Source organism: Rhea pennata, chromosome 7 (genome assembly GCF_028389875.1).
Source record: "Rhea pennata isolate bPtePen1 chromosome 7, bPtePen1.pri, whole genome shotgun sequence".
NCBI lineage: Eukaryota > Metazoa > Chordata > Aves > Rheiformes > Rheidae > Rhea > Rhea pennata.
In genome coordinates this window covers 11,225,228-11,356,346 of record NC_084669.1, presented here as the reverse complement: position 1 = coordinate 11,356,346, position 131,119 = coordinate 11,225,228, and the positions used below count along the sequence as shown (strand labels likewise).

The window sequence follows — 131,119 nt, the reverse complement described above, 5'->3', positions numbered from 1 at the left end:
GTGCTGGCAGCTAACCTGCTCCGGTTCTCAACATTTTCCGTGGTGTGACCAAGATGTTCTCCATTTGTCCTTGTGTTTAGAACTCTTCTTGATCATTTTAGAGGCTGCTAACTTTGAGTGTTACAGACTTGAAAATCCCACAACAGGCTTTTAAAGCGTCACGTGTTTGGACCATGTTACTTGCAGACATATTTAATCAAGATCCTTGCTTTTGGGGTCATCTTGATTTTTTTTTTCAAACTTGTTTTTCCTCAATTTGGCAACCTTGAATTTTCCTGGTCTGCATGGAAGGATGCCAGACTTTTAATATTGTTTTTGTATTTTACTTCCCTGAATTTTTTAGGCAAATACAACAACTGGTGGCTCACAGAGTACTGCACTGAGAACACAGGATGCAGCAGCAGCTCTGGCATTATTTTGAGCTATTGTTTCTGTACAGTTGTTGCTTAGCATTTTGCAAAGTCCCTTTGAAATGCACTGAACAAGTTTCTGGTTCACTTCAATAGGGCTTTGTGTAGTAAAGTGAATATGTGTGTAAACCATTGCCAGAATTGATCCTGGAGTTACACTTGTATAAAATGCACCACGCAATCTAGACAGATGGGGATTTGCAGACTTTTTTTTATTCTTTGCCTGACTCTAATATTCATCACAGTATGCCCTGCACAAACGGAACTAGTGTTAGATGTCCTGTTTAGATGTTGTGTGGAGAAAATAGTTTTCCAGGAGATTTCTTGCCATTTGTAAGAATGACATGGGTGTCAAAAAATATTGCACATAGACTAAATTGCCAAAATTGCTTTCACCAAAGTATTTGATCCATTATTACCTGTGCCAGCAGTCATACTCTTTTTCTGCAATACCTCTTAGTCAAGCAGTGTCTCCCCTGAGTGCCTAGTGTTGTTGTGTTAAGCTGTTGTGATTCGTGGCCTGTGTTTTCCATTCATTTTTGCTAGAGGTGGGTTCAGATGTCATAGCTGGAATTCTTATTTCTCACAAGTTCATGGATTCTTTGCATCCCAAATTCAGACATGGCCCATTTGAAAGAAAGGGGGAATTGAAAAACATTACAGCATAAATCCTCCTTTGTCCAGACTTGAAATAAGTTAAAATTTGGGCCCATTAACAGCTTTTTTTTCGTTTTCCCTAAGTAAAAAAATATTGCAAAACAAATTATTTTTCCTTCAAGGGCTGGGTTTCTCTATGACTGTTTTTCACGTTGCAGTGAAAACTGGATACAAAGCAAGAGCTTGTATGGCAAGGTATAAGATTATGAAAATGGCAGTAAAGGTTGTGCAATTGTCTTTTGAAGCACAGCTCTCAAGGTGGGCATGTATCATCTGAACATGAAGTTCCCTTCCCGCCTGTCAGCACAATCTGAGCTTAAGGGAAAGAAATCACTCCGAATGCAAGCATCCTATCTTTGAAACCTACCATGCTATCAGACTGGGTCTTTCACTTGCCTAATGGGAGCTTGTTAGACCACGTGGTTAAGCTTAATTGGATCTGAGACATGGCAGACTGTATATCAAAGTCATATGCCTCCAGCAACTTTATCCCCAGGTAACCTCAAGTGAGAAAAGTATCATCACTGTTATTATTCTTTATTTGTATTTCAGTAGAAGCTATGGGTCCATTGCCTTTATTATAGGCACAGCATAGCACAAATCCACAACAAAGACTTTCCTAGACCAAAAAGCTTTTAGAAAACAGGCACAGGTGGATACAAGCAGGCAGGGAAAACAATAGGTAACCATGAGATTTTGACTGGCAGCAGCAGAATTATTAAAAGGAGTGTTTGCCCAGGGGATTTAAGAGAGATGATTCAACCTACTTCCCTCCTCCTCAAATTCTGACACCAAGTTCACTCCTATCATTCACAACTTGCATATTTAGCCTCTTTTTCTTGACCAGTTGCATTACACATGCAAAAATCTCTTCTTTGCAATGTGGGCCTTGGTACCCTACAGACCGTGGATGAGATGTGATCACCTCTTTTTCAGCCTCTACCTTGGTGTCCAAAAGCTGGAGTCCAGACTGAGGCTTGCCAGGAATTGTCGAGGCCTCAGATATCTTTTTTGAGTCATTGGTCCCTTGCTTGCTACTCAGGAAGCTGCAGGCTCCAAGTGGCATCTCTTCTGTATGTAGAGTCCTCTTCTGGAAGCAACTGACACAAGTGGGTGATGCAGGTGCAGTGCCCAGCCCCATAAATGTGATCAAATCCAGACATTTGTAGAGGAGATTTGGATTTTCCATTCCTTTGCGATCTTTCCTGGCATGACAACATTCTGCAAAATGTTGGGTATAGCCACAAAAGCAGCTCTTCTGAGGTGTCTTCTCCTCTTAAAATCCAACATTTTAAAGTAGTTAAAAGCAATTCCAAGTCTTGACCATCTCCTAACAATCCCTATGGTCTGTTTTCAGCCTGATGCACTTTGATATCTCAGAGGAAATCTCCTTTCCTGCCTCCAACAGGCCATCATGCAATACTGACAGGCATCCAACTCCTCAACTTCTTTTTACTACCTATTCTGCTGAGAAAGAACACCACTGTAGGCAGCCACTTAACTTTCTCAGCTTGTGTAAAAATGCATTGTTTCTTTCAATTTACTACTTTCAAAATCTTTACTTTTCCAAGTTGGCATAATTCATCATCATCACTATAATATATGCAGTTTATATATATATATATATATATATATATATATATATATATATATACGCACATACACACATACATATTTTTATATATAGCACAAAGCAGGCTCAGGTCTAGCCAGAAAAACATTGATATTTTAAAAAGAGCTTCCTTAATATATACAAACCATTTCAATACATCTCAACCAAAGATTGCACTTTTTGAATAGGGACTATTGTTTTTCATCTGTGTAAAATCTATATTGATCTCAAATAGTCTTTAATGTCAATTTGCAACTTATTTTCTTTGAGGTAAAAAAAAAAAAAAACAAAAAACAAACAAACAAAAAAACACTTGCCCCATAAAATTTGACAAAGTTTCATATTAGCTTTAACACTGAATTAGTGTTAGGCTGGTTACATTCAGGGTTTTTCTATTCTCTGAGGATTAAGGCTGTGATTGTTGAATTATACTTGAACTGGACCAGATATACTATTTATTGAGCTTACATGATCTCATTAATTTAAGTTTTGGCTTGTAAACAGCTGGAATTTGTAGTACTTGTTTAATTATATAGGACCTGTCACCAGTATTAACTGATCTGTATAACTAATTGCAAAGTGTTTCAATTTATGTTTCTAAAAAAGAAAGATTTTAATAAAGAGAATTATAAAGCATATTTATTGGCAGGCGATTGTCCCAGCTACAACATGCTTCTAGCTTTCCAGGGGAGCTATTAACAAACAAAACAAATAAAAGATAGTTTGGGGGGTAAGATGGAAGCAGGGGACCAAAATGTTTGTTTTTAAATATAACTTCTAAAAGTTGTGATTCTTACCACATAATTCCTGCAAGGGTGATTGCAGTCTTCTGGTACAGAAGCTGAAGTGAAAGCAGTCAGCATTTCACTCTGTAATTATTAATAATTGTTCCTACCCACTCCTGTCCCTCTGCATATATCCCCATTTCCCTTTTCTGTCTATTTCCAAGCGTATTGGGTAAGCTGTTGGTCCCCACTAGTTCTTCTCTGTCTCCATCTAGATTTTCTTTTCATCTTTCTGAAACCGCCATAAATTATTAGCAAAATTATTGTACCCAGCAGAGTCAAGCACCCCTTCCCCATCAGACCTCAGCCTGAGTTCTCCTGTTTGCCCGCCTGCACCACTTCCCCCCTCTCCCTTGCCTGGCCCGACATGCTCTCCCTTGATCTTTGCTGGTTTTTTCGTCAGATCATCCTCCCTGCTTCCCTCCTGGCTTCCTCACCGGCAGTCCTTTCCTCCGGCTTACCTAAAACACTAGTAGTTGGAGCTCCCTACGATGAATACCCAGCCCCCGGTAGGGCGATGTAAAGAAGGATCTTCATTAAATATGTAAAGAATGAGGACCAAAGCAGAGAGGAAACTTAGCCACAAGCTTTGATGAAGCCTCCCAGCGGGAAACGCTAGGAGGAAAACTGCAACGAGCCGACTGGTGCGGGCAGGACAGAAAGGGGAGAGGAGGTAGCTCTGCCCTCTCCCGGACAGCGGGTTGTCCCCCGAGCTCGCTGCGGGCGCTGCGCCGCTCTGGCGTGGGAAGGAAGAGCCCGAAAGGGTGTAAAAGAAGAAGAGAGCTTGACTTTCAGGCCTGGTTCCTGTGTTTTCAGCACCGCGATGTCAGCTAGTGTAAACATGAGCCTGGCAAGCAAAAGACTTCTGTCAGTCTAGTTTATTTGTCACTGGGTTGGCACTAACTACACTGGCAGTGGAAGTATTTTGCCGATATAATGCGATTTGGCTGGCCGAATACTTCTGCAAAGGCTTCCAAGGTTAAGCAAGGCCTGAGAGGGCAAAATGAGCTGGTGCAGTGGCCGGATTCCTTCTCGCCCGTGAGAGCCGCCGTGGTCGGAGGAACAGCCCTGTCGCCGCTAGAAATGAGTGAGCTCACGGCTTTCCGTGTTCCCCGCGGCGCTCCCGGTAGCCGTGGCTGCCCGGGAGGCTCAGGGGCAGCTCCGTCTGCCTCACTGCAGGCAGCAGCTCCAGAAACAGCTCCCGAGCTGTGCTGCAGCCTGGCAGCTGGAAACGTGGAAATCCAACTCCAGCTATGGAAACTAGTGACAGCAAGGTCAGGTCTGGGAAGAAGGTGAGAGCATGTTTTGGAACAAGGGAGGGGAAAGGCCACCATCAAGGATACCATGAGCTGAGGGACTAAAAGCCTCATCATCCCTCACTGAATGCCTGGGGAAATGAGTCACAGGCAAAGAAAAATGGAACTCATGTTTTCTGACTCCTCAGGTTTTTAAATCCATGCTTTAGCCTCTTTTAAGTAAGTGTTTTGCAGCTGAGGTGCACATGTAATGTATTTTAAGCACAAATGGTTTCAGTTCTTCTGCCCCAGATGTTGTGAAACCTTCATGTGTGATTTTGATATGATCTCATTGCAGATAGGAATCTGTCTTGCTCTAAAAATTAGGAAAATTAATAAGTGTTACCTTTGCATCATATATCCATAATAAAAAAATCCAAATTGTGGTGTTCAAAGTATAATGAGCTTTCCAGTAAGGATTCTGCCATGCTAAATTTTCTTGACAGAAAGGGGAAGCTCTCACGTTTGAAAGACTTCAAAAGTCTTCAAAAGTTCACTTCAAAAGTGAACACAAGTCCATATCCAAATACCAACTTTGCTATTTTACATAAAGCTCTGCCTGACCTTTTCTGGTAGCCAGGTTATCAGCTAGTGATCCTGTCTGATCTGGCACTACAAGCAAGGTCAAGCCTGTCCAAAAATAAGAGACGCCCATGGGAAAGGTGACCAGCGAGGCCAGGAAACTAGAGTCGGTGCTGTCTCCTCTGAAGCAATGCTGTGGTGGTGCTTGGCTGGCAGCTCAGCTGATCTAACACAAACCAGGCTGGGCTGACGGGAGGCTCATTTCAGCACGCCCTGGTTGACACTGCTGCAAACGTGGTTACGGATGGCTGGACCAATCTCGTTTTGACAGGAGGTAAAGGTGGGATCTGGGTTAGCTAGCCTGGCCAAGGGGGGCTATCAGCAAATCGGCTTCCTTTCATCTCCTTTTTAGTGTTGATTAAGTCTGGGACTCCGCAGCGTTTGTCCAGGTGGCAGTGAAGGGTTGCCTGAAAGAACAGGCTTGACTTTGCTTACTTCTTTATGCCTGTCTCCCCCAATTTCTCCTTATCTGTGACAGTATGTGGAGCGTTCCTCCTGTGATGCAATGCTGCAACTTTACACCATGGGAATACACGGTATTGGAAAAAAAGATCCCCATGTTGTCAAGAACAGCGGGGAATGGACAAGACCCGGGGGGTTTTCATACGCCGTCCAGGCAGTCCTGTAGCTGAACTGGGTAGTGCAGTGCTGAAACAAGAAAGGAAATATCCGTAAGAATATCCGAAAGTGAGAAGCCTCCTCACTGCGGTGCAAAACTTTCACATGAGAGCCTGGCCTTACGGGCACGGATGGCAGAAACCCCCGTGTTTCTCTGAAGCTGGGGGCCCATCCCTCCTCACGTGGTATTTCACATGCCCCTTTGCCTGACTTCACTGGCACCAAGGTGATTTACAGCGCTGAAAATTCGCCCCTAATCTCTCTGAAACATGCTGTCTCGTGGTAACATAATATATTCATAGCACCATGGAAACGTGGTGCTTATGAGCTGCTCCCCAGATGATGAAGAGAAACAAGCAGAGGGAGTTTTCATCTCTTTCATCCTCTCTCTCCCCTTTTATGGTTGGCACTGCCATGGCCCAGGAGGACCCAGTCAGAAGTCACAGCGGCTGGGAAGCAGGCAGGGGCACTGCTGGGCCAGCAAGGCCCATTTTGTGTGTTATGAAGATGTTTTTCTTAGGGCTCATCTGCACACAATTGCATCAGCCTACTTACAGATGAGATTTTTGAACCAGATACGCAAGCTGATTAAACTTGATGAGCTCTTGTTTCAGTTTACACCAGGCTTATTCTGATTAAACAACAGTCTGTCAGGAAAAAGATTTAACTACCTGAAGAAAACTTATTTTAAACAGAAATAGGTGTGTACATCAGTTTTTAATTAGCTGGTTCAAATTTGAACAAGTGAATTGCTCATAGTGGGCATGTCCAGAAGCTTTTTGAGAACTGGAGAGTTCCCCAGAGCAGGCTGAATCAAGCCCATTAAATGTTTAAATAATTGCCAGGGAGAATTGCTAAGACCGTAAGTGTTAGCAGGACAACCTTGGGTTGCGAGGCAGCTTTCCTATCTTGATTTCTTCCCAGAGCCTCAGAAACCAAGGTTTCCAATCATAAGCTGTCTTTCCCTTATTCCTGAGACTTGTTTGAGCACATGTATATTAGTTCCACCTTCTTTAAACTCAGTCTTTGTGTCTTTAGAGGGCACAGGAAGCCTCCTTTGTTTGTGGGCTTCTACTTCGGCTTGGCTGTGTTTGCACTGCAGCTAGTTTATCTTTGGCAGATAGCAACGTGTTCTTGGCAGCAAACTTTCACCTTGAGCTCAGGGGGCGTTGCCACGCAATGTTTTGCACACCTGTGATGGGAAATCAGAAAAAATTTGCCTGTTTGTATCACTGCTGAGAGGCTGAAACTGGTTTCCCAACAGCGCTATTGGTGAGCGCTTGATCTTAATAGACCTCCTGACTCCCAAGACCTGGGCATGTTGAAAGGCAGCATGTGTGCGTGTGTGTGTGCATGTGCGTGCTTGAGCAAAACTTGCACTGCCTTGCATGTATTTTATCATTAAGCAGCTGGCAATCTGACATATCTCACCAGCACTACAATCCTTACAATTACAATAATTAATTTTTTGGTGTGTGCCCAGGTTGAATTTCTAACCTCTTTACTTACTCTGTTCGCTCTTCCTTCCCCTCACACTGTACCTATAGATACCAACTATGGTGGTAAGCTTGCTGATCCAGACAGCGGGTGCATTGGGACATATAAGGGGCTGTTTGCCAGATGTGCCTGTGCCAGAAAGTGCAGGGTCTCTGGGAACAAGGCAGACCCCAAACAGGCATTAAGATTAATGCTGCTCTTTGAGTTGTCATAGGTTGCTAAAACAATCTTTTCCTGCAGCTTTTCTCCTGTCAGCATTTCCAGAGCTCCAACGCACTGCAGCTGCTATTGTTATGGAAGGACTCACGAATGTCTGCAAAGTTCAGAGACATACTGGCAACCCCAAGCATTGAAAAGACAGGAGTCAGCTCAAGCCCTGCTCCCTTTCCCAAGAAGAAGTTTGCCAGCTATTTCTTTTCCCAACTTTTTTTTTTTTTTTTTTTAAGTCAGTGAATTTTGGGATGTCTTTATTCACCCTCCCAGTTTTTCAGCATTTAGATTGCACTAGTTTAATGTTTTCAAATCTTTCAACCTTTAGGGCTAGGAACATACTTTGTTTATAAATGAAAGCTACAATTCCCTTGTTCTGAGGATCCGCGATTTTATGATATAATTCCCCAAAGCACAAAAGTCCTGATAAAAATCACAGATATTGCCAGCAGTGCACAGAGCATCCTCTGTTTTGGAAGAGGAGGCGTTGGACTGCAGTCAGCTGCAGGCACCAGCTCTAGCTACTGTTCTTTTAGCGAGTCAAGTAAAAATAACATCATGGTTAAACACAAGCTCTCCAAGCCTAACTAAAGATGACAACCTCATCTCTTTCTAGCTGCAGTGCTACACAAAAGAGCTCCCTTTGTAATCCTCCAGATTAATTTTCACATTCAAGGTTTTTGCCCCAGAAGAACCCTACCGTCCTGGGAATGCACTTTTAGGAGTGTAAAGCCCTCCCTGAAATGCAGAGCTGGCTGGTTCCAGCCAGGCACTTCCTGCGACATGTGTCTACCTGTCTCTGACTGGGAGCACTTTAGCCTAAGTGAGCTTCACTTTTTCTTTCTTTTCTCTTCACTGTTGCTTTAATTACAGCTTCATGCCGTCCTTCACGTAGCCCCCTCAGCTCACATCAGATTCCTATTGTTTGTGTTGTAAACACAGCTGTTTAAAACCCTTCCCCCAAATGCCCCTGCTTTCCAGAAAGCACCTATCTGCCAGCACCAGGTGCCACTCTGAGTTTGCAGCTTTTTGTTGGGTCATAAGCTCAGGTCAGATTCTTGTTTAAACCAGGATGAGATCAAAATGGAGACAAACTCAGGAAAATCCTCCGCTTCAGCAGAGCCTAATGCTCACTGACTGCACGCTTGTGACTTTACAGTGCTCCAGCCTCCCTGAGACTGAAGGGCAATGTAGAGCGGAGCAAATTATTAGTATTATTAAAAATGCTTTGCAATTATATAGTGTCTTTTCATTTAAAGATTTCAAAGCTTTGTAGCACTTGCACAAAGTTACTTATTATCCCTGGCATTTAGCAGAGTCAGGAACCGAAGGAAAGCAGCTAAGCACCTTCCCTTAGGTCATGCAGTAAGTCGGCGTCAGAGGTGGGAACTCAGCCCCGAACTGCTGACTCTAGGGCTCATGCCCTAACGCAAGGCCATACCTCTCCTTTTGCTGTGCTAAGCCCTCTCCCTTGGGAGTGCTCAGGAAGCAGTCGCCTTGCTCAGAGGGCCAGTACAGCCTGGGCAATGCTCAGGAGGCGCCTGGTACTGCTGCCGGGAAGCTGCTCTGCAGCTCAGAGCAGCACCAGCGATTCCTAAGCCCGTCTTCTCCAAAGGAGCCTGACACAGACAGCAGAGGTGTTGTTGCAGGCTCTGTCACGCTGGAGGTTTTAATCTGCCTTGGCGGATGGCCCCGCATGGCCAAGGCCATGGCAGCCAGCGGCCGCTGCTCACAGGGCAGACCCCTGAGGGCAAGACCTGGTGCAGTCTGCTGTGGGTGCGTTTCTCACAGCCTCGCAGCCACCAGGCTGAACACCACTGCTTCAGCCCCCAGTTTCCAGCATGCTTCCTCCAGCCCACAAGCTGTATGCACGTGCGAGACTACAAAGATCTTCCTTTACCGGAGACACTTCCAGGGAGTCACTTCAACATTCACACCACAGAACAAGCTATACAGCGGAGGATCAGGAATGTTTTTGCCTGTATCACTGCAGCCAGACAGTAGAATATGCAGGAATAGCCAGGCTGCTACTCGCCCGCTAGCCAAGTCCCAACAACATGGACGGTGCAGCAACACAGACGCTAGTCCAGGTAGTCCAAGGCTTCCAAGGAACCTAGAGATACATGCAGGCACCTGCAAGGAAATGAGAAACACATCTCCAGAATGTTATGCTCTTTGGTTGGCTCAGCCAGCTGTGCTGAGATGGATGCACAACGTGCCAAATCGACATGGCTTGCAGCAATAGAGCTAAGAAATTGAAGCCCTTCTGCACTGTCACATCTCTAACTTCCAGTTCGGTTTTGGGACTTTGAGACAGTGTGTCAGCAGGGAGGAAGGCAGGAAGGAGGAAATTGCATAAGAGCGCAGGAGAGGAGAGCAGATGACAAAGAGAGTGAAGAGAGATGTGTAGACAAAAATCACTATGAGAAGGCCTTGATTGAGTCTCCTGACCGTGCTGAAATAAAACATCTTTTTGAAGAATAACCACAAAAGGTGACCTGCAGAGTTATATTTTTACAGTAATAATTTATTTCTAAAAAGAACAACTAATTACATCTGCTCTGTCATTCTGTTCTGCCTATTTTTACCCTAGAAATATTAGGAAAGTCCACTTCAGTCTTCTCAATTTTTTTCTGGAAAACACAAGATCCTTCTGGTTTTCTAATGATAAACTCTACTTAAGCATTATAGCCCTGTGATCAAGGCAGGTGTGATTGACACAGCTTCAGATTTCCAAGGGGTACATTTAAATTAAAAAAAAGGGGGGGGACGACTAATCAATGTAGTCAGCTTTCCTTAGGAGCTAGGGGATTTATACACAGAAGAAGATGTCTGAATTGTATTGGGATAAAACTGTAGGACTGGCAATAAACTGCCAATGGCAATAAACTGCCAGTTAATTAAGCCTAAGTTCCCTCTGGATAAAACACAAGCAAGGGGAAAATCTTGAAGGGAGAGGCTGCAGTTGAATCAATTGCAACCTCAGATATGATATTGAGAATAAAAAATAATTAAAAGGAACTGTTTTAAGAAAACAAAATGATCAATCAGTTAAAAAAAGCTATATCTCATAAGTCAGGCAGATTTCAATCTTCTAAAGGACAGTAATATGTATGGGAAAATACTTTTCCTGGATACATATAGCTGAAGAAAACAGGGAAAGAAAAGAGAGGTTACTACATAGGAAAGATAGGGTAGAGGCTAGTGTTAATTTAAGTATGTGCAAAATCCAAATTCCTACTTTGCCTTAGCTTTCACTGAGGGTAAGGATGTTAATCAGAAGGTTGAAGACGAGAGGGATAATGGGATAGGGATATGGAAACGAGCACAACCAGGATAGAAGCAAATCTCAAGGAACCTTCCTGCATTGCAGGTGGAGGAACGGGATAATCCACATGCCAGAGCTCTGGAAGAACTAGCTCTAATGTCTTTACCAGATCCCTCCATTCAGGGACAGAATAGCAAGCATGGGCCTTATATGTAAAAAGCAAGAAGGAACTGATCTGGACAAGAACAGGCATGAAAATTTCAGCTTAACAGAATATGGAAGGCTTCACAACAAATTGTGAAGGAAAGGATGGTTAAAGAGAGAGAGGTAAATGGCCTGAGATTAAATGGGTTTATCAAATCCATTTGTCTTTCTTGGATAAGGTAAATGACTTGCTTAGTGGAGGAAATGGAGTGGATCTCACCTATCTGGACTTTGGTTACATATTTCATGTGGTGCCATGTAGAAAGTTCTTAGGTAAGGGGAGAAGTGATTTAGCACAAGGGTTAAATTCAGTAAAGACCTATTGTGAGAGCAGTGCAAGAAAGACTGTTAGGTTAGAGGGAAGTTTTAGGGGGAGTGTTGAAAGATCACTCTTGGACATCTAGCACTGTGTTTTTGTAAATGAGCTTGGGACAAATGTTAGTAGAGAACTGGTGAAATTGCTCATGACAGAAAATATGAGGCATCATCACGACAAAGCAGGCCTGAGATGATACACAGAAAAAAAAAATGGCCAATTGCAAGAGAGAAATCAGTAGAAAGGGAAGGTCAAAGGCACAAATGACCAAATCCTTTGATTAGAGCTGGTTGGCAGCTCACGCTTCAATCACTGAATAACTGAGTTGCCAACAGGGTGGAAACAAGAAAAAAGAAAAATGCAGTCCTAGCACGCAACAGGAAAGGTGCAGACAAGGGCTGTGGTGATGGCTGGGGAATGGAAGGAGAGGCTACTTCATGGGATTTTGCAAAGTGAACAGAGAGCAACAAGATTTCTCTCTGTAAACACATCATGGAGTCATCTCCCAGGAAGGGAGAGGGAAGAGCTAATCTGGCCAGTGCTGGTACATAATAAAGGATCAAAAAGAGGTATCAGACATTTTGATTAGAGATTGTTACTAACTGTTTGACTATGTGGTTCAGGAACAAGCCTCCCAATTGTACTCAAAATACTAAATCACTTTGAGGACGGAACTTGGTAAGTATATAAAAAGGATTACATCACATGGCACCTGTGATAGGAGACCCAGTGGCCCAGAAGTTCCTGCCAGTCCTATGGACATAGGTAAATATTTTGTAACTCTCTGTGAATATAAGTATAGAGGTGTGCTTGTACACACACAAAAAAAAACCAGGCACATTATTTATTAATTACATATATATATCACAGGACCTCAGCTTGTCAAACAGTGATCACAAGACAATAACACACCTTGCTATAATAAATGACTCCCTAAGATTTTCTCCCACAGTAAACGAGGTAAAAAGGACAATTATTCCACGTTAAGACAGTAATGTTAAGACAGTATTACGTGTATCTAATTATTAGCTTTCAAATGAACTCACTGTCTGGAAATCTCTACAGCCAAATGAAGTACTCCATTTTCCTGCACATTTGACAAGTTCAGCCTTTTCCAGGAAAATGTCTTTTCAGATGCATGATTGCCTTTTGTTAAAGCACAAATGAACACATGACAACCGTAATGCAAAGGAGACATGCTTGTATCAGTTTTACAAAGCAAACCCAATTCTAAACTTTCTGCCAGGTGGGTGTACTCAGAAATATGAAGAGGGAAGGGTTTTTGTGCACAGTCAGTAGCAAGTCTGGGGAAAACAAGCGAGAGACAGGCAGAGAGATGAGCAAGCTGTGGTTTGGGAAAGCTGTTTCAGCGACTGGCACTTCGGTTCTCACATTCAGGCAAACCTCGGCTGATCCCCTTCCATCCCACAGAGATGCCCACCCTCCTCCGGCATCGCACATGCAGGTCTACAGTGCAGCCCAGTACGAAATTCATGGAGGGAACCGCGGGAAGATGTTCAAAAGCAATTCAAATCACTGAGCATTAAAAAAACAAAGGCAGTTTTCAGGATCCTTTCAACCTGGAGCTGACGCTGATTGATGAGATTGCTGTGCTTGCAGATCATTTTATGAATGCACCTTGAAGCCAGTTCAGAAGGTGCAAAATAAAAGTACTTTGAAGGAAAAGAAACCAGAAGGCGGCCAAGAGGCAGGAAACTGAACAGAGCAGATTGATTTAACAGATATGATTTTTTTTTCTTTCTTTTTTTTTTTTTTTTTTTTTTTACTGTCTGCATTTTGTGTGGAAATGTATACAGCTAGATGGTAATCAAACAGAACTGCAGCGGTGTCAGGATCACAGATGCTGCCTATCTAAAAGAGAAAGTAAAATGTTGAAAAATCCACAGTGGGGAGTGCAATGGAAATGCTCTATGACATTTCTAACCATTTCTCTTTGCTTTTTACTGGTCTCCCCGGTGCTGGAGGTCTGATGACCTGAGAGTAACAATAGCTACATTTCAAATAAACCTTGATGAAAAGCAAAGGCTCGCAGCAAACTGGCCAGGGCAGCCTGGCGACACATGGTGCCTCTAGTGCACAAGATACTGGACGGGGGCGGGGGGGGGGGCTGCTCCACACGTTTTGGGGAACTTGCCAGTGGATTCCTCCCCTGGGTGTTACGGGAGGGCTTGGCCAGCATGTGAGAAAGGGAGGGGAAAGTGTGAAAACAACCCAGCAGGCTCTAAGGAAGGAAGAAGGCTAGAAAGTGACCCGCTTGCCTGTGTCGAAGCCTTTTGCTCCAGGTGACCAGCGGCACTAGGGGAGGAAGCGCGAGAGGAGCCCGCTCGGCGCAGGTCAGAGCTCTGCAGGCCCTGGCGCGGGTAACCCCAGGCCGCAGGTGTCGGGGAGCCGGGGCAGAGCAGCGCAGCTCACGCGGGTTGCGCTGAGCTGTGCATCGGCTAGCAGCTCTTGGAAGAGGGGGTTTTTCTAGGAATGATTGAACTTGGCCTGAATGATAAATGGGAGGGGAGGAGGGAAATTGTGCTGTTCTGTTTTTACGAGGAATTTGGTGGTATGTTTGCTATTAATATAGCTGGAAGAGGGAAGGAGAGAGACCGGGAGGGAGCAACTCTGTACAGCTCAGGGACTGATTTGTTTTTTGGCTATGTCCTTTAAATGCTACAGGTCGTTTTGAGGCTAGAAAGGCACAAAGAGGTGATATCTTTTATTAGATTGGCTGATAGAGTCGTAAAATACAAACAAGCTTTCAGGAACATCGATCCTTTTTCAGGTCACAGTGTTTTAGAAATCAGAAAGCACCTCAGTCAAATCTAGATGAGATTTTCTGTGGCTGATAACCAAGCTGCTAAGAGAAATTTAGCAGAAGAGAGAAAAAACCCTGCAACTTTTTCTTATCTGGAGGTGCACTAGATGGTTCAGGGAATTTCATCTTTTTTTGATTAATGACCCCACTTTTGGGCCTCTGGGAAGTGATCCAGTCCTCAATTTTATCAGAAAATCCTCCAGCAATTTCCCACAGTACTTTAAAATATTTATTAACAATTGGCAGGATGCACAGATGTCATGTTTTGTTGTATACTCTCTTGCGCAGATTCTTTTTACTGTTTCAATCTGGTATCTCTGCCATCTCACCCCTCCTCACTGCAAAATCCCTTAAAGGCTTATCTTCTTTCTTACAGGAGCAAAGTTAATTACATTATATTTGTTAATGGCCAGAATTTACTTTCCAAATTTCAGTAATATCACAGTGATGTTTTGCCTTGCACATACTGATCAGTGGAGGTGCAAAAAGCAAACTGGAAATCAGGTTTTGATTGATGGGAAAACAACATCTTTCTAGGGTGCCTCTAGGTTACATATGAAAATAGTCTTGTATAAACAAGATTAACTTTCCTGACCAGAAAATTTCTGGAACTTAGTGTCTTCATGAACAAGAAAGATTATCTGTTATTTGTCTGATGGAGGAAGTGTTTTTTTCATCTCTAAAATATAGCAGTCAAAGAGGATGGCTGAGTAAAAATATTATGCTGCACAGTCTTTTTAATAAGAGTATCTTTTGTTGTTTTAATTCTTAAACCTGCATATGGCAATGTAGAGCCAGGCCAATAAATGAATTTAGAGGTTCTAATACAAGGAAAATTTGGCTCTTAATTCAGTCAAATCTGCATGGATTCAGAGTAAAATTACAGGGGACTAGTATGTGAAGATACTATAAAAGTCAAGTCATAATGTTTCAACCGAGTGAGATTCTCTTGCTGGTAGCTGAAAAATCCTGCAGCGCAGAATTATTAAAGCAGAAATGATCTATGTTTTATTCTGTCATAGCACTGAACTGCTATTGCTTAGGCTCTCAGAAGTGAGAAATTAGAGGGAAAACAAGAGATTAGCTGAGGTTTTAGGGGACACTGCGAATGGGGGCAAAATATTTGACAATTAAATGGCACCATCATTTCTGATCAGGTGTCCTTAGGCAGTGTAGGTAGAATGAAAAGGGGAGAGTAGAAAACGTGGAGGGCTTTGGCTGGATATGCGTGGTTCAGCTACGAACCCTAGACGGGTGCTGTGTTGCAGAGTTTTAGCGATGGAGAAGACCAGCGGCAGCATCCTTTACCTGCCAGCTCCCCTGAAACGCACCGAGTCCTGCCTGCCCACTTTGACGCAAAGGCCGTGTCCTCCCGCCGGAGTCCCTGAACTCCTGTCCTGGGACACCCACTGCTGCACACAGGGAACCGCCACGCGGCTCCTGTGGGAAGAGGGAGCAAGGTCTGAACCCCTCGTATCAGGTCTAGAAGAAGTGGTTTACACGTATGTGCACACACGCTCTGTCCGTGTGCGTGCGTGCACGTACGTAGGTTGATTTACACACGCAGTCCTCGCCGCCCGCACCCAGGCACGCACTTCTTCCAGCCTTTTCGCCGCCGAACGTCGCCGCCCGCGCTCCTGCGGGCGGGACGGGGCTCGGCGGGGCCCAAGGCGGCGGCGGCGGCGGCGGGCGGGCGGGCGGCCCAAGGCCCCGGCCGGGCCTGCTGCGCCCGGGCCCGCGCGGCGGGAAGCCAGGCCGCTGCGGCCCCGCGGGGCGGCGGGCAGCGCCCGCGGGCAGCACGTTTCTCCTCCGCGGCCGGGGCGGCCCGCGGGCGCGGCCGCAGCCCCGCGGCAGCAAACGGCGCCCCCGGCCCCCCTGCAGCAGGTCGGGCTGGGGGGGGGGGAGCTGCCCCTTCCCCCGCCCTCCGGCGGGGCCGCCCCTCCCCCTCCCGCACGAATGGTTCGTTCCGCCTCGCCCGCCCTCCCACGCGGCTCAGATGGTTTCGCCCCCTCTCCCTTCCTCTTCCTGAGCCCCCCCCCCCGCCAACCTGTCCGCGGACCCCACCCCCGGCATCCCTGCCTGCGGATTGGCTGCGGCCGCGGGAGGGAGCCAGCCAATCCGCGGCGCCCGCTCGGCCCCTGTCGCTGGGGTGAAGAAAACACAAACAAGCGGGGCAGCGGCGTGGCGGGCTCGCGGCGGCGCCGCCGGTAACGGTCGCCCCCTCCCCCCCCCCCCCCCGCCGCCCGCCCTCCCCGCCGCGGGACGCGCCGGCCGGGCCCGGCGGGGGCAGTTGCCGAGGCGGGGAAGGAGCGGCGGGAGCGGGCGCGAGTCCCCGCTGGTGCCGCGGCGGTCAGTGAAGGAGCCCGAGGCGCGGCGGGGCCGGGCGCCTCGGGGTCGCAGCGGGGCCGAGGGCAGAGCCTCGGGACCAACGGCCGCGGGCACCTGCGCGCTCGCCATCTTGCCGCGTGCCGCCGCCCTGCGGCAGCGCCTCGGGGAGGCCGCGGCTTCGCCTCGCCTCGTCTTGTTCGCCCGCTGGCTTTTGCGATGGGGCCGAGCAAAGTCGTATGAGCGCTGTGGAAGTTGCTCACGGATACTTCACGTAGACTTACGGTTTGGGGAAGTTTTTGGGGCTTTCCCCTGCGGTGTGTGTTGTCCCTGAGTCTTGCTGATCTGCCTCTCTGCTCGCCTAGTCGGGTAGAATTGCTTGTGTTGACTTAGGGGCGCGTGCTGGTGGTGAGTAGAGACAACGTCTGTATATAGCTGTGCATCTTTTATTGGTGATTTTCAGCGGCTTAGGAAGTACTCTGGTCTTCTGACCTATTTTGAAAATACTTTTTATATCACTGATTCATCTTAAGATCTCTTGTGGCATTCTCTAGATAGTGAAGTTTACTTCTGTCCATTTCTGTCCATTTTCGTCCAGTTTTAGCTCCCCTAATAAACTTGGGGTTTTTTTTGGTGTATGTTTTCATACACCATTGTTCTGTGGTTGGTCGGTAATAGTATAGTTCAGTTTAGCCAAATATGAAGTGGGTTTTTTGTGTGTGGGTGTTTTTTCTTTCTCTCTCTCTCTCCTTTTTTTTTTTTTTTTTTTTTTTTTTTTTTTTTTTTTTTGATACAGAGATAAATACCAGCATTCTGAAGTTTGAGCAGGCCATTTAACTTGACTTAACAACAGTTTGGGCTGGGAGAGTGCAATCTTAAACTGAGAATATGTCTCCTGATCAGTATAGCAGTACGAATTGTAAAGCTCATTTATCCTATCATCATTGTTATGTACAAAGCAGAGTGAATCTCAAAACAGCAGATGAAAACTGTTGTTTTTTGTGTAGCTGTAGGTGAAGAATAACAGCTAGAGCTCTATATGGAAAAAGTGTTCTTTCACCTAGAAGTTAAACTTGATTATAGATGATGGAATACTTTCTCTTGGTTGTTAATTTTTTTTTGTCTCCCCCCCCCCTTTAAGAAGTGGACACCTGATGGAACATTCCACTGGGAAGAGTAAAACTGTTCTTACATGGTAGCTTGCTCAGAGAAGACCAAGATCTAAACAAGAAAGCTCTCTAAACTACAGTGGCTCGGAACACTTGGACTCTTGAATGACTGAGGTAATTGACAAAGATCTTTACCTAAGAAATGGTGTGGGGCAGGGAGGACTTCGCCTTACACAAAGTCGTTAACTGTTTGGAATTAGGGTTGACATGAGCAAATACAAGATTGTGACAGCTTGAGGCTGTGTCCCAAAGCAGAATTTCTTCACTTTTAACCACTTATGATGAATCATTTGCAGTTAATAGATTTGTGGTATGGTGGACAGAAGGGGGAAAAACAAGGGAAGAGAAGAATAGCGGAAGGGAGTGATGGTGTTTGATGTCACAATCTTGCCACTCATCAGTAAGCTGTTTTCAGGGCAGCAATAGATGAGAAAGGGAAAGAAGAGCCACTGAATGAATACTTATGGCACAGAGACATATACCAGTAGTATTCACAAGACTGCAAAGAGATTCATGCAAACACTGCAGGTAAAAAAAAAAAAAAAAAAGTGTGTGATGAATGCTGAGACTGCTTTTTTTTTTTGTGTGTGTGTGTACATAAAGGAAAGATGGATGATGCCATCAGAGCGTTGACCTGTGATGGTTTGTAGAACAGCAGCTGCTAGGAAAAGAGGGAGAAAGAGTAGCAGAAAAAGAGGAGTTTTCAACTTTATCCCTTGCTGATTGAATGGTGGGTACAAAGAGGGTATGGAGTGTCCAGTAGCACAGATGTATAGCTGTCAAGCTCTCACATACATTAGAAATAAAATGTAAGGATTGCCTCCTTGAAGGGAGGAACAAAAATACGCCTCTTTTGAGGGTTTGCCTGAACTTGATAAAGTAGTACCATATTATCAGTATAGTTAAACCTGAAGAACATTTGTCTTGTGGTTTCAAATATAATGTTGATATTGTATGCTTATATAGATAATTCCTTTGCAGAAGAGGACAGCTGAAGGTGATAGAAGCGACTTTTATCAACTAAAGCTGCCCACAGAGGGCTTTTATCCCTAAAATAACGGCTTTCATTCTGGTGCCTCCTTTATAAGCAACAGAACCGGTACTGCGAAGACATCAAGGTCTCATTCTCGATGTTATAATTTTACACTATTAACTGTGACATTTAGATAAATGTCTTTAAGGGTGATGCCATTGCATGTTACATTTTTTGCCTTTCCAGGAACTTTTCAGTGATTACAGTTAGTTAATTCAATGTTTTGTGAGTGAAGCTTTTGAAGCTTTTTACTCCTTTAGGATTTGGTCCAGTGCTTTCCTCCTCCTGAGTTTCTCCATTTCTGTTTAGGCCTTGAGAGGAAAACGTTAAGACTTGACTTTTTGCTGTCAGTTCAGTTAAGCAACTATGGAAATAGAAAACAAGGAGATCTATATTAACCCTTCAGGTAAGTGATATTTTCAGTATTTTGTATTTAAAATTGCTTGACTGGCCTGAAGTGTTTTCTGTTTTAAGTTGTATTGCTCTGGGTTTGTTTTCTGGATAAATTCAGAAGTAAAATGTATAGGTGCATTTGAAAGGGACAGATTCTGCTTTTATGTAGCTGCTCAGCTTAAAATTAACAGAAGAAAATGATGAAAGATTTGACAGGAAGTGGGTGGGAATGGGAAAATTTTACTGAGTATGTGTTGGAGACCACCCTGAAACTGGCCGTTTTGTCCATATTGCAAGTGTATTTTCTAACACAGAAGTGTTACTGCAGTATGGTGTTTTTATGTCTTTCAAAGGTTATAGTATCTGCACTGACCTTCTTATACCAAAAAATTGTTGTGGGCTGATGTTTCTTGGGGAGGGGGGGAGCGGAAGTATGTTAAGAGATTATGTAGTATAATTGAAGTTGCAACATGCTGCGGATGAACTGTTACTTTAATATTACTACCAGATTTTATTTAAATACTGTGGAAGAGACATTACTTTTTCAACATTTTAGAGTTACATTTGGATAAAGAAATGAGACTACTAGATATCTAAATTCACCTAATTCGGCCAAATGAAATTTCTGCGTAGATAAGTGTTTGCTGGATATTCTTTTTGTTATTTAAAGTAGTTCAGTATAAGCACAGACTTTACGTGTGCCTGCTAGGCATTATAGGAGGTTAGTAAGATTGATTTGAATAACCTCAGTATATAGCAAGCAAAGCCTTAAAGTTTTTAGAACACAATTCCTGCTTATATATGCTTATGTATATGTTATATGATGTAAAAACATGAAACTGAAAGGAAGATGAGCCTCATTTTATTTGTACTTTTGATTTTATGAAACTACTGATTTTATAAGCTTTCGAAAATAAAAACATGCTGTAAATAATTTGAAGCTCTGCTTAACATCTTGATGTGATTTTTGTGGTAGAAGATAGCAGCTTAGAATATGCACATGCATCAGTGGCACACACATCAAAACTAGTAGAACCATTTTATCTATTTATTCAACATAGCTTAGTACCTAATAGTGGAGGGCCTGTTGGCTGCAGTATTATGTAGAAGGAGTTAGGTTTCAGGCGGAAGTAATAGTGTTCTTTATTTATTTTTTAATAGAAGTTTAGTAATGCAATAAGAAATATTGAGTCTTATGGTTGGGATGGAATCCTCTACAGGAAACCTTTAGTCTCAATGCTGAGATCAGGATTGTTTAAGGAAGCTGAGTAATAGCTTCCCCCCTTTTTTCCTTAGACAGCTTCAAGATTGATTTGTGTTAATTTTAGAACAGTTTATTTGAAAACAGAGAGAAGTGGTCATTGAAGAACATAGGTCCTGAACAGCCAGATTGCAGGTCTAACCTGGAGAAATTAAGATTGGGCATGAAGAAGAATTTTAGTTCAGTTACTGTCTAAGATGAGCTGGTTGTGCTGATGGATGGGTGAAGGAAAACTGTTCTCTTTGATTTTAGCTTCACCTTCCCGCTCATCCCCCAGGTTTATGCAACTCTATCCTTACTTTATTAAAATATTAGACAAACTGAGAAAGCTTGCCGTGGAAATTTCTTTCTGGACATGATGCATACTTTATTTTGATTGCTGCAAGCATAAAAGGAATGCTTTGTGGGAGCAGTGAGTGGAAAGATGAAGCTTAGACTGGAATGACTGCATTGTTGTTCAGCTGTAGTGTTCACATCTGTGAACAGTAATATCTAAATGTTACTACTTTGATCATAAAGAAGATAGTTGCATTAAGCTTTCTTCATTCTGTACTGTAGTATCCTCTTTGACGATGGGAAGCACTTTGAGGTTGGAAATGTTTCATTGGTGCGCTTTGTTTTCAGAACTTTTCGTGAACCTATTTTGAATTTGGGAAAAAAAAAAACAGTTCTGAGAAATACAGGCGAGTGAACACTGTTAATCACCACATATAGAAATGGTGTGGTAATACGTTTCAGCTAAGTCCAAATACAAGTTTGAAATATTCTTCATGTTCTGAGCTGATGCTGTTAACTTTTCTGTAAAGTAGACTTGGTATAGATGGAAAAGCATCTTCTGTTTGCCTCCTCAATGTGCTTCCTAGGACTGCAGCTGTAGGTTTTTCTTAGAATCACAGAATGGTTGAAGTTGGAAGGGACCTTTGGAGATCGCCTAGTCCAACCCCTCTGCTCAAGCAGGGTCACCTAGGGCATGTTAGACAGGATTGTGTCCAGGTGGGTTTTGACTATATCCAGAGCAGACGCCACATCCTCTCTGGACAACCTGTTCCAGTTCTTAGACTCTACTCAGTCAACAGGAAAAGAAGGGCTTCATAAAAGAGAACTTAAAGGCTTTTGTCTTTATGCATGTTCTAATTTGCAAGATTTTCCAAGGTATTAACTGGAATGTAAAATAGATCCCCATTTATGTGTTAATAAAAAAGAAAATGTGATTCTAAAAGCTGTATTTTTTAAATTTTGCTTAATGATTGAGTTCATGTGGAGAAAATCATAACTTTGAAATAAAGACCTTAGGTCCAAATTTTAGATAACTATTACTTTCCAAAGAGGGAAAATTACTGCACTTCTGAGTACCCTGAGATAGTCACGGATCCTTAAGTTGTGAGAGGTAAGTTTTGAGGATGGGGAGAGAGATGATAACTTCTGCAGTGTGGGAAGAAGGTTTTAATAGGTAATTAGCTTTGTTTCATTTTATTTATGGTAGGGCTCGGGACTAAACAGCAGTTTTCGAAACAGGCTTGGCATAGCCCACAATAAAGGAGAAATTCCTTTTACAGGCCTGTAAAAGGAATATAGTTGATGTGGGGAGTGTTTCTGTTTTCTTTTTTTAAGAAGATAGCTCTAGTGAAATTGTAGAGTAAGCATTTGTTAAAACAATTATTCTAATCTTATGAATGTTTGATGTTTGGATTTTGCTAGGTAAGTAAGCGCTTAAGATTTGCCAAAAATGGCAGACTGAAAAACACTGGATGCTTCATTCTGCAGAAAACTCAGTTATCATAAGAGGTTAAGGTGGAATTGTTACATCAGGACTTGCAGTCCTGGGCCTTATTGTTCTGTTTGACTTGTTCATTTCTGTCCCTCTCTCATCCCCTTTCCTTTTTTTAAGGCTAGAAAGAATCAATCCTGTTCAATCTCCTGATTTAGAGGGTAGGAACTTAGTAAAGAAAAGGGAATGATCTCATTTTTTTCAAAATACTTTTTTTTTAATGAGTCTTTGTTACTAAACTTTCTGGGCTTTGTATTGAAATACATTTTTTTTCCATAGTTTTAATAACAAAAGAAAATAGAACTTGTGTATGTATTATTGCGAGTCTAAATCATTGCTTTTCATTTGGACTTGTGTTAAAACTCCTCAAATGAGAGAAATATTGGTTGATGATTTAGGAAATGAATTTCCTAAATGAATTTAGGAAATGAATTTTTGGTGAATAATCTGTTAACATTAGTGAGTTTTTACAGAACTTAGTACATTGGCAGTTCTGTTTGTTTCTAAATCAAGAGATGAGTGGGTGGCATGGTAACTAGGCACTTAAATCTTAAGCACTTAAGAATTCTGATAGGTTTTGTTTAACGAGGGTAGAGTTTTCTTTAGTTTACCTGTTTGTAAGTGGTTTGCTTGTTTGCTTTTCCTCTCTTCACCTGTGCTCTGTTTAGATTGTGGATAACCTGTGTTGGGGAATAAGGAACTCCTTATTACTGTGATATGTAGACATATTAAGAAAAAAAAATCAAGTCTGCCTTAAAACCGTTGGAGGTAAAAGACAGTTCTGTTTAATTTTTGTTTAAATACACAGTGGTTTTGGTAGTTCAAAAGAAAATTGTTTAAAACAATAAATGAGATTTTTACTGTCTGTCTTTTTAAGAACTCGATAATCTAAGTGATGCTGCATTTTCTGGTGATGAAGAAAATGGTGGGTCTGAGGAACAAAAGACTGAAATCAATGGAAACTGGATTCCTGCAACTTCAATTACTGAAGCTAAAATAAATGCTAGAGCAAAAAGACGATTGCGGAAAAATTCTTCTCGAGATTCTGGGAGAGGAGACTCTGTTAGCGACAATGGAGAGACACTGAAGACTGGAGCTGTTGTACCAACAAGCCCAAAGGGGAAAGTCCTGGACAGGCGATCCCGATCTGGAAGAGGAAGGGGCCTACCAAAGAAAGGTAGATGTAACCTAGCAAAGAAAGCAGCTTTACGTTTTGTCCAAAAACATAGCGCTGCTTCCCCATTAGGAATCATTTTTGGTAAACGGCGATCTCTGTGCAGGCACTTGGTCCTTTATGTTAGGTGCAGCAATAGACAGAATTTTGTATGTGTATCATTAACTCACTTCTGTCTTTAGGTACTTTTAATGAGTATATTCAATGCACACATTTGAACTGTGGTGGTGGAGGTGACTCATAGGACTACTCCTAATGCAAACCGAAAGCATGGTTATACTTGAAAGCACAGTTGTTTCAGCCTGGGGTTATTCTTAAGTTGTTTTGAACTGTTGGGATCCTGCTAGAAAGAGACTAAACACAACTCTCTAAAGTGAGAACATGTTGTACAAACATTTCTGTCTTTTTCAGCATATACCCTGAGAAGTAAGAGATGAGTACAAGCTGTAATACGTTGCCTTTGAGTAAGGGATTGCTGTGTTCAGTATTCTTTGTAAGCTAGCTGTTCTTAAACTGTCTTGTGTTTTGCCAGGTGGGGCAGGTGGCAAAGGAGTTTGGGGAACACCAGGTCAAGTGTATGATTTGGAAGAAGTAGATATTAAGGATCCTAATTATGATGATGACCAGGTAGGCAAATACCTTCTCTGCACAATGTGCATTTTGATTTTCTTCTTTCATTCATTACAATTGCTGTGATGTTTTTACTAATTAAAATGTGGCCTTGCGAGTTACATGAATGTTGGCCTAGCCATACCAAGTGTTCATTTTTATGTTCAAGAACGGATTATTGACTAGCTGAAGACAACTGCTACGTAAGTGTGGTAGTGTAACATACACGAACCTTACCTCAAACTTACTTCCTCTTTCTTTGCCCCCCTAGGCAGCACCCTTCTGAAGGTGTTCTTTCAGTGCTGGTTCTCATGGAGAAGAAGGTTGCAATGCTTCTTTAAACTGCAGATCAGCACCATGTTAAAAATGTAGCAGACTCTCTTGCAATGGGAGATTTTGGTCTTGGGGGAAATCTCAGATTTTTCTGTTCTCCTATCCCCTACATCTTACATTTTCTGTATATAAACACTCTCAATTAGTGGAAAGTAGACAGCTTGGGTTTTTTTCAGCATATATTTATTTAGGATTTGTTGTGGAAGGTTGCCCCTTACAGCTATATTATTAGCAGGGGTTGTGGGGAGGGAGTAAAGCTTACTAGACAAACAATGCTTCATAAACTTAAATCATTGCGGAAGGGAGAATTACAAACTCTGATTACTGAAGTCTCTAAGATCAATACATTTGTGAGACTGTAAGTAGGTTCTTTATAACATAAGCGGAGTGATGGTGGTATCCTTTGAGTAGAGACTGTAGCCATAGCTTCTAAGAGGGTGAATGTGGGTGCATCAGAACCTTGCTTTCAGAATCATTCTTTTCCAGCAATTCAGAGAATTATCTTAGCAGAGATAGCTATTGAAAATGAAGTTGATGATTGCATAAAAGGAAGTTGAATGAAAATTCCATGGGACTTCTGCATGATAGATTCACTGAGGTTGTAAATAGAGGCTGGCGTGGTAGAAGAACAGGCATTTTGTCTTCTCCTTTAATTTTTGGTCATGGAAGGCTGCTTTTGAAAAAGCATTAGTTGGAAACTTTCTTATTCAGATCTCTGATCTTTAATATTGCTCTGAATGTTATTACTGCACTCTGTGAGGAATGGGGAATTGAATTACCATGCGAGATACGGCTGTACTGGAACTCGGGTATTACACACAGTGCTCTACAGGACCAGGTTATACAGGAGACAATTGCTGTGTGACTCTTGTTTTCTTCTTAGGAAATGCACTGAAAATGCCTTCTCTGTCATGCAGATGTGTACATGCTAATGTCTGTTTGGTCCTGCAGTCACTAGAGAAGGGGGAAAATAAGCAGGCTTGCTCTAAGGGACTGGAATGCAGCTTGCATGGAAAGATGCTAGAAGTTAAATCTTACACTGTGGCACAGCTATGTCCGCTGAGCTGGTACAGGAGTTTCTGTTGCCCTTCTTTCAAAACATAGGTAGTTGATCTCTGTGTTCATGCAGTGTCAGCAGAATCCTAGGAGTACACCATGGAGTGCTTACTATCATGTAGCAGTAAATTCAGCTTTCTAGTTGAATTCAGCTAGCAATAAATTCAGACTGCAAGGAGCCGTGACATTTAACCAGCTTTACTGATTTCCCACACTTAAACTGTAGAGACATCTATTGCTTTCTGATGGAATCTTGACTGCCAGAAGTATGCATAAAGCATTAATGGTTTAGAAGATATTGTATGGTAGTAAAACAGTGTAAGATCTAAGAAGATACAGTATTGTTTACAGCATTTATATCTTGTTTGTTGCCTTTTACAATAGGAGAACTGTGTCTATGAAACAGTAGTTTTGCCTCTGGATGAAAAAGCATTTGAGAAAACTTTAACACCAATCATTCAGGAATATTTTGAACATGGAGATACTAATGAAGTTTCGGTATGTTACATGTTTGTTTTTGTTTATTTTAGGAGGCAGCCCTGTAGTGTACATGGGAGTCCAACAGCTAGCTATTAATGAATATATAAAGATGTTGGCAAGGAATGTGCAATTAGAAGACCTAAATAGTTGCTCCTGCTCATGCAGTAAAAATAAAGGGGTGTGTGTGTGTGTGGGGGGGGGTATAAAATGTCATAGTTACCTAAATTTAAAAAATCTGTTTTGTTTTCCAAATCTTATTTAGGAGATGCTAAAGGATTTAAACCTCGGTGAAATGAAATGTAGTGTGCCAGTGTTGGCTGTTTCCTTGGCATTAGAGGGGAAGGCTAGTCACAGGGAAATGACATCCAAACTTCTCTCTGACCTTTGTGGGACAATAGTAAGCAAAACTGATGTGGAAAAATCATTTGATAGACTACTTAAAGACCTACCTGAGTTAGTTTTGGATTCTCCCAAAGCACCACAGGTATATCTGATTTTTTTTTCTGCTTGCATTCAAACGCCCTTTCTTTTTAATTGTGGTTAAAACTGATCAAGTAGACTGAAATAGACTGTGTTTGGAAAATATGCATGGATTGTCTTGCTGTCTCTAATCTTCTATTTCCCAGGCTGGGTTTCTACTTTGAGATGACTCATTTAATAAATTAAACCTGAAAACCAAGTATGTTAGAATTGTCTATTTAGAACTGCTTTGAAATTCAAGGTTTATTTAAAAGTGCCTCTGTTCTGTTGTAGTTGATGGGCCAGTTTATTGCTAGAGCTGTTGGAGATGGGATTTTAAGCAGTACTTACATAGATGGCTACAAAGGCACTGTGGATTGCACCCAAGCTCGGTAATTTACTTGCTTTCTATAATTCCAGTTTTCAATTTCAAAGGCCAAGCAAATAGACTGGAAATTTGGGACTTTAGGATAAACCATGTTGTTCTTTGATGATTCTTGTTTATTTTAAAATGAACTGAAAGAAATGCACAGACAGAGTCTGTCACAAAAACAGAGAAAAAATCCAGAACGACTCAGGTCAGAGGAGAAATATTGCAAGTGTTTGAGTTTGTTCAGTCAAGTTTGTTGTCTAGCTTATGTTTAATTAAAAAAAAAAAAAAGAGCTGAAACAAGAAGTGACTGTAGAAGGTTTTGTCCTTAGAAAAAGCTTTAATGTGACTAATGAGTAAATATAGCATCAGGACAACTGCTGTAAATACAGAGTGAAATTCTATTTGCAGGATTATAGTTAGATATTTTAAAAAAGGAGATCAGTGCTTAGTTGCCTAACTTGAAGGTTCAAGTTGTGAAAATTATCAGTAATATAAATGTCTCATGCAATTTTAAGCCTTTCATTGTGCATAGTGCACATTTAGGATGCTTGCCTGTCTTTGTTATTTCTCGGGCAGTCCTTGCTGCTTGATAATTCTGGCTCTTGCATATAGTAGTTGTTACTGGTTAGCCCTAGTGTGAACAATGGGACACAACCATTCCTCCTTTAGTTGAATGGTACTTAATTGGATCTGAGAGTGTTCCCCTCCCCCCGCTCTAATTCCTTTTTCTTCCTTTTTTAAACAAACTGACAAGCTTCCTTAATCCACCCTGTCTCCTTGGAACTTTATATTTGCTTTCCAAAGTGGTATCTTGACTTAATTCCCAAGGTTTTACAGCTCTTTAGACCAAAATGTAAAACAGTGTTTCAGCAAGGAAGCCATTCTTTAGCTCAGAGCAATTTAAGCCTTGTTTGTTTGATTCACGTGCTAAACTGTATGCTTGGAGGAGCCCAAATATAATTCATCTCTGTATACAAAAATACTAAATTCTCTCATAAAAAATGTTTTGGGTTCTACAATGATGACCGAGATCTGCTGTCATTGCAGGACTGTGATCTGTCCCAAGCATGGTATAACTAGAGTGGTGGAAAGAGAACTTGGAGAAATTTTGATCAGGAAGATAGCAAGCTGTCTGCATGGAGTTACTAATCATGAGGTCTTCTCAGAAATCTTGTCACTGACTGTAGCATGAGCACTGTGCCTAAAAAAGAACGGAAGTGGGAAAGTGCAGATATTACAGATTTTCCTTAAAGTTTTGTAGTAACTTCCTAAAAGACAAAATTTTCTTTCTAGAGCTGCACTCGACCGAGCTACTGTGTTGCTGAGTATGACAAAGGGTGGAAAGCGTATAGACAACGTTTGGGGGTCAGGAGGTGGCCAGCAGTCTGTGAAACACCTTGTGAAAGAGGTAGCTGACTTGCACAAAACTCAAGTTTACTGTTTGTCTAAGCTTACTGTGTTTGGGGAAGAGCGGAGAGATGCATATATCCCGCAACAAATTTTTTTTGTATTATATAAGTAGCTTTTAAAACCTGATACAGATCATTTTGTTGATTAAAATGGATGCCTATATTACTTTGTCACTGCTGAGCACATACTGGCAATATAGAATATGAACTAGCGTACATTTATTTTCGCTTACAGCTTTGTGTTTACAATTAAAAAGATAGAGTATACAAGAGCCAAGGTGGAAGCTGGCGGTACCAGTTTGTTTCTTGGCAGCATTGATTAAAAACACAAACAAAATTCGAGGAAGAATCAGGAACGTTTAGAGATCTATGGTTTAAAGGAAAGAATCATGTTATTTCTAGGTTGTGAGCATAACAGAAGAGAGGAGGAAGAGTTCAGGGGAGAAAAACTTGATCATAGCCTTGTTAACCTTTCATGGTGATGGGAATTTTATCAAGCAGCATTTCTAGTGCTTGTGTATCTATCCATATTACCACTGTGGATAAGTACTTGGCTTGCACTATTTAACATTGCTGATAGCACTCAATATAATGCCATTTATAAAGACAACAACAAAAAAATCTAGCTGCAAGTTTGGGGAACTAACTTGCTGCTAGGTGTGTTGCAGATTATCAAACAGTTAACAGCTTTTGCATTTTTTATACCTAATTAGCATTGTTTCTTTGTTTTAAAATTCAATAGATTGATATGTTACTGAAGGAATATTTACTTTCTGGAGATGTATTGGAAGCTGAGCGTTGCCTTCAGGAGCTGGAAGTACCCCATTTCCACCATGAACTTGTATATGAAGTAAGGAGAAATCGGAGTCCCTTTAATGATTGTCAGTAATAAAAGCAGGCGTTGTTTTCTTTTGATGTGGGCATGTAAATAATGTAACTTGAATCTGAAGCTCAGGTTGCAGGTTCTGATGTTACTTGTATAAAGTGAAGTTAATAGTTTGTGTATTTGTTTGTGTGCACTTTGTGAAACAAGTAAACCATTTGTCCCTCTGGGAAGATCCAGAATTAAATTTAGTTTGTTGCATAAATAGGTGCATTCAGATTATTAGATTAGAAATAGGGTTTTTTCTTTTTATACCCCTGCTAAGAAATAATGGCAAAAAACATCCTTTGTTTTGGTGTTTTATTTCCTTTTAGTTGCAAACTTAACACAGATTCGGACATCTAGCTATTCTAATTCTTTTCTGTTTTTTTTTTCTTAAGTTATACAGCTTTCTTTGCATGGTGGAATTGTTTCATCTAGTACATTTGTAACAGCTTTGAGTATTTGAGATAGATCTTCCTTTGTGGCATCTGGAGGATTGTTCTTATTTGTATTCTTCTCACCTGCTAAATCAAGAAGTGCTTGTTTACCATTAAACCTGAACACCCATAATCTAAAACATTCTAAACTTTGTCTTTGGAATAAATTGACTCCATTTAGCAAATTTCTTAGGAATAAAAAGATTTTTTGCTTGTTAGAGTTCATGGAGATTGGTAGATTTTGTTCTTTCAGATTCTTCTAAGATCACAAATAAAAAATTCACAAAATTAATTTCCATCTGTAGTGCAGCAGTTGTATGAATATGGCTTCTCAAGTCAGGCAGTGTACTCTACTCTGTCTTCTCCTTTCTCATTTTTCATCTCTTGTATTCTTATTCAAGGAACTTTCCATCGGTTTTTCTTTTCAAATAATAATATACTGCAGTTGTGAGTCCTTACAACAAATGGGGCACAATTGTCCCCTTAAATGCACAATATTGCATCTATTAGTAATTTTTACACTTCATATGCTTACACAAGGTATACTTGACCACTGTTGTCATTGTAGTTAAAAGGTTTGCATAATTTCTTTCAGGCAGTGGTGATGGTTTTGGAGTCAACTGGAGAAAAGACTTTTAAAATGATACTAGATTTGTTGAAATCTCTCTGGGAGTCTTCTGTCATTACTGTGGACCAAATGAAGAGGGTAAGTGTTATTTTTGGAGAATATTGGGTAAGGTCTCCCCAAATTTTGTGTAGTTTTTACCTTTTCTTTAAGATGAAAACTTGGCAGGCTCTTCTTTCTGCTACCCGCTGCCCCCAGTCCTTCTGTATTCCGTACGAAAAAAACTGTCACTGATGTATGCAGTAATTGTACAGTACGTAACAATAGTTGCCATGTACTGGAGGAAATACAAGTCACTTCTGAGCAGCAGTTCATTGTAGAATCAAGGGGGACTGAATTTTTAAATTTTCCGTTCCAGAATTTCAACTGATCTTATGCAATTAAGTGATTAAAAACTAATCATTTAAAATACTACAGCATAGCTTCATTTTAATAAATTTTCTTTTTAACCGGTAGCTCTTCATAATTGAAGAAGTATAATGAGACCCGTTTAATCAGAAATATCAACTAGAACAGTATATAGAAGCAAGTATTTTACTAAATTAGCGTAATTCGTGACTTTGCTTCCAGCTATGAACACTGGACAGTTGTGCTATCCTGGGGCAAACTGGGTACCAGACTAAGACTCGTGGCAAACTTTCCCCAATCATCCTGCTGAAGGGAAGTGATGAAGTCATCTCTGGTTGGCACAAATATTTCCCTTGCTGCATAGTGGTGGAGATTTGCGGCCTGTATTTTTTTATTTACCTGGCAGAAATAGTAAGTTTTCTTCCATGCGATAGCCACCAGGCTAATACATATGTTCTGTACTGCCTGGTTTTGTAACTTTTTTGGGGAGTCCTAAGTTCTGCTAGTGTTCTCATGCCTGTAGATAGTTGTGTAATACCATGATATTGGCTGGTATTATACCTTGTTTTCCTGCTAACTTGCAGCTCCTCTGACTTAGGTTTGTTGAAACTGTTTATAGTATACATGAAATTACGTGAAAATTTATCCTGCAAAAAATAGTAGTGAAATCATAGAATAACCACATTATTTGACATTATTTGAACTGTTACGCTGCAGGGCTATGAACGAGTTTACTGTGAAATACCTGATATTAACCTGGATGTGCCACACTCCTATTCTGTGCTTGAGCGGTTTGTAGAAGAATGCTTTCAGGCTGGAATAATTTCCAAACTGCTGAGAGACCTCTGTCCTTCAAGGTACTTGCTTTATTATAGATAGGTGAAAGCACAGCTTTTTATCCCCACTGTAGGTAACAAAAAGGAGTATCTTGTGACCTGGGTATTGTAGATGGCAACTGGAAGCTAAGGAGGATTGGGGAATAAGGGTTGGACTAGGAAAGAGTTTATAATAAAGGTGCCTTGATTTGAAACTCTGCCTCTGCAGAGTCTCGGGCAGCATGCCTGTCCGCTTGCCAGAGGAGGAAGACCTATTTCTTCTCTCGGTTTTCAGTTTTGTTAACTCGCGTGGCAAGAGCTCAGCACAGTCCTGAAATGAAAGATTGGGGCATCCCAGTGACCCATGTAGTGACAGTGGGAAACCAGACAACCACTTGTAATTTGCTTTTAAAAAACAGTTAAAACATATTAAAATGCATTATTGAAGTTCTACAGTGAGAGTAGATTCCTTACGTCAAAGGGAATAGGCCGTTTACATGGTAGAAGCTCTAAATACCTAATCCTTTACTATCTGTCTATCACGTGGTCTGTATAGTTTTCATTGTTTTGCTATTATCTGCTTATTCGTAGCATAAATAATGATGTCTTATCTTCAAGCACTCAGTATTCTATTTTCTCCTTACTGGTCACCGTAGATCCATAAATTCTACTTCTGCGAGGAATAAACACAGATTTGTTAAATTTGATGTTAAAAATATCTCTTCCTCAAATTTGTTGGGAATACTATTTGTTAGACAGATCTTTTCCAGTTTGGGTGTGTTGTTAGACAACTTAAACATTATCATCTTCCCAGCTGGCAATCAGTTTAGGTTATTAAGTGTTGGCAACTTTATGAAAGACGGCCTCTGCTAGTGGATTTTGGATTTTAAAATGGAGCTTGTGTACATCTTCATGGTATTAAATGTTTTGTCAGCCTACGGTGCGGGAGGGCTGAAAGTAATCTCAGCAACAAAAGTGTGGTTATACTTCAATACAAGTAAATACATTGAGATGTGTTTTTTGACTTGCATGCTTCTGCTTTGGTTAGAAAATGCCTGCAAGCCAGCATTTTTTGCATGCATTAATGATTATGTTAAACATTAAAAGGTCAGCAAAGCAAAAAATACTTGAGAAAGCAAGTTTTGAAAAGCTGCTTACAAACACACTTATATGTATTTAAATATTGACAGATTTAAGCAATTTATCAAATGATAAAGACTATTTATTATCTGATCTTGCAGAACTTATCTTATACATCTAGTACTTGACTCCCAAGACCAAGTGAAGATTTTCAGTAATAGATAAGAAAACACAACTGATGCTACTTTGAACTTCCTAAAAAGATGCTTTCTATTTTCTTACAGGGGCAGAAAGCGTTTTGTGAGCGAAGGAGATGGAGGTCGTTTTAAACTAGAAAGTTACTGAATGTGAAAAACAACTCCTGAAGCCTTAAAAGTTTAAAGGGAAAAAAGATACGTGTGTGTGTGTGTGTACAATATGTGTACACATGCAAACACACTTCTGTAGTGTGTGCATAAGTGTGTATATATAGGTACACACACACACACCTAATACACCAAAATTCTAAAGAGTTGCTTACCACAGTTCATATTTTTTTAAAAGTACATGTTTTGGGTACAAATCATTTTTTAAATAGTTTTATAAATTTCAGGAAGAAAACTTTCTTTGGGTATGTAGTAGAACAACTGGCCACTCTGCTGTGGTGGTGCCTTCAAATAAGCTATCTTTTTGCAAGTGCCATGTGTTTATGACCTAATCATTCCATGTTTGCATAGATGTCTAACTGCCGCTCTTTCTTTCAAGGACAGTGTTTTCATCATAAAATCACTGGTTCATACAAAGCTTTACAGAAGGGTCAAGTTATGCTGCTGTGACCCCATTTTCATTGCTGCTGAAGAAATAGTATGCTTTGAGAGGAAAAATAGCTGTTTCTTTGTTTTAAGGAGCCCAAGAAAATGGGGGTGGGTCATAAGATGAATTCATCTGTTCCAGGGGAGAACACTGGTAGGTTTTAGACTTTCTAGCTACCACTTAACCAACCTTTTTTTTTTTTCCTATGTAACTGGAAGTGAAAACAACTGGTAGAACATATTAAAGTTTTTTTTTTTCTTTTTTTGTGAAGCTCTCTGTTCTGACTCCTCTCTGTTTAAAAAAAGAAAAAAAAAAGCTTAGAAAATGGATCTCTAAACTCTGTGCAATAGAGCTTTGCCTCTAATACAAAAAGGTGGTATTACAGTATACAGAAGAGCATTGACTGATTAAGTAAATGGTAAATATTTACCAAAGATGATTTTGGAAACAAAAGGGGCTTGCAGCAGTGTGTCAGGCCGGCGCTGCGACAGTTTTTGGCGTGGTGAGGAGGGCGGCTGCAAGGAGCCATTTCTGCAGAGTACGAGGAGCAAGGAGGGGGCTATCTCACAGCGCCACCCTGTAGCAACCCCCCGCCCGCCCCATTTCGGCTTGCTGGGCGACAGCAGGACAGCCGCTCCCCCGGGGGCGCGGGCGGGGAGAGGCGCGCGGGGCCGCGCAGCCCGCGCAGGGCGGCCCCGGGCCGCGGCCGGGCCTAGGGCCGCGCCGCCTCCTGCGGCCGCGCCGCCTCCAGCGCCGCGCGCTGCAGCTTCTCCAGCTTCTCCAGCGACACCGACTTGAGCGGCAGCAGCTTGGGCTTGCACAGCACCATGGCGGGCGCGTCCTCCACCGACAGCTGCCCTGCAGCGGGAGAGAAGCGCCGCCGTGAGCGCCGCCCGGCCGCCGCCCGCCCCCCGCCGCCGCCGTCGCCGCCGTCGCCGCCCGGGCCCGCGGTACCTTGCTTGGGCAGCACCTCCCGGAACGCGGCCTTCCCCTCCGGCATGGCGGCGGCGCGCAGGCGCAGTGCCGCCGACGCGCAGGCGCGGTGCCGCCCACGGGGCGCGCAGCGCTGAGGGAGCGGACCGACGGGGGGGAGGGAGAGAACTACGCTTCCCAGCATGCAGTGCGCGGAGGCGCCGGCACGCAAGCGGTGCGGGCGGGCCCTCGCGCCCCTAGTGCATGCTGGGGATTGTAGTCCTGGTAGCGGCGGGCCGGCGGCGGGCGGGGTGGAGGGGGTGGGGGGGCTTGCCCGGTGCACGGCGGGGATCGCCGCCGCTGCGGCCGGGCCGCAGGTGAAATCCCGGGAGGCGGGAGCGCGGCGGCGGCGGCGCGCTCTGGGCCGCGCGTCCGGATCCGTGACGCGAGCTGCGCCACCGCCTAAAGCACGAGCGGTGGCGGATGGCAGCACAGCTCCCTTCGCGCCACGGCTTGGTGCCGGCCCTGGGTAAAAGCGGGGTGGGTGAGATAAAGCGCAAGCTGTGTTCGGCGATGGAAAACGCGAGAGAAAGCGACCTCTGCTAATCAGGCTTCGCGTTCTGCCCTGCTGCGGCCGGCCGCGCGCAGCCTGGACGCTGCGCCGCGGACCCGTCGGCCGTGGTAGCCACGGCGCTCTTGGGTTGACAGCGAAACCTGCGATAAAACAGTCGCTTCCAGTAAGCAACACCTCTCGGTAGCTATTTAAAGCCTCTGTGTGCGTTGTTCCCGGGCCACTTCCTTTTTCCTCTGAGGCAACCTGCAGTAGGAAGCCGCGGGTCCCTCAGGTAGCCCGCCTCCGCGTGCCTGGGAGCCTCGGCTGCTGGAGGCCAGCAGAGCAACCTGCGGAGGCCGGAGCGCGTCTCCTGCTTCCTGCCTTCCCTGCGCTCCGCCAAAGATAACACTTGAGCTCGGCCCGCGGCAGCACAGGACTGGTCCCGTCGCTGTTCTGATTCACGTATTCCGCTTTCAGGGCAGAAGATTGGCACTGGTGAGGCTGGTTGTGCTTTCTTGGGACATCCTTCTCTACCCTTTGAAGTCCGCAGAAGTGTTCCCGCTGATTTCAATGGAAAAAACTTCCTCTTCCGCCTAGTGTGCTAGCTGGTGTGCCAATTAGTGTTTCGTATTGATTGGAAGTGAAGAAGGGGGATTAGGCACTGATTGTGGCTGCTTGTAGATGAGGGCATCTTACACAGTCTGTGCGATTTACAAATCAATAATTTGGTAGCCTTTTTTTTTAACTGATCCAGTCAGCATCTTAGCTAAAAATAAACTGTAAAAGACATCAGTGTTTTTTTGCAAGATGATAATTATGAATAAAAATCTTGCTCTGCGAGACCAGCAGTTATTCTTGTGAAAACAAATACGGCCTGCAGAGCAACAGAATATTAACTGAAAGCAAGACATTGAAATCAAATTGCCAGTGTAGGCTTTCTTGACAGCATCCCTCAGAGTGTAGATGACCACCTGAAGTGCCAGTCCTCACATAAGGCTGGCCTCGCAGCAACCAGAGCCCATCTCAGACATGCAGGGAATCACTTTCCAAAACAGTTTTCCTGCCAACAGGGTTTGTTTGCTCAGTGATGAGAAACAATGGTCAACTCAGTTTGTTCCTTGAGCATTTTAGTGATTGAGAAGTGGCATCTGGCACTGTGCTAAATCCATTTTCTTAGGCAGCCAAATGCCAACTTGGCAGCCTATCTAGAAGGCTGATAGCACTGAGACACAGGTGATCTGGAGAAATTGTTTTCAGCAGTCTCTGGTAAGTCTGTTTTTGCACCTCTTTGACACCTCTTTTGGTTTGGGGGAAAAAAAAAAAACAGTTGCCATTTGCAGGACTGGAAGGACTGGATGAGAGAGGAGACAGGCAAGAGCATAGTCCAGAGCTTAATATTGTGCTATTTTTCATCTTCTTTCTGAGGATTTCAGAGTGCCTCAAAGACAGTAATGGGTTAGCTTTGAGTTTGGCTAGCATTCATTCACTACAGTAGTGTTAAGTGTAGCTGATAAAAGTGGAAAGGGTGTCACAGAGAACCTGACCCCAGCCTTGTGTTAGAAGAGGAACAGGAGAAGATGAGTTTCCCAATTACATATGAAGGACTCAATCTTTTATTTTGCTAAGAAAAAGGTGGTTATATACTTTTTTTTTGTAGTTTTCTGGCTGTGGGCTGTGCTCTCTAACATACACACTTTTCTCTTATGAGCCTTTCTGGTTGCCAGAAATAGCTAGAACGCTGGAATACTTTGCCTAAACCCCTTGATCTGGGAAATGCCCCAAGCACTCGGAATGGGGCAGTCCTGAGTTACTGTCTTGTCTTGGTGCTACCCCAGTACCTGGGGATGCCAGACTTCTACTACTTCCTGGAGTCTCTAAACTGGACCTTCAAATAAAACTTGCTGATGTTTCTCATGGTGTGAGGGTAGTGTGTGAGAAGGGAATAACACACTTGATGTTCCATCCTTATTCTATTGATGTTGCAAACAAGTTATTCTTGTGCACTGCAGAACGCCTCACAACCACAAAACAGCAATAACTTTACAAATGATAATCTTGTTTTCCTACTCCTCTTCCCGGATATTCTCAGTACAGCAGAGAGCAAAGGGATGAGCATTGCTGGAATCCAGAGAGTTTCATAACATGGCAGCCGCTTGCTTAAAGCCCTGCAGACACAAAACAACATTTGTTTTAAGTCTTGAGAAACATCTCCTACAAAGTATAAGAAAAAAGGACTTAGGTGAAGCAATATTGCCAGTCCTATAGCTTTATGAGGCTTGCTTCTTATGTCTTTACACATTTGAATTGCTTTTTATTTTTACTCTACTTTCTGAGTCTTTCAAGTTCATGTTCTTCTTTTTTTTTTTTTTTTTTTTTTTTTTTTTTTGTAGTAGTGTCTTTTTTCATACAAGAAAGTCTGGAATCAGGTCATTACTTTAAAAACAAAAACCTTGTTGAGAGTACCATATAAACATATAACTCCAGACATGGGATGTTTAAAAATAAAGCCAGTTTCATGAGAATTGCCCATCTTGAGAGTGATTTTCTATTCTAAGTAAATACTTTGTTGACAGTTTTAAGAAGCTTTTAATAACATCTGATCTGTCTCTGCTCTCTTTCATTTTTTTCTAAATATCTAGAACTCTTCTCAGCTCTACAATTGCTGAGGCCAGAAGTGCAGTGTTGCAGCATGACTTTGTGACATGTGTTGAATAGCACATATCACGCTTTCAAGAATATATGTGGAGATTTGCTTTTTCATGCATTTGTTCCCTTAACACTGACTAGTACCATAGGACGCAGGACATGAAGAAGGTCGTTCTGGGTTGGGAGCAGCAGATTGGGGACAGAAAGCCTAGGGTGGCTTCCTGAGGGGTTCCTGTAAGGACACCTCAGAGGTGTCTTCAGAGCCTGAAGACAGCTTGAGATTAAAAACATTCTTTGGTTTTGAAAGGAAAATGGTAAACGAGTGCATTTCTTTGAGTTCAATTTAACAAATATACGTATCTTAAAATCTCTTGCTATTCTAATGCAGTGGGACTTTCAAGCTGTATGCATCAAGGCAAGAATAAAAGGTGGAAGGAGAAGTCCTTATTCAGCGTAAAGATTTGTATTTCATTGCTTCATTTGTGCCAAGTGCCTGGAAATATATTGTCCAAGGGACACAGAAGCAGCTTTTTGACTGGCTGCTCTTTCTGTTCTCCCTCTATCAATAATGTCCGGTAACTGCCGTGATCTGACGGCCTGTCTTAGCATTACGCGTAAATCCCGTTCTGGGTTCCCAAGCCAGATGCTCCAGACTGGCGTTTCTGGGAGGTTACTGCTCTACTTGTGTGGTTTGAATCACTTAAGTCTTTGGCCTTGTGCCGTAAAGTGCCAGCAGAGGCATGCTGTAATTGCCCGTAAATGCACCGTCTGTCATATTATTGTTTAATTATTCCAGCTTCTCAGCACCACACACTGCTTAGTGTCTCTTTTGCTATCTTTATTTAATTGAGTGGAAAAAAATCTGAGACTTGTGCTTCACTTACGTCACTTTGTATTTATCCAGTATCACTGGATCCTACTTTGAAGTCCCAGCTTTTGTATGCAGAAGCCAGTCTTTTATATAGTCAATAATGTCAATATTTAAAGCATATGTTAGAAACAGAATCAATATTTTAACACATGGTAAACTCAGGCCATAAATCTCTTAACACAGTGAAATGATTGTATTATTATCCTTTGAAACACCCCTCCTCCCCTTGGGAAACAAGGAGGGGAAAGAAAACTCTCGAATAACCAAGTCCTTGTTCGTACAATGCCGGACTGTTCCTAGCTTGTCACTGTGTCTGTGTCACTTTTTTCTATCTACCAACTCTCCCTTTTCTTCTGTGTTAAATGCCTTCAGCTTCAAGGTCCTTCATTCCCTAGCCCATCACTACTGATGTTTTAGTTTATTACAGGGGTGTCAGCTCTTTCCTGAGATCACCTTGTGGTGACCAGTTCCACTGCCCACTTCTTACTGTTTCAAACACCTCTGTGCTTTCTCCCATGCTTGCAAGGAGCCCCTTATTAGTGTGTGTCAAAAAAAAAAAAAAAAAAAAAAAAAAAAAAAAAAAAAAAAAAAAAGTCCTTCACAGCTATCTCCAACACTCTCCTTCCCTGTGTGGCCTATGCAAAGTTGACTGCACATGAACTGTTTTTCTTTCCTCATGCTTCCCTTGTCTATGGCAAGTGCATGTCATTTTTCTGGTCTTGCATTTAGCTTACAGGCTCTTTGAATCAGAACAATCTTTCCTGTACATCTCCTAGCATATAAGATCAAGATCAGGCTGCTGTGCATTATCACAGCAATAATAAATATTAAGGTTGTTAGTGCTCACTCTGTCCTAGTTTTCATGTCTCTAGGCAGAAGGAGTTTCATGATGTCCTTTTGGAAGATCATTCCACACCTGAATAGATCTAGTTTTTCAGGATTTTTTGTTCATGAATCCTCAACGTAAACGTTCCTTTATAGGTGGACTTCATGTAATGCCCCGAGTGAGCCAGCATCATTGTTGGGGTTGCACTTTTGGCTTCCTTTAGGGGAACTGGAAGATTATTCATTTCGTGTTATTTTTTGATTTGACTGATTTTTCATCTGTCTCTTTCCTGCAGGAAAGAGCCATTTATATAATGATTTCACTATGGAACTGACTTCAGGCCTGACTGCTGTTTGTCACCATTCAGGAAATTCATCGCTGGCTCCAGAGGAACACTTAGTCCCTGCTGAGAGCCTGGAAGAGGGGGAGAGAATCGATATCAGAGCTGCAGCTATTAAGACCAACAGACAAAATGTTTTATTCAAACTCAATTTCCCTTCTCATACACCTTTTACATTAAAATTCTCTTTTTAAGAGAATTTGAATTTGGTTTGTTTTGGGACAGAGTGTGCAATTGATTCTTTTTTCCCTGAGGACTCTCCTGTTCTGCTGCTGATCTGTGTGTTTTCCACATTTCAGACAGTGGAGTTTGCAACAGTGACAAGTTGTAATCCAGAGTAAAACTGCTTTTGCCTATGGCCTTGGTTAACCTATTGGCAATGCTACTTGCCTGGGCATGGGGCAGCTGGCTTTTTTTACACAGCTCAGCATGGATGTGCTGCCACTCCCAGCCACTTTCAGGACACAGTTGAGTTGGTTAAAATAACCTTAAGCAAAACATGCAATAAAATTGTGCTGCCTTTCTGGGGCCAACACTCCCAGAGACCTTTCCCCTTTCTTGGCTACTGTGGGAGCCTCTTCTTCTGCTTCACACCTTTATCAGCTGAAAATGATAAGAGTGCAGGACTGCTGGCTTCGGACGGCTCTCTTTGAAGGAGAGGCTGCCCGGCCACACCATTGTGCCTGTTGGGAGATTACCGGGACTGATGGGGAAGCAGAAGCCTGCTCCCTCTTTCATCTAGAACAGAGGCAGGACAGAGCCTTTTATGAAGCATAGCATAGAAGAATTTAGGCTACTTTTATACTAGCATTCCCACGTACCAGTCAGCCTGGTACTAATCTTCATGGACCTTTGAAGGCATGATGCAACATGCTGTGTAAATGAAATCTAAGCCACACCATGCCAGGTTATTGGTGCCAGCCAGTTCGGGAAGTCTGGCGCGGGAGGCCCAGGTTTGCTGGTAGGAGAGGCCAGGTCCCACCTGCAAGCATGCAGCCCTATGACACTCAGGTAGTGCCTGGGACCGAGAGCAAACGGGCAGCATGCAGAAAGCTGGTGACCCCACCGGCACGTTAGGCTTGAAAGCACTTTCTTGGGGAACAAGTGGCTTTTCCTGTGGAATGGTCAGTTCCCCAGGGTCCCTGGGAAAAGTGATGCCTGCAGAATATGATTCAGAGTGGCTAAGCATCGTTTTATCTCTGTGGACTACAGAGGAAGCTTAACATCTCTGTGGGTTCCAACTAGCTTTTGTGAATACCCAGCTTCTCTTACTCCTTAGTTTTGGCAGTTAATTTAGTCTTGGACCCACTACCTAGGAAATTCAGGTGCTGCAGATCTAAGCTAAGAAAAACTGGAGAGTTTTGTGCTGGATCCTTTTGGGTTATCCTGGGATGTCAGCAAATATCACAAGAATGAAATGAAGCTGAGAAAGGTTGGCTTCTCTACAGATAGCCTGACTGGAGTTGGAATAATCAGCATCTGTTTCTGTTTAACTCAGTTTTCATCTCAGCCTTTCCCCTTTCAAAGTACAGATAACCAAGGCCTTTAATTTGCCCTGTTTTCCACTGTAGAGAAAAGTAGGAGTTTATAACAGCTATACTATCCTGTCTTGAATAACTACACTAAAAAAAAATACATTTATTTTTTCTGTTGTGATTAAAAATCTCTTGCTTGTTTCTACTTCTTGTAGTGTTGACTTTGAAAGATAAGCTATTTGAACTGGCTGACTCTCCATTTGTATAACTGAAGGTTAACTTCCTTACTAACCTATGGATTTGCAGTTTTCTTTTGCACTAAATAAATTGAAGGACTACTAACCTGGGGCAGTTAGGACACAGCATATACTTGAAAAAGTTTGTGTGCATGATAGTGAATAAGAAAAACTGATACCTCATGCATGGCATTTTGGATGTGCTATTTCAGAGTTGATGTGTCCTGTTTTTCTACCTGGAAGAGCCCCTGTAGGGCCTAGGAGACGTGTTTAAAAACATGCGAAGGGCCTGAAGCATGTGGCTGATGAGTTGAAAGCTGAAGCTGGCAGGACCAGATTTTTTTTTATATATATATATGATAGTTTGACAACTGTAACTCATGCTGCCCAGTTTTGATAACACAGACACCTTAAACAAACTCTCTCAGTCTCATAAGTATATTTGCTTTGTAGAGCCAACAGGAGGAAAAAAAACAAAAAGCATTTCTTGTCACTCAAGTAAGCAGAACAGACTCTGAACATACAAAAGGAACAGATGATAGTAAAAATAGCAACATCTTACAATACCGTAATCCTTCAACAGAGAACCACATTTTGAGGTTCCCCTTCTTTGTATTCTTTTTCATATTGCAACAGCATCTCACCCTCAGCAGAAGTTTTCACGATGGTGGGTTAGTCTCTGTTTTCAGTGTGGCAAATCTGGTCGGCTACTCTCTTGGAGTCTCAGCTCCTGGAAGCTGCCACAGGCTCTGAATGTCTGAATGCATCCTCAAGGTACGGTTTCTCTGCCTTCCCCAGCTCAGCTCCAGAGCAGTACCAACTCTCAACAGCCTCCCTGGGAGGGGGTTGTACACCTGTGACTAAAGCAGTGGAGGTGAAATAACATTCAGGGTGAAGATCGAAAAGCAGTGACGAAAGGCACAGGTTATTTTCAGGTTTGGGGTGATGCTTGCAAAATGAAATGGGCTTTGTTGTGCCGCCTGCCGTCGAAGCACACTTCCTTTCCACGGAGTAACCCAGCACGCTGCAGCCCCCTGTTCAAGGCTAAACAAAACTTCTGGTAAAGTGATGACTCAAGAGAAGGGAGGGGAATAAAATAGGGCAGAAAGGTCTGGCTAGGCAGAGGGGCAGATGGGAGGAAACTAAAACCTAGGATTGGGAAAGTGGATTTTTGAGACCTGAGAGCGGGAGCTTGAGGTTCACAAAGAAACTGAAATGGAATTAGAGGAATTTTATGCTAAGACTGGCTGTGTAAGGAACTGGCAGCAGGAGAAGGACAGAAGACACAGCATAACTAAGGAACTGAGTTTGCTAGGATGAAGACACTAGCAAAGGAAAGTCATGGAGGATAGAAAGTTAGACAAAGAACCAGACAAAAGAGGTTGAACTTGGACCTGGTGAGGGGAACAGAAGCTGGAGGCATCTTGGAGGTAAAGAGAGGAGTGACAGGGTGGGTGAGGAGCAGGTGATCGAAGCCTGGAAGTAGAGATTTGGCAGAGGCAAAGAGGAAAGAAACACTGCTGTGTGAGAGGTGTGGGGCCACCCCACACGGGACTGAACAAAAGGGGAAAGCAGTGGAAAGGGGCACGGTGGGATGTGCAGCCGAGGACTTCCTTGCTCCCAGAGCTAGAACTGGGGCAGAGCTTTCCTGAGACTGATGCCTCACTTCTCACCAGTGAGTAATCACCAATCCAGCTGGCAAAGTTTGTCTCCTGTGCCCGCCACACTGCTCCCTTGTACAGAAATGGCAAGAATTTAGTGTCCCTGGACAAAACAGCAGCTGCTGCATGCCTGAGGGAGGTGAGAGGACTCTCCTCTAGCTAGATGACAAAAATTTTACAATTTAGAGGAGGTAATGAAAAGGCCAAGTGAGAAAGCCATGAGAGAAAGGGTCAATTCATTAGTCTGTCAGCCGCTGAGCTAAGAAAAGGCGAGGGGGCTATTATATTAGAGGTATACAAATACAGACGAAGATGGTTCTGAAGTTGCAGGACTGATCTTGTGGTCAGCTTATGCAAGCTTAACTAATTAACTGTTTTAGTTCATTTTGTAAGAGCTGGCTCCTAATAAATCACACTACTTTGCAGAAACATGCTTGAAACAACTGTGTAAATACTAAATAGCCTTAGGAATGGTCTTATGAATCCACTGAATAATCCAAATTCCAACACTCATCCTCCTCCACTGCTAGTCTAGATAGAAGGTAACAGTCCACTATTGTTATCTGTTTCTCTTTTAGTAAGAGGGGCAGAGGTCTGGGTCAGCACTGTTGATAACCCATGGAAGTGCTGTGCTGCCACATGATCCTGCACTGACAGTTTTCCCTTTTAACAACACATAAAACACCAGATATCATATTAAAGGAACATTATTAAAGTTGCAAAGCCAAGTGTTTAAAAGTTAGGCAATGTCCAAATGAAAGTTGCCTGTGAAACCTTAATTCAGATCCTGTGTGCATGTAGATTATGAAATGTTCTTTATTTCCCATGCTGTTCAGCTCAGTTTGAATGGCAGTAATTCAAGATCCTCTCACAATTTTACAGGATTTCTAAAGAAATGGAGACGGAGAAACCTCTGACTTACTGTCTGTGGATATATCTTCAAGGAAAGGTATGCAGTCACAATAACATAAGATTATAAATATGGGTTTGTCTATGTAGCCCCCTGATGTGACAAGAGGCCATTAACTAATACTTCTAAGAAAAGTGAGTATTACACTCATCTTCTACACTGGATCAGACATGTGACACAAGATCTGGGGAGAAATTCTGCTGACAGAGGCTGAGATTAGGATGGAACAAAGATACCCAACATCCAGTATGAGGGCATAAAATTAACTACTCCATTTTTGCAGATTATAAACAAATCCTGCATATATGAATTCTGCCTTTGCAAAAAATTGTTAGTTTTGATTGTTGGCACAAGTATTAGGGTAGTATTGGTCTTACCTCATATGACATATTTAAGGAATTGCAAGACAAGGGTGGAGTTATCAGTGTGAAATTAGTTGGCTGATTCCCTGCCTAGTGACAACTGTCCTGCTCTATTTCAGCTTTTCAGTTTTGTTTCATCATGCAAAGAGCAAAACAAGCTTCTTGACTATAATATTGTCCACTCATTGTAAGAAATACTGTCCCTAGGAAATTATACCTGGTATATCGATTTTTAACCTGTGACCCAAGATGCGTTAAAAGCTGGTGCTTTTAATACCATCCAGCATCACTAGTGAAAAAGCATCTAACCAGATTGAAATGTCTAATTTGCCAAAGAATTACATAAAAGAAACTGGCAGAGCCCAGATGATCAAATGAGAATAGCTTTATTGAACTGCAACTAGCCTCAATTGTTGCCAAAAATTGTGAAAAAATGATGGAAATAGTTGATACCTAGATCTGATAATCTGATGTAGGAAATAGCTCCCAAATTTATTCATGGTTTTGCTTCAGCTGAGACGGCTGTTGTTCCTCTTAAACACAAGACTTTAGCAGGACCAGTCCAGATCCACAACTACTGAGATCAATTAACAGACTCCCACTAGCTTTAATGTGTTTGAGAAAATTAAAGTTAAGCTACTACTGCCATAAAGAATCCAGCTGGGCTTGAAAGGGGAAGTGATTGCAACTGCTTGAGAATTCGGTATTATAAATCCTTCTTAACAAAATAACAAAAGATCAGTTATAATGTGCCATCAAAGAAGTAGCTTTTAAATCCCATCTAAAATTAAATGACTACAGATAGCAGATGCTCTGTCATACTCCAGAGCATTTGTTTACTCCCAGGGATAGTTGCTACTTTCTGAATGGCCAATACCACTTCTTGCAGCTCATATATTCCTTTTAAGGGTAGCCTGATGTTGCTTGGCCTGTGATATCTTATGTACAAAGAATACAAAGCACATTGGTACAAGGTCATAGTAACTGCCAACCAGGGATAGTCTCAGTTTTGTTACAAAAATAAGGATTAGAGCATAGCATTCTTCTGGTCCATCCCCTTCATTATGTTTTGTGCAGTATGTCTCAGTAACTAAAAGTGCCCAGCAACAAGAAGGTAGTCATCTGATATATGTACAGTAGTAAGAAAGTTTCTTTTGATTGTTCATTGTATTAGAATTTCTGATCATGTTTATCCTAGAAGGGAAACTCTTCAAATAAATTGTTACACTGTCAGGAAGATATTTCCTATCTGATGTAGTATTATCATGAATAGTGATCATGGCTGAAGCTTAGTTATCGACACTCCTTGTCATTCAAGGAAATCTTAATAAAAGTTTTTAAAATCTGTGTTAAAGCAGCTATACAGATGGAAAGTTTCACTGGGATGTGTGGTGTGGGCTGGGGACCATGTGGCCTCAGATGTGAATCAGAGAAGGGGCTGTATGCTTAGACTGCTCAAATCGGACTGTGCTGAACAGTTGCAGTTGCAAACATGAGTGGTCGTCACAGAGGATGGTGCACTCGTGACTGCAATAGGTGTTCACTTTGAGGCTGCATGGGACCTTTGAGACAGGCAGCAGAGGAGAACCCTGCCCGAATGCTGTTCACTGTCACTTCAGCTTTAGAAAAAACACTATAGCCTGTGAATAAAAATGCCATGTGAGCAAACGTCTGACGGTGTCACCAGTTTTGGGTTCCACAGGAAACGAGTCAGAAAACTTGTTAGAAAATTCTGAAAATCGGGTATCGCTGGGAGAAAGGTGACGGCAGTATTTCTGCCAGCGCCAGAGGCTGCGACGCTGGGGTGCAGGCCGGGGTCACTGCAGGGCCGGGGGGCAGGAACGGGGGCTCCAAGGGCCCGGGGGCCGCAGGGGGAGCGGAGGCTCGTGGGGTGACCCAGGGCAGCGGCCTTGGCCTCGCCACCGGCTCCGCCGCCCAGACCAGACTCGGCTCCGGCTCTCCTTGCCGCGCTCGGGCGCGGCGCTGCGCCCCGCCCCGCAGGCCCTGCCCGCCCGTGCAGTGCGGTGCGGCGCACCTAGGCCGCACCTAGGCCGCACCGGCGGCGGGCGCGGGCGGAGCTGGAGCCCTGCGGCCTCCCCCCAGCCGCGCCGCCTCGCCGTTGCCCAGGGCAACAGGGAGCCACTTCCGCCCGGGGCCAAGATGGCGGCGGCGCCGCGACCCGGAAGCACTCCCTCGCTCCGTCCCTCCGTCGGCGGCGCCCTGCTCTATGGTGCCGCGGGAGGTCTGTGGGCGGGGAGTCCCGTGACGGCTCGGTGCGCAGAGACGGTGGCCGGCAGGGGCGGCGGGCGGGGGCCCAGCGCGGCGGCGGCGGCGGAGGATGGCGGCGCCCGTACGGTACGCGCCGGCGCCGGCGGCGGGAGGCCGCGGCACAAAGGCGGGAGGGCCCGGCGGGCAGGTGGCGGCGCGGGGGCGCCCGGCGCGGCGCGGCGGCGGGCCGGGGCCGGCGGCGGCGCCCGGAGGAGGAGGAAGCGGCGGCCGCGGCGCGGCCCCGCCGGCGCTGCGGGGCTTCGCGTGAGCGCCGGTGTGAGCGCGCCGCTGCCGCGCCGTAGCGCAGCGCCCGCGCGCCCCGGGCCCGGCCCGGCCCGGCCCGGCCGCCCCTCTCCGCCCGGGGCCGCGGCGCGGCCGTTCCCCTGCAGCCGAGGCGCGTTGCCGGCGCGTGGAAGCCTCGAGGTGTCACGGGGAAGGGCGAGTGACAGCTGCCCACGCGCGTTCGTGCTCGCGGCTGTGCCTTCCCCGCGTTATGCCCGTCTCTCCTGAGGAAACGGCTGCCCGCCGGCCCGCGCGGGGTGAGCGGTTGCGCGTGGGGCGCTCGGACGGTGCCCGTGCGCGCAGCGTGCAGCCGCGCAGCAGCGCTCAAGTTCGGTGAAGCTGCTGCTTTCTGGGAGTGTTTAAGGATAGGTACGGAGGGGCAGGGAAGGCGCGGGGTGTCACGGAACAGTTCACGAGCGCTGCGAATACTAACTGCAGTTTTTAATCCGTGTATTTGAGATGGGGCATGGAAGGCTTGAATTTCATGCAATTCTGCATATTCATGGAAGAATTTTATGCAGTTCTGCACGTGTGCATACAGACAGGCACTTTCAGTGCAGAATATTAATGATGATGGAGTTTTAGTTGTGTATTGCAACTGCTGCAGCACTTTTTTTTTGAACTACCAAAGTACTGATTAAGCTGTTTATAATAATTAGATTCAGGGTCATCATTTTTCTATCATTTGCTTGTTTGTATCTGACAAATGTTTGCTTTTCTATTTTTTTATTTGCCCTTTTACCTACTAAACAGTGAGTTTTTATCATTAGGTATTATTGGATATTTCTATTTATAAAATCAAGGGCTTAAAAGTAGGTGCTGGTCAAACTAAGTCGCACTTATTTACAGCCATATTTCAGGCAGATGTTGCCTGATAATCTTGATACAATCCTGGTCTGGTTTTGGGGAAGATTTACTATATCCTATGAATTTGTAATACACTGTTGTGCATGCATTTTAATTTTAGTAACACCCTTGTCTCGTCAGTTCCTGTGGAAGATTTAAGCTTGACTATTTTGGTTTTGTATGTAATTTTTCTTTGCTCCAGATGAATTAAATGGAAGACTATTTTAGTAATTTGAAGGTGGCTTCCTTTTAATATAGGCTAATGTTTGTCAGTTGTCAGGGTTTCTGTACGTGTGGTAAGGCAAAACGCGTACCTAAGGCACAACTAATTTTACATACAATCTTGTAACACAGAAAGATGACTCCAGACAAAGCTTTCCTGGTATCTGCAGCCCTCCTTTGAGGAATACTGAGGAATTCTCAAGGAAGACGCTGTCTTGTGTCACGTCCTTCTTGTCCTGCTGTTCTTCGTTCTGCTCTTTCCAGGGACGTTAAAGAGCCCCCAGCGGTTTTGGTGGCAGGGGCAGGGCTGGCAGCGAGGAGCTGCTGTCGGCGGTCTCGCCCGCCCCGGGCCGGGTGGCACGGCTGGGCGGCCGGAGGGGCTGGCAGGGGCGTTCCTCTCGTGTGTTGACACTGAAATCGCCCTGGGAGGTGGGTTGTCCTCCAGCAGCTGTGTGTGATCGAAAGGATTCCGTCAGCCGGTGAGGTATTTTCTTTAGTTGCCTTCGTGCCCTCTTAGTTTAAACGCAGAAATTAATTTCTCGGAAGACTGCGGTGCCTGTGCCTTTTAGGAAACCCGGGATTTATTGCTGCTTGGCTGCGGCTTTCTAGAAAAGAATGTTTCTGCTGAAACAATGTGCCCTGATCCTTGCTTGTCACTGTGAGGCCCAACTGGTATTAATTTGTGTATAATACCCGTGAAATAGGTGGATGTTTGTATGTATGTATGCGTGCATACTGCTCATGCATATTAATTGAATTAAGACTGTAAAAGTATCTTATTTGCTATGAATGAGAAGGATCCAATATGTTTTTTCTCTGATAAGGCTGGGGAAGCTATGCAGATAACTCGCTCGGTGTGATGATAAGGAAATCAAACTGCATTGAGAGATTTCAGGTGTTTCTAAAGCATCAACACCGGGAATGAGGGTAGGTACTAAAAAGGCAGTTTCTCGCTGGCTGCGGTTTTTCTTCGTGTCTGAAGAAAGATGAAAACTTGAAGGGAAGACAGCGGGATGGCTCCGTGCGCTGCCCGGCGGGTGCTGCCGGAGCCGCGGGGCTCCGCGCTGCTGCGCGCTGCTCCGCCCGCAGCGAGCGGCCTGCGCGGGGCGGCCCCGCCGGCAGCGCGGCGGCCGCGGCCGCGGGGGGAGCCCGGCCCGGCGCCTCGGCGCTCCTCTCCCTTAGTCTGTTGTTATTATTGTTCTCTCTCTTTTTATTCCCCCTCGTGGGATGGCTTTGTGGATGCTCCCTCAGTTGAACCTCCTCTTGCCTTCCACTCTGCTGGTGCAAAACCTCGTATTTATATTTATTGCCTGCGCCTCTGCATCTCAGAGGAGGTGTTTCTGCATCTTTTTGAGTGTGTGTGTGAGGGCTGGGGAGGACACAGCAGTGAAGATAAAACAGCCAGTCGTAGCTAGATTGTGAGATAAAAAGAAGCCGTGTTTACATTAAGGTTGTACCAGCTGACATATTTCAGGCTGTTTGATACAGTAGTCTGGGTATGTTACAAAATGTACTGAGATAAAATGTAACAGGTTGTATAATAAGAAGGTAATGTTTGTGGTATTAGCTGTTGACCTTAATTTGCTCTTTTTTTTTTTTTTTTTTTTTTTTTTTTTTTTTTCTGCATTGCTTGGGCTTGACCGTATTGTGAAATACCAATAACGTGCTATTAAATCTGGGAATTCTCTGACACTAAATTTTGTTTAGTAAAGGCATTTTCGATAAAGCAAAACAATAATTGCTTGGTGAAAGGGGTTTTAATTACCAAAAATGCTTCTACTGTAAACCTCTAGGTAATGGGTGTGCTTTGTACTGAAATTATACACTGTTTATATATGTGTGTGTGCATGAGCACATGCACCTTTATGCTATGTAGTTAATTTTGGCCTGTGAAAAGATCGTTGCAGTTTAAGAAGTACTTAAGCTGTATTGTACTACAAGAGAAATACATTTGAGTATGCAGTCTATCCTATAATTGCGGACATGCTGATTAGCCTGAGAATATGTTAAGAGGCTGTGAATTGGTGTAGATAAATACCATGATGTGTGGTCAAGGAACTTTTTGTAGCAATCTGGCATGCCTGTATACTTGGGTCTTTTAGTATTGTTCTACTATTAATGCAGACACCTTAAAAACGAAAAAAGAAAGACTTGAACGTGTGTGTGTGTGTGTGTGTGTATATATGTATATATATATATATATATATTTATGTATGTGTGTGTATATATATATATATATATATAGTGCTTTTTCTTCCCTACAAAAGGGTAGACTGTGTTTTCAAAGTGTATGTACATTAGATCTTAATTTGGACCCCCCTCTTTTACAAAATCCTTTTGCTGGAGAGTGTTCTTCTTATTTTATTTTTATTTTTGCTACAGGGAAGCATGTAGCTCTGTGTTTGTGTGTCTGTGTTAACATAGTTTAAAGTTTGCTGCTTGTCTGGTAGCGGTGTCAGGGTTCTGCAGCGCAGCTGTGCGAACTGCACTCCAGCCCGGTGCTTCATCTTGAGAAACCTTTGACTGTGACCAAGTAATGTGGACGTGGCTTGCTCTTACGTTTGCCGTGCTAATCTCATGTGTGCTTTGTATCTTTAACTGATTCATATCCTAAGTACAAGCAGGAGACATGACGTGCTCCGAACGGCTGTTTCCACGGAGCCCTGGTGATCCCACGGGTGTTGCGTGTGGCTGGGTGGACCTGGTGCCCTGCTGGCGGTTGTGCGTGTCTTCTGGCTGTCCTTTCCGCTGGCTTCGTGCGGCACTGAAGGGGCTGCACACCAGTGCAAACAGCCTCTCCAGTACCTTCCACATTTGCATTATAATGGCTGCATAAATATTGCAGCACATCTCAGTTCTTTCTCTCACTACTTTGACTGCTGGGCTTTAAGTTAGTTTCTTTCTGTAGTATAGATCTTGTTTATGGCTGGCACTGCTTTAGAGAGGGGTTTTGAAGTGCATCTTTATCAAATAGTGAAGCCTGTTTGCCATGAGGTGCAATTTTAACTTATCCACGTTCTAGTCTCCTTACTCCTTTAGCCCGCAGGTTGATACAGGCAATTGGAGAAAAAAAATGAAAGCATGAGCATTTTTTGCACCAACTATTTCTAAACTGACTTTATATTTGGGACTGCAAAGCATGTTTACTCAAGACTTAGTTCTGCCTTTCTTCCTTTTCCAAAACTCCTATAGGTATCTAGGAGAATATTTTTATGTGTAAAAAATGTGGAATATGGTGCCACCATTGTTCTGGTGCTGAAACTTTCAATGACTTATGACTAACTCTACTAAATGCACTCTGAATTCCCTTTGGAAGCGTAAATACAATGATGTGACTGAAACTGGACACTCTTTTTGACAACTGGCAACAGATTGCCATCACCTTTCTGTCATAAGATTGCTTTTCAAAGTTGTTAAACAGCACAATGATTAACGATACTTACCCAACTCTTCCTGATTAGTAGATGAGAGTGACTATTTTTTATCTGACATGAAACGCCAGATTTAAAAGATCTGAATTCTTTTGATGTAGCTATAACCTTGTTATTGATGCATTATTTGACAAATTTTGGGGTGGTTAAGGTGTTAAGTCTAAGTTTTTTTTTTTGTTTTTTTTTTTTTGCTAATTGGTTATAATCTTAGAGTTCACTCTGTTTTACATGTTTTACCTTAGGTCATGAAAGCAGCACCGAGAAAAGTATATTAAATCAAATTTATTTTTTCTACCTGATGTTAGTAGATCACCACTCTTTCATGTATTTTCACATTTTGAAGAGGTAGTAATTGTTCAGGTTAATGGTATGATGAATGACCCTGTTGTTAAAGCTATGAAAACATAATTTTCTGAAACAGTGAGTGATAGTATTTCAAGAAACCATAAATTTGCTTCGAACTTAAATGTGGTCATGGACCTCTTAAGCATTTTGCACAGCGCTGCAAACAGTATATTACAGTATATTATTAAAATATCAAATTTTTAATACTTATGTATATGTTGTGACAACTTGAGGTGTAGAAGTATTTTTAGTTGCAGACATGGAAACATAAGGTTAAAGAATGTTAAATTAAAGAAAAATCATTACACTTGAGAAACTTCTGATGTAGTATGTTTATACTACACACGTGCATAGATTTTAATTATCCATTAGATATTAATGATGATGTTGGTTGTGGTAGCCCCGGGCCCGGGGTGGTACACTGAGAAGCACATCAAAAGCACTTTAGGACTTTTGTTTAGCTCTATACTTGCAGTGTTTCCATTCTAATGAGAATTAATGTTAATCCTACTAATTGAAGAGGTGATTCTTGAAATCTTATGGTCAGAGAGATCCTTTGGTCTTTCATGTTGTGTTGACTGGAGAGAAAAATTAACACATTTATTTATTTCTCTTTATGATGAAGAGTTACCTTAGTGACAACCAAAAAGATCAAGGCCCTTTATTTATTTTTTGACTAGATGCAGCATCAGTCAGAAATCTTTCTCTTTTCCTTTTTCTTGTCTGCACTCAGTCATCTGAATCTTGGCAGATAGCGGATTTTGTTCTCTGTTCTGTTCAGTATAAGGCCTATTTCCTGTGACTGGCAGTAATAACAAGCCATGTAATTGTGGTATGTGAACTGTCCAGTCTTTTGTATAAAAAGATTTTTTTACTGTTGTATTTTTTTGATGCTGAAAGTTAGGTTGTAATCTATGTTGTATTAATTTTATGTTGTAAAATTAATCTTGCTTATTGATTGTTGTTCTGGAAGGAAATAGTCACATTGTATCAAAACACTTGGAGTAAAAAAATTATTTTATTTGTTTAACTGCCTTGGGGGGAAGGAGAAAGAAGCTTACATAGAACAATGTTTTTATCTTAGCCAAGAAAAAGCGATTCAGTATGTTATTGTAATTTAAAGGCTGGTATGGTAAAACAGTGAAGTTCTTAATAAGTTTGTAAATAATTGGCTGAATCTATAGGTACAGTAACTGCAGGTAACTGAGTAATGTTCAGGTTCTTCACTGAGGTTCAGACATTTTTTTTCCTTCTTGTTACATCTAATCTGGTAAAACACTGAAATTTATTCAATTCTCATTAAAGAAAAAAAAAATCCTTAACCACAGAAATCCCCTCAAACACCAACCCCTCAGTTGTCCAAGAAAAATAACCGAACAGTCCTCGTGTTCTTCATTCTGTGACCTGTTATATTTCTGAAATTGTAGCTGTGGAGTTTTGTGCTTTTTGGACAGTGCTTTTATTTAACCCCCCTTCCTCACCCCCTGCTTCAGCTTGAGTCAGCTGCTGCAGAGAAGCAGAACTATGCATTTCTTTTCAGTCTAAGGGATGCCCGTACAGAGGATTCTTCTTCAGATTTCCATAAATTTTAAGTTCTGTTTAGAAGCTTTTAGTAACATGGAGTTCACTGAGTGCAGCAGAGATAAGATGACTTCACTGGCAAACTATATGGCTCCTGGAGGCATCAGGTGGCTTAGTACGTAAACAAAAGCCCATAGCAGTCTAAAATAGGTCTTCATAAAAATAAACAGTGCAAAAAGTGACCTCCTTAACAAGGAAGTGAAGGGATACCAGAGGATCCATCTATTAGTCCTGCAAAATACTGATCATAGCAGAATATGGAAGACCTGTCATGAAAATCTGTTTTGCTCTTGCCTCTGGTGTAGCACTTAGATTACATATATTTATTTATTCTGCTTATTGTAGACAAATGATTGTACAATCAAGAAGTTGAAAAACTATAAAAAAAACCCTGTAAAATACACATTTTGGAGCGATTTACATGATTTTTCGTATTGAAGGGATAGATAGCTCGAATGAAGCCTAAGTTCAAATGTCCCTATTAGTGTGTTAAATATATAACAATTACTTTTCTAATAGATTCTAAATTCTAATGACTGTGCATAATTAGAATTTTTGCAAAACCTAAAGTATTTCTAATTAAAGAGAATTTTACAATATTGGCAGGTTATGTGAATTATATTGAAGTTTATTGATAGCTTATGATTTATTTTTATCCATTTAAAAAAAAGTATTAGTATATACTATGAATTAAGGTAACTGAGAACTTGTGTTTGTGCGGCAACTTTTGTTCTGGTACGTCCCTCTAACTCTTGAACTCTTGTACAGTGCTGCTCATTAAAGAAGATTTCAGGCTGTCATATATATATATTTCTCATAGTGGGCTACGTATTTGCTTTCTGGAATATTTAAACAATTGCTTGACAGCTTTCTTGATAACATATCATGTGTGGCAGGCCAAGCTAGGAAAGAAACAAAAGTTTTAGTATTGTAACTGTGAATAGTAATTCGTATAATAAAAGTAACTACCTGAACTTTTTCCATGACTTCAGCCGTATTTTTTTTTCTATGTTTTAGGTTATTATTAGTCATTATTTCTCCCCCTCTTCCTCAGAAGAAGTCTTCAGAGAACTATTGGTAGTTATTTCTTACGTATAAGCTGTATACTATCTTGCCTTTTAAAAATGAGTTTTTGCAATCCACTCTTTCGAGAAGCTCTAAGTGATACCCAAACAGATATCAAGGTTTCAGTTACTCGCTTAACTGTAATATTATATGTTTTATTCTTCTTCTAAATGAAGACTCAGTTTATTGAACCGATTAGCTGTTGGATGTAAGCCAGAACTTCCCCTGAAATCAGAATTAATGAATAAACAAATTACACTGGCAAGATTTTTATTCTCAAAGGACAGTGACGGTTAATGTGTGGCAAGGATGTGCTTCGTATTCTGCAGCCCGTGAGCGTGTGCGCGGCCGGTCCTGTTGAAATCAGTGGGGCGAACCTCGAGCGTGGATCACGCGTTAGCAGTGCCTGTCTGCTGGTATCTCTCTCTCGGAACGTTTCTGAAATGATTCCAGCTTTTCTGTAGCAAGCAGATGGGATGCATAGGCCTTCGTTACCAAGCAGTTCACTCTGCTGTATGGCTGAGTTTTCATCACGCTCCAGGTCTCCGACTTGGCTCTTTCGGCATGCCGGCTCCCACTGTTTGTTCTGCTCTCTCTAAGAAGAAATCAGTAGTGTCGTCACATAGGCCTGCCCTCCTGTGGTAATGAAAACCTAAGCGTTTTTCTCAAAAACCAGGCTGTGTAAAAAATAAAAGGGAAAGAGGTGAGAATAAGGAACTACTTCTTCTCTTCTGTAGCAGCCGCTTGCATCTCTCAAGTGGTATGTTTGCTTTTGGCGGTGTTCTGCTTCAGAAGCACTGTAGAAAAACAGAGTCATTTCTAAACTTGCTTTTATGATATCTGCCATCAAAAATATCTTGTAGGCATCAATAGCTTTGAATTAACCTTCTGACCTTTCTTCCTGATAAGTACTGTCCCTTTTGTGTTAAAATAGAGAAGCTAAGGCACAGCAATTCTAGGGAAGATTTTTAAAAGCAGAAATGGGACTTAACTGCTCTGCTTTTGGTGCTGTGAGTCAGTGGGAGGTGAATACCCAGCTCTATCGCGGGCCTTCGAGAGGCGGCCGGCCGGGTGACCTGATCGACGGCTGCCGGGAGGAAGGAGCAAAGACGGGTTGCAACCCAGAACCCTGCGCTTCTTGCAGACAAGGGAAAGGCAGAGCAAGGCAAATGGGTGCAAAACATTTACTGCTGTGAATTCGTTTCAAGAATTAAAGCCAGGCAGAGTAAAACATAAGGTATTTGGCATGGTACAATATATGGTATGATAACAGGTAGTAAAGCTGCCTGAAAGGATCCTGAAGTAGTAGTGGTATGTATGTAACTTCTTGTTCTTTAATGTGAAAAGGCTTTTTCTTTTTTTCTTCTTCCTATCCTACTTCTTTGTGTTGCAGAATACTTTCTGTCAAGATTGGTTGGCCTCAAATATGACCTGCCTATGTTTCTAAATAATTTCTCTTCATAAACATGTGAATCTGAGAGAATGTATTGATCATCCTTACTAACAATACTAAAAGAAGATTAGTTTAACTTCTTAGTTTCATATTAGTTTCTGAGTTAATGGTGTATGTAAACTGTGGATATACAACTTAGTTTCTTTAGGCAAACGTTTATGCATTATTTGCATCATGCAAAGTTGTATAATGAGAAATCTGTGTGTCACAACTTCTAGTCCTGTGACTTCCAATTTCTACTAGAACTACATTTATTATTATTATTATTACTACTACTACTACTTAAATGTGTTTCAAGTAAGCAGGCAGACTTTAACAGTTTGCATACTGCTACTTCTCTTGGGCCAGCTTGTTGGCTGTCTTTGAGGTATAGTTTCAAGAATATGTAATGTAAAGTGATCAATTTTATACAACTATAATCTGAAAATGTATTTCTAGAGCTACATCTACTGATTTTTTCCATAACGTTTTATGGTTTTACAATGCCCTTTTTCTTTGTCACTCTTTATCTGTGAAACCTTTCCACAGAAGTGAAAATATACTGCACAAAGCTCTGACAAATAAGAATGCCCCAAAGTAAGTTTCCATAAATTTTTGTTGTAAATGTCTTATTTTTTGGCACACAACTTAATACAAAGTAAGGCAGTGTGAAGTTAGAGCATGAAAGCTACTCGCCAAAATTGCTTGTCTGTATTCCCAGGGTAATACTTGCCTCCATTCATCTTACCCAAGAGTAAGTGTGCACATGCCCTAACTTTCTGTGAGTAACTGATATGGCAGAGCCGTCGACCCTGAAGTAGTTCTGCTTGTGAGCCTCTCCGAAGGTATACTGTTTTTCAGACAAAGCAGGAGGATGTGGAAGGTTTGTGTGTGAGTGGTAATTTTAAAATGCTGCTTGTTGTTATTTAGTGCCTTTTCTAAAAAGAAATCTAATAATGGTTTGAACTTTTTGCTTGCTTTTTCTCAGTAACACATCCGTGACTTGCATGGCATGTTTCGAGAGGCTGAGCAAAGGATGCTGCGCTGCAGAGAGTTCTGCCTGGGTTGGGTTGGGTTGGGCTTGTGGAAGCTCATGCACTGAGTTTCAGGTCACTGTCTAAGTGCAGACTGTAAAGTGACTGCCCAAACCTTCGCGTCCCGATAAAGGGCAAGTTTACTTTCTCTCTAAGCAGCTTTCTTGAGCAGTGTGGGTGAGATGGGTGAAGGCCGTGGTTATCTATTTTAAATAAAATTTCTCTATGAAGTCTGTGTGATGTAAATTGTTTTATGAACTGATGGAGGGACAAATTGACTGGTTAAAAAGCTTACCTTTTTGCAGATTGTACTGTGGCTCTTCTAGAGGTACTGCAGGTGCGTGTGTATATTCATTCGGTACAAATGCGTGCCACTGTTCACTAAACAAAAGTAAATAGTCAGAACTTGATTAGTGCTGGAAATGTTCCTTTAGGGTCCGTTTTTGATCACTTACTTATAAGGTGGCTACTCAGTATGAAGTATACATTCATCAGTTATAAAGATGACAATTCCAGATTTCCAAAATTTAGAATTTGGCTGGATTCTGATTTTCCTTGCTTGCAACTTACTGATTAGTAGCTAGTGAGCAGTATAAATCCTGTTACTGATCAGATCCTGGGGGGCTGGTTTTACAGTCCAATTTTTTCATCTAATGTGACCATGGGCACTTTAAATCTGAGAGTACTGTTTGGTTTTGCTTATTATTAATATAAAGCTTCTAGCACTGCCTAGAATTTGCAGCATAATGTAGATAAAATATCCAGACTTTACAAATAGTGACAACTTGAAATGAGTTTTTCTGATGTGAAAGTTGAAACATGAACACAGAGCAGACTAATCAGCCAGCATGATGAATTTTCTTTTAAATCACACTTTTCATTTGCCTGTAAAGCTTCCTCTTCTATGTGAGGTGTTGGAAGTATTTTTCTGAGATGCTATTATTCCTGTAATTCTTGTGGTTATTCCATAACCTTAAAAAAAAAAAAAAAAGCTTATTTCACACAATAGTTTGCAAAATTTGCTACATTCTTTGCTGATCACTTACAGTTTTCTTTTGATATTTCTAATGATATGTAGTGATTCTTGAAGAAATAGTGTGCATTTTATGCAAGTCTTCTAATATATGAAACAATATGTAGAAATAATAACTAGCAAATTGAGAACTGACACTAATATAGGCAAGGAAGAGATTTTAACTGGAATAGATGGTATTTTTTTCAACTTGCTTTGGCTTTGTTGTTTTTTTATTTATTTTTCTAAAGTAAAACTTTAAAGCTTCAGCATGCTTATTGTAGTAGTCTTGCTCTCTGGAAATGCCTGAAGTTTTGTCCTATGTTTTCAAAATTTTTTGAGCTTGATACATCCTTTAAGTTGAGCAATTTTGCTGATTTGATGTTTGAAAAACTACTTACAAGCAAAATCCAAATAATGCAGGTTGATTTGGGGATATGGTCACAGCTTCTACTTCTTGTTAGTGTTAACGCTACTTTTCCTAAGGAGATATCTTATTTATTAGATCCCTAATAGTTAAATTCCAGTTAAAACACAGATTTTAGTGTCAAAAAAAAAAAAAAAAAAAATTCACCCAGCCAAGTATGATTTCATTTTATTGCAGTAGTCTCAAACTTTAGTATTTTTCTTGAGCTAACTATGGTGAAGAGCTAGTCTTCCTAATCAAGTTTGTTTAGTGAAAAGATATGTGTCTTCTATTTGCTTAATAAATCCAGGGGCATGTGCAAGTTTGAATTTTTTTTGAAAGATGACAGGAAAGTACTATGTCATGGAATAGTAAAATTTTCTCATTTTATTTTAGCATTACAGTAAATAATAATTTTGTTGAAAGTAACCCTTTTTCACTGTTGATTCAGTGTAGCTTTTTTCTGGGAGTTGTTTCTCTAGTTCAGCATCTCCATTTAGGAACTATTTGTTGATGTATGAATCCAGGTCCCCAAAATAGTGATCAAATGCAATTAGTATTTGCAGTTATTTTTTATTCCAGTGGGGAAGCCCAAATAGGTGCAACTTGTAGATCTCTCTTTCTTGTCCTAGCAGTCTGTACTAGTTGCAGTTTTATAGCAAACTGGATTGTATTGGTGTTGGAACTGGTTGCCGATAGTTGATAACTGCAATCCAAATTCAGGGAAAGATCAAAATTTAATTAAGCTATACTCTTTTCTTTTTTTATAGATACTGATTTTCTTGTTGATGATCTAATGTAGGATAGAAAATGAAATGGATGCTTTTTCTATATTCTGATTTCTTCCAGTCGTTGAGAATACTGCATTCATAGTGCCATCTCCAGACATCCAAGGTCTGATGTAGTATGAACTCTGTCAGTTTTTTTTGCTTAAACAAACAAAACTTCAGACCTTTTAAGCATAATTTTAAAACTGCTAGTTTTTCAGTTTCACTTCTGCTGAAGTTATTTTATGGATATCTTTCATTTCTTCATCTTGCTCTCATTCGTCTTGAAAAATGTCACCTAATAAATGGTGAAAGCAAGTTCTGCTGCATTTTAGAGGTTTTGATTTCAGTGTTTTAAATTCAAGCCTGTGCTTCTCTTTTAGCCACTTAGTGTATTTTATATGCAAGCATGAATATCATGTTCTAGTGCACAGAACAGAATAGCTCAGTGGCCTCCACAGATCAAAACTGGCCTTCAGGATACAAATAATCTCCTTCCTTTTTCTGAAGGAGAGGTGGCAGGGTTATTTGGGCAACAAATACTTCACAGGCACTGAGCTTTTCCTTAGATACTTCTTTATAGCTTCATCCAGGTTACTGCATGTATTAGTACCATGGTCAAAGGATGGGAGGGCTGGGGTGTCTTCTAGCAGTTTCCTGCAGAATTATGGTGTGATTATGAATATAAGAGAGGAAGTGGACCCACAAAATCATCTCATTAAGATATTGCAGTCTTCTGGAGAGAGATTAAGAGCTCTTGAATTACAAGTTTATTAATAAACACTAGAAAGTAGGAAAGTGATGTATTTCTACTGTAAAAAAGATCAAGCATGCTGGATGCAACCTGCAGTAATGAGCCTGGTGATGGTAGGGATCTTCTGGCCTGGATTTAGTGGTAACATTATTTGCTGGAAAGTAAACTAGAGGTTGTTTGTGAGAGAAGAAAGCTATGAAAAAAATGTCATTTGAGCATATCTTGTATGAGGAATCATTTGAGTAGTGAGAGGACAACACAAAAATTGTCAAATAATAGAGGATGTGATGGAAAAGTTTCTCCCAACCTACACTTCCAGCTGTCAGTCCCTACTACCACAGATAAACTTTAGCCTTGACAAGCGAGAATGCTTAGTTTAAAATTTATTTGTATACTTCATGTCTGAATTTTATCCCCATAGGATACTGGTTTAATATAAGCTGATTTTATGTATAGATCTTCATTTTTTAATTTAAAGCATATGTTTATAGCACTTAATTATATTTTAATGCTAAGCTAAGGCTAACAATTGTCAGAGCAGTTATGTTACTCACTGCCTCTGTAAGAATGACAGCAGCTTTTGGTCTGGTAGGAATTTATGTGATGCAGATGGGTGATACTCAGCTCTCTGGACTGTAGCCACTTCTCTACCGTCTGTTTGAAGAATTATTATCGGAGAATGGAAGAAGAGGAGAAAAGAGGAATGATCGGGTAGAGAAGCTGCCATGAGTTGCAAGCTTATGCCCAAAGATTGGGGAGCTGGAGGGGAAGGTTTCATGGGACACAAGCCAGTCCTTCAGTCCCATGGGGGAATAAAAAGCTTGACATGATTTGACTGTTTCATGTCTTGCAGCAAAGAGAGGGATTAGGAAAGGTCTGGAGCAGGGTGGAGATTCACAGCAGTGTCGTCTTGCACCTCGCTGCAGAGGGAGTTTATGCTGTGGAGGTGGCCTTGGCCTCTTCTGGGGCAGGGGATGTCCTGAGGAAAGACGCACACCGTGCCTGGCCTCTGGGCTTTGCTCTCCTACCCGCTGCCCAGGTCTTCTCTGCTGCTGTTGTCCGCCTACCTGTCTTCCACCGCGCTCTGTTGGTTACTCCTGTGGCTTGTCTTGTCCGTAGCTCCTTGCAGTTTGCACTGAGCGCTCCTGCCTTTGCTTTTGAACCACAGCAAGTTCTGCCTGACCGTGAGGGGGAATTTCTTCCCTGTGAGAGTGACAGAGCACTGGCACAGGTTGCCCAGAGAGGTTGTGGAGTCACCTTCTCTGGAGATCTTCAAGACCCGCCTGGATGCAACCCTGTCTAACATGCTGAGCGGGGAGGTTGGACTAGGTGATCTCCAGAGGTCCCTTCCAACCTGTGATTCAGGGGGATGGTGGTGGTTGCAGCCACCATCTCATGCTCTCTTTTTTGGTGTTGTTTTCCTAGGAAGTGTCATTTCCTCCCTCTTCCTCCCCCCCCCACCCCCAAGTTTTATGACTCTCTCCAATGCTTTTAGTTTCTTCTTTTTCCTTCTGTTCAGGAGCTCTTTTCTTCCTTCCTCAGATAGTCTCCCTGTATCCTTCTAGTGCCCTTACATAGTTACAGGGCCTGATCTTGAACATGCTGTTCTGGAGAATATTGTCATACTGAAAACTGTTCAGTCCCTCGGGTAGGTTTGTGAGTGTGTATACCGTTTCTGAATGCTCTCTGCATATATCGCCTACTTCTCTGGATTACACTTGTTCTGAGAAGGGCTAATTCTCTTTTAATCTGGCTTGCTTCAGCCACGTTCCTACTAGCACGAACGCCACGCGGGTGGTTGAAATGCTCATCTCGGCCTGCCGCGCGGCGCGTCGAAGCGGCGGTCCGCTGGCGGGGCGCCGGGCGGGGAGCCGTGCCGCGGGCGCGGGGGGCTCGCGGCGGCGCCTGCCTCCGCGCCGGGCGGCGGGGAGCGCGTGTGGGTGATGCGAAAGCGGTGAATCATGTTCTCGGCTTGCTCAGTCCCTCTAGCCCGTCTCTTTGATACGGGCGGCTATTGCGCGGCGCGAGGGTCTGGAGACAAGCGCCTCTGATGAGGCGCTGGCTCGTGTTACGCTGAACCGAGAAAACGTGGTGCGCTGGGGCGCGTTTTGTGCCGCTAGCTAGTCTCTCAGACCCAAATACATCTGCTTTTTGAATGGGTGTCAGTCAATCTTGCGTCCTCTGTTTTTTGACTTAATTACTGTTGAAAATGTGCTGAGCTAGTGTAAAGGTTGCATTTTTCTGTGTTAGTCATTTGTTTTATTATGACTTTTAAGTACTCATGAACAGCTCAGATGATTCTTTGCTGAGTTACTTAAACATTTGCAAATGACATCTGTTTTTTGTCTAATATGAAGGGCAGCAAGGTGCAAGAAGATGTTATTCGTTCCAAATATGCACACAGTAAAATTTTCCTGTTCTTATTTGCCAAAATAGTGGTATGAACTTCCATGTTGCTCTGAGCTATCCTTCTTTCTTTACCAGTTTTTCAGATTTCCATTCTCTTATTTAAGTTACGAGAAAGTGCTGAGGTAAAAAGCTCTTTACTGTAGGACAGTTGTACAGTATTGTTCAATGAACTTTCTGCCTGACTTTTTTTTTTTCCGTGACTTTTTTTCTCGATAAAACAGCTAAGATTTTTCCGGTCTTAGGTTGTTGCTACTATATTCTCTTACAATGCACAAACCTTTAAAGCATGCTGAAGAGTGTATCATGCAGTTGGTTTTTGGCAAGCAGAAATCATGTGTTTTTCACTATTTCTAGTAAAAATGTCATTGAAGACATTTGTTTTTTAAAAAAATCCCTCATCTGAACAGATTTTGAAGAATCTGTTTGGAAAGGATCAGTCTTCTTTTTTTTCTTTTTTTTCCTCTTTTGAAAGAAAACATCTTGTTCCTGTGAAGATACCCAGTTTATCATACATTTTCCAAACTTGTTATTGTGTGTGAAATAATCTTTTAATCAAGCTCCTAGTTATGAGCAGAATATTGTTCACGCTTCTGTTAGCCTGTTAATTTGCAGTCATTTTTTACTTTGAAGTGTTTTGGTGTGCATTGCTATATTTCAAGTAACTCTTCTTGTTCAGCTGTAGGATCAGCAATGCAAAAATAAGAATGTAAATCTTGTAAAAACTGTTTTAAAATATATTTTTCATATTTAGAAAGATTAGTAGTTTAGGCTGAAAATTTGACCTCTTTTAGACTTCTGTAAACTTTTAGCTAATGTTTGAAAGGAGTGCTCTACAAAATTTTTTTTTCTTTTTTTTAACAAGCTAATACAGAAATGCAAAGATGCATAAAGTAAATATAAGGTGACCTAATATTTCCTCCTTTCACTGAGTGACCCTAACTTAATTTGCATTTAGTCAGTAAAATCACGCCTGCATGTTGCTTCTTTGGAGTGGCTGGGGTGCAGGAAGTTCAAAATCTATCTTGTTTCCTTATCCCCTAAGTTACATCTTGTTCTGTTTCTGAAAGTGCTTGTGGAAATGGAGTCCCTATTTAACATTCCCCCCCTCTAGGAAGGTGAATGTCATCTTTAGCCATATGAACATCCATCTCTCTCTCTCTCTCTCTCTATCTCTCTCTCTCTCTCTTTTTTTTTTTTTTTTTTTTTTTTTTTTAATAAAGCACATCATGACTGGTCTCGTGTCTTACTGCAACTCCTTAGCATGTGGTGATGTTTGTCTAAAGAAGCGAAGGTTTCAGACTGGACCTTAAAGTGTTTTGTGGCTAAGGCTCTTCTGTAGCAGGAATGAGCATGGGGAGTGTTGATTGCAGATCTAGACTTCACGTAGTTCTTCATGGAAAGGTGAACAGAGTTCTCTTCTGTGTTTATTTTGATTTTTATCCTCTGTACTGGGGAAGAAATCTATGCAAGCCTCGCTGGAATCCCTAAGAGCATGAACGAACTTGCAGGAAATTCAGATGTTGTCGTTCTTACTTTTTAGTGCTAAAGCTTTAGACACTGATTGGAAAAAAAAAAAAAAAAAAAAAACCCAAACCATGTCCAAAACAGTATCTCTACCTTATCTGGATCTCAGGAGTTAAAATAAATAAATAAATAATAAGTTTGTCATATGAAGCAGTCAAAATTAGACAAGCTTGAATAAGATTGCCTCTAGTGCTTTGTGTGACCCACACTTTTCAGAATGTGTCTTTATTAAACTAACTACTTCATACTTATGTCTTCTCCTTAGAACCTCTACTTCATTTTGCCTGCAGAAGGGATGGTGCTCATTGAATGTACACTGTCTCAATATTTTTATATCTGTGATATTATTTGGACTTCTTACGAACTCTCTCTCGTCCGCCACCTGTGCCCTTCAGCCTCCTGTCCCCATTCTTTTCTCAGCTCCTGCCTGCTGCTTCCTTCCCGGGGTTTCTCACCTTGCTGTGCTCCAGGCAGGCTGCTGGCTGTTTTCTCCTCTGTTTGGCCATGGTGAGCCCAGGCAGAGGGTGGAGGAGTGTAGGAGAGAGTTTCTCAGCCAGGTAGGAAAGGCCTGCTCAGGCGCTGCGCGTTTGACTTGCTCTGCAGGAATGCCTTGTGTCAAAAGAAGGCGGTTTGTAGGAACCAAGGAGGTGAAACAGGCTCAGGCTTTATGTTCTGAGTTGTTAGACTAAGAGTTCTTTACCAAGCACCTATAAATTACAGGGCTTTTTCAGAGGTTTTAAAGTGGCCAGAAGTGAGTATCTGGTGAAATTCACCATGACATCAGCCCAACTTCTTCATAGATTTCAGGTCCCTAATTCGAAACAAAATGATGACATAGCTTTTTATGAAATCAGCATTAAGAATTACCTTCAGCATGAACAAAGCAACATACTTCTACAATCTCTCAGTCTCATAAGCAGTCAAACCTTTTAAATCCAGTTCTTGTCTTGCCTCCTCTCGCTCCTCGCAGCCCCCAACCCCAAGCGTTGGCAGCCAGCTACAGGTGAGTATCAGACTTGAACATTTTCAGACTTTGCTTCTCAACAGGATTAAAGAAGCTTTTACCATGGATAGCACTGGTTGAATATAGCTAGGTACAGTGCCACCTGAATCACCTGTAGTACAAATCTATTTGCTTAAATATTATTTTACTGCTTTATGTCATTATGTTTAAATCTGTTTTGCTTTTGGGAGAAAACATTTGAAAGCTTTGAAAAAAGGCTTGGGAGCAATTTTACTCTGCGTCACCTTATCACGGAGTATCATGAGCCCGCGTTTCTACGGTGCCGTTAATTTACAAAGTTCCCAAAGGCATTTCTAAGTTGCATTTGCTTCTCAGGCTGTGTTCAAGTATGTTTTCCAGCAGTGCTGCGGGACAGCCGTCCTTTCAGTGGAACATGGAGCCAGTTTAACCATGTGTAGCAGCGTAGCTCAAGTGGGTAAGGACAGGAAGCGAATAACACAACATCCAATTGAAACTACAGGGAGAATTTGGGTAGGCAGAATGCAGCTGACCACAGAAATATATGTAACAGTTAATGATTAGAGTTTGGCTGGAGTGGACAAAGGTACTGCAGGAAAAATATTTCTCTTTGGCAATTTATAGCTACCATACTACTGCTTGCATCTGAATAAGGGAGGGTGGTCCATAAGGCAGAGTGGTCCATCGCATCATGTTTTGGCAAATGTTTGCTGAGCAAAAAGAGAGTAGAGTGTTATAATTTACATCAGATTATCTGAATTATGACAGTTTCCTTGTATTCTTATTCTATGCCTGTGTATTAACTTGGTCTGAATCGGTTTGATTTCAGCAGGTATAATATATTTATCTGAAATGATCAGATTGCAAAAATAAACCAAAAAAACTCCACCAAAAAGTTAGTTAGGCAGTAATGGGGCAAGTCTGTATATTTTTTAAAAATTAAATTTTTAGAATATTCTAAATTTGCTAAGTTTTGGTTTCCTGTAGCCCTTAATATTTAAGTATATGATGTAAACTCATGAAAAATTTGACATCCTTAAGAAAATGCCCCTAGCTGATCACTGTGCTTTTTTTAAATGATTTTTTTTCCTTTTAATTTAATTGTAATGAAGCTAAAATGTATATTTCGACTGGAAAATTTGAACATTATTATGGCTGTTATGTTTTCTCTGTGAAGAATGCTAACCTTTTCTAGGAGAGGTTTGTTTTCTCAGAAAGATTAGATGCATAACGTGTTAATGACTACTGAAAGAGAATAGATTTATAATTGGAAACGTCTAAATAAGTGTGTATTTTGGGGGCTTTATCAACCATTTATGTCTTTCTAACATACCTAGATTGATTGCAAAGTAAATCCTATTGTGTGTGTCCTCAATGTGTTAATCATTTAAACTAGCTTTTTAGTGAAATGACTAAATCCAAGCTTTTGTCTTCCAAACTGAAGATACAGAACAACAAATAATCTTAGCTAGAAAAAAATTTAACAGGAGTCAGATATTGTGCACTGACAAGCTGCTGTATATTGTGGTGTGCGTTCTTCACATCATATATTCTAGCAAATACTCCTCCTTTTCTTGTTGGCCAGACTTCCGTTAGAAGCATGTTCTAAGTTGATTTTCAGACAGGCTATTTTCTTAGCAGAGTGACCCTCTGCAAAGAGATCTTGTGACTTACACAGTCATTAATTATGGTCAGAAAATTCAAGGGACTGAAAGTCATCTGGTGCTGAACTTTGTGAAATGGGTCAAAATTATTACATAAAAGCATTTTGAAGATGACAAGAAAACTTAGTGGATCAAATTTAGAGACAAAGAAATAAGGAGAAATACTTAAAATAAAAAATATTCCTGATTTTTTTTTCTAGATAGTTTTGTGTGGATGCTACCTTAGATATTAATAGAGCAATGCTTTATTTAGCTGAATTGAGATTTAGCATGCAGTTAGTTCCTATTTCTGTAGGATCAACATACCAAAGTAGTTGGTAAATATATTGCCCCGTTGTTGCTTTGTGTGTTTACTTTCTCTCCAACCCTTCATTCTTTCTTTGTCTCCTGTTTGATTGGTTTTGTTTTGTTTTGATATATTGTTTTTAATTGTTGAGAGGAAATGATGATCAAAAGAAAAATATTTGATGTTGGCTTAAAATCTTGCATCATCACCTCTACAGGGAGGCCAATGACATTTTATATCAAGCTGTAACAAAGTGGGGGTGGTGGGTTTGCTGCCTTGTTCAAGGAAATTGTCAGGACACCTAAATAGTAGTTCTGGGTGTTGGGAGGCTAATGGTGACATTTCTTTTACTGTGGGAAGAAGTAAGCTTTTGCTGCGGCAAGGTGATTGTTGATCAAAGGAGAATAACAGTAGACTGTCCCACTTGTTTCTGCGGAAGATAATTTACTGCTGTTGATGCACTCTTTGTATATTAATAAAAATGAGATAACATACAGGTTAAGGAGGTGCTATTTTTTTTTTTGTTGTTGTTCTTAAATGTGTGTCAGGCCTTGTCTCCACTAATGTAATTTGTACCTGTTTCGTTCTTGGACTTTCCTAAACCAAGTTGTCTGTTTTGGCTAACTTATTTTCTAACATATCTAGTTGTCAGGACCTGTACTAAGACAGGAAAATTTGTCTAGCAAGTTAAGATTTTTGAATTTCATGTATTATGTAGGATTACATTGCCTGCTGGTACTGCAAGTTTCCATGGAAACGAAGACATGCAGCCCAGCAGGTACCTGCTGAAGGACCACACATGCAGGAACTCCCTTTTCACATTGTAAACCAAGCTGCCTCGGGGAGTTAGGGAGTTAGCAGAATCCTTACTGATTGCTCTTAGAGCCTGTTTCTACAAAAGCATGAAATAACATTTTATTATTTGAGCAACAAATAATGTTCTTCTATTTTTTTAAAAAAAGGAAAAAAGCCAAAATGTTTCATAAAATAGTATTGGAGCATGTATAAAATGAATTATGGATCATGTTCTGTATATGCAACTTTTGTACTTCAGGGTCAGTCAGGGTTATACTATGCTAGATGAGTTTATTGGGGCACAAAAGATTGCTTATACCCCATAAGGACTCAGAGCATAGGTGATTTTCTATTTACTAGTGTGTTTTTTGTCATGACAGATTTGGACTTTGGTATGTGACATGGCACACAGTGCAATCGAGGACTTCCAGCAAGGGCAAATCTGATGATTGGTGAATGAAAAGACAAATTCTGAAGCTTAGCTATTGACAGCAACATCTGTGTGCCTGTATACGAGCTGCGTAATTGAATGGTTTTGTAGGAATCTGGAAGACGACGTACAGGATGATATGCCTGACTTTTGAAGTACAAAGTGATAACCTAGAAACACCTCTTGAAATTGATCTGCACATTTATAGTAATTTCAGGTTTAATTGCACATACATTTGTAATTATGTATTCACAGTTAGATTTGTCTACAGATTTAAGAAACTACAAGACCATATGCAAGCCTTAAAATGGTACGTTTGTCAGTGTGCTCTTTCTAATGTTTGTCCAGTGCTTCCTTCTGCCTCCAGGTTTTGCTTTAATGCAAGGTCAGGTTGTGCTTGGCTATTCTGCATCCCTGGGAGTAGCAGGAGGCCGGGAATAGTCTTGGCTGCAGTCCTTTAGGAGATGAAGATATCTGAAAGGGCTTAGTGGGCTGCCGTGGTCCATGCCTACTCTCTTCCCCAGCTCCACAGCCTCAAGCTGGATGTGCAAGCTGCCCCCTCTGTGCGAGGGGGCTGTGAGCGAGTGCGGCCACAGGCGGGTATCCTGAAATCAGACAGGGAGGTTTAACAGTCTGTCTTCTCTAGTGAACAAACCAACCGTTGCAGTTGGCGCTGAAAACCGTAGCAGTATTGTGCTGCTGCCATTGACAGTCCTCTACCCTGAAATAAAGGATTTTTCTTTCCAAAGAAGAAAAAGAATGTGGCTGGCTGGCATATTTCAGGAGCACTACATTTATCAACATAGATGAGGCTACTTTTTTGATCTATGGCTGTGTGATGGCTAGTTTTTCTCATGCTGTTTCCATAACTTCTCAATGAGGTTTTGTGTTTAAAGGAGTAATGCAACCACTCGGTGACTGATTCAGCAGTTTATTGCCAGCTGGGCTCATGGTAGCTGTAGCAGCAGAAACTCAAATGCACTTACGCAGATGAAAACTCTGTACGTCAGATGTTTGAAGCTGGTAAATGGTGGGAGAGAATTTGCTTTGTTTGCAAGTGAGTAGTTGACTTAAGCTTTTGGGGTTTTGAAATGAAAGTAGTGACGATCTTTTTTTTTTTTTGCATATGTGGTATTGAGAATGGAAAGTCTTTGTAGCCACTTCGGCTAAGCTTGAAATTTCATCCATTGCTTATTGATATGTTCTAGTTTGTGGTGTAGTGGGATATTTTTAATATATCCCACACTATACCATGTAAATGCTAAATACTTCTAAGAAGGTATTTTTTTAATCTGCTATTTGTTTGTGAACAAGGGTTGCTGAAATTACTAGAGAGCGTTTGAACTCTGCCTTGTTATTAAAAGCCATTTATGTCTGACTAATTAGATTATACTAGATCAGAATTGCCATCTCAGAACACTGTTTTTTCCCTTATATAGTGGAATTGTTTGCTTACTCTGGAGTGTCAAGTATGAGCTGATTTCTTATAGTTTCCTTTGACATGTGTGATATTCTGAATGAACCTCTTCTACTATTAGGTTTGAAGAGTCCAAGCCATGGCTTGTGCGCCATTGCGTTAGGTTTAGTATAAAAATAGAACAAAGAAAAGTCATTCCTATTCCGTGATACAAAATTACACATGTAATAAATGATTCCTCTTTTCTGTGCTGACTTATAGGCTTGCTGCTACATTATAGAAGAAGTCCTATTTTGTTTGAGTTTATTGTATTGAACTTTAGTGAAAATGGTGCTTAAATTTGGACTATTCTGAGCATATAAAATATTTGTGTTTGAAAGTGTTTCTTCCGTCTAGTAAAACATACAACAGGAGCCAGGCAATGTTGAAGGAGAGCTGTAAAGAGTCCGTCTGCAAGATGCTGCACCATGGTGATTTTCCTTTTGCAGCGGGGACTGCTGAGAAAGAGGGGATGTTTAAGCAGTGGGGGAACATTTTTAGGTAACTAAATATCTCTTAATTGAATGGTCAATTTCTTCTCCAAGGCCTGTGTATCAATTTCCACCCCTTACTGCCCTGCGCTCAGCTTTCGTAATGAATGAATGAAACCTGTTGAAGCTCTACAAAGCCTAAGAAGTTACCAACTGGTTTGTCCTGAATTGTGAGACAAAATTGTGCCTTTAAATACTGTGTTGAAAGTGGATAACACTTCTTATTCACATAAAACCATGTTTAAAATATGTATTTGGGGGAAAGTCTTTATTGAGCTGTGAGGTAATAGTGGTGGTGATTTTTGCTGTAAAATTACTTTATCACAGTTGGTAGGAGACAGTTAAGTCTTTCACAGCCTTCTTTGCATTGCAATGGGCTGAAATCCTTTATCTCAGGGCTCATACTGTATTAGATGGTGACCAGGAAACATGAGTATTTACGTTACCAAGATGCAGGTGATTAGTTTAGTATTATTCCTAGAATTGCAGACATTATTGTTCCTACTTTACCCATTTTTTATGAAGTAATTACTACATAGAAGAGTAAGAGCAATCTCTTTTCAATTATCCATACATATTAAAATAATGAGCAAAAATTTGCAAGATTGATGTGTTTTTTCGAGCAGCTAAAGAAGTGGTACAACTTAGTTTGAAGTTGTGTTGTTTCTAAAGTTTCCTCAGTTACAATTGACAGAAACAAGTGAATCTGAGTTATAGTCACTGACTGTAAGAATGAGTGAGTCAAAACCCTGATGCTGGTTATTTATAGCTATTTAAAAATTTTATTTAACAAAAAATACTTGGAACAGGAGAGATTTTTTTTTCCTTAACTTTTCTAAGACTCTTATTTTCCTTTATATACTGCACCAAGCCAGAATCATATTCAGTTTTCCAAGTTCTCCAGCACATAATAGTTAAATGTTTTTGTGTCAATTAATATCGACAGGAAGTCAGTTTGAACAGCATTGGAAAATGGAAGTGGTTGGCAGAACTGGCTAATTTCACTGAGTTTCCTTTTGCTAAAAATAACACTAAAAGAAGCTCTCCTTTTGAGATACAATGAGTGCTTGTTTCAGTAAAGTTTAGAATTGATGGTGACTCTTGTCCTTTAATCAAAAGGGCTTGAAAAGTATGAATAACCTTTTGAAAAATATCTAGTTTCCTCTGTAGTATTTGCAATTAAGCTCACATCCTCCAAAAGTTTATGTACATGTATGTGAGTAACTCCATTAGCTTGAATGATCTGTCATGGAAGTGAAAGTTCTCTTGAAATATGAAGTATATTCTCATTTATCTTGTATCTAAATTTGCTAAAATAATTTTAGACAGTTTCAATGCCAAGTGCTACAAGTTATGAAATAGTAGCAATTAAATTAATTTCTTGTACTTATTTAGCTCCGTTTGTGCCTCTGCAGTATGGCACAAGAGCATCACTCTGTGCTTGCGGGAATGCCTGGAGCAGTCGTTCCACAGACTGGGCCAATTTTGGGCATATTTGGTTAGGAAGAGCTGCGGCTCGTCCATCTCTTACCTGCTGTGGAAGCTGGTGTGTGGCGCCTGAGAGGGCTGCGGGCAGAGGAAGGGCTGTCCCCTGCTCCCCGTGGCCCCTGCGGTGCCCTGCTCCCCTCCTGGTGGGACCCCCCACCCTAAAGCCGCGGGGGAAGGAGAGGCCCCAGCAGCGTGGGCGGTGATGGGGATGGTGCTAACGCTGCCTTACGGCCGAGGCGCCTGCCGCTTTGCGGAGTAACCGGGTGAAACCCGGGTGCTGGCGCAGAGCGGCGCTGGGCTTTGCCGCGGGGCCGGCGGGGAGCTGGGGTCTCGGCTGGCACCTCGGAGTGGAGGGATGCAAGTGTGCTTAGCTGTTACCTTCTTGTCGTTCTCAACAGGGTACGTGTTTTGAATAGCTACTGCGCTTAGCTCCGATTTCTCGGTGTTAGAAAACCGTGGCTGCCTGTCGTTGCATGTGAGTTGCCTCCTCCCTAGTATCTCTAACTTTGGAGAAGAGTGTAAGTGTCTAGTAGTGACCCTTCATATCACCCTGATTTGTGCCAGGAATTTTCTTTGTGTTTCAGATGATATTTAAACTTTTTTTTTTTTTTTTTTTAAATCCTTTTATATAGGCAGAATTATATTCCAGGAAGGAACAAAAATATAAATGTTCATCTGACATATTTTAATGGGGGAGGGCTTCCCACCCCCTTTTTAGGTACCGGTACATGTAATTGCTAAGACACTGAAATGTGCGAAGATTATCTGAAATATTTGCATTACTGAGCTCCTTTCACCAGTACTAATCTCCAGCTGTCTTCCCTTTCTGAGTCTCTTTCAAAATCTATGTCTGCTGTAGTGCATATAAGAAATTCGCCAAATCTCCTCTGGTATGTCTTAAATTTGATTAAAATGAAAGCTTGTGAGAGCAGCGACTACTTGACTTTTTTTTTCTTCACTTTAGGTGTTGGATTTGTAATAGTAGCTGTTTGGCACTGCTGCATTACTACAGTTTGCTCTGTGTATCAGAATTGAGAAACTGCATGTGTTAGTACTCAGTTGTATCTGTGGCACCTTCTAAAGGCAGTGAAGCCAAGCTGGCAGTCAGTGGAGGTTCTTACCCTTTAGTCAGGTGCTATCCTCCTGCGTTTTTGCATTTCAGGATGATTACTTTTCCTGTTGCTGGAGTTTTGCAAGTATATGGATTATACAGTGATGAAAACGTGTTTTAAAATACAGTGCAAAGAGGTTGGTAATCTTGGGAATAGCAGGGGTTGGTGGATGGAGTGAAAGCTGGATGGAAATCTAAAGCATGCAACAAGAAACTGGCTTGTGCTTCTGCGGAGAACTCTGCATTGGAGAAGATTTCAAAGTTAAAAGCTGTTTATGCTGGATTAGCAAACTGCTATTGTCCTTTACAGCCAAATCCTTTGAAACACTGTAACTGGAGGCAGTGCGGTTATTTGATATTATGGGTTTTGTAGCATGCACTTTGCGATACTGTAGTAGCAGTAATGAATCTGAGCAAGGGCTGGAAGTTACCTCCTGGGGTGTTCTCTTTTGAGCTTTGTTACTGAGCAGCTCGAAATGCAGCTGAGGTGAAGTGGCTTGCCTGTCTTACTCTATCCCTAAACAGATTTTTCTTAGGCTTGTTTTTTAAATGGATGAATATACTGAGTGAAGTGTGCACCCATGAGCTTTCTGAGCACGTGTGCGTACTTGAAGGTAAGCATAGACAGGTAACTGTGCAATTAAGAGTACAGGTATTTGAGCTTTGTATCTCCTGTTCTTACTGGTGGCTTACTTAAGTATACAAAACATTATTTCTCTGATTTTGGCTGGGAGCTTTATGAACTGATGTGAAAGGTGGAGTGTCAAAAGAAGGACAGAGTTCCTGTGGTGGTTTTAAGAGGATTTTTACATAGCTCTTGTGTCCAGGTGCTTTTCTTAAATGCAAATAAAATTATCATCACTGAATAGTGCATAACAGAGGTAATTTTTTTTTTTTTTGGGCTAAAACACAAATTTACTGTTGCCACTGACTCTTTATTTTCTTTCATGAAAATGCATTCACAAACCTCTTCAGAGTATTCTGAATCTTGAAGTTCTTGCATGTTTCATGGGTTTTGAATTGAAACAGGAATCAAAACTGATTTTGTGATGCCTGATGATTTTTTTTAAGAGTGTAGAGAGGACTCTGTAGGTTTTAGCCCATCCCTTCAGTAATTAGTGTGCATGATATTACTTGGAGAAAGACCCAAGATACTGTTTGCTTTTGAGATGTGCTATATCCTACTCTCAAGAGAAATTCCTTCCTAATTTTGCTTGTCTTGAAGCATAATGTATTATATTCATTTTTAGCTTTCAGCTGACTTTTTGATAGGATTATTCCAAAATGTACTACTTCAAATTTTAAAAATTCTTCATGTTTACACCTTCAAAGTATACAAAACTGCTGATCACTGGCAGCATTCTGCTTCATATTAAAGATAGAGAGCTGTGATTCAGACTAGGTCAGAAGAGAGATCTTGAAGTGGTGTGTTCATATTACAGTACCATGTATTACATTACTGTAGATTGAATTGAGGACCTTTGGTGCCAAAAGAATGAGGCTGTACAAGTCTGCTTGAAGAGACAGGCACTTAAAACTGTAGCAGATCCCTAATGACTGATGAGGCATGGAGAGGAGAGAGAATATTTATGTTGATGCCCAGGATGTTACACTAAAACAGTAGCTAACACATAAGACTAGTGACAGAAGCTAGTGACTAAAATGTGCTAATGAAGGCAATATTATGTTTCAGGATTGTATTTTTTTTTCTTTTTTTTTTTTGTGTATACTAGTTAGTATAGCTTCCTTACCACAGTGGGTCTTCTGAGCAATATGCATAGTATTTTTGTTGTAGCACTGGGTTTTTCATTGGCGTTTGAAGATGAGCAAATTATTAACATGAGTCAGCAAGCACAGGCATGATGTAGAAACATTCAACATTTAATTTGGAAGAGAAGTTTTGTATTTACACTAACTTTGGCTTCTTTTCTCTCCTGTGTTACAGAAATACTAATATGGAACATTTGACCTTCTAATCTCTAATAGTTGAATCTCCTGATATCAGGATTAGGAAAGAGTGCCTTCAGAACCAATATGTAGCAAATGGGTATCGCACCTCGGACGCTCCTCTCTTGGTTCAACACTTGTATGTTTTAAGGATCCTTGTAGCCTCACCAGTGAATTGTTAACGTCGGAAACGGATTTCATGTGGTGCTTGCTAAACACTGAGTCACCATGAGTAGTAATCTAGGAAAAGAAAAAGACTGTAAAGAGAAGGATCCAAAAGTCCCATCATCAAAAGAAAGGGAGAAGGAGGCCAAAGCCTCTGGAGGATTTGGGAAAGAGGGCAAAGAAAAGGAGCCTAAGACCAAAGGGAAAGATGCCAAAGATGGAAAGAAGGACTCCAGTAGCACACAGCCTGGGGTAGCCTTTTCAGTGGACAATACAATAAAACGACCTAATCCAGCCACAGGTACCCGCAAAAAATCCAGCAATGCTGAAGTGATCAAAGAGCTAAATAAATGCCGGGAGGAGAATTCAATGCGCTTGGACTTGTCCAAGAGGTCTATACACATGCTTCCATCAGCTATCAAAGAGTTAACGCAGTTAACGGAACTTTATTTATACAGTAACAAATTGCAGTCTCTACCGGCAGAGGTGGGCTGTCTTGTGAACCTGATGACACTGGCCCTGAGTGAAAACTCGCTCACCAGTTTGCCTGACTCTCTCGATAACTTGAAGAAACTGCGCATGCTTGACCTTCGGCATAACAAACTTAGAGAAATTCCCTCGGTGGTGTATAGGCTAAACTCTCTCGCCACTCTTTACCTACGCTTTAATCGTATAACTACTGTGGAAAAGGATATCAAAAACTTGTCAAAACTCACCATGCTTAGCATACGAGAGAACAAAATCAAGCAACTACCTGCTGAAATTGGTAAGCGATTGCACTGATTGAAAGTTTAATTTTTTGCTTAAGTTCATTTTGCAATTCAGTTAAATATGCACAAAGTACCGCTTCTTGAGGTGCCTTTCTGCCTTTAAAACTTGCGTAAAATTGTGCCCTTGATCATAGTCTTGCAATGTTAGCTTATACTGAGAGTAATCAATACCTTGCATGTATTTCTTAAACAAAACTCCTTTCTTCTCGTCTTTAATCTTAAAAATCAGCTGTAACTTTTATCATGTTTGTTTTATTCTGTCGCACGTTGTGTCTTCAGAGCCTGAATAGTTTTAAAGAACAAAGATACAGAGTCAGATTTTGTTTTAAGGCTTTTTTTATAAATCATTTATGAACAGTTGTAAATTATTAAAAGTCATAAACACATTATGGACATGAGTAATATGTTACAGAGGGGTATGACCATGGTAATAGAAGGTAGAATAGGTAGCTACATGCTATTGTCGTGAGCAAGCTGTTGGAAGCCAAAACAGTTGATAATGTCGGTTAATGATTCATGAAAGCAACTGCCTTTTATAAGTCATGAATGTATTATCGTAATACATGGACTCCTAATATAAAGTGACCAAATGTTGTATGTATTGTTGATGGCTGTTTTAAGGAACTATTTTTTTCAAAAACTGTTATAAAATTTTGACAGATAAATATGAACTAGTCTAAAAGTGGCTTATTGATTTAGTGTATTACAGAAAACGTGCTGGAATAGCTGTATCGCCAAAGATGCATCTAATGGGTTTCATGCATCTGTTGCATGAAAGCATGTCCTTGTTAGACTGTTCTCACACAATATTGCAATATTATCTATGTGCATCATGAAGAGGAGATTATATCACAAACCTTTTTTCTATCTCCAAATTTTCAAATAAAAGCATAGCTTAGCGCATTTAGGGGGAGCAAGAAGAGAAACTTCATGCATTTAAGAAACTGCTTTAAGTGTAGGAAAAAAAAACATGCAAAAGATGCTTAGTCTGTGTTGCACTGCTAGTAATAATTCCTGTGTCCTATTTTTAAAAACTGGTGCCAGGTGTTTTCCTGTTAATGTACTCTTACATGACTAGGTTAAACATCACTGAAATTTGTCCCTATAGTCAATAATTTTTGCAAAGTTTGGGAGGTGCTCTTATTTGGATCCCTTACTGATATTTCATACAAGCAGTGCTGCCTTCTTTCTCTTGCACCTTGGTTTATAAGAGATGTAAGATAACTTGACTAGTAGCTTAATAAGTCTCCAGGATTTTCTGCCATCAAAAACATGTTATCAGCAATGTCCAGCACAGACAGCTTCTGCAGGGTAATAGGCACTGAAGAAATGTAATGAAACTGTCGATTCGTTGTCTCAGTCTTTGGTTGCCTGCAGGTAAATTTGTAACATATTCTGTCATAGCCACAGAAACATTTTTTGTTTCCTCTAGGCAAGAATTAAATAGTTAACTTGGTATATCTTCTGATAAAAATGATTTTCCAGTTGGCGCTAGCATCTCAGCAATCCTGGGAATTTCCCCTGGGAGAACCAAGGAATTATAAGCTTGACCTATTATTTTGACATTTCAGTTTAAATCTAACAGTCTCTTTGAATCTTTCACTGATAAGAGACTCATTTTGGAAACCACAGGACTGGCGTTTGCAACTGAAAACAGTTTTGCGCTGGGATTCTAGCTATGTGAAAAAATCATTACTAATACAGCCAGTTGAACTGCATTATACATTATTGTCAGTACTTTACCTGGGTCTGTTCTGTGGCTCTGTTGTTAAATATAATTAGCAAAGAGTCAGCCTCTGAAGTACAACTGGGGATAGTTCTGCATAAATTCAAATTACTATGTGTGAAGACAAAACTTTTTTGAGATCTTGCATTCCAGTGTTTGGTGTTGCCCTTTAAAACATTTTGTAGATATGTTTGATACTGCAGGCATTATTTGTATTGGAGCATTATATCTCTTGAAGCAACTTTGTTTCTCACCTATTTGTTTATTGAATTCTTACAGTTAAGTTTCCATTAAAATACGTATTTTCTGCATGTATTGGTTCTCAATAGTCTTGAAAGAAAGTGTGTATAATTGTTCCATGGAGAAATAGCAAATATATATATATAATTGCTTCCATCTTTTGTATTCCATTTTTAAAAATATTCTTATTGTGACATGCATACTGGCAGTATTCTCAGCTCTTTATTAAATCTTAGACTGAGAATGGTAATTAATTCATCTTTGTCTCTTGTTTCCAAAAGTTATTTGGGCCTTTGTTTGCATTGTGATAATGCCTTTATTTCTTGTTTTGGATTAGCACCTCTTGCAGCAATCATTTTACAAGCACAAAAGCAAAATGACTGTCACTCTTATGAAGAATTTCAAAGGGGTTTTGCTGTGCTTAACAGCATACTTTTTAAATGTAAAGTGAATTTCTTTCACTAGGTTGCTTGCAAATGAATTGATTTGAAAAAGTAGCTTATTTAAAGGATTTCTAAGTTCAAGTAACACGTAATTTTACCCTGCAAAAATATGCAAAACAAGTATCTGAAAACCTTTTTCTTCAAATAATAAAACCAGACAAGATGGTTTCACTTTTGTAATTGATTTCTACAACCTTTCATGTATCTGTGTTCTAGTACAAAAATGGAATGTTTGAGTTGGAAACACAGCTGAGAAATGAAACTGCTGAGAAATGTATTTTTTTACTTTCCAAAGGAATTTTTGTCAGTTTCTTTAAGCATTTGTTATATCTCTGTTTTGCAGGCGTATGGTTTTTTTAAAAAAACCAAAGTCTTTTAAGTCAGTGTGATTTAAATCTCTTTTTTGCATTTGTAACGCGGTTTCTAAATACGATATGCAAAGCTGAACTTAAAAGTAAACAGTCTTGTATTATCAGCTTGTAAATAACAGAAAGTTTTGTTGCTGCAAAGCAGGAAGTAAAATGAGGCCATTATCTTTTCTAAAGCAATATCATGTGGAGCATTTCAAATTCTTTTTTAGAAATACTCCATTGTTCTAAGACCCAAGGCTCACATATCTGTTGGTAAGCTCTAGTGTAGTTGTTCGTATTTTTAAAAATTCAAAGCTTATGTAACCCACTGACTTGTTCAGCAAGGAACAGTCTTCCAGCCATTAGCTATGACTTGTTCGTTTAGCTATTCAGGAATGCATCTGTACTGAAAAACCTTGGTTTTAATTACTTTGTCTTCTGGTAGCAGATTTGCTACAAAAAGTTCCCCTAGACCAAAAAGAAACTTCAGCTGGAGAGGTGGGATAGCTCCTTAGCGAGAAGGGACAATCCTTTAAGATCTGGGGTTGAGTGCGATGAAATCAAAGTTTAATGAGCGCTCTTATCCTGCTGCAAGAGAGTTATTAATGGCCTTCGCTCCCACTCAACGCCAAATATCAGTCATGTGTATAATTATAAAAGGTTTTCCATGAGACAGAGGTTAGAAGCTTGCTGACTTAAAATAGAAATAGTCATCTGCTCTGCAAGCCATCATCCCATATAATTATTTTTCTAAAAATCTTTAGTCTACAACATTATCAATAAAGTTTATTTTCCTTCTAGTCTCATTCAAAGGAATTGAAAGTAGGCCCCAGAGTCTTAAGCACTTCGATATTTGAGACTTATCTTTCAACATCCAGTATGTTTACGGTCAGTTTATTTTTGTGCCAATTTTATTTTGACATTGCTTTGCTCTTAGATAAAATGATCCTCCTCTGTTCTTAACATTTGTTCTCCCATCGTATGTGTAGACAGCAATTCTATCTTCTCTTAGCCATTACTTAGACTGGACTGTTCAGTCTTGTGGAAAATCTCTGTTCCTTCAGTCACCCCATAATCCATTTTCTCTATCGTCTTCTGTTTTGATGGGTGAGCGTGCCTGGCTGGTTTCATGTACTGTTCCAGGTGAGAGTTTCCCTGTTTGGGCTGGAGGTACCGCTGTCGAAGCAGTCGAAGGATCATGTAGCTGTATCACTCTGCACAGATATCCTTGTGGTCATCTAAAACATCTCCACCCTTTGCCTTCTCTGTTCTCCTCCAGTAATCAGTCCTGAGATCTTAGTAGAAATGTTGACTTTAAGTGTATGGCTTTACTTGTTTGTACTATTAAATTTTACACAGTTTCTATTAGTTCAGTTACCTTTTTCTTCCAGTGCCTCCAAATTCCTGGAATACCCTCTCTTTCTTACACTGTCATTGCTGAAGTATGGCACAAGATTAGTCTTGAGGTGGATTCCTTAAGAATCCTGAAAGGGTAGCTTCCACCCAGTCTGGTATTTCACTTTCAGTCCTGTTATCTGCATAATAACTTGTAGATGATTCCTTAACTATCTTGATTTCTTGTAGCAGTTGCTACAAGTTTTCTAATTATTTTTTACATGCTACTGCATCAGACAGCTTTGTGAAGTCTAAATGGACTAGACTGAATAAAGTAGATTTTTGTACTATATTTTTTGTACAAAACTTCATATCTCTGTGCAGAACTAATTTAATATTAGTTTACCTTTTCAGAATCCTGTGTTTTGCCTCTGTATTCTACTTACACTCATGTCTTTTGTATCCTGCAAAATGTTATGCTTTGTAGTATTCAGATGAACCTAAGGGCCTTCAGATGCTCCCACTGTTTATCCTTCCTTCTTAAGTATTGAATTGATATTCTCCAATCTTATGGTACTGTTTCTTGTTTGATAGATGTCTTGCAGAAACTATACTACTGGTCATGTGGTTTGAAAATAAATTTCTGGAAGTACTTATCTAGAACATCCACTGTTCTAGGTAAGCATATAGTCCGTCCAAGCATATAGTATTAGTACTTGTTAGAGATTCCTTTCAGGGAAACCTGAGATTAACTCTAAAACATTTCTTAAAAGGCTAAGTGAGGGTAAAACATTTTACAAAATCTTGTTTGCAAGATGTAGTTGATCAGATCTGAAGTGTTGCTGGAAACTGCTTTAAAAATAAAACCTGGAACTGTCAAAGTATGCACTGTCTTGAAGAAAATCTAGAAAAGGTGAAGCTATGCAACACTAAACTGTTAAGAAGTAACCTAGTATTTGTCTGGTCTGTTTGGGGCTTTAAACTACCTTTAGTAGTTAAATACCATAAACTTAAGGAGGTGAGTACAGTGAGGGGGGAAAAGTTGATTTGCATTTAAAACAAACAGCTTAAAAAAAAAAAAAAGAGGAAGTATCATCTGTAGTTAGTAAGATGATCTGTTTGTTTCTGGTCATTGTGTCCTTTAAAGATTTTTCTTTCTTTCTTTCTTTTCTTTTCTTTCTTCCTTTTTTTTTTCCTGCAGAAAGTAATACATTTCATTCCCTTGTGTTTAGTTTGTTTTACTACAAGTAGGATGATGACAATAAGCTTTTCTGTCTTTTCAGTATTCAGGTGGTTTCTTAACTTTAAATAACCATTTAATGAACTAAACTGACTCAATAAAAAATGAAGAAAATGTTTCTGTACTTTGGAAGAGAGTAGTCCCTCAGTAGCTCAGCAAATTCAGACTCTAGGCACTTCTCAATTTGTTGCTACCTGTCATTTGTTAGACCTTCCTTAATACTTTTCTAAAAACATATATATTGCTTATGTGTTTTTAATATGATTGAAATGAATTTAATAGACTGCATAGTAAGCTGAGGTTTTGATATGCTTGTTATAATTTCAGATATAATTAGACTTGCTTGACTAAGGATACATTTAAGAATGCATTTAACTGAAAGCATATTCAGAGATTTTTTTTTATCCATTTTTTTGCATGTTTAACCAAAGGTTCATTTCAAGAATAGTTGAATTAGGAGAGGTTTTCATGAAATGACTGTACTAATGTGTAACAGCTTCATGATGCTGTAAGGAGCAGTATCTGCTCCCTTCCTCCTAGCTTCACAGCTGCTCAGTCCTCTTGCCTCCTTCATCCGAATTGTTCCTTGGTGAGCTGATTTATCTCACTAAACTGGCAGAAAACTATTTGTGTTTTTGCTGCTTTTGTTTTCTATTAATTTATGAGTTGAATTCAGTGAGGTTTCAGGTAAGACCAGAACTGCTATAAAAGGAGCAGTGAGACAGGATGGATTGGACTGGAACAGGGAAGGAAAGCTGACCCCCCCCCCCCCCAAAAAAAAAAAAAAATCGAGCTGTTAAATCAGCTTGTCTTGCTTTAATTTACTTGCAAAATCTTAGTTAGAATTGCTTGTGTTGTATCAAAGCATGTAAAATGCATTGCAACTGGTCTGATGAAGAATGATTTACTGGCTACAGAAAGCTGTATTTCATTTTCAGGACCTCTTTTCTTTCCCACTGGTTTCCCATCTCCTGTTCCACAAAATCCTGTACAAGTTACTGGTGTTCTAACAACATCAACTCGCCCCCACTGTCCTGAAGCAATTTTCATTACATTTTTATGTACAGTGGTCAGAATTAATTTATGCAAGTTTCTTGATGACAAAACCATTGTCTTACTGAGTCTTTCTTATAAGAGTCTTTCTTATCCTACGTAACAGCGGCCATATATGTGCAGACCAGGAGTGCATCTTGCCTGGTATACTGCTTCCAACAGTGGCCTAAGCAAATGTCTGTAAAAACAAGGTAAGTGCATCACAGAATCACAGAATGGGTAAGGTTGGAAGGGACCCCTGGAGATCATCTAGTCCAACCTCCCTGCTCCAGCAGGGTCACCTAGAGCATGTTAGGGTTGCATCCAGGTGCATCTCCAGAGGAGACTAACTCCACAACCTTTCTGGCCAGCTGGAGTCCTTTCCCAGATCCCAGCTATTTTCAATTCAGTGATTTGCTGAATCAGGTGCAGCTTGTCTATTTAGTAGACTTCTCTTCTAAGTACTTGACTATTTTTCCCTTTAAACTTATATAAACTCTTCACATGCTTGGCAAACTCCACAGATTTGCCTTAGGTTTGGCTCTTGATAGCTTCATTTAATGCCTCTAGTTCTTGTGTTCAAGGAGATGGTCAGCAGTCATCTTTATCTCTGTGGTGGTCATGATTTTTAAATCATCCCTCCAAATCTTGCTTCTGGGTGTTAACGGATGGTATGGAGCCCATCAATACTTATGTGAAGCTAGATTTAGGTTGTCCCTAGTTCCCCATAGACATTGCTTTACATTAGCTGCAGTGAATTTCACTCATCATTTCTTTTGCCCCTGCACTTAGTCTTGTAAAGTTTTTCTGCTGTTCTCATTCTGCCCTAGTGCTTACTATCATGCAAAGTTTAGTATCAATCAGCAGACAGCTTCTGTTGCTGCTCAGACCTTTTTCCTAGGTCATTGCTACGCACATGTCAAGTAAGTATACGTACAAAGTGCAAAAGCAGAACTTACCTGTTTAGTTGGGTGTTGAATCTGTGGTAGCATCAGCAAAAGATAACATTAATAGAAAGATCACCAGCAGAAGCTTTGCCAAAAGACAAACTGTAAGGATAACTGTGACAGTTAATTCACAAAGTGGACTCCAACTTCATCACCATATCTGGTAAATTGTCCATTCCACTGAGATCAAAAAGTTGAAGATTAGAATGGAAGAATGTAAAAGCTATGGTGAGTCAGATGGTGAGCACAAGAATGATGAAAAACAGAGGAACGGTCTTGGAGCAAGGCCAAACAAATACTTCAATTTGCAGTCTGTTACTTCAGCTAACATTTTGCATTTCTTATATCTAGGTTTTTGTTGCATTCCTCCATATTGTGCTGAAGGCATTGTTTTGCACAAGCAAGCTGACAGTATTTTCTTTATGAAGACAAATACAGGTTTTCTTTTTGTTTTAACAGCAGATCAAGAATAGATTGTCAGCATGGTTAAAATTGCATTTGCATAGGTTCTGTAAGTTTCTGAAGACTCCAAATACTGTGTTTTCTGTCTGTGAATGCAATTCTTATTCTATGGAGAATCTGGTCAGGGCTGTTCTGCAAGGGAAATATTTTTAGATTGTAATTCAGGGAATCTGCCTACACCAGACTTAGAATATCTCTAAGACTTTCTTCTGTTCTTCCCTTCCCCCATCTACCCAATATTTAGATCATTTGTGGTTTCTGTGCTACTTTGAAACTCTTTCATAACACTTGCACCTGTTTGGTTTTCAGTAGTGGAAACCAGATGTGTGCAGCTGCATTAGTGCCTCCTTATTCAATGACTTTTTAGTTACCAACTCTTAGTGATTCTCTGAATTTATTTTTCCCCATTCTAGCAGACCTGGTGATATAGAGAAATTTATTTAAGTATATTTTTTGAATTTGAGAACCCCTCCTTCTGTTTCAGCAGTTCAGAAGAAGCCAAATTGTCTCTTGGACTTGGTTGTCACACTAGTATCTGCAAACACAGAGCTTTATGGTATTTTTGTGTATTTGCATTCTATTGTGATTAAAGCCTAAAGTCAGGAACAGAAGCATAATAAATGTAAGCGTTGACAAAGTACGTGCCGTTCCCTGGTAGAGAAAATGACTCCTTATTGTGTCTGGCTCTAGTGGCTTTCTTGAGGTGCAGCACGAGTCTGATTTTGGGCAGCTGTAGTTTTGATGTCTAGGTTCTAATTTCTGTGGAAGCTCAAGCAGAGACTCAGTTTTGTGTCTTGTCGGCTAGTCAGATTCCTCCTCTGATTGCATTTCCTTCAAGCTGGTTTTAGGATAGTGATTAAGTAGGCCTGCCTTTTTGATGTACTTGCAAAGCTAATTGGGATGATACCCCAAATGTAATTCCAATGAATACTGACAGCTTGTTACAAGTCCAGCATTTGAACATTTTTAATATCAATTTTACAGTTATTTCAACTGTTTGAATATTTTTACAAGTGCAAAACAGAGAAGACTAATCACTTCCCTCAGCCTGCTCTTGCTAGTGGAGCCGGTACGTGGTTAGTCTTCGTCGTTACGAGGTCACGCTGTTGACTCACGTTCACCGCGGACAGGAGCCACGATGTGGCCCCAGGTTTGTCTCCACCAAGACCCCCAGGTCCTGCAGAGCTGTTTTACACAGTTATACCATCCTAGGTACAAGACTTTGCGTTTGTCCTTGCTCATCTTTGAGGCTTCTGTCATTTCTACTGTCATGTTCTACTGTCCATCTGAGATCCTGTCTTGAGCCCTTTGGAAGACTGTTTCTTTTCAGATTTTAAAGTGTTGCTTGAACATGTTTTTAATTTAATTTTTATTTATTTCGTTGATTTATTTGTTTCTAACTGAAAGTAACAAAAAATATTCTGCTTTTAAGATAAGCTTGCACAAGGCATACAAACCAGATTTTTAGTTTTTTCTTTTTGTTGAAATTAGCTTCAGTGCTTTTTGAGTGCTTCAAAACTAGATCCTGCTGTAAGTTGTGCAAATTTTAAATATTTTACTGCACTTAATGCCTACTTATGTGAATATTTTAACTTTATGTTTTTTTTAATAAGCCAAATCATTTGTGACCTTATGAGGATTATATTCCTTTACTCAATAACTTTTCTGCCTAAGTTGCATTTGTGTAGTGATAATTCAAAATAACTCTTATTTCTTAATCATTTGTTTGTGCAGTTGGTAATAAGCAGTAAAAAGTTCATCCTGTCTTAATGGCATGAGTACTTCTCTCTGTGATGTACTCAAATCTGATTGAGAGGGAAAAAGTTAATCTGTTCTGAAATTGAAGAATTGTTTTTAAATTTTTTCTAAAATCAATACACTTAAATAGTTTTATGGACAGACTAAAAATTCGTATACCTTATTTTTCTAGCAGATAATCTCGTGAGAGAATAACTACTACCAGAGTTGTGGGAAATATTTGTAATTTGTTGCTAATTTTAGATGATTTTTTTTTTTTTTAGAAAAAAATTAACTTGCAAGCAGTATTCTGACACACCAGAGTGAAGTTCCACTCATATCTATACTCTCCTCTTCCTTGTACTTTCCAGTAAGAGTCTTTTATCCTCTTGCTGTGTCATCTGGCCCAGAGTTATCATGTTGTAAAGGATTTCACAATATCCAATCTGCTTAAGCATGTGCAGGCATGCATTTAATCCAGGGGAAAACAGGTTATATTACAAACAGTGTTTGCTCTCCAAGAGTGCTACCCACGGAGTGAGTCGATGGTAGTCGCAGAAGCCTGTTTGACATTGACACACACTCTCTCCCCTGCGTTACTCTTTAACTTGTGCGCGCATGTACATTTGTATATTTAACAAACCTGTGTCTTGTTTTTTAAATGGACGGGAATAATTTTCACAATTATGGAAGTCAGGGCATGTAACTTGGTCCTCTTGTCCCACCAGGCTTTCATGGTTAGCTGTGTAATGGGGTTCTCTGCCTCGCTAGAAGGTAATTCTGCCTCACTCTGGAGAAAATATTAGTCTGTGTTTTCCAGCATGGATGTTTAGCTTTGTCGCACTATAACATTTAATCTTGCTGCTGATGAGAAGAACACTGAGCTGACTTTTGTTTTTATTGTAAAAACTGTTATTCTTTTTAAGGACACTTGTTAGACACGTACTTCAGGCTGTTTTTAATTGGCAGGTCATTGGGAGTCTCCTAGAAACCACTTTCTCTAAAAGATGCATAGGAATTACTTAAAAATATTTACTTTTTTAGAATGTTTTAAAGTATAAGTTTTTAAACACCATGTAGTGGGCTTAATTAACCTTTTTTTTGGCGATTATTTTACTTATGGAGAAACTCTTTTATGTTTTTTCATGTGGACATTATTTTAAGCTTTTTTCCTGCCAAACCGTGTAGTACGTACATTTCTGTCTTTTCTTACATACCTTAAGCCTCAATAGCTCCTCCCCCTGTCAATTACAGTGAAAGATATTATTATGAAAACCTTCAAAACTCAGAAACTTCCTAGTTTATATAGTACTTGTCCCAAACATGCTCATCTCTTCCGTGCAGCTGGAATAGTCCGTAGCAAATCCTTTATTTACTACTGTTACCTTAAGATTTGTATATTTTTGCCATTATTTGGGCCTGAAAGAATAAGTTCATTTTACCTGTGATTAGTATTTCCCCAAACTACTGCTCAAACTACTCAGTGATTGCTGCTGTTTGAACAGTCTTTTGGTGAAGTGGTTCTGGAATTGCCTGTGTAGTAAAGGGGGGCATGCCTTTGGTTAGTAAGTCGTTTTCCTGGTAAAACTTACTTCAAGCTGTGGACAGCACGTTTCTAGCTAGCGTGTTTCTCTTAAGCTGGTTAAGATGCAAACATATTTCAGCAAAGCTTGTCAATGTAGTGCACTAGAAAAGAGTCAACAAGTTTTGATTCTTTTAATATGAGTATCATGAATTTGTGGTTCATCAGCCTTTTTTCTTCATATGCCTGTGTGAATCAGTTTTTTTTAGGAAAACTTTCTTACTGACTTTTGACATATGCTTCTTACACTGGCTGAGCAAAAAATGCAAGACTGCAGTCTTGGTGAAGCTTATTTTCACCTTTTTGAGAAGCTTTTTCTTCAGCACAGTGGCCACCATTCAGGCGAGAGGGACATTTTTCATCACTAAAACAAGTTGTCTTTATATCTGGTCCTAGGAACAGCTCTGTGCAGATGGCGAGATGTTTGGTCTTAAGTTTGGCCTCTTTGTTCTTGCAGCTCATTATTTGTTGTATCGATTGTTTATGCCATGTGTTTATCCTGGCATCGGTTTTGAAAGAACTGCTGTTGTGCAGCCATACAGCGTACAGTATATCCATTCATCGGGTGAATTACTGCTGTCAGTTGGCCATTGAAAGAGCAGTCCGTGTTCTTTAACTACTGACCTGACAACAGTGCGCTTTCAGTGCATTAAGCGATTATCATCTTGGGTAGGGGAACTCTTTCCATGTTTTTGGTTGTGTTAACTGCAGTTTTTTGTTAGGGGCTGCTGGGTCTGGCAGCCTCATAGAGGTGAGGCTGCAGAGCTCCGCAGGTCCAACCAGCAGCGAGGCTGAGCGTGTACTCCCGGTAGGTACTCACACAAACACATGCATACAGGACGCACACAGCTGGGCGCACGGATCAGCACAGACAGAAACACGGTCTGTGCAGTAACTGGCCTGCATCCTTGGTCTCCCCAGCTGCTGACACCCAGACATACAACCCCTGGGGCCTGCTGCCCCACTCCAGCTGCTGGTACGGACCTCCTTGCTCACAGGCACCCTCCTCCCCCACCACTCCCAGTCTCACACACATGCATGCACATGTCTCAGTTGAGCTGCAGACCTTCTGGTTTCTGAGTAGTTGGCCTGGACCTTGTGACGCCTCCAACAACTGGATCCTCCAGTTGTCTCTCTCAGAGACATACTTGGATCTGGCCCAGACTTATGGCCAGTTTGATATGTGGCTCCCAAGTCACTTAACCTACTTGCTGGCAGATTAGACTTGATAATATGATCACACCCTGACATATATACCCTCATTTGTTCCAGTTGTTGCTACCTTGCACACATGGGCTAATACAACCCATGGTCTAACTCCAGTTGCTGGCCCTCGGACTTTCATACTCATGTGCACACAGAACAGAGTGCCCCTCATCCAGGAGAATGGTTAGAAATGGGGTTTAATGAGAACACAGGCCAGACTGCAGTGATCAGGCACATGATGTGGCCAGAAAAACTTACCAGCCGGCATCTAGGTACAAGAGAGATACATAGACTTACTGGGGCAAGTCCAGCAAAGGGTCACAGAGATGATTAAGAGACTGGAGCATCTCTCATACAAGGAAAGGCTGAGAGCTGTGTCTCTTTAGCCTGGAGAAGAGAAGATTTGGGGGGAGGAGAATCTTATCAACGTGTATAAGTACTTGACGGAGGGAGGGGGGGGTTAAATGTAAAGAGGATGAGACCAGAATCTTCTCAGTGATGCCCAGTGGCAGGACAAGAGGCACCAGGCACAAACTGGAAATGCTTCTGTACTGCAAGAGTGGTTGAACACTGAAACAAGTTGCCTAGAGAGGTTGTAGAGTCTCCGTCCCTGGAGCTATTCAAAGCCTGTGGTCCTGGGCAACCTGCTGTAGATCACCCTGCTTGAGCAGGGGGGTTGGACTAGATGACCTCCAGAGGTGCCTTCCAGCCCCAACTGCTCTTGTGATTCTGTGATGTGTTTACATGGGATCGGACCCTTTTATCCCCTTATCCCTCTATTTTCCTATGCTTATTCCTCCCCAAAACACCTTGATTCCTGCCTCCTCCCCTGCCTTTGGTTTCCCTAAACTTCCCATGATAAATTAATCCCCAAATGCTCATCCCTGCATCCCAGAGTAGGTCTCTAAGTCTGCTAAGCCCCATAGGTAGTAACACCAATCACTCTAAACAGATGCCTTTCAGTTTATTCATTGTGGTGAGTCTCATCTCCTGGACCATGGGCTCATGGCTCTCCTAGGATAGCTCTGGGAGTAACCAGGGTAGGGTATTCAGGTTCCCCCCACTGTAGTCCTCTGTGCTCCTTTGTGTATGTGTGCAGATGAGCCTGATGGAGTTTCACTTCATTTCGGTCGATTTTGGTGACATGCTGTCAAACCGCAAGTATTATTATGTTTCTTTAGTGAGCAATGTGAACTATGTTTAAATGGCTATATTAAGTATGGCTATACAAATTAACCCAAAATTTTAGCTTGCCTTTAACTAGCTAAACAAACATGGACATCTCTCTTTCTTTTTTTTTTTTCCCTTCTTCCAGAATTAGATATTGAGATGTTTGTGGCAAGACGACATGTCTTGCTGTTGTCAGAGTCTTCAGCAGGTGCAAAAAAGAAGTGCAGGAAATGTTACTGTGAAAACCCTGCGAAAGACCAAATCTCTCTTCATCTTCAACAGATGTAGAGTGGGGAAAAGTCAAGTAAAAGAAATCTGTGATGAAATGGAATTTATGCTGTTTTGAATTTGACATCATTGGTTTAGGTCTGAAGTGAAAACAAATGAGAAAAAGAATGCCAGATCTGAACTTAATCACAAATTGAAAACTGCTGCCATGAAGTTCTGCAAAAAATACAAGATTATCTTTGTAAAGATTTGTGGATTTTTTTTTCTTGTTTAAAAGGGCGATTTAAGTTTTGTTCTAGCTTTTCCTATTGCCTTCTACGCTTCTGTACGGTTTTGCTATTCATGAAACAAGAAGGCAAACAGACCCTACCACGACAGAACATTGTGTCTTGCTCAACCTCTTAATTTGCTTTCTTCTGCGTATTAATGAAATTGCAGCACATGTCGCTTATGTAGTGCTGGATCCAATAAGATCGAGACTTGGCTCTGGGGTTTCCTGGAACAGATTTGAATTCTGTCTGAAGAGAGGGGAGCGCACGCGTTGTGGCAGAGCAGCTCCTTAAGCACCACTTTTATGTTTTCATCTGCATATCTTCTGGAAGATCTATCCTGGTTTGGGTCAATAAATGCAGAAAATAAGATCAACAGTATATAAACAATCTAAGAGAAGCAGAATAATGAAACTGTTGGGTTTAGATTTTTTTTGAACTTTCATAACCTTTTTTAGATACAGAGTAAGTATTGTGAATATAGACCGTGTGCAATTTAGATACAGAATATGAATTCATAAATACATTGTGTTTTAGTAACTCATGATTTGTTCTAGCAGTGATGAGCAGCTGATCTAAAGCGACCATGTCTGCTTCAGAATTTGCCCAACATAGTTCTATAGGTCTGTGGGAAAATCTGTAAATGATTGGGTCAAAAATGTAACATTAGAGTTTAAAATAGACATAACATTAGAGTTTAAAATAGACATTCATTCCTCTACAGGAATTTGCTACTCTTCAGAATTTGTTATTGATTGAGCAGTGTGCTTTACATGAATACAGTGACTTCATCTTTACTGGATAGAGTTGAAGCTATTAAAGTAAATCATATTAATTTCACCTACATGAGAAACAAAGAATACAAATGCATACACCCATGAGTACATGCACCTGCACACACGCATTTAGATATTTTTTCCTTTCTTTTCTTTTTCTTTTAAAGTAACAAACCCGCCAGACTATTGTTTTGAATGCAGTATGTTTGTAATTAAAATCAGTGGAGCTAGAGTAGGTAGCAGATTGTGCCTAGCTCTACTTTTAAATTCATTGCATAAAGTTCAGGAATGAAAATGTTTAGTGTAAAGTAGCTTCAAACTCTAACCAGTACAGTCTTTTTTTAAGCCTTGTATTTCAAACTTTTATTGGGTTTAACTGTGATTGCATATTTAAAATATAATAATCTATAGAAATAGGTTTTGACTTTAATTGTTATAAATTGCTGTGTATGTAATGATTAAAAATAGCACTCAGGTCTTTGGAGGAGTTTTCTTGGTTGTCAGAAAAATAATTTTGATGTCTCTTGATTGTGTGCCTGCAAGTAATTCATGTTGAAAAAAGAGATCTGAATTGCTCCAAATTCAATACAAACCACTTACTCCATGATGTTTTAAACTTCTGGTTAATCTGAAACAAGTATGAAATACAGTTTCTCTTTTGCTCTTCATAGTTCACACCTTAAACTGTCAAAATCAGTAAAAAGAAAAGAGAGATTTCTTTGGAGAATCTATAAAGCAGGATTTAGATCTGACTGATAAAATTATGATTCTGTAGTATCTTATTTTGCATCTATGATTTTATGGTAGCAGTAGTTTTTTCTTCAGATTACTGCTAACTCTGTTCATCTCTGTGTTGAAGCTAAGTTATTTCTGTGTGAATGTAACTGTACATTAAAATAAGGAATCTGATATTTTGACTTTCTTGTGTGCTCTTAGGTGAGCTGTGTAACCTCATAACGCTGGATGTAGCGCACAATCAGCTTGAACATCTTCCAGAAGAGATTGGAAGTTGCACGCAGATCACCAACCTTGACTTGCAGCACAATGAGCTCTTGGACCTGCCAGAAACCATAGGTATGCAAGGAGACAGAGAGGGGGAAAATAAATCACTATTTCAATATGCTCAGCAAGAGAAGCAAATTTAAGGATGAGTGTTGGTTGGTGACTGCAGAATGAATGGTGTTCTGCTCAGGGCAACCTCACACTTGAGATCAAAAGCGAGGTGTGCATGTGTTGCTTTAAAAGTCGTTTCTAGATTTCTGAATGCCATTATTAAGTCTAGCTCTGATGGGGACTGTGGCATTGTTTATGCATAGGAGTTGCAAGAAAGTCCATCACTTCTGACTCTGATTTAAGCTGTTCTGTGATTATGTCTAAATATCTACAGCTTGTGACCCCACTCGGTAGTGAAACTGGCTAGGGGACTATTAGTTAATACTTTGGTAGGTATTTTTAACTATCAACTTTAGCTGGAGGAAAATAGAGAAGACTGAAAGGATAAACATTTTAAATAAATTCTTTGTTTTACGCTCTTTAGCAGAGCAATTTGAAAACTTTTTTCGGAGTCCACAAAGTTGTTACGCTCTAATGCGGTAAATACTGGGTTTTCCAGCTTAGTTTGGGAAAACAGGCTGAAACAAACACCCTTTCTCAGTCAGTTGCAGAACCTCCTATAGGGTGAGATGGCAAAAGATGACTTTCCTATTTAATTAAATTCATTTTGAGCAGATGACAGAAAAAGATGCATGTTGTGTATTTAAAAAGACAGAAACAAGGCAGTAATGATTTTAAGCTCTTATTTGTCCCCAAAACATTTATGGGAAACAGAATGTTACTACTTGGGCAATACTTAATATTAAACAATTCGTTAGTGTACTTTAAAGCATAGTGAAGAAGTGAATGAACAGAAGAGTGAGGAACCACTTAATAACTCTCCAGCTTTTCTTTAAGCAGTAAATTGACTGTGGAGTTACTGTAGCTTTTTATTTAGAATGTTTGACCTGAACAGAGTTTATACTGATGAAGTATCCACTGTAGGTAAATTTCCTTCCTGGGTGGATGATATTTTTAAACTCTGAAGATCTCTTTCCATCTGGAATGTGCATTTAAGTTATACCATTCATAAGTACAGCCTTATTTTTGTAGCTGTTTTTTGTCAATCTTAATGAAAGCTATTTTAAATAAAGTTTACACATACTGTATGTACCATATTTAGGGAGATGATACTCTGGATGAACTTATTATGGGAAAAAATTTCTAGTAAGTTGATGATACTCATTGTCAGAGTTAAGAGACCAATGTTTTTGTTTCTTGTACTGAATATTAATATAGTTTATTGAGATGTTTAATGACTGGTGGTCATTAAGCTTCTCAGTGGAAGACAAAAATCTTACTTTATAATATGCTGTGAGAATGTGCTTACAGAAGTTAAGTCATTTGAGTTACTGAGAAAGCAGTCAAAATGGCTTGAGTCATGTCTTTTTTTAAAAAAATATTTATTGTAACTTTAGGTTGTTTATGGTGAGTCACGTAACTATTTCTTTGCATTGCTTATCTGAGCAGAACATCAGTGCTTTTTAGCTGAACAAACTGTCAAAGGCAGACGAATAAAAATAAGAGAAAACAATGTACTAGCCTATCTTTAACTTTATGCTTGTGAAATTTTTGCGCTGCTGGAAAACATCTGTTCTTTGTATTGACCAACATGAGTATTTTTGTTTAAAGTAAAAACTTAAAACCAGAAGTCAGTATTTGTGCCACATAAAATATAGTTCAGAAGCAGCCAGAATTGAATACTTAAGGGGAAAAATTTAAGCTTGAGTTTAAATGATAATGATCAACCTACGTTTATGCATGTTATAAAAAAAGGCAGCCTTAGCCAGTTCAGCAACATTGGCTTTATTTCTTAGTCATCACAGTTTTGGTTCAACATTAAAGCAAGTTGTGGCTTGATTTTTGGATTACAGCTTACTTTGCGGTTAGGATTGTTCAGTGAGAGAATTTTAGTACTGAGAAAAACACAGAGTAAATTGCATGTGGCCCTGGGAGGAGAGGCTGGCTTGCGCTCTTTCTAAGCCATCGTAATTGTGCGGAGCCGCTGAATGGCCTTTCCAGCTCCTGAATTTTTCCTCTCAAGCCTCTATCTCTTTCCTTCCTTGCAGCCGTCTGCCCAGTGTGTGGCATGACTCGTGTTTCTCGCAATGTTTGCGCCCTGCCTGGTCCAGCACGCTGGAGGTACAAGCGCTGTTAAGGTTTCCCCAGTTTAGTCAAATTGGGGGGGAGGTGTCACAGGCTGAGTACAAGAGAGACCATTCATTATAATGTTCATTATAAATATTTAATGTACTATGAGCCTTCTATTATGGAAAAGACTTTCCATTACTGCTGGATCAATCTGCTCCTCCCCAGCAAACCCTTTTTGATGGAGAGGGGTGCTCTGCCAAGCTGCCCTGAAGAACAACCAACCTTCTGCCTTTCCTAGGTCTTCCCCCCGCCCTGAAAAACAATCTCAAAGCAAAAAATCCTGAAAAATCTGGTGAAGTGCTGCTTAAATTTACAGCTGGACTGTCTAAACCACAGAGATTTCTGGACCTGCTGAAAGATTTCTAATTAAAAAAAAAAAAAAAAAAAAAAGGCTTGTTTTCTAACTGCTGGTAGGATACCGGAATGCGAAGGAGTTGTAGGGAAAGGGTGAAGGGTGACACACGGGGAGTGGTAGGGAAGGGATTAAGCATCCACAATGATTGCAGAGGTAGCAGAGCCAGTATATTCACTCTGTACAAATATAAAGTTCTTGTTTCAATTAATGCTTTATAAGCACACTGTTTCATACAGTAACTAATGTCAGTTTTAGATATTAGTTGTTGGGAAGTGATCTAATGTCGTGCTTTACAGATATTGGCTTAATACATTCATATCTGTATTTCTGTTGATTGAAAATTGTGAAGTACTTTGTATATTAGATCACTTCCTGTAAGAAAAATGAGCTTTGTGGAACAGCTTAGCACATTCCAAGAGTCTCAAGTCCAGAATCAAAATCAAAGTGGGATCTTAGTGTTTTAGTTGCAGATCCCCCCGCCCTGGCTTTTTTTTGGGCGGAGGGGTGCAGGGAGGAAATTATGAACTACTTTCATTTAAACAATGCCTTATCTCTGTATGCCTGGCACACTAGTAAGAGGGGATATCCAAAAGATACATAAACGGAGGTAAATAATGCACCATTTATATTAAAATTAATACTTGGAGTTTTGAGACAGAGAGAAAGCAAATTTTGGGTGGAGTAAAGCATTTCTGTTAGTTAGCCCATTGGATTACAAGCTAGTTTAAAAATATTGTTCTGTAAATGCCACGTTATGAGTACTCTCTCTTTGAAAATTTAATTAATTTTAGTACTCTGAATAAATGTATCTGTAATTTCTCATTTAAAAATGCAAGAACAGTTATTTGAGAAAGAAATTAGAGAGGAACAAAATTACAACATTAAAAAAGAAGATTCTTCATCTGTTTTGTAATTTTCTAGTTTTGTATGTTTACACATGCAGTCTGATTATAGTCAAATGTGGCGTATTCCTGGACATTTAAAGCAACAGGCTTTTTGGTAGGAAAAAGAACAGTCAGTTGTAAATGCTGCAAAATGATGCTTTAAAAGCAGCAACAGAAATTCAATCACTAGACACACTTTGTGTCTGACATGGCTTTGTTCCTGAAAGATGGTTAGGAAAATCAGAAGAATATTCAAAGGCTGGAATCCATGCCCTTCACTGTGACGGATGAGCTCCAAGCTGAAAACTTGCATGAAACAAATATTATATGGTGAAGCTTTGTTGTTTCTGCTGGTTGAAACTGTGCTGCAGACTGTGCTTCTAACAGTTTTAACCTCGGTGTTTACGTCTCAGATCACTGTCGTGTTTTTATGAAAAAGAGTTGATAAGCATTGTGAACTGAAATAGGAATATGCTCAGATTATACACATTGTGGTCAATAGGCTTAAGTCCGTAGAAGTATTAGTAAAGATCTTTCTGTAGAGAAGAGGAAGCACTTAAATATGGCATTTTAAATATACAGTACTTAACAAAAGCATCTATAAGGGACAAACTCCAGGAGAATTTTTATTCTGAAAATTATGACAAAGGTACAGGCCTCTCTGAGTGCCTTCGAGGCTTACAGGTGCTGCTCTGGCCATCCACAACTGATGACTTTAATGCTTCTAATTACTGATCACTTTGATGGAGCCCAGCATATAGGCTCCTGCTGCAGTTTTGATGGACTGTTCATGTTCTTCAAATTGAAGCATGGCCACATCTTTGATCAGTCAGGGTCTATGAGCGTGCAGTACTTTGCAGGACAAAGTCCCTTTCCATAGACTCATAATGAGAGCTCAGGTCAGCATTTGGTGCTCTACTGAGAATATTGTTCTTGGGCTGTGCTGTTAATAACACTTTTTGAATTAGGATCTGCTATAATTTGTCAATCATAAGATGCTCTACCTTTTCTTTATCTCCTGGAAAGCAGTAGCTCTCACTCTTAGTCTAGAGCCTCTTGACCGTTGACATATTTGGGTTATTATAAGCCTTTGCTAGTACGCATGGTATTTTCTTAAACAGAATGAAGCTTCTGGTTCTTGGTTTCACTTCTATACTTGGTAAATATATAGCAGTGAAATGGTCTAGAAAATCATGAGTAGCACGAAGAAGGTAAGTAGGATGTGACTGTTCACTGTCTCGTCTAATGGCAGAACTGGTGGCTATGAAGCGAAACTGCAAAGTCTGAAACTCAGAACAGTTGAGAGCAGGATGCACTTCTTGCAGTGTGCAGGTAACACTTGGGTGTCAGTGTTCCCGCAGGTTCTTGTAGATGCTAAAAGCCCAGGGGCTCACAGGGCAACTTGACAATTTTGCAGAAGAGAAGTGTGTCTGTTGCTGCTAAATTTAGGAAGTCCTTGAGCCACACGCTGTTGAATGCTCCCCAGGCTCTTGGGGAAGTTTCATGGTGTGCTTTGCCTCCTCTTAGATTCGTCTCTTGGCATCCTTTCCAGTGAAAGGATATTCGTCTAGATAGATTTGTGATCCGAGTGCAATTGTTCTTACTTTCCTTAGTTAGCTAAAAAATTAAACATATATGTTCCTGTGTTATATGCTTTTCTATATTTTCTCTATATGTCTGGGAAGACTTAAAAATTACACACATCCATCACAAATGTTTAACGTTTCTGTATTTCCAATTAGTTGTAAATTGTTCTTTGGTGAATTACATTGATATAAATCTTTAATTTCACAAAAGGGATTTTACTGTTCAATTCAAAAGGAAAATATGACTACCAGTGGAAAGTACAATGAAATAAATTTTGGCTGCTTTGTGTTAGGAGATAAGAATTGAGTAAAATTTAATGATTGAGTAAAATGTGGTGATTTAATTGAAAATCTGAAATAAAAGTCTCAACTGTTGATTTTCACTCTGTTGCAATGTGCAATGTTTTGTATGATTTTTTTAAATCATTTTCAGTTTTGAAATGCAAGCTAATTATAATCTTTTTACTGTCTTAATAAATAAATCTCTGATCCAACTTTATGTAGGCAAATATGTACTATTCTTCTGAAAAAGATAGGCTAGCTTCTTTTGGCTTATTAACTCTCAGTTCATTTATTGGATATTTCTTTGTGAGACTATTTTGTGCGTTTTCTGTTTTGGTTGTATATTCCTTATGGTAGGATTAGGATGAGGACAGTTTATTTTAGGGAGTGTATATACCATCTCACAGTATTTAGATATGGAGACCAATAGATAGAGACTCATTATAACTGAAGCTCTGTGTTTTCCAAAATGGTTTGTATGCTGCAGGAAAAAAAAAAGAAGCCCATAATCTTATTTTGTTTGCGTAAGAGGCAGGCATGAGAGAGGAGTGATTCAAAGGAACACCTCAGAGTCGAGGCAAGCAGGTCTATTACAGTTGCGTGCATTTTGATGAAAGCACGTTAAATGAAGTTAAATTTTCATAGCTTAGAGACCGTTTCAGAAATGTATCACTAAGACTGTGCTCCGTAACCTGATGCAGGCATTGTGTATAGTGCATGTCAGGTACGTTAGCCTCTGTCACTGAATTTTTGCCAGCATCTTGCATGCATCTTTCATATATAGGCAGTTTCTGTTGATTATGGTCTTGAACTAGAGCTGAAAAATAAATAACTGCTGAAATAGTCATGTTTGAGTCTTAATCTTGAAATAACGAGGGAATCCTGTGTTTGGTTGAAACTACTAGATTAAAAATAGAGAGGAATTACATTGTTGTCTTCAACTTACATTTAAACTGATAAAGGTGGTAGAGATTCATTTTGAAGTGATATTAGTTGTTATTTTTTAATAGATTAAAGTTAACCTGTCTTCTAGCAGATTTTCTAGACTTTGTGCAAGAAGAATAATGCGCTTGGGTTTGAACAGGACAAAAGTGGTAGACCCTTCTGACCTTGTAATGTGCAAGTCTGAATCTGCCTCCTACACTGGCCTGATATAACACGGAGAGATTGGTGACTGGAAAAAGAAATTAAAATGCGTTAAAAAACCTCTAGCCATTAAGTCAATACAATCCAGAGTTCTTAAGCAAAGCTCAGCGCTCTTAAACTTCCTGCATCTTTGCCTTTGGAAGAGTGTAGTTACATGTCATGCTTTGGCTTTGCTGGTTGGTAACACTGGTCAGGAGGGACCCCCTCCCCTCCTGCAGCTTTCTTGACTCCCCACTGTCTATCCCCATCCCATTCCTAAAACATCTGAGACTAACTAGAGGCTATTAAATGGGACGTTCCAGCCACAGAAGTTACAGACAGGATTTACCTGCTGTTAGATGATTGTTTGGTGAAAATTGATTTGGACTCTTACTAATCTAAAAGCTTTGGTTTAACAAGGTGTTTTTCGCAGATCAGTTCAGTTAAAGATTTAGGATTTTCCTGTGCAACATGCTTACTGAGAACACATTTTTTTTTCAGGATATCTTGCCTGACTAGCCATTTTTTGCTGTAATAGTGCTGGATAATTCATAGACACTGTTTTTGCTTGCAGAATGCAATTTAAGATTAAAATGGTTTAATCAGATGTCTTTTGTTCTACTTTATAGCTATCAGGTGAGATGCCTTCATTTCTGCAAAAGGTTAGATTAGGCATGTCAATAGCTTCTTTAAGCTAGAAATCTGTGAAGCTGTTCAACACTAGTCATGGAGCGTCACTGACATCTGGAAAAACTAATGTATATTAAGTACAGAGTATCTTCTAACCTGCTTTATGGCTATTTTAGGTTAGGAGCACTGCTAAAATATTTGAATGCAGTGTTTAGTCTCTATACGTTGTTGGTCACCTCTAGGCTGCCCAATCTCTGCCAGAAAGTTTTCAGCTCTTTCAAAGTCTTTAGGTCCCAGCTAGGGAAATGTGGGACCAAGGGAGTTTAATAGTGGAGATCTTCCAGAACTGAATCTGTAAATAGTCTTGGTAATAATTTCAATAATGCTTTTGACACCAAAAGTAAACATCTGTAAATGAAACTTGCTGATGATACAAAAAAGAGAGAGAGAGAGAGAGAAGGGGATGGACAGAATGTGCAGAAGAACTGGATGATGACCTTGAGATTAGAGAGCTACAAGTGGGATCATTCTTATTTGTACAAATATGCCAGATCTCATGTCTCAGTTGCTGTTACAAACTGGATGACAGAGTATATACAAGACCTGCATGTGTTAATGAACAGCCTAATGATAGGGCTGAGGTGCCCAACAATTTTGTGTTGCAGAAGGCAGCAAGAGTAATGCTTGGACAGACTGGGAAATACTTGCAGGATAGTAGGGGCAAGTCTTAACATCATTGGACTGGAGACTAAATCTGACTGCTACCTCCTTAAAATTCTGGCCTTTCCTGTTAAAAAAAAAAAAAATAGGTAATTTTTAATGAACTGAGTACAGGGAGGAGCTGTAAGGATCATTTTCTTTTGTGAAGACAAGCCTAAGAGATCTGACTTGTCCAGCTTATCAAAATAAAAGCTGATAAAGCATGTAGTTGCTCACCAGAATACATTCACAATGATGGATGTTTATAAACTCTGAGGTTGAAAAGATATTTAAGTGTAATGTTGGCACGAGAATAAATGACAATAAATTAGCCATAAATAATTTCAAGCTTGGAATTAGCAAGCCGCTGCTACAGCCTGAATCAATGGGTTTGCAGGACAGCCTTCTCGGGGGCAGTCGTAGAGGCACCACTACTGCTGCAGCTCCGGCTTGAATCTTACTAGTGAAAGAAATCATACGGCACCGTTGCCTGGGATAATGCAGGGCTGGACTCAGAGCACACAAGAGGTCCAGTCCTGTGTTCCTGGGCAAATTTCAGTTAAAGAATTAATTTCTATAGCTGCAGACTTTACACCACTGCATTTGTTGCAGTCGCAAAGTGAACAGCACTTGCTGGATGCGTGTTCTGTCGCACCCATGGCATGGCTTTCCCACGGAGGACAAAGATCGCTACGGAAGAGGAATAACAATAAAATTTTCTCTCAAGAAGCTATATATACCCTCTTTCTGACAATGCCAGGAGGGTAGCCAGTGTGCTTTGTTCTCTCCTGGAAAATTACGGGATAATTTGACTCTCTGTACTGGCTGCTTTGTTCCATTTTTCGGACGTGCCGCGTTGCTGGTGGGAGCGGAGCTGCGTACACACAACCTGGAAGCCAGCAGAGCTGCCGTGTATGGCAGAGCAGCAGCTGGCAGCAGGCATCGCTCTGGCCGCTCGAGCTGCGTGAGGGCGCCTGACGGAAAATCAGGATCAGCATCTCTTCCAAGGTTTTGGTAGTGAGGAATGATGCATTGATACGCGCACATACATATTTGTGTTACGTTTGTCTGTCATTCATTTAGTGATTAAACTGTTAAATACTAACTCAGAGAAGCTCAGTCAACGTGCTTTGTCCCTTCCCTGGAGCGCTGAATCCTGATGCTTCTGGTGCCTTGGGTGTGCATCTTGTGTGGTGAAGTGAGGCTGGTTTCCTGTATGGTCAGGCCTTACCGAGCATGACATCAAGTAACAATTTTACTTGCAAAAATTGTAATTACTCAATATATATTAGTGGAATGTCAGATCAAAATAGGTCATTATAATGTTTGTTTAGCCTATATATGCATTATAGAATTGCACCTCACAAGACCAACATTTATGCTTCTGAGAGCATTATTGCTAGCTCTAGATATTTTTTTGATAAGGGAAGACTTGCTCTGCTAAAAGTATAAATAAAAATACCAATGGGAGATACTACTAGTTAAGTAGCTCCAGATTGCTACCTGTTATTTTAACTTTTTGTTATTGCCAATCAAATGAAAACTTGTTTCAGATTTTAGAAGTTTAGATTCAGGATTTCAGATATGCACTGAAATTTTATCTTTGACTCTTTCTTGATTTGTAAGATTTGGATAATTTTATTCTGTGTGGATTTTTTGTGATAAATTTTTGCCTTTCACTATTCCTGTGAATCTCCATTTGGGTAACTACTGTTAATCATAAAAATTGAAAGTAGAGAATATTTCATTAGATCCACTCCCGGTCTAGCAACTCAGTGATTTAGGGTCATTCTTAAAGTATATTTTGACCAGTCTAGAGAAGGTGAAGAAAGAAGTGTTTTGCCACTTTCCCTGTTGAGACTTCTTCAGCTAAGTGTATTCGCATTATATCATTTGCATTGATTTTTTCATTCTTCATTTCTTCACTATTTAATTTCACCCATAGCTTCCAATATTTGAGTGTATCTCAAATACTACAGCTTCTTCTTCCTTTGCAGTTTCAATAACCTTTGCATATGCATGTATGTGTAGGCATTCATATGTCTTTTATTTAAGGAGTAATTACCCAGACTACACATACTGATCTTGTTTATCTTTTCTGAGTAGCTTCTGTGTACTCTTGGTGCTCTTTGTTAAATCTTCTGTCCCTTTTTAGTGCCTCTTTCTGGTATTTCTGTATGCAGGATGAATGTGTTGTCCTAGTAGTGCTGTAAAAATAAGTATAAAATGGTGACTATTTCCAAGAGCCTCGTTGTGCGAATCTGATCAAAATCTTCCACTAGTGCAATGTATGTATGTGCACAGACACTTTTAATCTGGTCACTTGGATGAGCCAGAAGACTTAGCACTGTTCTTTTTACTATTCACTAGCTGACTTTTCAGTGAAGTTCAAGGTCTTACTGCACGTAGGAGAATCTGAAATGCCCTTGGTGCCATACGGTTCAAAGACACCCTTAAGGAGTTGATTTTGGTCCTGACTACTTGTTAAGCATTTAAAGGTTGCAGCTAATGGCAGTTTCAGATGGGAAATTTTCAAGTTGCAAGTTTTGAGGGATTATTATATTTTTTTTTTCTGTCAGAAATGCAGGTCAGTTGGGCATGTCAGCCTGAAAATATTCAGGAATATTTTTAAATGCAGTATTGTCCAGATTTTTGCAGATTTTTGCCAGACTTTTCTTTTGGTATCATTCAGTAAACTTGGAAGAGTACTTTTTTTTCTATCTCTTTTTAAAGACTGTTGCTTTTGGAGGGTAGTAAAGGGGGTTTTGTCCCTATAGAAGAAATTGTTTTGCCAGAATCTGAACTGTGTAAAATATGCCCAAGTTTTGGTAATGTGCGTCATGCCATGAGTGATGATATCTGTAATTAAAAAAAGTTATTTTGGGGATATTTGGAAAACTATGGAGAGTTGTTTGTTGGTAGAAAGCTCAAGATAGAAGAGTGTCTACTGTAGGACGTAGGCCTTGCTTCTTCACCATATCACACCAAACTTAAGGAGCATATGTAATATGCATAATATAGTTTCATTGTACATTGTACCTGAGCATTAGAAAAAACTGTAAACACTATGATTATCCTGTTTTAGGATGATAGTTCCCTTTCACCATTTGAAGAGCTTGAGATGTAGAGAGGTTGTGTTTCTTACCTGCTTTCATGCAGTGAGACAGCAGAAGATTCAGAAATCAAACTTCCTTCTATTCCTTAGTGTTAATCTAATGATGTATTAATATCTGTTCTGTACTTTTAGGAAATCTGTCCAGTCTAAGTCGTCTTGGCCTAAGGTACAACAGGCTGTCCGCAATTCCGAAGTCCTTAGCAAAATGCAGTGAACTTGATGAACTGAACCTGGAGAACAACAACATTTCTACTTTACCAGAGGTGAGAGTTGCAGGGAGTTGATGCGGGAGGGAATGTTTTTGTTGTCGTAAGGAATCTTGCTGTTTTGCTGAGAGGTTGGACTGTATAAAAGTATTTCATCTTGCATCACAGCTCTGAGGAATACTCTTCATTTTAATTAACATGTATGTAATATGAAATAGTGTAATTCTGTAGATATTAGTTGTATCTAACCAACTAGTAGAGAGATGCCTATGTCATGCAACTTGTGGCGAATTGAGAACAGCGCATGTTAATGCGTTCATTTTCCTGAATCTCTTACGACAACCTATAGTAAGGAGTACAGGTTCCCATCGTTCAAGCTGGACAAGAGGCTGTCAGTGTTGTTACTTCATGCAGGTAGAAGAAGGAGAAAAATAAAAATGAAGGAGAGGTATCTTTAACCCCTTCTAATAGAGAGGCAAGAATGAACTTTAAAAGACTGGATAAAGTCTATCATATCGACTTGACCTTAGCATTTCAATTTTAATGTGAAGAAGACTGTGTTTTTGACACGAACATGGTATTGCCTAGCAATTCATTGACATATCACCCATCAGTTATGAAAAAAAAGATTTTTTTTTTTTTGTTTTCAAGTGGTTCTGTGAGGATCTGGGGAGAAGAAGTAAGGGAAGCAGATTTTTCACTCTTCAACTTCTTATAGTTGCTGCACTTGTCATATTTTCTTTTTTGCTTCATGCTCAGTTTAAGAGCAAAGAAAATAACAATAGTTAGAAGTTTTGGAGCTGCTGGAGTTTTGGTCACTGGAATAGTTGGCTACAGAGCATTAAAAAAAAAGTTTAGGCATCTGCAAACTATGAAAATATTTAGACTGCTGGATTATACCTTTTTATTTTATTTATTTATTTATTTTGCGGTTTCTTGAGACTGATTGGTGCTAAACATACAGAGAAGAATCTTTTCACTGTATTTTTAAGCTTTCCTAACCTGTTCAAAACAAGAGTTGTGTATATATTAGGCATATTAAATAATTAAAATGTACATAATGAGGAATGAGGAAACTATATATAGAGGAAAAAACCTAAATGCTAACTAATGGAGTTAAGCAAAGCATTCATAGCAACCCAGTGCAGTCACTACTTTCCTTCAGATAAATTACTGAACAGGAATGATAGCCTGAAAACATAGAATTTAATAAATGATCAGATAAAACTGTCATTTAAGAAAAAGCTACTGAGTGAAAGTTACCAGGCTGCTTTTAAGGTGAAAGCTAAACTAGCCTGCTTCACTGAGGCATATTATAAAAGCATCTACAGTGTAATTACAAATGGATACTGTGATTATTTGCTCTAAAATATGTTCAGTCATAATACAAGACTCCTTAAGATTGTGCTGCCTTCTGCATATATATTTGCCAACAACAGTATGTTAACACTTAAGCTGCTACTTTGCAGCAGTGTGTAATTTAGTAGTGTAATCTGCCTAAAAAGAAACATTCTTTGTCATGTTACAAAGAACTACATTTGTGGAAGAAACTTCTGAATTTCAAAACATCGCTGAAGCTGCTGACAGTGCCTAATAAATATTTTATCTTAGAAAGTTGGGCTGGGAGCAGGCAACATTGCCACAGTTTTCATAGATACTGAGAGCATTGCTCTCTTTGTACTGCCACAGTTCCGTTTCTTTCCTTCAAATGTGTGTTTGATTAATCTAGATAGTAACTAACATTTTAAATATTTTTGTATGCATGTAGACTTCAAAGATAAATTTTAGAAATGCCAAGATATGTTTTGAAGCAATAAAATGTGTTTGTAACAGAGCTCAAAGACTGCCTAACTGGAGGAAGAAAAGTATCAGTAAAATAAAAAACAGCTCAAAGCAGGATTTCAAAATCAAAGATTATACTAGCTAACAATTAGATTTTAATGACTGGTACTGATTTGAAGATCTATTGCTTGATCCTTAGGGGGAAGATTGCTTCACTGGTATTTGTTGAGATGCCCCAAGAATTGTATTGCAATTCTTTTGAAGTTTTAGCCATGAGATGTAGACAAGTCCCTACTTAATCCATTTTATTTATAGTAACATTAATAAACTATTTAGAAAAGGGAAAGTAACCAAAGCTTTCCTGGTAAAAGCCTCAAAACAATGTTCTTAAAGTTTTTAAGGAGAATATAGCATGAAAATTGCAATCCAGACATGCAGATGTTAAGAATACAGGTGGAATCATTATCTTGTTACTACTCATTCCTGATTGGAGGTGTTGCATTGTTTATGGCATGTAATGCCATGCGTAAATCTCTAATTTCTGTAATACTTACGCAAATAGGGCTGAATTCTAGTTGACATCGTGATAAGCAAAGGTGATGCTTCAGCAGTAATTTAGCTCTCATCATTCATCTCCATAGTTCCAGTAACTTGCTTGGCGCATAACTGACAAACAAAACTGTGAGATCCACGCTGCTGAGATTTTATAAACTTATAAGATTAGAAAGAGGGATAGAGTGAGACTGTGGATACAATGACTGACCATTGATACCTAGTTTAACTGCAGGATTGCTGCTTTTTGTTCCTTAAGGGGGAAAAAAAAGATGGAGTAATATTATTTAGGAGTGTGTTTGAAAACAGGAAAAAAGCTGGAATTTCTGAAACCTTTGCTAGTAACTCTTCCTCTTCCTCCTCCTCTCCCTCATTCTTTCACTTTGCCCAGTCTAGTTGCTTGAAGCCATTATAGGCTAAAAGGAAACTTCTCATTCACAATATAGTTTTTTTTTTTTTAATTATTATTAATAGAATGAAAGATTTGTTCTGGAAATACCAAGCAGACGTTGGAACAAGCAACGTATGCTGTCGATTCTTACTCGAGCCCCGCTGAGCTGTGAGCGGACGCCGCAGTTGAAGGACACGCAGCTCGGCAGCGCTGGCCGCGCGTTAAACCTGGGGCTGGTGCCCGGCCGGCTGCGCCCGCCGGGGCAGCGCCTGCCCGAGGTGCAGCCGTGTGTTACGTGAAATTCCTTTCGGAGGAGAAGAGGGTTACGAAACCTCCTGCGGCTGTGCTTTTGAAGTGTGATGTGTTTGCTTTTCTGTATCTGCCAAAATATGAGGAGAAAGGGAGAAATAGCATGAAGTCTAATGCTTACGAGGGTGCGTTTGCTGCTGATGGAACTTGGATCAAATTTAACACTGGTTTATGTGCTACAACACTTTGTATTTAGGGGATGGTCTTGGGGGGAGGCATTTCTAGTTAGACCCGTGTGGGAAAGGATGTGTGTTCAAATAAACCTGTCCTAAGTTCCTGGGTGGTTTTCTTTTCTCTGCAGGGTCTTTTATCCAGCCTTGTCAAACTGACTAGTTTAACACTGGCCAGGAACTGCTTCCAGTCCTATCCTGTGGGTGGCCCGTCCCAGTTCTCCACAATCTACTCCCTCAATATGGAGCACAACCGCATCAATAAAATCCCCTTTGGAATTTTCTCGAGAGCTAAAGTTTTAAGTAAGCTGAACATGAAGGTGAGGCACAGACACTGGTGTTTGTGAAAATCGATGAGGAGCAGAGTTTCTTATTCCGTGAATTCTGGCCATCTTAATTATATAACGAATAAATTTATGATGCCGAGATGGACGCTGCTGCTGTGAGATGCAAAAGCAACTCTGTATGAGTTTTGAGAAGTACTGTCGAAGTGTTGTTGATTGGTCTCTATTTTTGTTAATTCAGCTTCTCACGCGTTTGTTTGCATTTGGACAGTGAAAGCAACGTAGCTGGTTGCAGAGTTCTCTAATATTCAAATGAGTCATGAGTGTGCAGAGTGTGGCTTATTTCTTTCTCTCCTCTGCTCTTGTGGTTTGGATTAAAAACAAAATTTTTGTAAAATTTGTTAATTTCCTTTTTTGGGGGAGGGGACACATTCCTTCAAAATCAAAATTTGGGGACTGCTAGTGTTAGTTGCAGGGCACACAGAAAGAGGACCTTTGGAGCCTGTGCCCTACGCAGTGAAGAGCTAGGGAAAAGTGATGATGTTCTCCTCAGAATTGGTTTGTTTTAAGTCTTGGTAAATGCAAGTACAGATAATAAAACCTATTTCAGCAGTAGCCAAGCTCAGCTACTGTTTTTCAATGTTTTTGGCACAAACATATTCTTAATTTGCATTATTATTATTATTACTATTTAACACACACTTGTCTGTCATGTTTACCAGTTCTTTGAATAACCTTTTTTTTTTTTTTTTTTTTGAGTTTATGGTGTTTGGTCTAAATAAAATTTTATAGCAATATTTTGAACAGTAGGATGTTCAGATTCATTTCAGATTTGTTTACTCTGAGCTATTAAGGTATATTTACTGGTTGCTTTGGGGGATTTTTTTTTTCCTAAACCACATGTACCTGTTGTTTTCAGACCTGAGCTATGAAGCATTGCTGGCTGTTCCCTGTGTCCCAGCTCAGCCAAGTAGCCAGAACCTTGAGTAATGTCTTTGCTTGTGTTTTGTAGCTGTACATGACTTATTTTTTAAACTGGTTGGAAAGAGGAGTTGGATTTTTTTTTTTTTTTTTTTAATAATAAATTTCATGGTTTTAGTATTCCAGTATTGCTGGAAGTATTTGCAAGTTAGGGTGAATTTTCTTTTTTCTTTCTTTTTTTTTTTCTTTTTCTTTTTTTTGCCTCCATTGTATTCAGCAGAGAAAAGATAAAAATATTGTTTTAATTGTTTTAACTATTGGGAGATCTGAAATCTTGAGAATTATGTACCTCTAATTATTCCACTTCAGTTCACATTGGTAACAGAGTTGTTTCTGTAACTCTAGATTGCTTGTTATGCTTTGAGAAATATTGGCCAATTATAAATATTTTCTTCTTATTTAATTGTTTAGACTTTTATTATCAATTATTTTATAAGCACTTTGTTTAATCCCTCAGATTCCTTGTTGACTTCTCTTAAATGCAAGCTCTAAATGTTTGATATGTTAAATCACAGGACAATCAGCTGACCTCACTCCCCTTGGACTTCGGGACTTGGACTAGTATGGTAGAACTGAACCTAGCTACTAATCAGCTTACAAAAATCCCTGAGGATGTATCTGGGCTTGTTTCTCTTGAGGTGAGAAGAATATAAATGAAGAGCTGACTAGGTGAATCCGTGCAAATACGCATTTTCTAGTCCAGGTTTAATTCACGGTATTTTCGGGTCATCTTGGGAAGAATGTCAAATGAATATGGATAACATTTAAATAGGTGTGTTTCATGTGCGTACGATTGTTGTGAATAGTTTTTTGGATGTTGTTCTTTAGCCTTCTGATGTATATCTGTTCAGGAAGGGTTAAGAATGCATGTATGTGTGTGTATGTGTATATCTATATTTAACTAAGTACAAAGAAAATATCCTCAGAAAATTAGTGTTGCAACTGAAATGGATTCAGAGTTTGGGGCCCAGAGAGAGTAGCATGTAAATGAAAGGGAGCAAAGAAATGTAACAGCGGCTCGCAGCACAGGTGGCTTGACCGTAGTGTTGTGAACCTTGCAGGCAGCTGGACCCTTGAGCGGAAGAGCTCTGTAGGTGGAAACAGTGAATTAATCCTGTCTTGTCCCCTAGTCCTGTTTCCTGAGGTGCCATCAGCAGAGACAGCCAGGGACATACAGATAGAGGTGTTTTTCTGGACAACTCCGACATATTGTTAAAGGGATTTTATAGCCTCTGTGAGTCACCGGGAAAAATATGTTGAAGTACAACAGCAAATGGCATATTTGAAATTGCAAGTTTCCAGTAGTATGACTACTGCTCTGAATAATTAATAATTTCCTATAGTTTCATGCAAAAATGATATGGCAGATTAATAGCTATTTATTAGTGCAGTTTCCTTAAAGTTTTTTGTTGATTTGATTGGGAAGCTAGTAACTTCTGACAGCTGGGGTTTCTAGGTGTCCTGCAGGCTGCTTGGGTTAGAGAGCTGCATGGTGCGCAAGCTTGTCAGTGCTGTTTTTCTCTGTAATTAAAGAATCAAATACAAAGCACTGTTTAGGCAGTGTTTACACAAAAGCAAAGGTTCCCACAGCAATGCTAAATCAGCCGCATTGCATATTGGTAGTATTTTCTGTTCCTGCCTTTGTTTCTTGATACACATTAGAGTGTTACTACTCTTATTGTAACGTGTCTATCTTAGAGCATAAAGGAAGGCCACCGTAATATTGTTTGTGGTAATGTTAGGTTTCTGGCTTTTATTCATTTTGATTTTTCACTTTGATTTTTAGTCTTGTTTTCTATGCTGTCCCTGCCTTTTGTGTTTGCGGGCTAGATGAAGCTAGTTAGAGACGGGATTATTAGAATCCAGGCTCTCGCGGGCTTGGCTGGCTCAATGGGGAGTGGTGAGTGGCTTGGAGGAGTGTCCATGCCGGGTGCACTTTCACATCCTTGTGTTTCAGTGTGTGTTATTAAAAAACCTAGATAATAACCATGTTTAAGCAGTAATTACCTTACTACTCACTGGGTTGCTATGAGGCCTGATTATTTCTAAGGACTGGTTGAGCTTCTCTGGAGAAAAATGCTGTATTAGTGTAAACTCGGTTATTTTATTTAGTTGTGTCAAAATGAATAACTTTGTTAATTTACATTGCAAGTAAGGATACATTTCCTGAATCTAGGATGCTCATACTATGAACATGAGCAGAAATAAGCAGAAACATGAGAGGATCACACTGTAGTGGGGGCTACAAGGTGATAGGAGAAGCTTAGGTGTTTTGCTCTGTAGGTTTACTTGCCTCTTCTTTTAATCAAAGGAACATATGGAGGGATTAGAGTTTTCAAGGAGAATTTAGCAAGCCCAGCAAGGAAATGGCTGTGTGTAAACAGTGATAGGGAAATCTAGGAAAAAATGTTTTTCTCTTGGTCATTTGAGGAAATAAGGGGCTGTTTTGTTTTTGTTCTGCATTTATCATTACGTAAACTAGTATTTGAAAGAATCCTATCATAAAGCTATGCTTTTGTATCACTAATTCAGACTTCTTTTTTAAGAAAATCAGATCAGTGGTTAGCATGATTTTTATTATCTTTTCAGTTTGCTTCAATAATTTGATTGCAGGCTAATCTTGCACTTTATTACTTGAAAAATATAGAAAGAGCCTGTCTTCATTCTTATTTAATTAATGTATTACTGAAGTTCTGTCTGTATTTTTTTCCTAAGGTTCTTATCTTGTCAAACAATCTCCTAAAGAAACTTCCTCATGGAATTGGAAATCTACGGAAACTCCGAGAGTTAGATCTAGAGGAAAACAAACTGGAATCCTTGCCAAATGAAATAGCTTACCTCAAGGATCTGCAGGTGAAACAATAATTGGCAGAGATAAACATCTTATGTCCTTTACTTATACTATGCTTATTTAATTATAGGCTAGTTTAATGAGGGAAGCTATTCAAGACTGGAATATAGACCCAAGAGTTAACAATCTCACTGAGCTTCCTCCACGGTTTGTCCCCACCAATTCTTCTACAGATTCATGAGTTGATTTTGAACAAACAAATTTTAAAGAGCTTAACCGTGTTCTATGATGAGTTCCATACTACTGCAGGAATAACCTCTGATTCAGTAATGTTCATAAAAGTTTTTATATTTAGGATGGAAGGCACTTATTTTATGTACTTTCTTCAGGCACTGCCCTCTTCTTAAGTTTCGTGATGCTTAATAGAGGTCTGAAATGTTGTAGATGAGTAGAGCATCTTTTGTGTTCAGTTGCTGAAGGTTAGCAGCTGCAGATTATCAGCTGCAGATCTTGTTATTTGCTGTTACTTGAAGTCACAAGTTAAGCTAATTTCTAAAAATGTGTTTTTTCCCTCAGAAATTGGTTCTGACTAATAATCAGTTGACCACCCTTCCCAGAGGTATTGGTCACCTTACCAATCTGACGCACCTTGGGCTTGGAGAGAATCTTCTTACACACCTTCCTGAGGAAATTGGTAAGGTTCTTTTTTCTGGTTTCATGCAGTGTGGCTGAGCCAAAGCAGTTCCTTACACAGAAGATAAGCATCTAGTTTGCTTGCGAATAAAGGTCAAAAAATTCATGTGAAATTTCCAGAAATATATAACCTGATGTGATGCGTGTGCCACAGGAACAGCACTATGCTGTGTGATCTTTATCATCCTGTTGAACTGTCATGAAATGAATGATCTCACTTTTTTCAATTCTTCATGCAAAAAGCTGACAAACACACATTAACTTGGAATGGTTAGAGTCCTTTTCTCTCAAAATTCTCCCACAAGATTGTGTATTATCAGTCACTTCATAAAGATATTTTTGGAAGAAGTTTGATGTAAGAAAGGAAATGCACTGGTCCTAGTCACTATTTCATGGTGTCGTCAAAAACCTTGTGCAAGGTATAGACAGCTGAAGCAAACATTTTTATTGATAGTCCTGCACACACTTCCATCAGGTAAGCATCAAATTGGTTTTCACCTTGACAAGATAAGAAAAGGAAGTGAAGAGGAAGAGATCTACAGAAGGAAAAAGATGAGTAGGATTCTTTCCATCTACTTAAGACATCCAGAATAAGCAGGATTCAGAGCACTGAAAACTGAGAGGCCAATAGTCAGTTGCAAGCACCTCTAGAGCATGATTCTTAAGTTATAGTGTCGAAGTGTCTTGAAGTTAAAGGTTTTTTTAAATAGAGGCAAAAAAGATGGGAGAACCTATGCAAAGCAAAATACGGTTGAAAACGTAGCGATGTGCACGTGGGGGAAGCTGGGACATGATCTGTCTCTCCTAGCATCTCTAGTGAAGAGCCATTACAGCTTCTGCTTATCGTGTAGGTGTTTCTGTGTGAGAAGGGCTGAAAAAATCTAAATGTGGAGCTGTTCTTGTAACTTAGTTCATAAATGAGTGGAGAGAGCTAGCTCTGATGCTTTGTAAACTACCTGCAGAATTTAAATCGGTCATTATTTTTGAAATACTATTATAGGTTTCCTATTTGGTTATTACAGCTAACAGGACATTTTGCTACTTCCAGAAGCAAATGCTTTATCTAAAATTATCAGCCATCTTTCATTATTTCTTTTATATACTTTCCATCTTGTTGTTTTTCCATGTCTTGAGCCCTGACTGCTCTTTTTTTCTTGTGGAGGATGAAATAATCTGTTAGATGTCTATGATGCATTAAAAAAAAAAAAAAGTGTTATAAAGAAAGGACTTGAATATTTGGAGTATATTTCAAAGACAGGGATTTATTTTGATATTTAATTGCTGTGGAGGAATGGAAATCTTAAGAAAGAGGAAATTGCTCTGTTTTCCAGCTTCTGGTTAATCTATGTTACAGTATTTGTAGTAAAGGCAAATTGTGAAGTTTGAAATCAGGAGGATTTTTTTTATCCAGATTTGTTCTTTCTAATAAATTAATTGCTGTGTAGAGTTCCCCCTTTCTTCCTGTGGCACGCTGTAGTAATATCTTTAGATCTTTAATATATAGACTCTAATTACACAAAAAGTATGGTATAGATATTTTTATACAGAAACTGTGTAGTATAAACAATGTCTAGGCTCTTCCAACTAGATAGATACTCAATGTAGCATGTAATTGCAAAGACTAGACTGAATAATTGAGGTTTAATCCCTCTCAGTTCTGTTGTTCTGTGTGTTCTTGGCTGTTATTTAAATGAGATTCTATAATGGACACTTTTACAGAAAACTGAAACAAATGTAGTTCTAAAAGTTGCTGAGCTTGAAAATAGAAGTTGAAATGAGTCACTAAGTATAGATTCTGTATAGTAAGAAATCTCCTAGCAGAGCAAACTTACTCTTTCAATTTTTAGAGCTTCAGTCTAAAAGTTGTAAGCTGTGTGAACCAAAAAGATCATTTCTTTATGCTGTTTTATTTTAACCAGGTACACTGGAGAATCTGGAAGAACTGTATTTGAATGACAACCCCAATCTGCACAGCCTTCCCTTTGAGCTGGCTCTTTGCAGCAAACTGTCAATAATGAGTATTGAGAACTGCCCGCTCAGCCACCTTCCACCTCAGATTGTTGCGGGAGGACCCTCTTTCATCATCCAGTTCCTAAAAATGCAGGGACCATATCGTGCCATGGTCTGATGCTAATCGGATTGTCCAATACACTGTACAAAATACAAACTGCATTAATGTTGTAATTGTCTGTATATGTATATATAATATAATATATGTGGTTTATATTATATTATATATATATATATATATAAAATATATAAATAATATAAAAAGGCAAATTTAAGACTGCATTATGTGTTTCTGCTAATAGAGGAATCATAGCCATTTAGATTTTCTTTTTTATTCTGTAAAAATGCTTGTCTAAGTTTTCTTTGCTGAATTTGATGGAAGTTGTCTGAGTAATCTGGAAATACCAGTTCATTTAAAGCAATTGCCAATGAACTCAAATGTTAAATTTAAGGGACAAAAATAGTTTTGCTTAGATTTACTTTCAGTTAAGAGAAATGTATAACCTTTATATAATGAACTTTTCTGTTATCCTCCCTCTTTTTTGTGTCAAAACCTGAAAGGGTGATGTGTCCTGAGGTTGAGATTTTCTTTTAACTTATTTTGAGATTTGAAGCAAATGGTGTTTTTTATATTGTTTACAGTCAGAGTAAATCACTGGATTTTGTTTTATTTTGATTTGCTCTGTTTTAATCAATCATATCTAGAATTTATATGCCTCTGCTGATGAAATTTTATCAACCGGTTCATGTACTAAAACCATACTCATCAGAACAACTGGCAGGAGAAAAGGATGGAGTCAAAAGAAAAAGAAAGAAAAAAGCTTGAATTCTTTTAAGTCTTGCTTCCTTGAGTTATCAGTTGCAGGCATAACATATCTGAACTGAGCCTTTTGCGGTTGATCTTTTCTAGCACAAGTAAACCTTTTCAGATTGGTAAAAATGTTGAGTGTTCTCAGTGAAGAGCAGTTTTCATTTTGTGAAGTAACAATTTCATGAGGTCTAACAGTACAGCTAAGTGGCAAGGAAATAATATATATGTACATTTTTATTACAATGTTGAGTCGTAAACTACCACAGGCAATTTTAAGGATTCCTTATAGTCCTTGTACAATAAATGAATGTGTCTTACTTTTAAACACTGCAATATATGTAAGTTTTAAGGTTGGTTAACAATGTACTATGGTTTTATATCTTGACTTGCCTTGTACCTCCTTCCATTATGGAACTTCTGTGTCCAAGCACAATATCTTCACACTGTGCTGTTTTGCTGCTGAACTAAATGCACTTTTCCCCACAGCTGGGGCACTTGCTTCAAAATATTCAGTTCAGTATCCTGAGTATTCTTTTTTTAACTTCATCCTATCTGTTTCAGTATTAAACCGATCTATTAAAAAAAGAGGCACCTTTTTCATTTGTGCATTGATGTTGATAGCTCAAGAGAAACACTGTAAGTAGTGAACATTCAGTTTTATCTTGACGTTCTTGGTTGCTTAAAAGGCAAAAGATGCTTCAGGGAAATTTACACTATTGCTGCACTTGTAGGGCCAGTTAACCTTTTTTTTAGGACGATAGAAACTGTAGAGGCGGTTGCATTCCACTCGTTTACTGAAGAACTCTCCAGTTTATACTCATTGCAATTGCTGCTGGGGTAGTGTGACTTGGAGGATTGTATTTTTTGAACAAAATCCAATCAACTGATGCCATGAGAAATCTATTTCACGTGCAAAAGTTTGGGGAATAATATTTCTGGCTTTCAGGCATGCTTAATTATAATTGTTGCCTTGATCTAGTTCTTTTTGGCATTGCAATCTGTTTCTTACATCTTAACAAGGAGTAAGTTTAAATGGAAGGCAGGTGGAGATATAAAACTTTAGAGGGCTTAAACATGCTGTAAAACTATTGTAGATGTCACTGGATTTTACTAAGTAATGTCCTTTTCTTTCGCACTCTTTTTTTTTTTTTTTCCCCCTCATCTGCTGTAGCTTTCGGTTTAGACTCTAGTTTATAAAAGGCTAGTTTCTTACGGTTCTGCCTGAATTTAATCTTTCTCAGCATTAAGTTGTTAAAATATGAAGATGCTGAAATGTGTAATTTCAAGACTGTAATCTAACTTCTGAATTTACTGCTAAACCCATACTTTGTGCCCTCAGGTCACTAGGGGAAACTGGTTTAATTAATGGTTCCTTAAAGCAAAGGTGGCGACCCCTTGTGTTTTAAAGTATCTTGGTCTTGTTCCCTGTCTGCTCCTCAATCCCATTTTTATAAGAGTTGATGGGATTAAAATTGTTAGTTTGTAAATATGTTGATTATTCACCTTGTTAAGGTACACGCTTAATGACTGTAAGATTGGAGTTGACACTCTCTCACATAAGTCCTTGTGGAGGAGAAGTTGGCTACCAAAGTAGTGCTCGATACACTTGCTTAAAAACAAACAAAGTATTCTTTTCATTACACTTATAGGAATAAATAAAGCTATGTTTTAATTCATTACGATATTAAAAACAGGATATTTTTTCAAACTATCTTTGTACTAGTATGGTTGCTGCAATGCCAGATACTCCTGAGCCCTGTTTTAGGAATCCGTGTTACGCATTCTGAGGTGAACACTTGTTTTTTTGGTATCTCAAGAGAGATTTGAATAAAAGCAGTGTGAGAGAAGTTCTGCTGCAGGAAAAATGGGATTGGAGAAAGAAATTGGAAAGTCCTTCTTTAAAATCAGCCTGAAGTTTAGCCTGTCATGAGTTGGGAATAGGTGCATATAAATCCATGTATATATATATCTGGATTTATATCCAGATTCATATAAATCAAGCTTCTGACAGCTTGATTGTTCAAGACATTTTTGCATCCCAACATAAGTCTTCTGCATTTCCCAGGATGCTGAATTACTGACTGGTGCAGTTTCTAAACTGTATTTAATGCCTGATGGCATTCACTTGGACATATAGAAGCTTATACACATTTAAGAACTTGGTTTGGTCTCCTCAATTAAAATACAAATGGAAAGAACTTCATCCTGACAAGAGTGAGTGTGTGTTTGTATATGTGTATACATACATATATGTATAATATATGTATGTATATATTAAATCATAGACAAGGTGCAGAAATTAAGTTTTTAGGATGTCTTTGATAAACAGGGTGGATAAACAAGTGATACACAGAAACTTGTATTAAAAATTTTATGACTCCCTTGTTTAATTGTTATCTTTCAACTATCTCTTCTAAGTTATTTTGAAATATGACAATCTTTAGTTGGGTGAAAATCATGACCTTTATGGCTTGCCTGTAGACAAAATATTATCAGTTTGATGTGTGTCTGTGCCTATGTACATATGAATGTGTGTATGACACACTCTCTATAAAGACACTATCTGGAATCATGCCATGATTTAACAGAAGCTAAATTACTGTCCTGTGGACTAAATAGTATTATGAAAATCTGATCAAATATAAAGCAGATCAGGGATTTATCAAATAATGAAAAGAAGGAATAATTGCCAATGTGACTCAGATTTTGATCACATATTGCATTTAAATCTGCTAAATTGGAAAGTTGGTTGTTAATTCTTGGCTGCAAAAATGTTTTCTTTTAGTATAAATAGTATAAAACTATTGAAGTTCTATCTCTGGACTACTTAACATCTAAACCAAAATTGTCCGTAGTCTAAATGCAGTGGAAATACTGCATGTAAAGTTGGGTCCTAGCGTTATGTAATCGGCACTTTTTTGTTTGTCAGATGCTATTGGAAACTTTTAAATTCATAACTCCCTTTTTAGAAAGAGTTTTGTGTTGTAGGATACTTGCTTCAGTGCCTCTCTCAGATTTTGGTTTTCTCTGCAGTTTTGTCCATCTTTTGCTGATGTGTGAGAAAGTGCATGTTCAGACTTCTTGAAGATTGTGTTTGCTCATGTACGTGATTTAGTAAAACATTACTTAAACTGTCTAACTGGTTAGCACTTAAACCAATTCTGTCACCTGAAATTCAAGTACCATCTTTAATTCTGGGAATTTTAAAAATACCTTTTATTTAAAAATTAAAGTTTTATCAGAGGTTATTTTGTCTTTTTTTTTCCATTTTTTTCCCCTGAATCATTACAAACTCATATCAGGGGAGGATTTGTCTTCATATCTTGATGCAGCTAAGTATTTTTGTACAGTCAGTATCACACCTCAGTTGTATCAAATAGGCATGCCAGAATTGCTCTTAATTGGATGTGCAGTTGGCAGTAATTTGCACAACACACAAACTCAAGGCACAGTAAAGACAGTTACAAACAAATGATAATATCTGCAAATGATATCTAACAGTTTTTGTTTTTATGCTAGCAAAGATCAGAAAATTGTGTTTATTATTCTGATGTTTAGGTCTTAACCAGGACTGCACAGGAATTTGCTGTGGAAAAATACAAAACCACACTAATTTTGTGGTTAAAAGCTAAACAAGAGTGTAAACAGTCTACAAAAATGTACTTTTAATCTGAATTATTGTAATGTTGATTGTTATGTCTATATAAAAGATTGCCTTGCTTTTTTTATAAGAGTCATTCTGTATCAATGCATTCATTATAAATAGTATATTTGTAAATAAGCTGCCACTGAGTCTTTTGAAAGTTTTCTAGTGTTTCTAGTCTAACTTAACCTGAATGTAAGTCATACTCATTCAGTGTCCCAAATTACGGAGAACTGCTTTCTCATGATATACTCTGCACTCTTTAAAAGATGTATTTTCAAGCAAAATACAAATTTTAATGTTTAGCAATTACAAGGAACTTCAAAAGTTGCATGACAGTAACTGCTTTATGCATAAAAGACATGTAAATTGCACACCTTTATAAAGCAAATGTTGGCAAAATCTTTTACTTTCATTTTGTTATAGTATAGTAAGGCATAAAGTAAAAGAAAATAAAATAATCTTTCTCTTTGAAAGAGAAAATAAATCTTAAAAATGGCTTTTAGTGCAAAATGCTTTTCAGCAGCAACAACAACAAGGACAAATGAAAATAGGTATGAAATTTCAGTGCCTAAGCAACAGTCACCTGTGTTATTTAATCTTCTGGTTTAATAAAAGATAGCATTTCCAAGCTGACATTTCAGAACTGTAAAAGGTTGTCTTTTAACTCTGCAAACTCGTGATAGACACTGTTTCAAGAAGGTCATGCTTACATCATGTTCTACGAACAAACAAACAAACAAGCTTATGTCCTGTGAAATCAGAATAGGAAGGCTTGAGGCGCTCAGATGTGATGACAAGGAGGGCACCAAAGCCAGAATATTTGTGATGGTGGTTGTCTTTGAAATAGTGGACCAAGTTCACAGTGTGTGCAGCAGTTGTTACCGCAATAATCTGAACCTCTGTCCAGGTACACTCATGTCAGATCTTTGCCGACTGGAACTGGCAGAGGGTCTGGTTAAGCTGCCTAAGAGTCAGTCTTTGGGCTGAGCATAAGTCCCTGTCACTGTAAGCGATCTAGCAATCCAGACACAGGCTAAGGGATGCTTGAGACTCGCCGTGAGAGCAGCTGTCCCATGCCGCGTAGAGCCAGGCCATGGCCAGCTGTGCCCCCGGCAGTGCTGCATAGTGGATGTTTAAGGAATGTAGGAGGGACGTGCAGAGCTGGATATTTTTCTCTGGCGTACTTCTTGCAGAGCTCATCAACTAGAGTTTGAAGGATTTCCTGAGAGGGAAGTAGTGCTTGCATCATGGCATGTAATAGCCCTTGCTAGATTAGGCAAATTCACAGAAGAAAGGGTTTGGTTGGTTGGTTGGTTTTTAATCTATTGGTATATCTGGCCTCCACAACATCCTGTGTCTAATAATTCCATAGTATAATTATGTGCTGGATTAAAAAGTACTTCCTTTTTGTTTGTTTCAACACACATTTCATTCGATGAATCCTAATTCTTATATTCTGAGAAATTTATGAACACTTGTTTTCCTGTTCATCTGTTCTTGAGTTTGTTTATTCATTCATTTGTTTGTTTATAAATAATTCAACTTAAGATCTGGGGAGTGTCTTTTCTCTGGGCCATAGAGTTTGTAGTTATTTAGCTTCTCTTCAGGCAGAAGATCTTCCATTCTGTGATAATCCTTGTAGCCTTTCCCTGCAGTTTTCTAGTCTCATCTCTTAATTTCTTTTCATTCTTCATGGCCGTTAGCAAGTTATTTTGTTGTTTGCATATTTCCTCTAGTTTGTGAAATAAAAGTACAGCTCTTTTATGAAAATTAAAGCTGAGTGGGTGATGAAGTTTAGTGCTAAATTCCAATGAGGGAATAATTCTACTGCAAAACGATGAAATTGGGGTTTATAACTCAGATGCTAGCCACCCACTACAATCATAAATCGTTTCCTTTGATTAGCTATAATACTGTGACTTTCTCTTGCAGGCAGGTTTGAGAGACCAAAATTAAAGTTAAACTTTATACAAATATACCAGTTTATACAATGCCAGTGCTTAAAATACTCCATTCGTAGTAGTAAAAGGACTTTTCTTTTTCTATACATTGGGTTAAGGGTCCCTAGTGCTGGAAGAAGGGACTTTTGAAGATCCCAGTTGGCCTTTTTAAATGGTCAAAGCTCAACGTTTTCTGAAAATATGGAGGTATCGCTAGAGTTGCGGTTCCTTTTTATAGTTGGAGATTAACAGCGTGCTAGTTGAGTTTCATTTGCCTCCTCGGAGCCTCTGCGGAATAGCTGTATATGTAAGAAATTCCCATGGTAAACACATTGCTCCCGTAAGGCACTGGCGATAATCAGCGCGAGCTAGGCAGTGCTCAGCAGCCACTGAGTCTGGGGTGAACGTGCCAGTCGTGACCACTTTCTATTCAAAGGACCGAGCGAACATCCACCAATGAGCCTGGCCTTAGAAGAAGGACATTTTATCTCTGAGTGAAAAAAGAAGAAAATACCGGTTTCTGGCATCCAGCTTCCTAACCACTGTAGAAAGGGCCTGTAAAAATGTTCAGGTGGGGTCTTGGGTGAGATAAAAAGATTACATTTGTATAATTAATCAGGTATAAAGTGCTTTTAATCAGGTGTGAAGTGCTTTGAGGTGATTGGTCTTATGAGTGCTGTTCTGAGTCAGGTTCTAATTTCCACTGGTGAAAGCTACTGATTTAGGCACCTGGAGTATGCTGAAGTGCATAGTGGCCAAATACTGTCAAAAGTCTGGACCCCAAGGTGCTTTACAGATTACAGCTAGTCCTTTGAATTGTACGTGGTGGCAAGTGGCAACCCCTGTCAGAAAAAAAGGTGTTAAAGGGGTGGAGATGGTTAGCTCTGATACAGGTAGAAGAGGCTGAGTGCCTTGAAAGCTAATTTGTTTTGGTTTTGAAAGCCATCTCAGTTCGTCAAATAAAATATATCATCTCTTCGTACAAGCCTTGCCTCACTTAGGATTGTTAGAGTGGGAGATAATTAGATTGCCGAGATCAAATGATGAGGTTTTAGAGGAGGAGCCATCTGGAGTATTTGAGCGAGCAGCTGGCAGCCTGGGCTGCACAGTTAATTATCTGACTGTATGCCTCGAAACTATTTTTCCAGTGAAAACCTTTTAAGAGTCTTTAGAGATCAATCTAGCCCACTGCCTCTGAGTAAGATGCTATCTGCGAAATTGCACACAAGTGTTCTCTTTTAAAAAAAGCTCTTTTCACAGCACTGTCTTTTTCTTTCTGTTGCTATACCATTTTGATGTCAAAACTCATAACGAATCCTTAATTTGCTGTATGTTTGTAAGTTATTTCATTCAACCTACTAGTTGGTTTGCTTTTTTTGTCCCGCCTTATTACAGTTGTGCTGCCTGAAGTGCTTTCCAAACTTCATGTGAACAATTTTAATGGAAATGTATTTTTTCTTCCATAAAAATCTTAAAACTGTTGAGAACAGCCATGGTAAGAATAGCGTAGTAAAATCTCGTCTTTTTTTGTTTGTGTGGCCCAAGGTTTTTGGATGTCCTTTAGCTCTCTGTTGCCCTTTCTGAATATGTTACCTGAATGAGAAGTTACAACTAGGAAGTCTGAATCATCTTTCCTTGCCAGCGTGGTAAAGAGCTAGGAGGTCGGTAGGGAGCTGATGGTTAGTGAGGTTGCTCTGATTTCAGGCTCGTTCATCGTCTCTGAGCACTGCGCTTCTTTCTGGGCCTCTCCTGCCTCTCAAGAAGCCGTACCATCGAGCACGGCACGGCGCGGGTGTGGGAGACGAGGAGAGACCCCCAGCAGAGACAGGCAGTCGGAGGTTTGCCCGGATGCAGTGGAGGGGACTGGAGGAAATTCCCTGAAAGTAACTTGAGCAAAGTGGTAAGTGGGTCCGCGGTGGCCAGTGTTTCCTGGTTTGTGTCTCTGATAGCTCACACTGGAGCTTCGTGGCAATGCCAGGCCCAGGGATAGCCTGTCAGGCAGAACGCGCTGGAGCCACGGTTCCTGGGCCTGTGGCTCCACCAGATGGATGGTCCTGGGGCCAGGCCACCAGTTCTTGCGAAGAAGCTTTTGAAATTTGAGGCAGGTTGGCGTCACACTAAAATAGACCCATTACAGAATCTGCCACCGAAAGGAGGGGCATTTCCAGCACTGCTTCGCTCTCGTGCAAGCTCCTTCCACGTGACTTCTGATCTCATTCTCCACTCGCCTCCTGCATCCTATCTCTCCTACTTCAGGTTTCTCTCTTTCTGCAGAAAGCCTGGTATCTCACCCCTGTGCTTGCCGTACTGTGCTGGGCTGAAGCAAGCAGAGCAGGGCAGAGGGAGCAAAGAAGAGGTGTGGGGCCTGCGGCTTCTGGTCCGTGTACCTGTCGGTGCCAGTTCCTGTTGCGAATTTGCCTCCTATGAGTTACAACCTCCTTTTCTCTAGTTCTGTTGGTGAATGGAGACACCAGGAGGAAAATGGGGTTTGGGAACAGGTGCCTGGGAGGAGGAGAAATAAAAGACGTGTGTGACGATGCCTGGCACAGCTGGGTGGTGGTTGTTGGCTTGTCCTGTTAGTCCGTTGGACAGCTGGTTTCTAGAGCACAACCAGATTTTTTCAGTGTCTCAGAATTAACTTAAGTCTCTGTGAAGGGTTTTGATGTCCGAGCACTTACTGAATAGAGGATGTGGTCTGGAGTAGATATCAAGAGTCAGACGAGATTGAATTTTGATTAAATAACAATTCTATGGCCAGTCTGTGCCCTGAGCCATTTAGGAACAAGGATGAATGTCTTAGTTCTTGAAATGACACAGAACGTTTAACGTTCCTTAAAGAGTTCTTAAGTACATATAATATTTAATAATACTCATTACTTTTATTTTAGGAAAACCCTTGTGCTCCCACAACTAATGGCTAATGAAATATTAGTCAGGAAAATGACAATCTCATTTCATATGCACATTTAATTCCCTACAAATGTTTTAAAAAAAAAAAAAAGATTTTTCTTAAACTCTTTTTTAAAGTTGCAGCAATTGCTTTTTACCACTCATTCCCCGCTCTGCTTAAGGAAAATTGAGACTGTATTGTAGTGAGGAATCGGTGATGATTTTTCAAACAGTGGCTTCAGTTCCAGAGGACTGTATTGCTCGAGCGAGGTGTCCCCGCATTTGGAGACCTGGGAATGCTGTTCAGCAGCACGGGCGTCTGCATGAGACAGGCTCCTGGTGGGTGGCTCGTCCCGCATGCACGGCTGTCCACGGCCAGGGGCCGATTGCTTCGTGGCCTCGTAAGGTGTCCTTAACAAAACAGTTCAGAGGGGCTGTCAATGAAAGGCAGTGGAAACCTGAAGCGAGCTCTCTTCCTGAGGATTTGGGGGATATTTTCAGCTTAGCCGAACTGGAAGGCTGCCCTAAATCTTGAGATTGAGGTTGTCCTGTTTTCCAGTCGATGCATGTGATTGCATGTGGGACTAGGCTTCCCGTAATGCTTGGGCACTGCCTGACAGTTGCCACCTCCTTGCAGTTGTGACCCAGCAAATTGCTTGGACTGAACAAGTGGAAAGAAGAGTTCAGAGGGAGTTCAGCTCTGACCATCTATAGGGAAGTTCAAGCCTTTCTCACAGATCTTATTTTTGCCTTTCAACCCTTCTGCTGTTAACTTGCACTGACAGGCTGAATTGTGATTGAAATAGTGGTGATTTCTCCTTTCCCTCTCACCTTGTAGCTCCCATCAGAGTGGCTAAGGCTGTTAAAGATGTCAGGGTTTGTGGTGATGGCGCTCATCCCGCGCCGATGAGAACACTGACCTCCAGTATCCTGTGTCTCAGTGCAAAGGCAAAACCACGGCAGGAGGCTTGGCTGGCATTGCTCCACGCCGGGGTGCAAACCACTTCTCAGGAAAGAAGGGAAGAGAGTTTGTAGCAGCAGAGAATAATCCTTGCTGGTATGCACTTAGTTTTATGTAACAGCTCAGGCCAAGATGTGGATTGTTTTGCTGCTGCATTTTGTGTAGCAGGAATTTCCCTTGCTAACTGTGATGTTTCCAGGGAAAAGGGAAATTGGAATCAAAGAAGCAGAAGTTGAGATGCATTGTAACTCATCTCAGCAGCCAGTGTATCAGCCTGCCTTCTCTCGCTGCTTGGTCCTGATTACATATTACCCTTGGTGTAGTATTCCCAGACAGGATAAACATTTCCTAGGAAGAGAGCTATTTTGTATTGCTGAAATTGTGCTGAATAAGTAAATAAATCAAGAGCTGATGTTTAAACTCAATTTGAGCCTCTCAGAGAGAGGAAAAAAAAAAAGCTGTACCTTGTAATCTACATAGGGTAATTGTATTGTAGGCAACGAGGGAATGAGCACAGCAGCGGTGATGGATTTCCCTCTGCGGCACATTGCATGCAGGATGCGCTGTGGGGGTGGAAACCCCCGGCTCTGGAAGGAAGGATCCTCCCTCCGGTGTCCGTCAGATGGTGAACATCTCTGTGTGCTTCCCACCCGCCTGGCTGCTGTCACGCAGGCCGGGAAGGTGTAGGACCGTGTGCCAGCCAGAGCCCAAACGCGGGGCGGCTTCTGGCCCCGCAGCGAGCGCTGCGCGCGCCCTGCAACCCCCCCGTCTCGGGGCAGCTCCCCGCCGCCGCGGAGGGCTCCTGCTCCAGCCGCCGCCGGTGTGCGGTTCAGGCGCTAGGTCGGCCCTCAGCGTTACAGCACGTAACTACTTCTGCTAGCAAGGAAGCTATACCAGCACTTTTGCCCATCTCTGAACTGAAAGCAGTGGCCGGCTGTGCCACTCCATACATTCACCCTGTGCCCCTTTAGTTCCTGGTTGCTCTTGTAGGAGCAAAAGTTGCCCGGTCCCAACGGGACCAGTTGGGACTGGGAGACTTGCCCGCTTGCATCCCCATCCCCTGAGCTGGAGGGGGCTGCCGGGGCTGGGCGCCGTGCTGGCCATGGGGAGACCCGAGGGGAGCGGGTGCAAGGAGATCCCCCTTCCAGAGCGGGCTGCGACTCTGGGACTGTTCCTCAGCGTTATCTGCTTTTGCCACTAGATGGTGAAATAAGTGAAATCCGCTGGCAGCCTCCCTCCTTGTAGCATCGCACTGATGTGCTCTGCTTTCTGGGAACCCAGCAATTTCAGGCAGTTATCATCTCGTGAGGTTTTATATGGCTCAGCACTCTAGCTCTTTGATCTTTTTAACTCTAGTGCTGCCACGCTTGATTCATTTAGATGCACCAAGCTGGGTTAAACAGGGAGCGTAAACCTGCCCGATGCAAGCATGCACCAAAAGCTGTCTCCTCCTGCAAGCTCAGTGTAGCAGCTCACGGTCGTCTGGCAGTGGAAGCACGATCCACTCCCCCATTTCTCTCTGTTTCCTTCTGATGACCTGAAACCACCATGAGACTTGCATCGTGCCAGGTGGTGACTGCAGCTTTCAGTCCCCACTTGGCTACTTTGTTTTGTCTCCTCTCTTTTCAGGGCTATTTGTTCCTGACTCTTTTGCTGGCAGCTTTGCTCCAACTATGCCTAAGGACCTTCCTGCAGACACATGCAATGAAAAGGAGAGTTACGGGAAGCGAAGGGATGTTTCTCCTGGAGCGCTTCTGAATTCAAAAGAGGAATTGATTGAATGCTGCTGACGGCAGCCCTGACCCAGAGGCAGCATCACTGTGCTGAAGTCCCGGATGGAGGAGGTGAAACATGGCAAGGGAGAGGGCAGAGCCCTGCGGTTGGGTCTTGGGGGAGTGAAACTTGAATGAGTTGCTGCTTCTCAGCCGAGTAATTAAATGTTGGCCTGTCCCGGTCGTGAAATTAAATAGTTTAAGGGGAGTCTCTGCCAATGAAAGGTAACTTGTTAAGCTGTGGAAACTTGATGGTTTCCACTTAGGGGAAGTTTGCAGAGATAGCTAGAGGCAGAGCGGGCGCTGGGTGCCCAGCCCTTCCCCTCTCTGGGCGCCGGCCAGGGTGCCTCGCTACGCGCCTGCACTGCCGGCTTTTCCTCTGAAAAACTGGAAAAGCCCTTCCGGCCTCGTCCGGCCTGCAGCGCAGGCCTGGGCACCCGTTCCGTTCCCCTCGCGGAGGGCGGCGTCGCCGTCCCTCGGGGCAGCGCGGTGTGCAGCGCAGCGGGCGCGCAGCGCAGCGGGCGCGCGGGGGACGGGGCAGCCGCGGCGGAGCCGGGAGCGCCCGCGGGCGGCCGCGCCGCGCCGTGCCATGCCCTGCGTGCCGGCCGAGCGCTGAGGAAGGAGCCCGTGAGATGCTACAAGCAGTTTGTCTGCGAGGCTTGTGTCCTGCTGCGTCGCCGCCGGAGCGGCCGCTTCTGGCGGGATCTGTCCCGTGAGCAGGCGGGGCAGGAAGCCCGGAAAAGGGGGGACGGAGCTGTTCCCCCTGCTGAAAGGGACGGTCTGTCCTGTACATGTTGACTTCTGGCCATGCTGTAGCGCGCAGGGAGCATGGAGGATTCCCGGCTGAGAATCCCAGTTTTACCTGGTCGGCCTGGGTATGAACATGCTCCCCCGTGCTCAGCGCCGAGCAATGCACACATGCATACGTGCACGAGTGCTGCAGAGAGAAAACGCAGGTTCTTCTCTCCCTTCGCCCCCAGGCACCAAGTGCCGCGGCACTCGGGGCCAGCCATCGGTCTGCGGCAGGCAGGCAGCCTGTGAGCTTTCTTGCGGCCCGTCGTGTCTTCTGCAGGGCTGAAGCAAGCCCTTACGGTCGCAGAGGCTCCCGCGGGGAAGCTTTGCCGCTGTCCGAGCCCGGCGGGCCCCGCGGGGTGGCCCCGGCACGGCTGGTGGGCAAGGTGCGCACCTCCTGCCCCGCGCCGGCCGCAGGGGCCCCAGCTCCTCTGCTCCTGCGAGGAATTGGGAGCTGAGCAGCCTGGCATCTCGCCAGCACAACCAGAGGCCCAGTGAGCCTGGGGTTTGTGGGCAGGGAGACAGCTGCCCCCGTGTGCAAATCCTCATGGACCTTGGGAGCAGACCCAGGGAGAAGCAGGACAGAGAAAGTAAAGAGTGCATAAAACGGAGGCTCACACGAGCGCTGTCCCTGCTCCTCAGCCTCGCCCCGAACTCCGCCGCGTTATAATCTGTAGCGTGGAAATGTTTCTCTTGGCCAGGTAGCTGTTGGTTTAGGGCTGTGCTGTCAAACCTTGTAGTTAAAATCCTGCTGAACAGGGCAGGCAACCTGAACGCTGGCTGGTGAGGAAATGCGAGCAGAGCTTTGAAGCGGATTGCAAAAACACTGGAGGAGCAGGTGGTCGCATACGATCTGTCTTGTGCTGGCGTGAGCCAGCTTTCTGCAAATCACAGGGGTAGTCAAGAACTGCTCCAGCAGGCAATATTCAGTGCGCCTCCGTTTCTTCTTGTCTGAACATCTGATACGAGCAGCAGCGTCCCTGCTCGCGAGGGGATTAGGTGCTAGCACAGAGCATTGTCACAGCTATCTCTTTCATGCTGATTTATTCAAATGACTGGGAAAAGTACATCCAGCAGCTGAGTCCAGACAAACTCTGTGGAGAAACAGGGCTCCGCAGAAGCAGTTGCTGTGAGATCTATGAAAAAAAGCAAAATCCAAATCTACAAGTGCAGCATCGCATGGGAAAGGAAGGTCTGCAGATTTTAACGTGTGTGCAGGAGGGCAGAGCGCCTGAGTTCCCAAAACAGCTGGTGCTGACAGCTGGATGGGCAGTCAGATCAGGCAAGCTTGTGATTATTTTAAAAAAAAATAGAATTTAAAATAAAAGAAGATGACTAATGACAGCACCTGCCACACCTCCCTGGAAAGGGATGCTTGTGCTTGCTGACATCTATATTACTTTGCTGTGACACTATGAGTTTCCCCAGCTGGGCCCGGTTTGCCTGCAGAGGAGGAGCTGTACCTCTTCCCCAACAGATCCTCTCTCTCTCTCTCTCTAAGATCCTTTTCCTCCAGGGGTTAAAGCAGGAAGAGGGAGATAGATTCTTATTTTGTGCCACTTGGGCATATCTCAGCCAGCTGGTCACCTGGAGGAAAGGTGGCCATCTCAAAGCTGTTCAATCCTTAGTCTATGGGGATTTCACTGTATGACCCCCAAAGGAGCCCAGCTACTAGAGCAAATCTTCCTGTTTCGATTTATTCAAATATGTCCAGTAGCAACACAGCTACGCAGCTCCAGTGAGGGCTTCCTGCCGTGTGTAGGCAAATAGTGAGATCAGTGCAAATGAGCTAGGCACAGCTCTCCTCAAAGCAAGCGGGAACTGCTGTTCCCCTCTGGGAGCAGAGCGCACCTGGCTCCGAAAGGAAGGCTCCCTCCCTCCGCTGTGTTGTGTCAAGTCAGCGCAGAGATGTTCTTGAAAGCTTGTTTGAAGAAGGTATTTCTGCACCTTGTCTAATGTTTGCCCCTGTTCTATGACCCCCCCGGGAATCCTTACTTAACTGAGCGGCCTTGAGTCGGACTGTCCTTAGACTTGCCCAGCCTTTGTAACCCTGAGCTGGACGGTCCTACCTGTACCAAGAGCGAGAACAGCTCTCGGCCCTTTAGGATCTACCGTTACTTTTTCTCATGTCAAACTCTCTGCTGTTCTGGAAATAAACAATTCCTGGGACTGCTTGTTCAAAACATACATTTGGCAGCCTTATTACCATAATGTTTCTTCCCAGAGATCATCTCCCCATATGTGATCTGCTCCACGCTGTGAGCAGCTCTGAGACCCCGTGAGTGTTTCTTAGCTCCCTCTCCCCGCGAGGCACCTGGGAGGGTGGTCCCAGCTCCCCCGCCTCTGCTGAAAGCAATGCCGGAGCTCGCTGGCGAAGAGGCGTATAAATATGGAAGCGATGTGCCTAATTAATGACCTGAAACCGTCCGTAAAGGTCATCTTGTTTATGAAGAACGCACTTCAAGTACACGTGCCGAATGAGAACTTCTCGGCTGCACCTCAGAAAGGGCACAGCCGCCCGCCCTGGGACGGGCGGCTGGCGGAGGGGAGCTGTCAGCAGGAGAATCGATCATGTTCAGTCTCGCTCATTAGTGCAGAACGAGAACGTGGTCAGAGGAGGAGGGCCCCCCTTGCCCGGCGAGCCTGGCTCTGCGCGAGGCTCTGCGGTGAAACCAGCCTGTTTTGCTAGGGAGGCGGCAAGTTCTTGCAGCAGTTCGGTGAGTGATGCTGCTAGAACGACGTGAGAACAAGCTGTTTTCTGGGCTGTCTCATCAGGCACTTGTTGACTGAGTTTGAACTGCAGAATCCAACAACTTGTATCAATATTGTCAGCAGCATGTGTTCAAAAATTGAGCATCTGGATGCAGATGCCAGGGGATGGATGCAAAAATCTAATTTACTGTGTTTTTTCTTTTTTTCCCTGAAGCTTTTCTATAGCCTTCCAGAGGCTGCAAATTTGAGATTTTTATCTAACCTCAGGACTCTGAGAGTTGAGGCTTTATGAATACTGCAAATTACCACAAAACATGGGATAGACCTGTTAAGATGTCCATCCTGCAGGACAGGGTGCACCAGAGGTGGTCACGTGAGATCTAACTTTGCAGACAGCACTGAGTGCTACTTTAACTCCAGAGGTGTCAATAAAATCACAAAGATGCCTCAGGCACAGAGGGTAACGGTGCGAGGAAAGTGCTTTCGCTAATGCAGGTCGGTCTCTCATCTTTTCTCTCTCACAGACGCGAATACAATGAGAGCACAGCTGTCCCCAGCTTGCAGAGAGCTCTCTTTCCAGCTGTGCTGCTGGAACAAGCCCTCTTCAGGCTTCTGGCCTCACGTGTCCCTCTCACATTCTTCGTCCCAGCAAAGAGCCTTAATCAGAGCTCCCCTTCTGTGACTTTGTGCCTCAGGAGCAATATTGTTGTCTGGGTTTAGCTTCAGGCATTTGAACAGTGTTCAGCTATCTACCAGAGGAAGACAGCAAAATTAAGGCAGCTGGTAACGTTTCATTATTTTCATGTGCTCTCTGCTCATGTCAGGGAATGGATCTTAGCTTTATAGGGAGTATGGGTGCAGACTGGGCATATCCAGAAAGGCACCAACCCAGGTCCAGAGCAAAGCACCTCTGACAGCTCATGATTGCCCTAGCTTTGGTGCAGTTATGACTGAGATCAAGCCAGGCCAGAGTAGGGGTTATGTATTTCAAGCACTAGACAGCCTGCTCTCTTTCCTGTGTCTTTTCATCTAAGCAGTGACCATGGAGGCCTCTGTTGGGGGAGATCACAGGGATCTGCAGATCCCATATCCAAGGGAGAACAGAACTCACCCCAGGACCCAGAGCTACACCTCCTACAGAACATGCAGGTGGCCTGCAATGAGCAGAAAGCAGAAGATGGCCCAGTTCAGCATCTCCTTGATGCCTTCCCTGCTCTTACCACAGGCTTTGGTAAGTCTTTTCATCCTTTGTGTCTTCATTTGCCCCTTGCAAAGTCTGTGCTTATACTGTGGCCCTGGATCAGTAGCAAAGCACAGGGCATCTTGTAATACTCTGAAGGGGCTCCCTATGCAATTGATCTTGTTTTTAATGGCTATTGCAGTATTTGCCCCAGCTCTTCTGGCCTTGGGAAGATGCCACCGTGCTATGGTTGTTGTCTTACATGCACACATCCATGCCCTCATGTGTTTACTCTCTGCTAGAGATTTTTACAGCATGCACAATCAAGAACATACCTCGAGTTCAATTTCCAGGTTGTAAATCACATCTACAGATTGCTCTTCTGCCAGGCAAAATAGCACAGTGACTCCTGTACTCGCGTTCTCAAACAGTGGGATTCCCCCCTTGCTCTCCTTTCCCTTCCTCCCTGGCCGGCTCTCAGAGGCTGTGCTCTCCAGCTCGCAAACTCTGCTTCCCACCCCTGCTCTCTCTCTCTCCTGGGTGTCATCAGGTGGTCTGGGCCTGGCTTATAACACGGTGTGTGGTGCAGGGACAAAGATGACAGGGCTTCCTCCATCTCGCCAAGGAAATAACGTTCATTGGTCCATGCGCTCAGCACAGCAATTAATTGAAAGCTGCCTGAATGTGTAGCACCAAGTGAGCGTCATTAAAGCCATCTGAAAATGAAGGAGAAAGAGAAGAGACCACGAGCATGAGGGATGAGGGCTGGAGTCAACGTGCTCTACTGGTGAGTAATCTGTACGTGCTCGGAGCTGACAGCTTTTGAGGCCGGACTGACTGCCAGGTACGTCACTATTACTGTTTCTCTGTTAAAAATGTTCTGTGCTGCCATTGCAGCTGCAGCGGTGGGCGACGGCACCCTCTGTGCTGCTACTGCTTCCAGGTCAGCGAGGAGCTTGGAGCGGCCCGGGGACGGTGCCCGGCACCGGGGCTGGGCAGGGTGTTGCGGGCAATCCCCCACCTCGGCCTGCTGCCCGTCTCCCCTCCTCCTCGCGCGGGGCGCTGAGGAGCCCCGCGGCAGGCCGCGCAGCGGGGTTGCTCCACGGAGGGGCCGTGTCTCCTGGTGGCCTGGTGGCCCCTGTCTCCTGCCGCCCGGCGAGGAGGGCGGCCATCTCGCGGCGCGGCACTCGTGGCTGCTGCCGGGCTTGCGGCCCGCGTAGCCAGGAGCTGGCAGCGGCGCCGGCCGCAGGGACGCTGGCCGCGGCCCGGTGCGCGGTGTGCGCGGAGTGCGCGGAGCGCGGTGCAGTGCGGCGCCGCCGCCAGCAGGTGCCACTGCCCCCCCGCGCTGCCCGGGGCCGCGCCGCCGGCTCGGCCCGGCTCGGCTCGGCCCGGCCCGGCCCGGCCCGGCCCGGCCGCCCTCGCTGCCGGCGGTCGGTGCGCCGAGGCTGGGCGCGGGGGTTTGGCGAAGGCGACGCCCCTCACCGCCGCCTCGGGCCACCGCTGCCCCCGGCCTCTTCCCGCCGGCACGCGGCCTTCCGCCGCCCCCCCCCCCCCCCCCGCCGCGGCCCCGCGGGGCAGCAGCGCCCGCGCCGCCGGCCCCGGCCCGGGCGCCCCCGCGGCCAGCGCGCCCCCGCGCACGAGCGGGCGTGCCGGCGCGGAGCCCCGCGCGGGCGCACGAGTTCCTCGATGGCAGCCGGGCCCCCGGGGGGCACAGAGCCGCCCGCCACTGCCCCCCTCCTTGCAGCGCCCCGTCGCTGCGACCTGCCGCGCTCCGCGCTCGCGGGCCGCCGCTCTCCTCTCCCGCAGGCTGCCCGCGCCCGCGCCGCCGCGGCCTGGGCGGCCCCGGGGGGCGCTGAGCCGCGAGGGAGCCATGGGGCCGGCCGGAGAGCGGCGGCAGGCCCTGGCGCCGAGCAGGTAGGGCAGCCGGGGGTGTCCTCGGCACCAAGCAGCGGGCACGTGCGCGTGTGCGCGCGAAGGTGTGCAAGCAGAGCCGAGGGCTGCGGGAAGGGCCGAGGGGGAGAGGAGCTGGGGCGCGGGCCGGAGGGCTGGGCGCTGGGGCGAGCGCGTGTGCGCACAGTACGGGCGGCGTGGAGGTGTGCGTGTGCCGGCTGAGCAGGCGGGCACGACCGCTGAGCAGTGGGGCTGAGCAGAGCCGGGACGTGCGAGAAGGCAGCGCGGCAGGCTGCGTGCGCCTGGGAAGTGCGGGGAAGGCCAGGCTGTGTGCGTGCGCGCCGCGCCGCTGGGTGCGGGCACTGAGCAGGGCGAGTGCGCAGCGGGCTGAGGCAAGAGGCAGTGAGTGCTCGTGGGAAGGGCTGTGTGTGCGCGGGTGTGTGTGTGTGTGCGCGCAGCGTGTGCGGCTGTGTGTGTGTGTGTACGCGCAGCGTGTGCGGGTGTGTGTGTGTGTGTGTGTGCGCGCCGGGGGCAGCTCCCCACGTGGGGCTGACGCGGCAGCCCCGGCCTGATCCGGGGCTATAAAGCGGCGCGGCGGCGAGCGAGGCAGAGCAGCCGCCGCCGGCTGCAGCCGCGCCGCCCCGCGCCCCGCTCCGCGCCCCGCGCCCAGGTAAGCGGCGCCGCCGCGGCCGGCCGCGCTCCCCTGCGGGCTGCGCCCCAGATGCGCCGCGGAGCGCCGCCCCGAGCGGCGGAGTAGCAGCGCGGAGCCCCGCGGAGCAGCGCGGCGCGGCAGCGCGCAGCCCGGGCGGGGCGGCGCAGGGGCAGAGGGCGGGGGTTTCCGCGCAGCCGGGGTTGATG

The 131,119-nt window shown here is 41.5% G+C and overlaps 3 protein-coding genes and 2 long non-coding RNA genes across 14 annotated transcripts in view; 4 read left to right on the top strand and 1 right to left on the bottom strand.

Moving 5' to 3' along the window:
* The first annotated feature begins 13,680 nt into the window (after positions 1 to 13,680).
* On the top strand, positions 13,681 to 33,339 carry PDCD4 (programmed cell death 4). Of its 8 annotated transcripts, XM_062580774.1 has the most exons (15): positions 13,681 to 13,808; positions 17,745 to 17,886; positions 18,188 to 18,300; positions 18,754 to 18,890; positions 19,115 to 19,211; positions 23,105 to 23,404; positions 23,934 to 24,028; positions 25,784 to 25,897; positions 26,142 to 26,363; positions 26,633 to 26,730; positions 28,005 to 28,119; positions 28,863 to 28,970; positions 30,018 to 30,128; positions 31,113 to 31,252; positions 32,575 to 33,339. In XM_062580774.1, the coding sequence occupies exons 5-15, from the start codon at positions 19,172 to 19,174 to the stop codon at positions 32,633 to 32,635; spliced, it is 1,404 nt and encodes a 467-aa protein (XP_062436758.1). In that variant the 5' UTR covers positions 13,681 to 13,808; positions 17,745 to 17,886; positions 18,188 to 18,300; positions 18,754 to 18,890; positions 19,115 to 19,171; the 3' UTR covers positions 32,636 to 33,339. The 8 variants fall into 8 exon arrangements, 7 of the variants coding, with proteins under 7 accessions (XP_062436758.1, XP_062436762.1, XP_062436757.1 ...); XR_009959031.1 differs by lacking the exons at positions 18,754 to 18,890; positions 32,575 to 33,339 and adding an exon at positions 30,618 to 30,806 and having other exon boundaries at positions 31,113 to 31,202; XM_062580778.1 differs by lacking the exons at positions 18,188 to 18,300; positions 18,754 to 18,890 and adding an exon at positions 18,376 to 18,502.
* Positions 29,290 to 33,783, bottom strand: LOC134143085 (uncharacterized). The gene is made up of 2 exons (XR_009959032.1): positions 33,513 to 33,783; positions 29,290 to 31,541 (listed from the first exon to the last, which is right to left on the bottom strand). It is a non-coding gene; the product is annotated as an uncharacterized LOC134143085 (long non-coding RNA).
* Positions 33,784 to 34,349: 566 nt separating this feature from the next.
* Positions 34,350 to 39,436, top strand: LOC134142795 (uncharacterized). The gene is made up of 3 exons (XR_009958961.1): positions 34,350 to 34,731; positions 35,025 to 35,813; positions 39,186 to 39,436. It is a non-coding gene; the product is annotated as an uncharacterized LOC134142795 (long non-coding RNA).
* Positions 39,437 to 46,167: 6,731 nt separating this feature from the next.
* SHOC2 (SHOC2 leucine rich repeat scaffold protein) lies at positions 46,168 to 117,620 on the top strand. 3 transcript variants are annotated; one of them, XM_062580279.1, is made up of 9 exons: positions 46,168 to 46,229; positions 73,901 to 74,833; positions 90,517 to 90,654; positions 101,632 to 101,762; positions 105,041 to 105,229; positions 106,690 to 106,812; positions 108,890 to 109,027; positions 109,542 to 109,659; positions 111,578 to 117,620. In XM_062580279.1, the coding sequence occupies exons 2-9, from the start codon at positions 74,131 to 74,133 to the stop codon at positions 111,784 to 111,786; spliced, it is 1,749 nt and encodes a 582-aa protein (XP_062436263.1). In that variant the 5' UTR covers positions 46,168 to 46,229; positions 73,901 to 74,130; the 3' UTR covers positions 111,787 to 117,620. The 3 variants fall into 3 exon arrangements, with proteins under 3 accessions (XP_062436263.1, XP_062436265.1, XP_062436264.1); XM_062580280.1 differs by lacking the exon at positions 46,168 to 46,229 and adding an exon at positions 46,542 to 46,681; XM_062580281.1 differs by lacking the exon at positions 90,517 to 90,654.
* A 13,496-nt stretch (positions 117,621 to 131,116) lies between these two features.
* Positions 131,117 to 131,119, top strand: part of ADRA2A (adrenoceptor alpha 2A) — a 3,266-nt gene continuing 3,263 nt past the window's right edge. Inside the window, exon 1 of the mRNA XM_062580034.1 lies at positions 131,117 to 131,119. This exon is cut by the window's right edge and continues 3,263 nt beyond it. Coding sequence (XP_062436018.1) covers positions 131,117 to 131,119 — 3 coding nt within the window.

Bases quoted from the DNA above. Each gene is read 5' to 3' on its own strand.
- PDCD4 (XM_062580777.1), top strand. From the start codon at position 19,172: ATGGAAATAGAAAACAAGGAGATCTATATTAACCCTTCAG. The intron at 24,029-25,783 runs GTAGGCAAATAC...CTTTTACAATAG, and splicing joins CTAATTATGATGATGACCAG to GAGAACTGTGTCTATGAAAC. The intron at 30,129-31,112 runs GTAAGTGTTATT...GTTACGCTGCAG, and splicing joins CTGTGGACCAAATGAAGAGG to GGCTATGAACGAGTTTACTG.
- SHOC2 (XM_062580279.1), top strand. From the start codon at position 74,131: ATGAGTAGTAATCTAGGAAAAGAAAAAGACTGTAAAGAGAAGGATCCA. The intron at 105,230-106,689 runs GTGAGGCACAGA...GTTAAATCACAG, and splicing joins TAAGTAAGCTGAACATGAAG to GACAATCAGCTGACCTCACT. The intron at 106,813-108,889 runs GTGAGAAGAATA...TTTTTTCCTAAG, and splicing joins CTGGGCTTGTTTCTCTTGAG to GTTCTTATCTTGTCAAACAA.